The sequence below is a fragment of the Salvelinus sp. IW2-2015 genome, linkage group LG20 (assembly GCF_002910315.2).
Source record: "Salvelinus sp. IW2-2015 linkage group LG20, ASM291031v2, whole genome shotgun sequence".
Taxonomy (NCBI): Eukaryota; Metazoa; Chordata; class Actinopteri; order Salmoniformes; family Salmonidae; genus Salvelinus; species Salvelinus sp. IW2-2015.
In genome coordinates this window covers 42,013,260-42,157,438 of record NC_036860.1, presented here as the reverse complement: position 1 = coordinate 42,157,438, position 144,179 = coordinate 42,013,260, and the positions used below count along the sequence as shown (strand labels likewise).

At 43.0% G+C, this 144,179-nt stretch overlaps 4 protein-coding genes across 6 annotated transcripts in view; 2 read left to right on the top strand and 2 right to left on the bottom strand.

Annotated features, from left to right (window-relative positions):
- The first annotated feature begins 29,100 nt into the window (after positions 1-29,100).
- Positions 29,101-30,945, top strand: ptrh2 (peptidyl-tRNA hydrolase 2). 2 transcript variants are annotated; one of them, XM_024013586.2, is made up of 2 exons: positions 29,101-29,205; positions 30,256-30,945. In XM_024013586.2, the coding sequence occupies exons 1-2, from the start codon at positions 29,166-29,168 to the stop codon at positions 30,795-30,797; spliced, it is 582 nt and encodes a 193-aa protein (XP_023869354.1). In that variant the 5' UTR covers positions 29,101-29,165; the 3' UTR covers positions 30,798-30,945. The 2 variants fall into 2 exon arrangements, with proteins under 2 accessions (XP_023869354.1, XP_023869353.1); XM_024013585.2 differs by having other exon boundaries at positions 29,125-29,205; positions 30,238-30,945.
- Positions 30,946-41,499: 10,554 nt separating this feature from the next.
- cltca (clathrin, heavy chain a (Hc)) lies at positions 41,500-112,707 on the bottom strand. The gene is made up of 30 exons (XM_024012202.2): positions 112,440-112,707; positions 91,993-92,200; positions 87,961-88,229; positions 87,635-87,796; positions 87,278-87,391; positions 84,142-84,315; positions 70,127-70,324; positions 69,589-69,789; positions 69,040-69,192; positions 68,624-68,746; positions 67,546-67,683; positions 67,252-67,416; positions 66,852-67,032; positions 63,709-63,872; positions 60,771-60,896; positions 60,428-60,570; positions 59,972-60,206; positions 59,699-59,821; positions 59,301-59,446; positions 58,861-59,044; positions 58,142-58,334; positions 57,745-57,902; positions 54,962-55,234; positions 54,392-54,709; positions 54,006-54,137; positions 53,727-53,837; positions 53,104-53,274; positions 52,528-52,749; positions 45,330-45,405; positions 41,500-41,960 (listed from the first exon to the last, which is right to left on the bottom strand). The coding sequence occupies exons 1-30, from the start codon at positions 112,479-112,481 to the stop codon at positions 41,824-41,826; spliced, it is 5,040 nt and encodes a 1,679-aa protein (XP_023867970.1). The 5' UTR covers positions 112,482-112,707; the 3' UTR covers positions 41,500-41,823.
- Positions 112,708-131,540: 18,833 nt separating this feature from the next.
- Positions 131,541-135,904, top strand: LOC111980416 (spermatogenesis-associated protein 22). 2 transcript variants are annotated; one of them, XM_024011148.2, is made up of 8 exons: positions 131,541-131,909; positions 132,190-132,255; positions 133,090-133,230; positions 133,452-133,641; positions 133,812-134,187; positions 134,576-134,684; positions 134,798-134,895; positions 135,244-135,904. In XM_024011148.2, exons 2-8 carry the CDS (start codon positions 132,216-132,218, stop codon positions 135,430-135,432), a joined length of 1,143 nt encoding a protein of 380 aa, XP_023866916.1. In that variant the 5' UTR covers positions 131,541-131,909; positions 132,190-132,215; the 3' UTR covers positions 135,433-135,904. The 2 variants fall into 2 exon arrangements, with proteins under 2 accessions (XP_023866916.1, XP_023866915.1); XM_024011147.2 differs by having other exon boundaries at positions 131,542-131,909; positions 135,241-135,904.
- LOC111980417 (LHFPL tetraspan subfamily member 7 protein) overlaps positions 135,903-144,179 on the bottom strand; it is a 237,858-nt gene continuing 229,581 nt past the window's right edge. Inside the window, exon 3 of the mRNA XM_024011151.1 lies at positions 135,903-138,968. Coding sequence (XP_023866919.1) covers positions 138,742-138,968 — 227 coding nt within the window. The 3' untranslated portion in view covers positions 135,903-138,741. The remainder of the gene's footprint in view (positions 138,969-144,179) is intronic.

The window sequence follows — 144,179 nt, the reverse complement described above, 5'->3', positions numbered from 1 at the left end:
TCAGCATTTTGACATGTCCCTTTGTTTCTGTTACGTGAACTGAACTCTCGTTTTAATGTGGTGACACTATTCCTTAAACATGTTTGATGTTCTAAAGAAATATTACACATCTAACAGTCTAACCATAGTGTAAAAGCAGATAAGCTAGTTTTACTCCTTTTGGCCATGTTCTGGTGTTTTGTGGTGGCAAAGTGAACGGGTCGAACATAACATGTCAACCCTGTTACCCACAGACAGACAGGCTAGAAATGTTTTAACAATTATTTATTTTTTGTGAAGCTTACTTTAAAAATTGCCCCTCCCTGTTGCACACAACAAACTTTTATTCCCCCTGTCATAAGGGGATTTATGGCTGTTTAAAGATGAAATCGTCAACCCTGTTAAAGTCAAACCTGTTACTTTATTTGGCACTTAATAGTATTACTACAGTATTTTTTAAATTTAACCTCTTGAGATGGGAAAACTTGTTTTATGAAGATGAACACGTGCTCTTCATGACAGATTGTTAAAATGAGGTGAAATCAAGTTACACTACTCACAAGGCACCCAATTGGTGGAATGACCCCCACACACACACACACAAAAAGGACGAGTCTCAGAAATAGCGGCGAGAGGGTGGGTGGGTTTGGGACTACCCTGGCCTGGTTGCGTTTATCCAAACACAAATGTGTTAGACTTGGAATATAACGGTTTTTTGAATACATTGTTGCTCTTGATTTACTGTTAATCACAGCAATTTTCTAAGCTGCCCATAATTACTTAATGACAACAGCCATTACTGAATGCAATTTAATGGTGGATGACTCAAATGAGCTCTCATCAAAACTATTTACAGCTTCGCCTAGATTTCCCCAAGTCTCAGTCATCCATTCCAGGCCCATTAAAACTGGATTTAAATGGTATACTGACACATGATCCGTGGTTGACACTAGAAAACACACAATGCAATCTTCCATGATTTAGGAGGACGTCACAAACACACACAAAAACTGCTCTGGATGCTGTGACGAGAGGGCAATCCCTCAGTCTTCATCATCATCATCATCATTGTAGTTCCTGATGGGCTCAGGTATAGTACAAAGACGTGGATCTGTCTGTAGGATGTGTCTGTATTCTGGAACCTAAAGCCCCTGGGAGTGGAGACTGTTGTGTCCGAGATCCAGCTATTGGGGAACCACGCCTCAGCAAGTAACAGCGACTCTCTGCCTCCCCCTTCCTCCATCCCTGCCTCCCCTTCTCACGTGGCCTGGCACAGGGAGAGACAGAGAGCAGAGAGACAGAGAGCAGAGGGACAGACCCCCCACCACACCCCAGGCCCCTGCTGTGAGAGCTGTGCCCGCTGTGTGGGTGGAGGGGTAGAGAGTGTTGGTAAAGAGGAGACAGGCTGGAAATAAAGGCCTGTGTTGCTGGAGCAGATGGGCCAGAAGCAGGAGTGCTGAGTCATGTGTCTGAGCTGAGACTAAACACATACACACACTAGGAGAACTATAGTCATCACAGCCTCTCTGCCTAACCTTGAAATCAGATCTACCCTCTGGTTTTGAGATGCATTGACAACTCTATTGTTTTCAAGAGCAGTTACCCTCTCCCTCTAAGCAGCTTGGTGAATCATGAGTCCACACCAACCGAAGGCAGAAGAGGTGTGTGTGTGTGTGTGTGTGTGTGTGTGTGTGTGTGTGTGTGTGTGTGTGTGTGTGTGTGTGTGTGTGTGTGTGTGTGTGTGTGTGTGTGTGCATGGAGGGTGTGTGTGTTTCTCCAACAGCCAGTCGTGTCCATGTACACTACCGTTCAAAAGCTTGGGGTCACTTAATGTCCTTGTTTTTGAAAGAAATGCACCTTTTTTGTCCATTAAAATAACATAAAATTGATCAGAAATACAGTGTAGACACTGTTAATGTTGTAAATGACTATTGTAGCTGGAAATGGCAGATTTTTTAATGGAATATCTACATAAGCGTTCAGAGGCCCATTATCAGCAACCATCACTCCTGTGTTCCAATGGCACGTTGTGTTACCTAATCCAAGTTGATCATTTTAAAAGGCTAATTGATCACTAGAAAACCCTTTTGCAATTATGTTAGCACAGCTGAAAACTGTTGTCCTGATTAAAAAAGCAATTAAACTGGCCTTATTTAGACTAGTTGAGTATCTGGAGCATCAGCATTTGTGGGTTCGATTACAGGCTCAAAATGGCCAGAAACAATTAACTTTCTTATGAAACACGTCAGTCTATTCTTGTTCTGAGAAATGAAGGCTATTCCATTGTGAGAAATTGCCAAGAAACAGAAGATCTCGTACAACGCTGTGTACTGCTCCCTTCACAGAACAGTGCAAACTGTCTCTAACCAGAACAGAAAGAGGAGTGGGATGCCCCGGTGCACAACTGAGCAAGAGGACAAGTACATTAGTGTCTAGTTTGAGAAACAGACGCCTCACAAGTCCTCAATTGGCAGCTTCATTAAATAGTAGCCGCAAAACACCAGTCTCAACGTCAACAGTGAAGAGGCGACTCCGGGATGCTGGCCTTCTAGTTGTAAAGAAAAATCTAAGTTTGAGGTGTTCGGATCACAAAGAAGAACATTCGTGAGATGCAGAAAAAAATGAAAAGATGCTGGAGGAGTGCTTGACGCCATCTGTCAAGCATGGTGGCGGCAATGTGATGGTCTGGGGGTGCTTTGGTGGTGGTAAAGTGGGAGATTTGTACAGGGTAAAAGGGATCTTTAAGAAGGAAGGCTATCACTCCATTTTGCAACGCCATGCCATACTCTGTGGACGGCGCTTAATTGGAGCCAATTTCCTCCTAGATCAGGACAATGACCCAAAGCACAGCTCCAAACTATGCAATAACTATTTAGAGAATAAGCAGTCAGCTGGTATTCTGTCTTTAATGGAGTGGCCAGCACAGTCACCGGATCTCATCCCTATTGAGCTGTTGTGGGAGCAGCTTGACCGTATGGTACGTAAGAAGTGCCCATCAAGCCAATCCAACTTGTGGGAGGTGCTTCAGGAAGCATGGGGTGAAATCTCTTCAGATTACCTCAGTAAATTGACAACTAGAATGCCAAAAGGTCTGCAAGGCTGTAATTGCTGCAAATGGAGGATTCTTTGACGAAAGCAAAGTTTGAAGGACACAATTGTTATTTCAATTGAAAATCATTATTTATAAACTTGTCAACGTCTTGACTATATTTCCTATTCATTTTGCGACTYATTTCATGTATGTATTCATGGCAAACAAGGAAATTTCTAAGCGACCCCAAACTTTTGAATGGTAGTGTATACTCAATCTCTCCCAGTCTCACTGTGACACAAACACAAAAGGAGAAAAGTGCAGCAATTGCCAATGTCATTGAACAGGAGTCTCCACTTCACTGTCCGAGTGAGTCAGTCAGGACATCATCAGCATTGACTCTACCTCCCTGTGCTGGGTGCTGATGGTATTACATACTACCGGAATATATGGAATCAGCAGTGTTCAGGAGAATGCAACATTCTGTACATTTCAGACAGTGATGACTAAAGTCACTAAAAAAGACAACCTTCTATAACACACACACACATATATATATATCTCACTCCACTATGTCAGACAAAGGAAGTGAAAGTCACATGACAATACTCATGTAGTGAAATAGTCACATGCTTGCTGACACCAGAGTAGTGAATGAATGTGTCACATGATGACACTCAGTCACAGGACGCCTCATAAGCAGAGCCCTTTATGTCCACGGAAGCTCTGGTTGATGACCTTTCAGTGACTTCCTATAGGAATGCTATAACTGAGTCCAATGGTCTTATGCTGCATTCACGTGCTAGTCGGAACTAGGAAACTCAGAATTGTCCTACTTATAAAAACTCATARAAACATGAGCTCTGAGTTTCCCACTTGAAAGTATCAGAATCAACCAATAGGAAGCTTTACRCAAATAACTTAACTTAATTTTAGGCCTAAGTTTCCAATAGCATGTGAACACAGCATTACCTCTTAAAGGAGAGAATGCCCAGCAAACTGGGAACCTTTCCAGGACATTAGCTAGGATTCCCATTAAATTCTAATTAGTCTTTAGAATTTTCTGCTAACATTCAATAAAATGTTGTGGACACATCTGTAACAACCACCACAGAACATTCCCCAAAAGTTTCAGGTAATTTCAGACAATGTACCAGTAATGTTTTCCCAGCAAACCAAAATTGGTTGTGTGAAAGTTCCTACAACATTCGATAGGTTGCAGCAAATGTTCTCATAACACAAAAACTGTCCAGTTGTGCTGATGATTTTACAATGTTCGTTTAAAACATTTGCCTGATGTTCTTTCAAAAGTTCCCAGAATGTTTCCTTCGGTTGTGGAAACAGTCTGGGGGAAACATTGTGGGGACATCACAAAATATATGTTCCCAAAMCACAAAAATGGTTTAGTTAGTGCAAAAAAACATTCACCTGATGTTGCAAAAACATTCCTAGAACACATTTAATCTGTTATTTAAAAGGTTCCCAGAATGTTTCTTTAGGTTGTGTGGATTGTGTGGGGATAGGACAAGAGAGAGTGTCACGTTCCTGACCTGTTTTCCTTTGTTTTTGTATTTGTTTAGTATGGTCAGGGCGTGAGTTGGGGTGGGCATTCTATGTTATGTGTTTCTATGTTTAGGTTCATTGTCTATTAGCCTGATATGGTTCTCAATCAGGGACAGGTGTTTTACGTTTCCTCTGATTGAGAACCATATTAAGGTAGGTTGTTCACACTGTTTGTTTGTGGGTGATTGTTCCTGTGTCTGTCGCACCACACGGGACTGTTTCGTGTTCGTTCGTTTGGTTAGTCTGTTCCTGTTCGTGCGTTCTTCGTGTTATATTGTAAGTTCTCAAGTTCAGGTCTGTCTACGTCATTTTGTTATTTTTGTAATCTATTCAAGTGTTCTTCGTATTTTCGTCTTGTTTAAATAAATTCTTTATGTCTGCATACAACGCTGCGTTTTGGTCCAATCCCTACTCCTTCTCCTCGACCGAGGAGGAGGAAGATTATGACAACCGTTACAGAGAGGTTTCCAAAACACTAAAACTGTCCAGTTGACATTCAGATAATCTTTATATCAGGGTGCAAAAAACATTGCTTTGATGTTGCAAGAATGTTGACATCACAGCCTTTCAGAGTTCTTTAAAGGTTCCCAGAACATTTTATTAGGTTGTGGGAACAGTGTGGATACATTACAAGAGATACAGTGCATTCGGAAAGTATTCAGATTCTAAAATGGATTAAATTGGTTTTTCCCCTCATCAATCTACACACAAAACCACATAATGACAAAGCAAAAACAGGATTTTAGAAATGTTTGCAAATTTATTAAAAGAAAATACTAAAACTGAAATATCACATTTACATAAGTATTCAGACCCTTTACTCAGTCATTTGTTGAAGCATCTTTGGGAGTGACTACAGCATCAAGTCTTCTTGAGTATGACGCTACAAGCCTGGCACACCTCTTCCCCAGATCTGTGCCTCGACACAAATCCTGTCTTGGAGCTCTACACACAACTCCTTCGACCTCATGGCTTGGTTTTTGCTCTGAAAAACTGTGGGACCTTATATAGACAGGTGTGTGCCTTTCCAAATCATGTCCAATCAATTTAATTTGCCATAGGTGGACTCCAATCAACTTGTAGAAACATCTCAAGGATGATCAATGTAAACAGGATGCATCTGAGCTCAATTTCAAGTCTCATAGCAAAGGGTCTGAATCCTTATTTAAATAAGGTATTTGTTTTGTCATTATGGGGTATTGTGTGTAGATAAGGCTGTTGCGTAACAAAAATTTGGAAAAAGTCAAGGGGTGTGAATATTTTCCGAATGCACTATAGGTTCCCAAAACACAAAATATGTATAGTTGTGATGACGTTATTAAAAATGTTGATGTTGCACAGGACATTCCCTTAATATTGAAAGAATATTCTTGTGCTATTCGTAAAGGTTGCACAGAACATTCCCACAATGTTGCGTAATGTTCCACAATTTCCAAATAAGTCAGTTGACGTTCATTGCATATTTGTTTTAGGTTTAACATAATATTCCATTGATGTTCATGCAATATASWTTTAAAGTTGTCTTGGAGGTCCTCAGAACAATTCAAGAACATTTTGAAAATGTTATATTTAAGTTTTACCTAATATTACCACAACATTCTCAGCATGCAAATGTGTAGCTCCTTAAAGCATAAGAATGCAAATTGGAACACACCCACATTATGTTTCTCTACAGATTTAATGGCAATTCGCATTTGAGGACTGTATTATAGGCCCACTAGAAGGTGATATAGACACACATGCCATTTGAATTTCATTCATAGGACTTTTGATCAGCTGATAATTATACAAACACAAACATGTTTTTTACACTTAAAATACAGTGTTACTAGTACACAGTATTACTAGTACACAGTATATGAAGAGGATAGGAACATTTTGTCCTGATTTGGGGGTCGAATATGGAAGAAAAAAAACACCATAGCATTGTTATCGCCTGGTAATGCAGAGGATTAATGATCTGACTGTAGAGTTGAACATTTCAGGTTCAATCCCACATATTCCTTAACCATGTTTCTGAATAAAGAAAAAAGAAAAAGGAATGAGGCTCAGACATAATCAACCAAAAATGAAGGATGTCTGTATTTCGTCCAGTTGTATAAATCCAGTCAGAAATGCAGAATTTAAATAAAACTGTTCAACTATAAAAAAACACACCCAATGGAAGTCCTACTTTGAAACCCTTAATGTTGTCCCCAGTCTTATTTTTCACTCCGGACCGCTGCTCCCGAGTGGCACAGTGGTCTSTAGTGACGCCTCAGTGCTTGAGGCATCACTACAGACACCCTGGTTCGATTCCAGGCTGTATCACAACTGGCCGTGATTGGGAGTCCCATAAGGCGGCACACAATTGGCCCAGCGTCGTCCGGGTTTGGCCGSTGTAGGCCGTCATTGTAAATAAGAATTTGTTCTTAACTGACTTGCCTAGTTAAATAAAAGGTTAAATAAATAAATACATTTTCATGATCTGAAAAGCAAAAGTGATCCAAGATCAGCACTCGTAGTCTTGGATACCTTGTAAATATGAGCCTAGATGTACGCAGCATATAAAGAGGATGGGTGAAGTGATGGTGAATAACTCAGTTACCAGTATTTCCCCGGGTCAGTTATGTCTAAGAAGACAAAAAAGGATGCATGGAATTCCTGATTTCATACTGCCATGGCTATATAGTGAAAAAAATGAGCGCTTCCCTGGTGGTGCAGAGGATWAAAAAAACTGGCTTGGGAACCAAACGCTGCAGATTGTCAACTTTTGATGTGTAAAAAAATATACTTGTGTTTGTATGATTAAATGCTGTTCAAATGTCCTATGAATTAAAATGCCATGTGTCTCTATATCACCTTCAAATGTGAATGGCCATTAAACCTGGAGAGAAATATAATGAGGATGTATTCCAATCTGCTTTAAGGAGCTATACATTTTCATGCTGAGAATGTTGTGGTAATATTTGGTAAAAATGAAATATAACATTTTCTAAATGGTCTTGACATGTTTCTGAGGACCTCCAAGACAAGATAAAATGTATATTGAATATTATGTCAAACCTAAAATAAATATGCTATGAACATCAGATAAACTGACTTATCTGTATATTGTGGAACATTGTGCAACATTGTGGGAATATTCGTGCAACATCCCAGACAACTCCCATTAATTAATATAATATTCTTGGAACCTTTAAAGAAGTCAGACCAGGTGTTCTGACAACATTCTTACATCATAGGAATGTCATCACAACTGGACCATTTTAGTGTTTTGGGAACCTCTCTCGTCATATACCCACAATGTTCCCACAGCCTAATGAAACGTTCTGGGCACCTTTAAAGAACAGACTAAATGTTATTCTGGGAACATCCGTGTGACATCAGGTGAATGTTTTTTACACCCTAAATAAATATTGTAGAATCATCTGCACAACTGGACAGTTTTTGTGTTTCGGAAACATATCTTTTGTGATGTCCCCACAATGTTCTCACCAGACTGTTCCCACACCCTAATGAAACATTCTGGGAACCTTTGAAGAACAGATTACATTTGTTTGAGGAACATTCTTGCAACATCAGGCAAATGTTTTATACAAACATTCTATAATTATCAGCAACGGGACAGTTTATGTGTTATGAGAACATTTGCATGACCTAACGAATGTTCTGGGAACTTTCACAGAACCAATTTTGGTTTGCTGGGTGAGCTTGTTTAACATCGCAGCCAACAGTGCAGGCGACTGTCGACTGAGTGATCTACAATGTACCTTGCATTATAAATACCTACTCATTATTATTTGTAGATCAATCAGTCACAATTTACCCATGATACATTACAGTTTTGATCCTCTCGAACATGGCCAGTACAGCTACATACATTGCATGCAGCGTCTGACTCACATTCACAGACAAATGTCGCCATCTACTGCTCACAGAAGGTAAAGGGCATGGGTTCACAGTGAACCCTCTCAACCCAAGCAGGAAAGCTGCATCAACCATTGTGAAGAAGAAGACAGTATCTAGAAAGAGGAAACAAGTCACGTTGACAATAAAGCGGTGAATTGGGGAAGCATAAACAGTGTGCGAGCCTTCCGGTTCTTTACAAGTATTCTTTATTAGCCCAGCCCCTACATTTTTAAGGATGTGCGTATGACCACAAACTTTTCTATAAGCAAGTCGCTGCAACCATCAAACATTGCAAAAATCATAACTAACATTCATATGGTTTCCTGTAGTAGTGAACATTTCCTGTAGAAGTGAACATGCGTCATAGACAAGATATATTAGATAAGGAGCAGTGTTCTAACCATAAATCTATGGTTCTACCGAGGCCTCTGTGGGTAGGGGAGCACAAACTCACAATGACTCAATTCATCCCCTGCAATAGCCCCCATTATTCCAGCTGTCTCAATCAGCTCCACATTCAAAAGCAGGAAACTTGAACGGATTCCTCAAACAGCACTGAAAATCTACTGATCCATCAATAAGGCCATAAGATGGCGACGTCCTCCTTTGAAACATACAGGCGTCTTGGAAAGTAAGTCAGGTCACCCAACAAAAATTCTAATATAAAAACTTCTCAAATTACATTTGAGTGGGCTCTCCATAACACAGAATGGAGGACACAGTTTCCAGTTCAGCTCCACTGGGCGATGCAATGGGACTGTGACTGCGCTGCTCCCAAATGACAGATGGGTGGCTAAGTGTTAATAATGCTCTCAGAACAAGCTGTAAAGACTACCAGATGTTTGGGAGCCCAGATCTTGAGCCAGCCAGCCCCCATTTTTCCGCTCCGCACTGCTGCTCAAAACAGGGAGAGGAGGTAGTGAAGAGGGTGGAATGAGAGAGAAAAGAGAGAGGGAGAGCAGAGGTGGAAAGAGAAAGAAAAGGGAGGGAGGTAGAGAGAGAGGGACAGAGAAAGAAAAAAAAGAGAGCGATAAGAAAAAGAGAAAAAGGGAGGCAAGAGGCTGGCTATCCTTACATGCACTCAGTCAGCAGGGTCATTGAGTGCGCTCATTATTTTTTGGACTGCCTGTCAAAACACTACTGCTACCCGCCTTTCCGCCACAGTGTGTGCCTATTCACTGAGGGAAACTTAACAACACAGTGTTCTACACACACACGCATACACCTCACACACAAATGCATGCAGTGATGCACGCCAGCACGCATGCACACAAAAACACACTACCCTCTGAGACACAGGGAATCTCCTTGAACTTTTAGCCATGTTCCAACTTCCTATTACAGCCGCTCCTCTCTTAGCAGCAACTCACAAAACATCAATACCGAGCGACAGACATACGCAGTGGGACTGACTAAGTAACATCATACAAACAGGATATTTCAACCTGAGAAGTAACAAGGATTTGGATGGTATATGAAAGTGTTTATAGGCTAGCTGCAATCTGAGCATCAGCAGGCATTTCTATGGTATGAAATTGTCATAAGGTTCTCTCTTTTTGAATATGAACATGCATTTGCATGGTATATTAACAGTGTTCTGAGGCTATCTCTAACCATTGTGGAAATGTGTAGTTGAATGGTAAATGAGAGTTCTTACCAGGTACAGGAGGAAGGTGTGCATGCCAGTCCCCAGTCCCACAGAGGACAGGTTACCCAAGCCTACCCAGTAGGCACACCACAGGAACCTCTTCAACACGTGCTGCACACAGGGGACAGACACACAGACAGAGAGACAGTCAGCCATGGGAGACTCAGGCAGAGTGAGAGAAAAACGAAGTAGGAGAGACAGTAGGAGGTTGTGCGTGTGCACTGTGCGCACCCTACTCTCTTCTAGAGACAGGAGGGAGGGCCAAGAGAGTGAGAGAAGGTAAACGAGGCAGAAAGGGAAAGTGCGCCACAGAAAGAGAGGGGAGCAGTGGGGAGAGGGTGAGAGAGAGCAAGTGAGAGTGAGGGAGGGAGAGAGGGGCAGAGAGGGTGAGAGATGGCAAATGAGAGCGTGAGGGAGGGAGAGAGGGGCAGAGGGTGAGAGAGGGCAAGTGAGAGAGAGGCGAAGCAGAGAGTGGCAGGGGTGAGAGCGCAAGTGAGAGAGGGAGGGAGGGAGAAAGAGGGGCAGAGAGGGCAAGTGATAGAGAGAGAGGCAGAGTGAGCAAAAGTGAGAGAATATCAGTTAGTGCCTGTTGTTGACAGGCCCATAGGGTAGGAGTGTTCAGATTCAGAACAACACAGACAAAGAGAAGAAGAATTGTTCTTCTACAAGGAAGTCAGCTCTTGCACAACTTTCTCTCTTCCCCCGCCCATCTCTCCCTCCATCCCTCTCTCCATTGATAGTACACAATATAGACCAAACACCTCCTCAAGCATGGGCAGACAGGTTGTTTTCAGGAAGAGCCAGTGATGTTGTATATTACGGGAACACTGTGGAGTTTTTTTGGCACCGAACTCATTTCCCAGAAAACCCAAGTGAACACAGGAAAACAAAAAAAACATGATAAGCACCAGCAGCGTCTCTCATGGCCTATTAAAAAGCCTGGGTGAGAAGTGCAAGCCATGTCCAATTGTTTTCAGGGTTACCAAGAATTAATGACGTAGCACATTATGACTAGAGTTTAGGAGTTTAACATGGACAATAATATATTTGGTGCTGCAGCTTTAAAGCAATTCTGTCTGGATCTCTGGAGACACTTTTACTGTGGTATATTAGCTGTTCATTTGGTAAGATCTGTGTGTGTGTAATCAGTACTTTAGCTGTTCATGTGGTACAGCTAATGTACTGATTAAATAGGGCAGGCGGTAAATAGGGCAGGCGGTAAATAGGCGGTGGAGAAGAGGGTGACCAGCACCAGCAAAGACAAGAAATAATGTATTTAACACCATAACCTGAGGAAAGAAGAGAGGAGGGAGGGAAGAGGGAAAGAGGAGAAGGAGCAGGGAAAAGAGGATGAGGGGAAGGAGGTAAAGAAGAAGATAAGGGGGAGCGAGAAGAGGATGAGAAAACGGGCAGATCAGATGGTGGCTGGCCTTGAGCTGGCACGCAGGCTGATCCTATCCCAGTGTGTTTAAGTGGGCATCTGAGGCTGAGGGGTGTTGGAGGATTTAAGGCCCTAATCCCTTACAACCATATTAAAGGCTTTATAGACTCCCTTCCCCTTCTCTGCTCTTGACCCACACTCATTAGGCTCAGAGTGTCACAGGATATTAACACTGGCTGGCACACACTCTGCGTCACAAATGGCACCCTATTCGGTGCACTACTTTTGACCAGGGCCTATAGGGTTGCATTGCCATTATATTATTTGTCAGTTCAGGAATTAACTTAAATGCAGTTCATGATTTAAATGTTTGTTCAATAAAATGTGAGATTATTAAGTGAATAAAGCTAACCCATACCTTCATATTCCCCAATGTAATTTTTTTTTACCCCAATTTCATGCTATACAATTGGCAGTTACAGTCTTGTCCCATCACTGCAACTCCCGTACGGACTAGGGAGAGGCGAAGGTCGAGAGCCATGTGTCCTTAAAAACACGACCCTGCCAGAGCTGCACTGCTTCTTGACACACTGCTCGCTTAACCCAGAAGCCAGCCACACCAAAGTGTCGGAGGAAACACCGTACAACTGGCGACCATGTCAGCGTGCAACCCTCCCCTAACGCGGATGGCGCTGGGCCAATTGTGTGCCGCCTCATGGGTCCACTGCGCCACTCGGGAGGCCCTCATATCCACCTTCTGGCTCAACCCTAACCGTAAGCCTAACCCTAGCTCCATGTCCACATGCTGGCTCAACCCTTACCTTAGCCTCAACTCTAATCCTAAACCTAAGATTAGCTTCCATGTCCACATGTTGCTCACCCTTACCCTAGCCTCAACTCTAATCTTAAACTAACCTAAACTTACTCATGTCCACATGTTGGCTCAACCTTACCCTAGCCTCAACTCTAATTCCCTAACCTAGATTCATGTCCACATGTTGGCTCAACTCTTACCCTAGCCTCAACTCTAATCCTAATCCTAAACCTAACCATAAACCTAGCTCCATGTCCACATGCTGGCTCAACCCTTACCTTAGCCTCAACTCTAATCCTAAACCTAACCCTAACCCTAAACCTAGCTCCATGTCCACATGCTGGCTCAACCCTTACCTTAGCCTCAACTCTAATCCTAAACCTAACCCTAAACCTAGATTCATGTCCACATGTTGGCTCAACCCTTACCCTAGCCTCAACTCTAATCCTAAACCTAACCATAAACCTAGGTCCATGTCCACATGCTKGCTCAACCCTTACCTTAGCCTCAACTCTAATCCTAAACCTTACCCTAGCTCCATGTCCACATGCTGGCTCAACCCTTACCCTAGCCTCAACTCTAATCCTAAACCTAAACCTAACCCTAAACCTAGCTCCATGTCCACATGTTGGCTCAACACTAACCCTTAACTTCAAGTTGTATTGTCACGTGCACTAGTACAGTGAAATGCCTTTCTTGCTTGCTCTTACCACACAATGCAGTAATCATTATCAGTAGTACGATAAAAATATATATAAAAAAATAAGAAAAATTAAAGTACAACAGAAAAAACACGAGAAATAGAAATAAGAAGAACACGGGAATGTAAGTAAATTATTTTACAAGGTCAGTTCCAGGGTCAGTGCCAATAACATATTTACAATGTGTAGAGATAGTGGAGTGGTAGGGTTAGATTTGAGATTGTACCGGTACCCCTTGTATATAGCCTCACTACTGTTATTTTACTGCTGCTCTTTAATTATTTGTTATTTGTATTTTTTTACTTAACACTTATTTTTCTTAATACTGCWTTGTTGGTTAAATGCTTGTAAGTAAGTTGTACTCTGCGCATTTGTGACAAATAAAATGTTATTTGATTTTATTTGAAATATGTATAGGGATAAGGTGAATGTATGATAAACAGAGTAACAGCAGCGTACATGATGATTGTATGTGAGTGTGTGCATGTGTGTAGAGTCAGTATGAATGTGTGTGCGTGTTTGTGTGTGTAGAATTTTAATAGAGTGAGCGTGAGTGTGCATAGAGACAGTCAAAAATAACAATAGAAGGGTCAATGCAGATAGTAGCCATTTTGTTATCTACTTAGCAGTCTGATGGCTTGGGGATAGAAGCTGTTCAGGCGCCTGTTAGTGTCAGACTTGATGTTCCGGTACTGCTTGCCTTGCGGAAGCAAAGACAACAGTCTATGGCTTGGGTGGCTGGAGTCTTTTGGGGCTTCCTTTTACACAGCCTGGTATAGAGGTCCTGGATGGCAGGGAGCTCGGCCCCAGTGATGACTGGGCCGTACTCATCACCCTCTGTAGCGCCTTGCGGTCGGGTACCTTGCAGTTGCCGTACCAAGCGGTGATACAGCTAGTCAAGATGCTCTCAGTGGTGCAGCTGTAGAACTTCGGAGAATCTGGGGGCCCATGCCAAATCTTTTCAGCCTCCTGCGAACGAAGAGGCGCTGCCATGCCTTCTTCACAACTGTGTGGGTGTGTGTGGACCATGTTAATTCCTTTGTGATGGAGATACCGAGGAACTTCAAGCTCTCGACATGCTCCACTACAGCCCCATCGATGTGGATGAGGGTGTGCTTGCTCCTCCATTTCCTGTAGTCCACGATCAGCTCCTTTGTCTTGTTGAAGATGAGGGAGAGGTTGCTGTCCTGGCATTACACTGCCAGGTCTCTGACCTCCTCCCTATAGGCTGCCTCATCGTCGTCGATGATCAGTCCTAACACTGTCGTGTTGTCAGCAAACTTGATGAGGGTGTTGGAGTCATGCGTGGCCACACAGTCGTGGGTAAACAGGGAGTACAGGAGGGGACTAAGCACACACCCCTGGGAGGCCCCTGTGTTGATGGTCAGTGTGGCGGATGTGCTGTTGCCTACCCTCACCGCCTGGTCCCAGGGTCCTGAGCTTGGTGAGGAGCTAGGAGGGGACTATGGTGTTGAATGCTTAGCTGTAGTCAATGAACAGCATTCTTACATAGGTATTCCTTTTGTCCAGGTGGGAGAGGGCAGTGTGGAGTGCAATAGAGAATGCGTCATCTGTGGACCTGTTGGAGCAGTATGCAAATTGGAGGGGGTCCAGTGTGTCTGGAATGATGGTGATGATGTGAGCCATGACCAGCCTTTCAAAGCATTTCATGGCTATAGATGTTAGTGCTACGGGGAGGTAGTCATTTAGGCAGGTTACCTTGGCATTCTTGGGCACGGGGACGATGGTGGTCTACTTGAAATAAGTTGGTATCAAAGACCGGGTCAGGGATAGGTTGAAAATGTCAGTGAAGACACTTGCCAGCTGGTTAGCACACGCGTCCTGGTATTCTGTCTGGCAACGTGGCATTGCAAACGTTAACCTGTTTAAAGGACTTACATTGGCTACGCAAAGCAAGATCACACAGTAGTCCAGAACAGCTGGTTCTCTCATGCATGGTTCAGTTTGCTTGTCTCGAAGTGAGCATAGTAGGCATTTAGCTTGCCTGGTAGGCTTGGGTCGCTGGGCGGCTCGCAGCTGGGTTTCCCTTTGTAATCCGTGATAGTTTGCGAGCCCTGCCACATCCGGCGCAGTAGGATTCTAGGTGCGACAAAACCAGGGCCTGTAGGACCTGCCTTGTTGATAGTGTCGTTAAGGCAGAGCAGTGCTTTATAATGGATAGACTTCTCCCCATCTTAGCTATTGTTGTATCAATATGTTTTGACCATGACAGTTCACAATCAGGGTTACTCCAAGCAGTTTAGTCACCTCAACTTGCACAATTTCCACATTATTCATTACGAGAGGGTTTAGTGAATGATTTGTCCCAAGTACAACGCGTTAAGTTTTGGGAATACTTAGGACTAACTTATTCCTTGCTACCCATTCCAAAACTAACTGCAGCTCTTTGTTAAGTGTTGCAGTCATTTCAGTGGCTGTAGTAGCTGACGTGTATAGTGTTGAGTCATCCGCATACATAGACACACTGGCCTTACTCAAAGCCAGTGGCATGTCATTAGCAAAGATTGAAAAAAAGCAATTCCCTGGGGAACTCCTGACTCTACCTGGATTATGTTTGAGAGGCTTCCATTAAAAAACACCCTCTGTGTTCTGTTAGACAAGTAACTCTTTATCCACATTATAGCAGGGGGTGTAAAGCCATAACACATACATTTTTCCAGCAGCAGACTATGATCGATAATGTCAAAAGCTGCACTGAAGTCTAACAAGACAGCCCCCACAATCATTTTATCATAMATTTTCTCTTAGCCAATCATCAATCATTTGTGTAAGTGCCGTTCTTGTTGAGTGCCCTTCCCTATATGCGTGCTGAAAGTCGGTTGCCAATTTGTTTACTATTTTTCCAGAAGTTTACTAAGGGTTGGTAACAGGCTGATTGATTGGCTGTTTGAGCCAATAAAGGGAGCTTTACTATTCTTGGGTAGTGGAATGACTTTAGCGTCCCTCCAGGCCTGAGGGCACACACTTTCTAGTAGTCTTAAATTAAAGATGTGGCAAATAGAAGTGGCAATATCGTCTGCTATTATTATCCTCAGTAAATTTTCCATCCAGATTGTCAGACCCCGGTGGCATGACATTGTTAATATACAAAAATAATTATTTMACCTCTTCCACACCGACTTTACAGAATTCAAAAGTACAATTCTTGTCTTTCATAATTTGGTCCGATATACTTGGAAGTGTAGTATCAGCGTTTGTTGCTGGCATGTCATCCCTAAGTGTGTTTGTCTTGCCAATTAAAAAGTAATTAAAGTAATTGGCAATATCAGTGAGTTTTGTGACGAATGAGCCATCTGATTCAATGAATGATGGCGTGCAGAACGTCCAGAGCTGCCGACTTGTTAAAGTAGAAATGTTCATCCAAATCGATGTTAGTGATCACTGTTCTGATGTCCAAAAGTTGTTTTCTGTCATAGGAAATTATGGCGGAAACATTATGTACAAAAAAAGTTCAGATCAGCCTAAAAAAAATATATATACAAAATAGCCCGTAAGACGGCTACTATCCACTGCAGCGCCATCTTTCTTACAACATGTGTGTATATCAGTGCTCTCTCTCTCTTTCCCTTTCTCTCTCTCTCACCATGTGATCCACTTGTTGTAAAAACAACTTGTGCTATCCTGAACTGAGCAGCCACTTACTCTGGCAGCACAATACTCGCCTTGTGATACCTGAGGTTCACCACATCCTCTTGTCATTAAGTAAATAAACATGTTGCCCTCAGACTCAAGAGGCTCTCAAGGTGTGCACAATGACCTCCTTTAATAAGGCCCTTACGTCAATAGAGTATTAGGTAACTAAAAACAGGGTAATCAACATGGGGATCATGCCTGGGGAAAAGTTATTCATATCACAAACCGGTTCCATATCATCAATAACATTGAGCCTGCAGTGACACAGAGTTTGTGGGASTATTATTCAACTGAACTCTATATAAACTCATAATATAATTCTGATAAACACTTTTTAAACTGGGCTAGGTAAGAAACAAATATACTATTTTGGCAGGGCATCTAATTGGCGTCTTTCATAGCTACATCAATGAAGGTTGACTACTCCCTGCTTACGAAGTTATTTTAATAAATGATCCTGTCTTGTACTGTCTGACTATACAGCCAGGCAGACAGGATTAAGTACAGGGGAGCGAGCCAGGAGGGGAGCAGGGAGAGTCAAGGTCTGTCTGTCTGCATGTCCTTTCTCCCCAAATGCAGTTAGACAAGGAGGCGAGGACAGAGTATGCGAAGAATAGAGGAAAGACAAATTGAGAAAGAGCCTCTATCTTGTAGTGTAGACTCTGACCCTGCTGCCTCAACATCTTTCTGTGGCTGGGCTGCCATATCATGACCTCACCCTCCTCAGCAGTAGGGAGTATGTGTGTGGGCTCAGACCCTTCATCTTCCTACAAACACCAGACTAGCTAGACTGTTTACTTGCTCAGTCTGACATACAATAGATCACAGTGTTGGGGGGATTCATGAACTTAATATCTGTTTCTACACACACTATAATATTTTCTATTTCAACACAATCAATACTTTGTATTTCCCATTTTGTAACACTTATTCACTACTTTGTATTCAAAACTTTAGAATCAACACTTACTTTGTAACACTGATTCTAAAACTTTATATTCAACAATATCAAAACTGAGAAGACCACACAGACTAGTCCTAAATGATGGCAAGGACGGAGGACGAACGGCTCTCGCTTCACCTCTCCCGAGTCCGTACGGGAGTTGCAGCGATGGGACAAGACTAACTACCAATTGGATACCATGAAATTGGGGAGAAAAGTGGTCAAATAAATAAAATAAATAACAGGTGACAGGTGAGGGTCTGAGTGAGTGTCTCACCTCCACGCCCAGTCCTACAGGGTGATAAGCAGCTCAAGCAGGAAGTAGTGTAGCGTGACGAGCTGTTTCCTCCATAACACTAGAGACGCACTTCTCACGGTCCCTCTACTTCCTCTCCCTCAGCGACAAGGAGTCTTTATCAACACATACCCACACAGTGGGGTTTGCCTTAACCACCTCTAAAGACATGTCAGTCAGTGTGAACTGCTAGGTTGTAGCTTAAATAAACTCAAGTGATACTGTCAAAGTGCAGTGTGCAGGTTATTTTCTTCAGCCAGTGTGAACCAAAATACTTTGGCCTACACTGTATGCTACGTCAACAATAACAATCATTCACTTTATGGTCATGGTCATATGGTGGTTCATTCAGCGGTCCCTACCTGCAGACTGCCCGTTGTGCTGCTCCTTGACCGCTAGGCGCCGCTGAGGGAGCTCACAGTGAGCCCCATTCTCTGCCATCTCATTGAGTAGTGGGAGGACTGGGGGGGGGGAAGACACCTAGAGAGAGGAACAACAATAATCAAATAGGGGATAGACTGTGGTTAGAGCAGACCTAGGGGCCTCTGTCTGTCCAGACTCTGTGGTGTTGGTAGGCTAAGTCACGAGCAGAGGGCTGCAGGATATGGGACTGACTGTGTTGTTGGCAGGTCTAGATGTGACTGAGTGGTGATCAGAGTGCAGAAGGTGATAGTTTCATTAGGTCACATAGTGCTTTATCGGGTTACCACTAATCTGCAGGACACAGCACAGGCTCCGTGAAAGCTCTGATCTCCTGGTCAGTGAGTGTATCTGTGTGTGTATGTGCGTTTTGTTTTTTAAGGTCATAGATTAGATGTCCGAAATGAACACAACAGGCAGCCTCTGAAGAACAGAGTAGAACAGTGCAGATGCAAGGTAACCTTTATAGTATCTAGACAACAGGATCATGTGTCAGAGATAAGGACCAATGGTGATAAGAGATTCTATCCTCCACATGTTTTTCTCAAGAATATACTAACAAGCCAACATTTCTGACCATGCTTCCCTTCTCAGATACTTCAGTGAAAGGATCCATCCTTCTGCATCTAGACACATCTGTTCTGCTACACAGTCTATGGGATGTTACAGACCAGAACCAGACGGGAGGAGGTAAGAGTGAGACATAGCAGGGACACTTATAAACCCAGTGTCCTGTCCATCCCCATTTTTCTGAGGATATGTGTTTGCGTGTGTGTGAGAGACAGAGAGCTCAGAGCTGAGAGTACTGGCACGCAGAATGCTCAGCTCACAATCTGGTGAAAGTGTCAGTGTCACACAGCCTCTTAATCCCTCTATTTAGTGCCCTCGGCTCCAATGCAGGAGGGCCCCTGGATCCAGTTTGCACATTGACTGGGCTGACAGACAGCAGACAATGTACATCATTGACTTTACATGGGCCCATGATGGCTCTTTAGATTCTAGATAGGAATTCTGAGGCCAGAGTAGGGTCATGTTTTTTTCCTTTGTGAAAATACTAGCTGGCTGCCTTTGGAACAAATGTGATGGACAATGAAAACGTAATGCTGAATGGTATAGGGCGGCCTATAGGTATGTAACAGTTCATCCCTAATTACAAATAAAATTCATTAAAAGAAACCTGGTAAGTGAATGAGCGGGGTATTTAAAAACCAACACTACAGAGAATGTACCATGTTTTACTGGTTCCTTCTAAGACAAATACAGGGTTGGAAGAGATGCCTGCAGACAGTATTTATAGTAGGCTGATAATACAGCAGCATTAAAACATGTCAATCAGTGTTGAGTTTAAAGGCTACATGTAGGAGCATAAACAACAATGCAGAGTGAGGTCACTGAGGCTATTTACACTGCTCAAAAAAATAAAGGGAACACTTAAACAACACAATGTAACTCCAAGTCAATCACACTTCTGTGAAATAAAACTGTCCACTTAGGAAGCAACACTGACTGACAATAAATTTCACATGCTGTTGTGCAAATGGAATAGACAACAGGTGGAAATTATAGGCAATTACCAAGACACCCCCAATAAAGGAGTGGTTCTGCAGGTGGTGACCACAGACCACTTCTCAGTTCCTATGCTTCCTGGCTGATGTTTTGGTCATTTTGAATGCTGGCGGTGGCTTTCACTCTAGTGGTAGTTCATGAGACGGAGTTACAAGCCCATCAAGTGGCTCAGGTAGTGCAACTCATCCCAGGATGGCACATCATGCGCGCTGTGGTAAGAACGGTTTGTTGTGTCTGTCAAGCGTAGTGTCCAGAGCATCGGAGGCGCTACGCAGGAGACAGGCCAGTACATTCAAGGAGATGTGGAGGAGGCCGTAGGAGGCACAACCCAGCAGCAGGGACGCCTACCTCCGCCTTTGTGCAAGGAGGAGCAGGAGGAGCACTGCAGAGCCCTGCAAAATGAGCCTCCAGCAGGCCACAATGTGCATGTGTTCTGCTCACAACGGGTCAGAAACAGACTCCATGAGGGGTGGTAATGAGGGCCCGACGTCCAAAGGTGGGGGTGTGCTTACAGCCCAACACCGTGCGACGTTTGGCATTTGCAGAGAACACAAGATTGGCAATTCGCCACTGGCGGCCCTGTGCTCTCACACGATGAAAAAGCAGGTTCACACATGAGCACATGTGACAGACGTGAACAGAGTCGGGAGACGCTGGAGAACGTTCTGCTGCCTGCAACATTCCTCCGCATGACCGGTTTGGCGCGTGGGGTCGTCATTGGTGTGGGGTGGCATTTCTTTGGGGGCCGCACAGCCCTACATGTGTCGCCAGAGGTAGCCTGACTGCCATTAGAGTACGCGAGATGAGATCCTCAGACCCCTTGTGAGACCATATGCTGGTGCGGTTGGCCCTGGGTTCCTCCTAATGCAAGACAATGCTAGACCTCATAGTGGCTGGTGTGGTCAGCAGTTCCTGCAAGAGGAAGGCATTGATGCTATGGACTGCCCCGCCCGTTCCCCAGCACCTGAATCAATTGAGCACATCTGGGACATCATGTCTCGCTCCATCCACCAATCGCACGTTGCACCACAGACTGTCCAGGAGTTGGCGGATGTTTATCCAGGTCTGGGGAGATCCCTCAGGAGACATCCACCACCTCATCAGGAGCATGCCCAGGCATTGTTAGGGAGGTCATACAGGCACGTGGAGGCCACACACACTACTGAGCCCTCATTTTGACTTGTTTTATGGACTATTACATCAAAGTTGGATCGCCTGTAGTGTGGTTTTTCCACTTTAATTTTGAGTGTGACTCCAAATCCAGACCTCCATGGGTTGATAAATTTGATTTCCATTGATCATCTTTTTGTGTGATTTTGTTGTCAGCAATTCACTATGTAAAGAAAAAAGTATTTAATAAGAATATTTCATTCATTCAGATCTAGGATGTGTTATTTTAGTGTTCCCTTAATTTTTTTGAGCAGTGTACATGAGAGTTAGTGCAGCACTACAGACTGATTTGTACCATCAAAGTTAACCCAGACATTTAAAGTTTAGGGGGAGTAAAGGTATTGGATGCCAGATATCAATTTCAACTAACTGTCTCTAGTCATACCTTGACTGTTTTTGCATGAGAGAAGAAGCTTTGGCGGAAACCAAAAACCTTTGGATTGACAGTCTGTTGACAGTAATCCAGAAAGGAGAGCAATATGCGTCATGAGTCATGTCCAGCTGCGTTGCAGAGAGCTAATCAAGCACCTTGCTTTATGTCTCGTCTACTCTCGTGCGTCAATGGGGCTGTTGTTTGGCTCTGTTGACGCAACTTGATGCAAAAATGTTGACCAATTCCCAGCATCACAAATGACTGCGCTTCATCATTCGAGGACGATCATTGATTTACTCATGTTGTTTTCACAAACCAGCAATTTCAAAATAGTGCTGAAAAGAACAAAACAGCGCGTGTTCTAAATCCAGCAGAGAGCACAACGTGTGCAAGAACAGGTCTCGATTGCGCAATAACTTCCTTCAAAACAACATGAGGCCCCGTGCGCCGTTAAGGTTTTATACTGGTTGTACAGGTATGCACAGCAGTGTTCTAGAATATTGGACCGTTTGATTTCATACTTTTCACTGCAGCTCAAGCAATTCCTCCAACTGTCAACGTATTCAAACTAATAGATGACTCATACCGGAGATGCATTGGTTGGGAATTGTGGGGACATGCGCGTTGGTCTAAAGCGTAAATCATAGTCCACAGAAGCTAGGACGCGATAGTCCGGCGCCCCTTTATGATATAGTTTACATTGCTCTGAGACCACCATCCGCAGGGGATGGACAGCCCGAATAATCACCTCCACACAATTCCCAACCAACGCGTCTCCGGTACACGTTCTCAATTCATTTGAATGTGTTGACAGTTGGAGGAATTGCTTGAGCTGCGCTGAGAATTGGAATAGTATGAAAGCCAATATTCTAGAATACTGCCGTGTGTACACCTACACGTTTTTGGACTATGATAAATAATTTAGGCTTTATTACGCTTCGAACGCAAGACTATGGTTTAAGTCGAGTAACAACATAGGTCTAAAGTTAAATGTGAAATGTTTTTGGCAAGCAGTTCTAACAACACTCCCTCTCCACGCAGTAGGCTACGCACTGGTTTCAAGTATCAACAGTACCAAAAAGCCATATGATGGCAGGTAAGAGTAAATGTGAGCGGATGTTTCATAATTAGCCTAGTAACTACCCCAGGAGATCAAGACTAATTAAAGCTCTAAAAAATAAAGTAATCATATAACTTAACTGGAAAAGGCATCTAACGAATCTCTATGTGGATTGAGCAAAGAAAATGAATGGCAGCCTTACCCAGACCAAACTGAGAAGACACCCAGGGTGAGGAGATTGTCAGGTCATGTCTTGGAGAAGACATGACCTAAATTACCACTTTAAAGTCATACTGACAAGGGGGTCAAAACACCAGTCTCAACGTCAATAGTGAAGAGGTGACTCCGGGATGCTGGCCTTCTAGGCGGGTACTATTTAATGAAGCTGCCAGTTGATGGCTTGCGAGGCGTCTGTCTAGTTTGAGAAACACTCTAATGTAACACTCTGTAACACTAACACTCTTGTCCTCTTGCTCAGTGGCCTCCCACTCTTTCTATTCTGGCTAGAGCCAGTTTGCGCTGTTCTGTGAAGGGAGTAGTACACAGCGTTGTACGAGATCGTCAGTTCCTTGGCAATTTCTCGCATGGAATAGCCTTCATTCCTCAGAACAATAATAGACTGACGAGATTCAGAAGAAAGTTATTTGTTTCTGGCCATTTTGAGCCTGTAATCGAACCCACAAATGCTGATGCTCCAGATACTCAACAAGTCTAAAGAAGGCCAGTTGTATTGCTTCTTTAAACAGTGTTCAGCTGTACTAACATAATTGCAAAAGGGTTTTCTAATGATCAATTAGCCTTTGAAATGATAAACTTGGATTAGCTAACAACGTGCCATTGGAACACAGGAGTGATGGTTGCTGATAATGTAGATATTCAACAACAAAAAAAAAAATTATCTGCCGTTTCCATCTACAATAGTCATTTACAACATTAACAATGTCTACACTGTATTTCTGATCAATGTGATGTTATTTTAATGGGGGGAAAAGTGTGTTTCTTTCAAAAACAAGACAATTTCTAAGTGACCCCAAACTTTTGAACAGTAGTGTACATTTGTGACAAGTATTGCATTATAATGAAATACTTATGGCATGCTATTGTGTGCATGCTATTGTAATAGGTCTACATCCATTATCTCAAGCCAAGAAAGATAAAACAAATAATAATAATGCATGGCATGTTTGAATAAACCTTGATAGAGTGCCAATGTAACAAGAATATGTCCTTCTTGCACTCAATCTATAACCTAACATTCTGTCAGGAGTTGGTCCCCTTCTAAAATAGCAGATTTATAGACTTCCTCCAGTGATTTTGGAACTTTTCCTGTTGAAAAGCTACATCCTAAATAGGGTTCTAGGGGGTAACTAGCCCCCCCTAATAACAATGTCTAATTGCTGTCACAAAAAAAGCAACGTTTGGGGGAAAAAATGGTATGTGGATGAAGGTCATGCTTTGGCAAATAAAATATAAAGGTAAATAAATGGCTACAGTTGACACTTAGTTATTTCATTCAATTTTGTTTTTAGAAAAGGGACATTTTTAAAAAAAAGTGCCAGTTACCCTGCTAGAAGATTATGGCATAGGGTTTCACACAAGTGTGTTAAAATACATTTAATCTGTTTTATTTAGAAATTCTTTAGTAAGTAATACTTAAAAGCTAAGTCTAATTGTCTTATTTTAATTATTAAAATATGGGAGGGGTGGGGAAATGGTGTTGCACATGTCACCATTAATATCCTCACTATGAGGAGATTTGATGTAAAGTCCCTCTTTTTAACTCACCTGCACATTTTCTTTGTTCTTTCTTTACCATACAATCCATTATGTACAATTGCACTAAATATTATTTGAATAATGCAAGATTTTAAATCCGTACAAATTTGCGCAACCGCAGCATTCAAACGAGGCTGCAATGAAAACTAATGGGACTGTAGTGACTGTGTTGGCATCAAAATGCGGGGTGTGGACTACGTTTCTATTCAAGCATTGATTGACGTGGTAATAGACAATAGTTTTGGAGAATTGTTTTTTAAAAACCTGACCCCTCTGACGCTGTATGTTAAATTGTGACGTGTCATGACGTAACTCATTCTGTGCCGTACAAACTCAGCAAAAAAAGAAACGTCCTCTCACTGTCAACTGCGTTTATTTTCAGCAAACTTAACGTGTAAATATTTGTATGAACATAACAAGATTCAACAACTGAGACATAAACTGAACAAGTTCCACAGACATGTGACTCACAGAAATTGAATAATGTGTAAGTCAGTATCTGGTGTGGCCACCAGCTGCATTAAGTACTGCAGTGCATCTCCTCCTCATGGACTGCACCAGATTTTCCAGTTCTTGCAGTGAGATGTTACCCCACTCTTCCACCAAGGCACCTGCAAGTTCCCGGACATTTCTGGGGGGAATGGCCCTAGCCCCCACCCTCCGATCCAACAGTTCCCAGACGTGCTCAATGGGATTGAGATCCGGGCTTTTCGCTGGCCATGGTAGAACACTGACATTCCTGTCTTGCAGGAAATCACGCACAGAACGAGCAGTATGGCTGGTGGCATTGTCATGCTGGAGGGTCATGTCAGAATGAGCCTGCAGGACGGGTACCACATGAGGGAGGAGGATGTCTTCCCTGTAACGCACAGCATTGAGATTTCCTGCAATGACAACAAGCTCAGTCCGATGATGCTGTGACACACCGCCCCAGACCATGATGGACCCTCCACCTCCAAACCGATCCCACTCCAGAGTACAGGCCTCGGCGTAACGCTCATTCCTTCGACGATAAACGCAAATCCAACCATCACCCCTGGTGAGACAAAACCGCGACTCATCAGTGAAGAGCACTTTTTTGCCAGTCCTGTCTGGTTCAGCGACGGTGGGTTTGTGCCCATAGGCACCATTGTTTCCAGTGATGTCTGGTGAGGACCTGCCTTACAACAGGTCTACAAACACTCAGTCCAGCCTTTCTCAGCCTATTGTGGACAATTTGAACACTGGAGGGATTGTGCGTTCCTGGTGTAACTCGGGCAGTTGTTGTTGCCATCCTGTACCTGTCCCGCAGGTGTGATGTTCGGATGTACCGATCCTGTGCAGGTGTTGTTACACGTGGTCTGCCACTGCGAGGATGATCAGCTGTCCGTCCTGTCTTCCTGTAGCGCTGTCTTAGGCATCTCACAGTACAGACATTGCAATTTATTGCCCTGGCCACATCTGCAGTCCTCATGCCTCCTTGCAGCATGCCTAAGGCACGTTCACACAGATGAGCAGGGACCATGGCATCTTTCTTTTGGTGTTTTTCAGAGACAGTAGAAAGGCCTCTTTAGTGTCCTAAGTTTTCATAACTGTGACCTTAATTGCCTACCGTCTGTGAGCTGTTAGTGTCTTAATGACCGTTCCACAGGTGCATGTTCATTAATAGTTTATGGTTCATTGAACAAGCATGGGAAACAGTGTTTAAACCCTTTACAATGAAGATCTGTGAAGTTATTTGGATTTTTACAAATTATATTTGAAAGACAGGGTCCTGAAAAAGGGACGTTTCTTTTTTTGCTGAGTTTATAAACTCTTTATAGTGTTTTATTTACATTTTAGGTGATAAGTTGGACAAATCGGGTCAAAAAAGTTGTTTCCCCACACGACATATCCCTTTCACTATCACGCAAAAGACCCGGCAGAGCTCCAATGCCTTCTTCAATCATGCAAAGACAGGCAGCATGAAGGGTCTTATCATTGATTTTGCTGGAAAAATGTGCTTTAGTGGTATTCATATTACAGTTGACCTGGAAGTATTACGTTTTGGGGGCGCTAAAATAAAGGCCAAATGTACAGAACAGTGTGATGTACAAAAGTGCATCAGCTATCGTGATATATTCCAATGAAGTTAGATCTACAACTTTTTCAAAATATCTAAAGAAAATAGTTTTGTTGAAATATCTCCAAAAGTTGTGATGACACAGAGGACATTTTTGTTGAGCAAGAGCAGTGGCAGCCAGGGAAAGTTTTGGGGAAATATTTTAGTGACATCTTGTGGTCTTAATGTGAATTACAAGGGGGGGGGGGCAGTTAACCCCATATGGGGTTAGTTACCCCCTAGTACCCTACAAATACAGTAAAGTAAACACACTAAAGCAGTTGTTCCCAACCTTTTTCGGTTACTGTACCACCAACTGAATTTTGCTCTGCCTGGTGTACCCCTGAAGTACCCCCTCATGTGCATTTTACCAGTAGGCCTATGGTTTTATGAGTCTTCTCAAGTACCCCTTGTGGATAGGCCAAGTACACGCAACGGTTCTAGTGTAACAGTGTTGCCCCAACTTGTGCTTGAATCAAGGACCCTTTGAACACATCGTCAACTGCCTCCCACGAAGCATCGTTACCTGTCGCTCCACAGTAGCTGCAGCCCGTGCAGAGCAAGGGAAACAACTACTTCAAGGTCTCGGAGCGAGTGACATCACCGATTGAAACGCTACTAGCGTGCACCGCTAACTAGCTAGCCATTTCACACCGGTTACACTCACCCCCCTTTGACCTTCTCCTTTGCAGCAACCCCAGCAGCTAGGCAGAGCCCAACTAAGTGATCCGGGTCACGGCACCAATGTAACAGTTTTGCTTCCGTCCCTCTACTCGCGCCAACCTGGGCTTGAACCAGGAACCATCTGAACACAGACAACTGCCTCACACAAAGCATTGTTACCAATTGAAACTCAACTAGCGAGCATCACTAACTAGTTAGCCATTTCACACCTGTTACACTAGTACCCCTGGTTGGGAACCACTGCACTAAAGGGTAAAAAATGTTTTGAACAAAATAGTTTTTTTTTTAGACACAACTGCAAACTTCAAGGAGTAGGGCATTCAAGGAGTTGATCTTATGGGAATTTGTGATGTTATTGAGGAACAAAAGAAAAGCAACAGAGAATACACTTTGGTTGTGTTTATGAATGTCTTGTGTAACATTTGAATACGAACAGCACTTTCATTAGTTTGTTACTGTAGGCAATCTTCTGCGCATGCTCACATGTGGAGTGCAAAGGAACTGCAATTATTTTTTGGAAAAAGTGATATTTTAAGTTATTGGCAAAGGTAAGGGTTTTGGAAACTTCAGAATCTGCTATTTCTGATACTAAATAAAAATCAGAATACTAAATACTAACAACATATGTGTGTTAAATAAACGTATTTAGTATAAGTTAAGGACAGAGCAGATTTTAGAGCAGCTCAAAATATGTTATTAAGGTAGCTATATCAATGTCAACCTTGTTTTATCCTGAGCAAAACCTGGCACTGGCACGCATCAGTAACCTGATGATAGACTGGCATTTTACAAAGACACGCTGATGATGGAGAATAGCCTAATGTCAAATGGGGACAAACTGTATTTGTCGTAATGTTATTCTACTAACTATTATTATGAACAGTACAAATAGTCCCCCTACCGTCTCCTTTCACCTGCAGCACAGGAAACAGACGTGTGTTTTATTCCATGGACCGTGTACCAAAGATGGGAGATAAACGAAAATGATTTCTGAGGCCGTTTACCATTGAAAAAAAGATTAGTTCCGATTTACTTAACTGTGTATGTCTCCAATAGACACAAATGCAAAATAAACTGTGCATGGTCTACTTAGTTCACTGACTTTCATTAAACCAGAAAAAAAACTGTGGGGCGTGTCCATAGAGAATGATAGAGGCCTCTAGTGCCCAAAAGGCCATTTAAGCATGGGCAGCACCATTATGATCTTCCACCATTTTAATATAGTCAACTGGGTGGGACTTCCAACTTCATTGGCTGATTCCTCATGATGACACTGTTGGAGTCATGTCCAAACCGATCATCAAGAGGGATCAGCCAATTGTTAAGAAGAAAATTGACTACTTCAAAATTGAGATTACCTCAAAGGCGCTTGTGGTGTCACAGACGCTATAATGGCACAGATATAGGACACACAGATATAGAAATGAGTCCTATATCTATCTCTATTGGTGTCTCGCTTCCTCTTCAGTTTCTGAGTGTACTTCCGCTGAAGTGCAGACCTCGAGCCAATAGGAATGGTGTATAGTTGTACCACAAAACACCTTATCATTTGGATGGGCTTTGATCTAAGCCACATCCAATAACTGATAGGCGATGAGTATATCCAGGTACTTCAAAGTCAGGTAAAACTGAGCGGCACCTGCTCAGGGTGCGTTCGAGAGCAACGAATCAGTGCAATCGTTTTCTTAACATTTGCAGTCTTGAGAGAACATTTTGCAATTTTATAACAAATTTCATGCAATTCTACTAATGGGGTGGAGAGCAGTCTTTGCCGTTTTAAAGCTAAGCAAATTCTACAGTTTTTGCCATGTAAATATGATATCTCGTTATTTGGCCATGATTATTACACTTTGTTTCCTTTTTTCTTCTCTGACATGTTCTCCACCATTAAAAATATTGACCTAGAGAATCTTTTGATTGAAATACATGGGATAGTAATACTTTGAAATTGAACCATGTTATTTTGAAATACTCCAATTATCTTGATTATTAATAATACATAAAACCTAAAAAGCTGCATAAACTCAGAGATACACCCAATTTATGTGCATCTCCCAGTTGATGCCTACTCTTCAGACCGGCAGCCTGAAATGTGCCCAGTGTCTTTACTGTGACGTCATCAGAAGTGGACGGTAGATGAAGACGTATGTAAGCGTGTTGATCTCGCCTGGAGCAGGTAAAAATCTGTAAAGTTTGGTAATAAACTGCTATGCAACATGTTATGAAGGACTTGATGAAGGATACGCCTCCCTTGAGGTGATATTGCGAAGTTGACTCAGGCTGGATAACGCGTTAGCTACATGCTTGTTCAATGGTAGCAAAGATGTCTTGACTGTAGCCTACTCTCAGTTCTGAATATTTTGTTCAAACAGTTAAGTTACCATAAATAAACATGCATGTGCCTAGCCCTTGTATGTTCAACAATCCTATAAGATCAACTGATGACTGGTAAATGTTTGTCTGAAGTGGAAACACATTTAGGGTAACGTTAGGTAGCTAGGTGATTTTAGTTCCAAACTAGTTAGCCAACTATGCGGGCCCTATAAATTCTGAGATGCGAACGGAATCGATACAATTAAACAATAAACGTATTACATTTAGGAAATCAACTATGTATTAAATTAATTAGCAGACGTTTATCAAAAGACAAACAGAATGCATCAGTGATTGTTATTTAATAAAACTTTCTGAAGAGGCAACGACAACTCCCCGTCTGTATGTGCGGCGCCCAGCTACCACTTACGTGTAGCCGTTAGCGATGATGCTAATGAAAAATATTCTGGTAGATTCAATGTTAACTACAAAGTAGCCTATGCATACCTGCCTGAATGATTATTTGCATAAACCCAAAAACATAACTGAACACCCTCTTGCTAGGTGCCCACTGGAATGATAGCGTACCAACACACAAAAATCGAAATTCAAAATTTCCCCAGACCTCAAAAGTGGTCTCCTGATGTGGTATAAGCATTATTGTTGCCCTCGAACGTCCAATAAAGTTGTTATTCGTATTAAATTAGAAGTGTGATTTCGATAGCAAAGACCTGAAATATMACTGGGGAAATGGACACCTGGAAAACGGAATTTAGGGAAAAACTAAAAGGAATCAGGCAAGAAATTAAACAGATTTTATAGGGCCCTAATAGACTATGTAGCTAAGAGATGTAGCCTCCAATAAATTCACAGGCTGCATTTAATAATTTCACAGCCTTAAATAAACTTTCAGGTTTGACAAGTCTCAAGATGGATTCCCTATACGGCCAGGTAGCCATTGGAATATTGGGAGGAGTGGGCTGTGGACTTTGCCTTGGCTGGCACTTCCGGGCTCGGTTCAGCAACTCTTCCAAAGACAACGGGGCGGCGATGGGGAATGGCAGCAGGGGTGAAACGTCCACCAGCGTCATGGGAGAAGGAGGGGAGTTCAAAATGATCCTGGTGGTCCGAACCGACCTGAAGATGGGCAAGGGGAAAGTGGCCGCCCAGTGCTCACACGCCGCCGTGTCGGCCTATAAGCAGGTCCAACGCAGGAACCCTGAGCTTCTGAAGCAATGGGAGTACTGTGGCCAACCCAAGGTTGTGGTTAAAGCTCCAGATGAGGACAGTCTGATAGAACTGCTAACCCATGCCAAAGAGGTAGGGCTGCCTGTCAGTCTGATCCAAGATGCAGGGAGGACCCAGATAGCGCCAGGATCCCGTACTGTGCTGGGAGTAGGCCCTGGAGCAGCTGATCTTGTGGACAAAGTCACTGGACACTTGAAGCTCTATTAGACACAAAGTAGGACTTGAATTGAGTTGTCTGTATTAGTTGTATTTGAAGTAGGATAATCATGGTCCACTTTAAAATGTATTTTTTTTAATGGAGAAATTGTCATTTGGGAACTGTACATTTAATTTTCATTAAAAAGGTCCAAACATGTCTTGTCCTCACATTTGCAGTAAGGGGCTGATTCAGACTAAGGAAATGTACGCCTTTCTTAAACACTTCTAAGTATTTGGTATTCAGGCTTACCTTATTCAGTCGTGTAACGTGCTCTGCAGGTGTTGCTGGCTACCTTGCACACTCTGAATACATTTCATTCAACTGCTGAAAACACTCCCACTTGGTGGCCAAGAGATTTTCTTGTGTGGTTATCAGTACATTTATCTTATCTATCGAGAGAACTGGTTCAGAACATTAGGGATCAATGAAAGGAAGCCATCTAAATATATGCATATTTGTCTCGGTTTCAGCACCAATTGGTAGATTTAAATATACTCTGATCTCTTAGATTTAGGATTAGGAAATAATGTATTAATCAAACTGGTTTGGAGAGCCTTTCCGCACAAAATATTGATAAATCAAAAATAGTGGTTTGATTCATCCCGAAAGTTGCCATAGTCAGTTCTTCAACCCATAGTAATGTTGGAAGATTAGTGTACAATAGTAGGTTATACCCTCATCTATTGCCTACACTAACCATTGGGTTCAAACTGTTACGGCTTGGTCTGCGCTCCATAGTGATTTATTTAGCCTACGTCTTTAAAATATATAATACCAGTCAGAAGTTTGGACACGCCTACTCAAGGGTTTTTCTTTATTTTCACTATTTTTTACATTGTAGAATAATAGTGAAGACATCAAACTATGAAATAACACATTTGGAATCAGGCAGTAACCAAAAAAGTGTTAAATCTAAATATATTTTCCTGGATCATTGTCCTGTTGAAAAACAAATGATAGTCCCACTAAGCACAACCATATGTGATGGCATATCGCTGCAGAATGCTGTGATAGCCATTTAAAAATAAATATATTTAACAAGGCAAGTCAGTTAAGAACAAATTCTTATTTAGAATGACGGCCTACCAAAATGCCTCCTTAGGGGACGGGGGCTGGGATTAAAAATAAAACATTTATAAAATGTAGGACAAAACACATCACTACATAAAGAGAGACCTAACACGGAACCCAAACTGTCTGCGCGCGTGCGTCATCATGCATACATTAATTTTGTCCCCCTACACCAAACGCGATCGCGACACGCAGGTTAAAATATCAAAAACTCTGAACCAATGACATTAATTTGGGGACAAGTGGAAAAGCATTAAACATTTATGGCAATTTAGCTAGTTAGCTTGCACTTGCTAGCTACTTTGTCCTATTTAGCTAGCTTGCTGTTGTTWGCTAATTTGTCCTGGGATATAAAATTAGGTTGTTATTTTACCTGAAATGCACAAGGTCCTCTACTSCGACAATTAATCCACACATAAAACTGTCAACCGAATCATTTCTAGTCATCTCACCTCCTTCCAGGTTTTTCATCTTTGAACTTATATGGTGATTGGCATCTAAACTTTCATAGTATTACCACGACAACYGGCAACACAGTTCGTCTTTCAGTCACCCACGTGGGTATAACCAATGAGGAGATGGCACGTGGGTACGTGCTTCTATAAACCAATGAGGAGATGGGAGAGGCAGGACTTGCAGCGCGATCTGCATCAGAAATAAAAAGGACGTCTATTTTAGCCTTTGGCAAAAATAGAYGAGCAATAATGCGCAATAATTGAATAACATAGATTTCAAAATTTATTTTGCAACGCGAGCGGTGTAGTCAGGTTATTAGACAACAATATAGCAAGGCAGCAACACATGACAACAGCATGGAAGCAACATAACTTGGCAGTAGCACAAAACATGGTACAAACATTATTGGGCACAGACAACAGCCCAAAGGGCAAGAAGGTAGACAATAGTACATCAGACAAAGCAGCCACAACTGTCAGTAAGTGTCCATGATTGAGTCTTTGAATGATGAGATTGAGATACCTGTCCAGTTTGAGTGTTTGTTTCAGCTCATTCCAGTTGCTAGCTGCAGCAAACTGAAAAGAGGAGCGACCCAGGGATGTGTGAGCTTTGGGGACCTTTAGCAGAATGTGACTGGCAGAACGGGTGTTGTATGTGGAGGATGAGGGCTGCAGTAGATATCTCAGATAGGGGGAGTGAGGGTTTTATAAATAAGCAGCAGTGATGTGTCCTATAAGGAGCATTGGTGGCAAATCTGATGGCCGAATGGCAAAGAACTTCTAGCCACTCGAGAACACCCTTACCTGCCGATCTATAAATTATGTCTCCGTAGTCTAGCATGGGTAGGATGGTCATCTGAATCAGAGTTAGTTTAGCAGCTGGGGTGAAAGAGGAGCAATTACGATAGAGGAAACCAAGTCTAGATTTAACTTTAGCCTGCAGCTTTGGTATGTTCTGAGAGAAGGACAGTGTACTGTCTAGCCATACTCCCAAGTACTTGTATGAGGTGTTCCATAACTTTTTGGTGTTAAACCCACAGAGAGAGAACTGCTCCTTAAAGTAACTAACTTTGGCCTTCCGGATAGCCTGAGTGCACTTATTTCTCATTTGCCTGAACGAGAGCCAGGCAGCGTGTCAAGCATTTCTCCCAATGTAATTCTTGAGGTGGAGTAACTCTGCAAGATCACGGTCGAACCAGGGGCTGAACCTGTTTTTAATGATTATTTTCTTTATAGGGGCGTTTGTTACCAAAACCATTGAAAATATCAAAAAAGGTCCAAGTGTCGTCGACAGAGGGGATCAAGCTGACTATTCATGAACTGGCCTCTGTAAAATGTTATAATGGCTTGCTCATTCAAGTTTTTTAGCAAGCGTCTATGACAAATCAGGACAGGTCGTTTCACTAATCAGCTATTATGAACACAGGCTGTAAAACAGTGATCACTAAGGTCATTACAGAAAACACCAGACTGATACGTATCAGGATTATTTGTGAGGATAACGTCGAGGAGAGTAGCCTTTTCTGGGTGTTTGGAGTCATACCTTGTGGGATTGGTAATAACCTGAGAACAATTTAGGGAGTCCTATTGCTTTAGGACTTGGTCAGGTGGTTTAAGCATGCCCCAGTTTAAGTCACCTAGCAGGACAAATTCAGACATAGCGTAAGGGGCCAGCAGAGCGCTTAGGGCAGGTAGGGTACAGGCCGGTGCTGATGGAGGACAATAGCACCCAGCAACAGTCAACAAAGAGCTATTTGAAAGTCTAATGCTTAAAACCAGCAAATCAAATTGTTTGGGGACAGACTTGGTGGAGACAACCGAGCACGGAAGGTGACCCTTGGTAAAGATTGCCACTCCCCCACATTTGGAAGATCTGTCTTGCCGAAAAAGGTTATAACCAGAAAGGTTAACATCAGTTTTCTTAACCACGTCTCAGTAATGACCAACACATCTGGATTGGAGCTGTGAACCCACACTTTCAATTGATCCATTTTAGGTAATAAGCTTCTAGTGTTAACGTGCAGAAAACCCAGGCTTTTACATGAGCAGAAATCAGTGAAGCAGATATCAGAGCACAAGTCAGAATTGGGGCTAGCAACAGTAGATGGGCCAGGGTGTACATACACATTTCCAGATACCATCAACAGTAATACAATCGAGGCACGGCATAGGACAGGGAGAGCTCTGCAGTGCTGATTTATGACATCTGAATGTGCATCAGATGGCAACAAGATCATATTGTACAGCAATTTCATCAGGTAACAAGCCGGCGAGAGTTGGTTAGAATAGGATGGGAGGCCAAAAGTCTGTGTAACCAATAGAGAGTCAGTCCTGAGTGTGGGAACAAACAATCAAAGTTTGTAGTCAACAAAGTATGCAGGAGTCATGAGGCAAAGAGCAAAATGCACGATTAAAAAAAATATATATATATATAACGACTTGGGGCTAGCCGTTGTAAGTTCAGAGTCACTCGCCACAGCAGTGCGTGTGTGCTGGAGGCGAGCGTAGGCTCGGGAGAGGGGGGAGTGTGGTGGGGTACTTGTACCAGACTGGGCGAGACAGGCAAGGGCAGACAGTGAACAGATCGCCAGGTGGAATCCAAGCAGCAGTGCAGCAGGTGTAGGTGTCACCCTTCTGGGAGAAGCTTTTATTTCTGGAGGCAGATTTCTTGTAGAAAATGCCAGTGAATGGTCTTTGAACAGCAGGAGGGGGCTTCAAAGGGCGCTTCAAAGACTCCTGCCACTTGTTGGGGCCCAAAAGTCCTCGACGCCCTTTTACTTCACACCTCAGTGCTAATTGAAGTTGTACCTAGTCTGTCCTTGCAAGCCTGGCAGCTTTAACTCAGCATTCAGTCCCCATGAAGTAAAATATATCATTGTAATGTACTTTTTCTTTTTTTCCTTGGTTTTCAAAATAGCATCAGACCAAACACTACTCACTCAGTTCGAGGTTGGATTAAGTGTGCCTTGAATTCTAAATAAATCACTGACAGTGTCACTAGCAATGCACCCCCACACTAWMACATATCCTCCATGCTTCACGGTGGGAACCACACATGCGGAGATCATCCGTTCACCGACTCGGCGTCTCACAAAGACACAGCGGCTGGAACCAAAACTATCAAATTTGGACTCATCAGACCAAAGGAGAGATTTCCACGGTCTAATGTCCATTKCTYGTGTTTCTTGGCCCAAGCAAGTCTCTTCTTCTTCTTGGTGTCCTTTAGTAGTGGTTATTTGAAGCAATTCGACMATGAAGGCCCGAGTCACGCAGTCTCCTCTGAACAGTTGATGTTGAGATGTCTGTTACTTGAACTCTGTGAAGCATTTATTTGGGCTGTAGTTTCTCTTTGCTTATTTGAGCTGTTCTTGCCATAATATGGACTTCATCTTTAACCAAATAGAGCTATCTTCTGTATCAAATCAAATGTTATTTGTCACATTTAAAAAAACAAATATTTAACCTTTATTTAACCAGGTAGGCCAGTTGAGAATAAGTTCTCATTTACAACTGCAACCTGGCCAAGATAAAGCAAAGCAGTGCGACAAAAACAACACAGAATTACACATGGGATAAACAGTCAATAACACAATATAAAACATCTGTATACAGTGTATGCAAATGAAGTAAGGAGGTAAGGCAATAAATAGGCCAATAGTGGTGAAGTAATTACAATTTAGCAATTTACACTGCAGTGATATGTGCAGATGAGGATGTGCAAGTAGAAATACTGGTGTGCAAAAGAGCAGCAAAACAAAGATAAATATGGGGATGAGGTAGGTAGTTGGATGGGCTATTTACAGATGGGCTGTGTACAGCTGCAGTGATCGCTAAGCTGCTCTGACAGCTGACGCTTAAAGTTAGTGAGGGAGATTAGTCTGCAACTGCCGGAGTGCGTGCTACGGGTGGGTGTTGCTATGCACCGAATACAACAGGTGTAGACCTTACATACAAGCCCTTAACCAACAATGCAGTTAAGAAAAATACCAACAAAACAACAAAAAAGTATCCGTTTTATTTATTTCACCTTTATTAATTAAAGAGCAGCAGTAAAATGGCTATATACAGTGGGTACCGGTACAGAGTCAATATGTGGGGGCACCGGTTAGTCGAGGTAATTGAGGTAATATGTACATGTAGGTAGTTATTAAAAGTGACTATGCATAGATAATAAACAGAGAGTAGCAGCGGTGTAAAAGGGGGGGCAATGCAAATAGTCTGGGAGGCCATTTGATTAGCTGTTCAGGAGTCTTATGGCTTGGGGGTAGAAGCTGTTTAGAAGCCTCTTGAACCTAGACTTGGCGCTCCTGTACCACTTGCCGTGCGGTAGCAGAGAGAACAGTTTATGTCTAGGGTGGCTGGAGTCTTTGACAATTTTTAAGGCCTACCTCTGACACTGCCTGGTATAGAGTTCCTGGATGGCTGGAAGCTTGGCCTCAGTGATGTACTGGGCCGTCCACACTACTCTCTGTAGTACCTTGCGGTCGGAGGCTGTGCAGTTGCCATACTAGACAGTGATGCAACCAGTCAGGATGCTCTTGACGGTGCAACTTTTTGAGGATCTGAGGACCCATGCCAAATATTTTCCTGAGGGGGAATTGGTTTTGTCGTGCCCTCTTCACGACTGTCTTGGTGTGCTTGGACCATGTTAGTTTGTTGTTGACGTGGACACCAAGGAACTTGAAACTCTCAACCTGCTCCACTACAGCCCCGTCGATGAGAATGGGGGTGTGTTCGCTCTCCCTTTTCCTGTAGTCCACAATCTTCTCCTTTGTCTTGATCAGGTTGTTGTCCTGGCACCACACTGCCAGGTCTCTGACCACCTCCCTATAGGCTGTCTCGTCGTTGCCAGTGATCAGGCCTACCACCGTCGTGTCATCGGCAAACCTAATGATGGTGTTGGAGTCGTGCTTGGCCATGCAGTCATGAGTGAAAAGGAGGGGACTGAGCACGCACCCTTGAGGGGCCCCTGTGTTGAGGATCAGCGTGGTGGATGTGTTGTTACCTACCCTTACCACCTGGGGSCAGCCCGTCGGTAAGTCCAGGATCCAGTTGCAGAGGGAGGTGTTTATTCCCAGGGTCCTTAACTTAGTGATGAGCTTTGAGGGCACTATGGTGTTGAACGCTGAGCTGTAGTCAATTAACAGCATTCTCACATAGGTGTTCCTTTTGTCCAGGTGTGAAAGTGCAGTGTAGAATGCATCATCTGTGGATCTGTTTCTGGGATAATGGTGTTGATGTGAGCAATGACCAGCCTTTCAAAGCACTTCATGGCTACAGGCGTGAGTGCTACGGGTCGGTTACCTTAGTATTCTTGGGCACAGGAACTATGGTGTCTGCTTGAAACATGTTGATATTACAGACTCAGACAGGGAAAGGTTGAAAATGTCAGTGAAGACACTTGCCAGTTGGTTAGCACATGCTCGGAGTACACTGTGAMTGTTGACCTGTTTAAAGGTGTTACATCGGCTACAGGGAGAGAGTGATCACACAGTCGTCCGGAACAGCTAATGCTCATGCATGTTTCAGTGTTACTTGCCTCGACGTGAGCATAAAAGTAATTTAGCTCATCTGGTAAGCTCGTGTCACTGGCCAGCTCGCTGCTGTGCTTCCCTTTTGTAGTCTGTAATAGTTTGCAAGCCCTGCCACATCCGACGAGCATGTTTGGACGATTCGATCTTAGTCCCGTATTGACGCTTTGTCTGTTTGATGGTTCGTCGGAGGGCATAGAGGGATTTCATATCAGCTTCCAGGTTAGAGTCCCGCTCCTTGAAAGCGGCAGCTCTACCTTTTACCTCAGTGAGGATGTTGCCTATAATCCATGGCTTCTGGTTGGGGTATGTACGTACAGTCACTGTGGGTACGACGTTATCGATGCACTTATTGAAGCCAGTGACTGATGTGGTGTACTCCTCAATGCCATCGGAAGAGTCACGGAACATATTCCAGTCTGTGCTAGCAAAACAGTCCTGTAGCTTAGCATCTGCTTCACCTGACCACTTAAAAAAAAAATGACTTAGTCACTGGTGCTTTCGTTTTTTCTTGTAAGCAGGAATCAGGATAGAATTATGGTCAGATTTGCCAAATGGAGGGCGATTGAGAGCTTTGTATGCGTCTCTGTGTGGCGTAACGATGGTCTAGAGTTGTTTTTTTATACCACCCCTACCTTGTTACAACAAAACGAATTGGCTCAAGCATATTAAGGAAAGAAATTACAAATTAACTTTTTAAAAGGCACACCTGTTAATTTAAATGCATTCCAGGTGACTACCTCATGAAGCTGGTTGAGAGAATGCAAAGCTGTCAAAGGAAATGTTTATTTAACTGGCAAGTCAGTTAAGAACAAATTCTTATTTACAATTCCTGCCTACCCCAGCCAAACCCTAACCCAGATGACGCTGGGTCAATTGTGCGCCGCCCTATTACTGCTGGTTGTGATCCAGCCTGGAATCGAACCAGGGTCTGTAGTGACGCCGTTCCTTAGACCACTGCACCACTTGGGAGCAGTCGGGAGGCTACTTTACATTTAAGTCATTTAGCAGACGCTCTACTTTGAAGAGTCTCAAACACTTTTTTTGCTTACTATGATTCCATATGTCCTTTCAAGAAGCTGATTAAACAGCATGATCATTACACAGGTGCACTTGGTGCTGGGGACAATAAGGCCACTCTAAAATGTGCAGTTTTGTCACAAAACACAGATGTCTCAAGTTCAGGTAGCGTGCAATTGGTATGCTGACTGCAGGAATGTCCACCATAGCTGTTGCCAGATAATTTAATTTCTCTACCATAAATTGCCTCCAATGTCATTTTAGAGAATTTGGCAGTATATTCAACCGGCCTCACAACCACRTGTAACCACACCAGTACAGGATCTCCACATGCGACTTCGTCACCTGCGGGATCGTCTGAGACCAGCCACCTGGACAGCTGATGAAACTTCAATTGACTGATATCCTTATGAACTGTCAGTGAAATTGTTGCATGTTGAGTTTTTTTATTTGGTAGTTTGCGGTCATGTGACTACAGTGAAACGTGTCATATTTACAATTCCATTTCCCAAACGGATTACTCATTTACTTTAATCTCTTATCAAGTTGTAAATTATAGTGCATTGACAATGGTGTTATTTCTATCTGGGGTAAAAAAATAAGTAATGCTTTTTCCTCTCGGAACCGATAGGTTCGCTAGACCTTATTCGTGTTTCCTCGTGCATTATTAGGAGAATTAAGTCAAGGTCAGAATATGGCGTGTCTATAGACACACCGCCCCCACATTTTAATTTATTTGATCTCCACCCCAAACGAAGTTCAAGGTCAGAACACACGTAGAGAGAAGTATGTTCCATTTATGTGCGCTTAACTTGGGYCGGAATAGAGCCCCACAGTGGGGTCATAAAACCTAGCGGTCAAGTAGGGAAATGGTTGTAATCGTTTTTCCCATAGCCCTTATTTGAAGTGTTTCTAAAATCCCCTGTAGGTTTACCGTGACGTTTTTATAAGTCACCTTGTCCAAGAGATTTACATGGTTATCAATATATTTGTCTCCATTTATTGATTTGAAAATGCTAATTAGCAAGCTCCTGTACATCTAGCTGACAGGTATTGTCAATTTAAAACTTGCACAAGACAGAAGATGGACAATTCTGAAATAAGACATTGATTCATTACTACATTATAGTTAATCCCAAGATTCTTACCTTTGCCTCGATCAGATCAGTTTCATTTTTGGGAGGTGAATATTGCCCTAGAGATTTTCACTTGTCACACCAGGGTAAGCCTACATGAAACTTAGCCCTTAAGTGTTTCTAAAATCCCTTATGGAAAAACTATTTGAACCATTTCCCTGTTTTATGGGTTATGACTCATACTGCGGTACACTTATCCCCTAATAGAATAGGTTACTTTTGAACATCAGACAGACTCAGTATGCTGTCAATAGACTGGCATTCTAGCAGTAACTGATACACCGACCCAATAGGCATACAGTTCACTTTGGCTGTGCTTAAACTACCCCAAACTCATCTGAGCACTGGCTTGTAGTTAAAACGTACTGTATTGTACATGTGGAGTGATATGGATTTTCCCTACAGGATGCCTTGATGAGAAGGTTCATAAGATGTAAGAGACCATCACAAATGTCGACCGTGCACAGCGGATGGCCGTATATATTCTAAATCTTGAGTCGCCACCAATCATTGACACCCAGCATGTGATCTACTGCGAACGGTCGATGTGTGTTAGTCTGACAAAACAAAGTTGAGAAGGGAACAAGACTTGAACCGACTTTTCTTGACAAACAAGAAGCCTTTATTTTATGTGGAAAAGAAAACCGCCATTTCATTCATCATGATCCAGATTCCGCACAATCTATTTAAGAGCACGCTTAAATCTAAAGTAATTTGTTTTTAGAGAGTATAGGGTAGATTAATGTCTTTGTATACACGCAAGCCTTCGATAAAAACACCAAACTACCAGTCCTGTGATTAATTAGATCAGAGGGCAAACAAAGGCTGTGTCCCAAATGGCACCCTATTGCCTACATAGTGCAAAACCCCTATGGGCCCTGGTCAAAAGTAGTTCACTATATAGKGAATAGGGTGCCATTTTGGATACAGRATACAGCCAAAGAAAGAAAAAAAACCTGGCAGGACAGAGGCTATTATGTTTTATATTCTCTTCTGTACACTTCAGAACAGTGACCTGGAGCAGGGTGCAAGGTGTGGTTAGTAAAACACATAGGTCTAACTGAACTGAAGAACAGGGCTTCTTTAATTCTAGTAATCAATCCCTCCTAAATGGAATGGCCCCACACAAGAGCACTCTTTACAGCACGAGGAAAGGAAAGGTTTGTTACACGCAGCAGAGTTCATCTCTACACCGCACGGTCTGACTGGAGAACGTGCATATGCTTGGGATGGGAAGGATAAAACTCACTTTTGGAAATCATGTCTGTATGCATTTTAAAATCAATTTTCTCTCTAGAGCTACTCAACCCTGTGTATGTCATTACTGGTATTGTACGTAGTGTTTCTAGTTGGTTTGTGGTTCATGGAAGCGGTAGTCGTGTTCAAATATAGAAGAACATTGTAACTTTAGTTTCTGAATATGCATTTTACAGACTGACAGAACAAGCTGCTCACACATCTACATGAGTTTCTTCTCACCACAGAGTGCAAATCAGATGCTTCACAACAGACCTTTATTAAGGACTCGCTCTTCCCACAAGCCCCCTCATTGTACATAAAAATAAATGGACAAATTACATTAGTAAATATAATGGAATGTGGGGAAAAATCCTTGTCATCCAATCCTTTTCTTTGACAATGGAAATTAAATTGAGTCCTTCATGACAAAAAAGAAAACTATAATTAAAACAGTAATAACTGCTTGTTGGAATCCCCTGTATGTTGTGAGTAGAAGATGGTAATGGCTGGTGAAGGACTGAGCTGAGTGGGGGGGAGAGATGGAAGGATGGGCTCCAGGCTTGCTCCGGACCAGAAGGGCCTTCACATGCTGTAGCCGAAGCCTGGCTGTGCCTGAGGGGCCTGGGGATAGCCCGCAGGGGCCTGGTAACCATAGCCATAGGCCTGCTGGGGGGGTACGGGCACACTGGGGCCAGCAGTCAGCATCAGCTGGGGTGTGCCTGGAGGAGAGAGTTACACATGTATTAGATTTGTTTACTCATTCACAAAATTGTTTGAGCATGGTGTACAAGACACAGCGCAACTCTGTCAACATTCCAGAGTGCCAAGGAAGGAGTGGGGCAATCCTCCTTTCATATTTTTTCAGTTTTTTTTTTATACACTGCTCAAAAAAATAAAGGGAACACTTAAACAACACAATGTAACTCCAAGTCAATCACACTTATATGAAATCAAACTGTCCACTTAGGAAGCAACACTGATTGACAATAAATTTCACATGCTGTTGTGCAAATGGAATAGACAAAAGGTGGAAATTATAGGCAATTAGCAAGACACCCCCAAAAAAGGAGTGATTCTGCAGGTGGTGACCAACCAGACCACTTCTCAGTTCCTATGCTTCCTGGCTGATGTTTTGGTCACTTTTGAATGCTGGCGGTGCTCTCACTCTAGTGGTAGCATGAGACGGAGTCTACAACCCACAAGTGGCTCAGGTAGTGCAGTTCATCCAGGATGGCACATCAATGCGAGCTGTGGCAAAAAGGTTTGCTGTGTCTGTCAGCGTAGTGTCCAGAGCATGGAGGCGCACCAGGAGACAGGCCAGTACATCAGGAGACGTGGAGGAGGCCGTAGGAGGGCTACAACCCAGCAGCAGGACCGCTACCTCCGCCTTTGTGTAAGGAGGTGCACTGCCAGAGCCCTGCAAAATGACCTCCAGCAGGCCACAAATGTGCATGTGTCAGCATATGGTCTCACAAGGGGTCTGAGGATCTCATCTCAGTACCTAATGGCAGTCAGGCTACCTCTGGCGAGCACATGGGGCGGTGCGGCCCCACAAAGAAATGCCACCCCACACCATGACTGACCCACCGCCAAACCGGTCATGCTGGAGGATGTTGCAGGCAGCAGAACGTTCTCCACGGCGTCTCCAGACTCTGTCACGTCTGTCACGTGCTCATGTGCTCAGTGTGAACCTGCTTTTCATCTGTGAAGAGCACAGGGCGCCAGTGGCGAATTTGCCAATCTTGGTGTTCTCTGGCAAATGCCAAACGTCCTGCACGGTGCTGGGCTGTAAGCACAACCCCCACCTGTGGACGTCGGGCCCTCATAGAGTCTGTTTCTGACCGTTTGAGCAGACACATGCACATTTGTGGCCTGCTGGAGGTCATTTTGCAGGGCTCTGGCAGTGCACCTCCTTGCACAAAGGCGGAGGTAGCGGTCGCTGCCTGGGGTTGTAGCCTCCTACGGCCTCCTCCACGTCTCCTGATGTACTGGCCTGTCTCCTGGTAGCGCCTCCATGCTCTGGACACTACGCTGACAGACACAGCAAACCTTTTTGCCACAGCTCGCATTGATGTGCCATCCTGGATGAACTGCACTACCTGAGCCACTTGTGTGGGTTGTAGACTCCGTCTCATGCTACCACTAGAGTGAGAGCACCGCCAGCATTCAAAAGTGACCAAAACATCAGCCAGGAAGCATAGGAACTGAGAAGTGGTCTGTGGTCACCACCTGCAGAATCACTCCTTTTTTGGGGGTGTCTTATGCCTATAATTTCCACCTTTTGTCTATTCCATTTGCACAACAGAATGTTGAAATTTATTATCAATCAGTGTTGCTTCCTAAGTGGACAGTTTGATTTCACAGAAGTGTGATTGACTTGGAGTTACATTGTGTTGTTTAAGTGTTCCCTTTATTTTTTTGAGCAGTGTAGAACAGAGAGACTGGAGAGATTGAGTCAAAGGGCAGTGGGCCAGATTCAAACCAATGTTGACTCTGGCATATGTCTAAGTCAGACGTACTAACCACTGGACCACATGGAAGCTTAAATGTGTTGTTCGCATTTCTGCTGCAGAGGGACAAGGAAGTTCATTTTGATCAGTTATGGACAGAAAAAAAGTGCTGAAAACATGTTGGCTCAGCATTTTAAATTATCAGGACCTATGAGGAGAAATACCAGCGTTTTGACACAGGAACTATTATGAATGATACGGATCTCAAAATTGTGATTCAGAGACAGCCCCTATACACATCACCAATAAACACCCCCCAAAAATGTACGTACCATTTTATACATTTCTCTTTACCATTTAATTTTTGTCTTTGAGTCAAAACTTTACTACTTGCTGTACAAAAGGCTAGGTAATGAGTCATCTTTCTGGACTATTTGTCTCCGTTCAAGTGTGTTGATCAGTTTGTACAGATTGACTCTTTTCTGGTTATAGACCGCACTTACACGGCCCCATAGAGATGTATAGAGGACACACTTGCCACTACACGGAAAAGCCCCCTATGGGGCTTTGCTTTCACAGAACCGATCAATGGCAAAGATTAAAGGTGCACCCTCTATACATTTCTATGGACTGCTGCTGCCACAACATTTCTCCAATGTAAACAAGGTTTACTAAATTCTATCAGCATATCGAATGGTCGCATTCTGGACCATTGCTCCTCTAACTTCTGTGATGCATGCAAATCTGACCATGACTCCATTTTGTTGCTCACAGCATATAGACAGAAACGAAAACAACAGTGCTCAGGTCTAGCCAATGCTGGTCCGACCAATCGGATTCCACGCTTCAAGATTGCTTCGATCACGTGGACTGGGATATGTTCCGGGTAGCCTCAGACAATAACATTGACGCTGACTGAGCGAGTTTATTAGCAAGTGCATCGGTGATGTTGTATCCACTGTGACTTAAAACCTTCCCTAACCAGAAACAGTGGATTGATGGCAGCATTCGCACAAAACTGAAAGTACGACCACCACTTTTAATTATGGCAAGGCGACCGGAAACAAACAGTGTAGCTATTCCCTCCGCAAGGTAATCAAACAAGAAAAGCGTCAGTGTAGAGACAGAATCGCAATTCAACGGCTCAAATACGAGACGCATGTGGCAGGGTCTACAGCCAATCACGGGTTACAAAAAGAAAACCATCCCTGTCGCGGACATCGACGTCTTGCTCACAGACAAATTAAACAACTTGCTTTGAGGACAATACAGTGCCACTGTCGGCATCCCTAGCCGCGTCCTCAGAGCATGCGCAGGCAAGCTTTAAATAACGGCACTTTAATAATGTCTACATATCCTACATCACTCATCTCATATGTATATACTGCATCTTGCCTATGCCACACGGCCATTGCTCATCCGTATTTATATGTACATATTCTTATTCATCCCTTTACATTTGTGTGTATAAGGTAGTCGTTGTGAATTTGTTAGATTTTACTGCACTGTCGGAACTAGATGCACAAGCATTTCGCTACACTCGCATTACCATGTGTATGTGACCAATAAAATTTGAGTTGATACTTTTGTAACACGGTACCCCCAACACTGGTAGTGAATGATGCGCGAGGTACTTACCATAGACGATGGGTTGGGTCTCTGTCGCCTGCTCCTCCTCTTTCCGTAGGGACTCGGAGGTCTCCAGCTTGTCCACCTGGAATAGAGGTCAGAAAGAACACAATGAAACACAGCTACAAGCAGGCAGCCTTAGAAGACTAGATGTGCTGGAAAAGTCTTCATTGACTCTTCTTTCATTTAGTAGTTAAATTAATGTTAAGTGATTGATGGACAGGACCGTTCCCGGTGTGTAAAGTGTGTACATTTTAGGTGATTTTTATTTAACACATACAAGGCTGCTGTGAGCTGCCTCTTCGTCACACATTTAAAACTAGTTTAGAAAAATGAGCATTAAGATATGCGTGACTGGAAAAAGACTCAATTGACTTTGGTCCCCCCATTCAGCCACCAATCTGTACTTGAAGTTTTCGGTATAGATAAACATTGCTATGTATGTAGAGAACTAAACCCATATCAAGTATGAATCAGGCCTGCAAAAGCAGGAATGCCAACTACCCAATGGTATTTTCACTGATTTATCTAAGAACCATTCAACCTTCCTCATAAATCGAACACTTAGTTTATAGCTTGTCAATACCAGCTCATTAACTCCAATCCTGGAAGTGACGTTTTAAGCATAGCAGTAAAAATAGCAGCTTTCCAAACATTGTTAGGAAGAAAACTAATTGTTTTTGAAAGTTGCGGTCAGAGGCAAGATGCATTTTGTGCAAGTTAAAATACATCCCCTTTTTCTTCACTATGTTTAGCTGTGGGTTGAATTCCCTCCATACTTTTTGTTAGGAACATCAGTAAAGCCCAACAAGCTAAGGCTTCATTGAAAGAAGAGCAACATGCTACAGTAGTTGTTACAGTTGGTTAAAAGTGTGCATGAGAGGCATAAGTACTATAGTGCAGAGGGAGTCAAAGCTTGGGATGATTTGTAGTCCAGCCACTCAAGGACTCTTATTCCCGTCAACCAACAGCAAGGCACAGCCAACAGCAATGTCTCCTAGCTACTCAATGGCATGGCCTCTTATCACATGCATATTTTAAAACCAGAGAACATTTCCAAAAGTGCAGGTACCATTACCCGTTTCTCACACAAACATACATTGCCTTCAGAAAGTAATCACACCCCTGGACTTTTTCCACATTGTGCCACTGATCTACACACAATACAAATAAAATCAATAAGCTGAAGTCAATAAGTGTATAACCCCTTTGTTATTGCAAGTCTAAACACATTCAGGAGTAAAAATGTGCATAACAAGTCACATGTACTCACAATAGTGGATAAGATTTATTTAAAACATTTTATGATTACCGCACACACAAGTATCTGTTAAGGTCCCTCAGTCGAGTAATGAATTTCAACCACAAAGACAAGGGAAGTTTTCCAATGCCTCGCAAAGACGGGCACCTATTGGTAGATGGGTCAAAATAAATCAGATATTGAATATCCCTTTGAGCATGGTGAAGTTATGACACTTTGGATGGTGTATCAATACACCCGGTCACGACAAACACACAGGCGTCCTTCCTAACTCAGTTGCTGGAGAGGTAGGAAACCGCTCAGGGATTTCACCATGAGGCCAATGGTGACTTTAAAACAGTTAGTTTAATGGCTGTGATAGGAGAAAACAGGATGGATCAACTACAGTTACTCCACACTACTAACCTAAATGATGGAGTGAAAAGGAATAAAAATATTCCAAAACATGCATCCTGTATGCAATAAGGCACTAAAATAATACTGCTAAGAAATGTACTTTTTGTCCTGAAAACAARGCATTATGTTTGGGGCAAATCCAACTTTCCCACAGACAATGGGAGATGAAGTCACCTTTCAAAGGATAATMACCTAAAACACAAGACCAAATATACACTGGAGTTGCTTACCAAGATGACATTGACTGTTCCCGAGTGGCTTGGTTACAGTTTTGGCTTGAAAATGGCCGTATGACAATGATCACCAACCAGGGCTTGAAGAATAATGTGGAAATATTGTACAATCCAGGTGTGAAAAGCTCTTAGATTTACCGAAGAAGACTCACAGTTGTAATTTTTGCCAAAGGTGATTCTAACATGTATTGACTCAGGGGGTTGAATACTAATCTAAATCAAGATCATTTTATTTTTCATTCATCTTTAAAAAATAAAAATTGTGTAGATCGTTAAGACTTAAATCCATTTGAATCCCAATTTGTAACAAATGTGGTCAAGGGGTGTGAATACTTTCTGAAGAAACTAAACACAGTACATACTCTCTTAGATACAGTGTAAAAGTCTGAAGGAATGCACTTTCCAGTTACTGCCTGTGAAAAATGTACTTAGACTGATTTTTTTGTTTGTTGCTCAGCTTCTAATTCACTGTCAATACTTCAATATAAACATGAAAGTTTTAATTGTAAACCCGGTGGTTCGAGCCCTGAATGCTGGTTGACTGAAAGCCGTGGTATCAGACCATAAATCATGGGTATGACAAAGAAGTACTATTTACTGGTTTAATTACAATGGTAACCAGTTTATAATCGCAATAAGGCACCTCAAGGGTTTGTGGTATAAGACCAATATACCACAGCTAAGTGCTGTATCCAGGCAGTACGCGATGCGTCGTGCATAGAGCCCTTATTACTTAAATATATAAACGTCATCACTACAAAATGTGTAATTTCTGAAACATTTTGAAAAAACTGCACTCTTCACAAACAATAATTTATTGGCTCACAGCTTCAGTACTATGGTTAAATGCAGTCTACAACTGGTTTGCAGTCCTTTTTGAAAGGTCTTAACTATGTGCCGGCAGTATGAGGAGACTCAAGACGGAGTTCATTAAAAGATGTTCCAACTTATTCTACAAAATGTACTTTCCTCTCAGACACTCTTGGGGCATCAAGGGTGCTTTAGTGKGTTGAAAGGTCAGGACTGGAAACCAATGGCAGACTTCCTCAGATTAAGGGTTGTCATTGTTGAGTAACTACAGATCTACTACAGTGCTTGGCTGCCCAGTGGGTGAGAGTCTGTTTGAGGACACTCAGAAGGCACTACTTGGTGTCAATTTAGTAGGCTAGTATACAGCTGTACTAAAATATTGAGAGCAGAGCAGTCCAGACTGTCTATCAATAGAACAGGGTTAATGCAGACACACTAGAACTAGCATCCTCCATTGGAATGCACCTGAAATGCACAAGGTCCTCCGACAATTAATCCACACAAACGGTCAACCAAATCATTTCTAGTCATCTCTCCTCCTTCCAGGTTTTTCATCTTTGAACTTATATGGTGATTGGCATCTAAACTTTCATAGTATTACACCGGCAACACAATTCGTCTTTCAATCACCCACGTGGGTATAACCAATGAGGAGATGGCACGTGGGTACCTGCTTCTATAAACCAATGAGGAGATGAGAGACAGGACTTGCAGCGTGATCTGCGTCAGAATTAGGAATGACTTCTATTTTAGCAACACAGACGCGTGCGAGCAGTGTGGGTGCAATAATTGAATAACAGATTCCTACATTTATTTTGCGACGCGAGCGGTGTAGTCAGGGTATAAGGCTAACGTAACAAAATGTGGGAAAGTCAAGGGGTCTGAATACTTTCCGAAGGCACTGTAATATGTAGCTTAGGACTGACCCCATTTAGTCGACTGGTCGATTGTTTGGTCGATAGGCTGTTGGCCGACCGAGATTTCTTTAGTCGAGCAGTCCAATTATTTTTTACATTTGTTAAGGCGCACAACACACCGGTCTGATTCGCGCCTGTCTCAGTGGACTAATCCATTGGAGTCCACAGGGATGGCACAGTCCATCACTCTAAGACATGTCATACTGAAATTGTATATGTTATATAATGTAAAAATAAATGGTGCAACACTAATATATCAAATAATATTATATAACAAATGCGCTTTCTCCAGCGTTGGATACGGTCACTGTCTGCGGCTCTGAAACAATCTTCAGAGTGCGGTAGAATTGCCACCTTTCCCCGTGTTGCTACTGTATGTGCACAATAGCGAAGTTAACCAGCATATTGGGATTGAGAACAATGCGGGAGGCAGCAGCAATGACGAGGAAACAACCCTTGCATTAAGCTAATTGTCTAATGAAATTGTAGAGGAAATCAACTTAATTAGGTTTATAATCCATAGCCTAAATTAAATGTGCCCGGCTTTATAAATCATCCATATATATAGTACTATTTAAACATTTGACACACCTACCCATTCAAGGGTTTTTCTTATTTATTTTTTTACTATTTTCTGCATTGTAGAATAGTGAAGACAAACTATGAAATAACACTTATGGAATCATGTAGTAACCAAAAAAGTGTTCAATCAAAATAGATTCTTCCAAGTAGCTACCCATTACCTTTGACAGCTTTGCATTCTCTCAACCAGCTTCATGAGGTAGWCACCTGGAATCCATTTCAATTAACAGGTGTGCCATGTTAAAAGTTAATTTGTGGAATTTCTTTCCTTCTGAAGTCCATATTATGGCGAGAACAGCTCAAATAAGAGAAAGGACAGTCCATTACTTTAAGACATGAAGGTCAATGCAGACAATTAAGAACTTTTAAAGTTTCTTCAAGTGCAGTCGCAAAAACCATCAAGGGCTATGATGAAACTGGCTCTCATGAGGACCGCCACAGGAAAGGAAGACCCAGAGTTTCCGCAGCTGCAGGATGAGTTACCAGCCTCAAATTGCAGCCCAAATAAATGCTTCAGAGTTCAAGTAAATACATCAACATCATCTGCTCAGAGGAGACTGCGTGAATCAGGCCTTCATGGTTGAATTGCTGCAAAGAAACCACTACTAAAGGACACCAATAAGAAGAAGAGACTTGCTTGGGCCAAGAAACACGAGCAATGGACATTAGACCGGTGGAAATCTGTCCTTTGGTCTGATGTGTCCAAATTTGAGGTTTCTGGTTCCAACCGCTGAGTCTTTGTGAGATGCAGAGTAGGTGAACGGATGATCTCCGCATGTGTGGTTTCCCCCCTTGAAGCAGGAAGGAGGTGTGATGGTGCTTTGTTGGTGACACCGTCAGTGATTTATTTAGAATTCAAGGCAAACTTAACCAACATGGCTACCACAGCATTCCGCAGCGATATGCCATCCCATCTGGTTTGTGCTTAGTGGGACTATCATTTGTTTTTCAACAGGACAATGACCCAACACACCTCTAGGCTGTGTAAGGGCTATTTGACCAAGAAGGAGAGTGATGGAGTGCTGCATCAGATGACCTGGCCTCCACAATCACCCGGCCTCAACCCAATTGAGATGGTTTGGGATGAGTTGGACCGCAGAGTTAAGGAAAAGCAGCCAACAAGTTCTCAGCATGTGGAAACTCCTTCAAGACTGTTGGAAAAGGATTCTAGGTGAAGCTGGTTGAGAGAAAGCAAAGCTGTCAAGGCAAAGGGTGGCTACTTTGAAGAAAATCAAAATATAACACTTTTGGTTACTACATAATTCCATGTGTTATTTCATAGTTGAGGACAATGTAGAAAATAGTAAAAAKAAAAKAAAAAACCTTGAATGAGTAGGTATGTCTGAACTTTTGACTGGTACTGTAGATCGAGAGATAGATATGGCTGTGGTTGAGGTGTGCAGACAGACATGCTCAAGTCACAGCAGTCCCACATGCAGCATCCAATGACGAGCTCCACTTACTTGGCACTTAATATCAATGACAAGAAAACAAACAATTGGACTATAGAGAGGAACTAAAGATCGTTTCAAAGCAGAGGGGACACCACCTTGAAACAATGCATCAACAATACACTTGCACTGTATTAAAATTGCATTTTAATTTCAGATGCAGTTTAATTTGTCAGAGCATTAAAAAAATTAATCAATTACTGTCTTTGATATGGAAAGGGTTAACAAAAAAAGCTGTAAAATGGTTAACAAAAGAGGGGAAATTCAAACTAATGGCATGAGTATAAGGCATCGGAGCAGAGGTTTGTTTAGCTTGATCAAACTCAGACAAACAGAAGAGACAAGGCACTAAAAATATAAAGGCAAGTTGATAGAAAAACAAAATAAATAACTGTCTTCCTATAGAGTCTACTGGCATGCCACACAATTATATTCTAAATAGAATATTCTACTGATTTCAGTAATTATATTTCTATTACAACACACGTGCTGCGAAGTCTAGACTGCTGGACTGAGTTAATGGAATCATTGAAGAATCTCTGGTAGAAACTGAACTTGCCATATAAAAATAAGGTATTGTGCTACTGACTAAGTGGCTTTTCAAACATGGCCAACTGCTAAAAGTGGTTGACTGTAACAGAAGATTACTGCACAGTGTTTGAATGGCTTTGGGTCAAAGTGGACGATGGAATTTAGGATCAGTTTATTTTCACTCAATCCTAACCTTAAAGGGGCAATCAGCAGTTGCTGCATCCTTTTTTGGACTTAAAAATTAACAATGTGTACCAATTGATTTGTGGAGAATATAACTTAAATGCGTCATGAGCTTAGTTCAACTGTCATACCCCATCAGAACACAATATCAGCTTGTTTTACTCCAATGTTTGTAAACAAAGTAAATGTAAACATATAACCTCAAAACATGGTTAAAACTATGGTTTTACATTTAAGTCATTTAGCAGACGCTCTTATCCAGAGCGACTTACAAATTGGTGCCTTCACCTTATGATATCCAGTGGAACAACCACTTTACAATAGTGCATCTAACTCTTTTAAGGGGGGGGGGGGKKWKARAAGKATTACTTTATCCTATCCTAGGTATTCCTTAAAGAGGTGGGGTTTCAGGTGTCTCCGGAAGGTGGTGATTGACTCCGCTGACCTGGCRTCGTGAGGGAGTTTGTTCCACCATTGTTGTCAGTCCTTGCATTCATAGATCTGTCTGAATTTTAGAGTGGTTACATTTCTCCAGTCCCATCCCTCAGCTTTTAGCAAAACAGACTTAATTTGTTGTCGTTTCAACTGCTGATTGCCGCTTTAACTTTTTGGGGTAAGACATTCCAAACTGACCCTAGATCAATGACTAGGGGAAACTTCACCCAACTACCTCTGAAAGCAGACCTGGGTCATGTTCATTAGCCACCAAATGGAATAAAACTGACATTTTCCATTGTGTGCCTTAATGAACACAACCCTTGGACCCRTAGAATAAAACCACCATGCCCGATTTGGCTTAGCCCACTCAACACTCCACATAGCCAAGTCCAAACAGCCACCCACCTTGGAGAGGTACTCTCGCATGACCTGGATGAAGTAGGGCATGGAGAAGTCCATGATGTTGTGCTTCCAGGCCGTCTCCAGCACCACGTCTGGCCTCAGCAGGTCGTAGCAGGTGAAAAGGCAGGCGGCAAAGCACTCCTTCTTGTCCTCCGTCAGGAACCAGCCCAGCAGCTCCTCAGCCAGCTCAATGTCCTTGGACTCTGACGCGTACTGCATGGCATCCTGGAGAAAAATGGGAACTATGAGGAGGAGGTTCAAGATCAGGAGAGGTGACTTGATACATTAGAGGGGAAGGTAGATACCAAGACAAATTGGCAGGTGTGGCGCAATCTAGTAATGCCTAGAAAGTATAGGACTTTTTCCACCTAGGCATAACTTTAATTTCCCATTGGGAATTTCTGATTTGCAACAAAGTACACCAACAATCATCTTAACCACTAACCTTACCAGAAAACAATTCCCACTATCCACCTCTCTCTCCTAACAAATTACGTTAAATGACAATGGCACTTTCCCYAGTGAATGGCAGTCTAAGGAGAAACAAGCCCTGGTAAGGAGAAGGGAATGAATGATTACCTTGTAGAGTCTGTCCTTCTTGCAGAGCTCCACACTCTGTTTCCAGCGGTTGTTACCCTTGAAGAGGTACGCAGCGATTCTCCTGAACTCCATCAGTTCGTGTTTCTCCAGGCGCTGGGCCAGCGAGATGTTGTCGAAGTTGTCATAGGCATCTATAGACGTCCTCAGAGCCTGAGACCACGGAGGGAAGAAAGGTTTCACGTGAACAAGGTAATAGAAATGTTTTGGCAATAATAAGTATCCTTTTATCTACTTCCCCAGTCAGATCAACTCATGGATACCATTTGTATGTGCCTGCATCCATTATGAAGGAAGTTAAGAGGTAGTTTCACGAGCTAATATTAACTCAATGACTGGAAGTCTATGGCATCTACTAGCATGCTAGCAGTTATCCTAGACTTAAAGTCATTGTGCTAACACTACTTAGCAACTTCCTTCAACCTGCACGCAGAGACAAATGGGTATCCACGAGTTAATCTGACTGGGGAAATAGAAAAGGCCTCATTGACAAAATCCTGAAGTATCTCTTTAAGCCTAGTCCTGCATAAAAAAAAATAATTAAATGGAAAATGTGTGTCTTCCTTGTTTGACAATGTAACCAACAATTGTTTTTTACCACAAACCTGATAGTCCTCCTCTGTGATGAAGAGGTTGCTAAGTGCTTCATTGACAGACTTGTTGTTGTGGTTCTGTACTGAGCGCAGGTAGGGCTTGACCAGGGGCAGCTGTTTCACCTGGACCACACACATACACACCGTTGATTACTAGAACTGCATTCACTTTAAGCAGAGTGCACTGTACTATACATATTGTTTCACAGTCTTAGAGTAACTACTATAAAAGGTATCAATGCTTCAGTTTCCTGTGTTGGCAGATAGGGRGGGACAGAGAGCTTGACTCACCTTGCTGAAGAAGTTGACAGCACGGGAGTGGTCCAGTCTGGGGGACAGCACAATGAGCAGGTCATTCAGTAACAACGGCTTGAACTCCAAATAGAACTGAGTTGCTTTGTAATACAGCTCCACGTTGGCCACCTACACAGTCACAGGAAAGAGAGTAAAGGAGAGATTGTCATGTATGAAAGTATTATGAAGAGAAGCCAATATGCATGCATGTACAATTTTGACATTTTACTTTTTAAATTGTTTCATCTATTGTTGATGTCCTTTGTTTTATAATTGTAAGTGTATTGAGAGGTTTCAATGTAGTTAAAAATAAAATAAAAACACTGAACAATATCACATTAAGTCAAGCTTCGTCATAGTTCACACACAGCAWTGACTGGTACCTTGGTGATAATGTCTTTGAACTGGCCCTCCTTCCAGGCGTCTGTGGGGTGGTTCATCATGGTGATGATAGCATTGTCAAACTCCTCGTACTTATCGTACAGGAACACCAGCTCCGCCCACAGGTGAGCCTGCTCCGCCGCCCGCAGAACCTTTGGAATGTTGACTCTGGACCAGAAGAGCTCCAGGTGCTCCCTCATCTTCTGGGGTTTGAATTTGGAGTAGAGGATGGCCAGCTCAGTGAACATGCCCATGTGAGCCCGCTCCAGCCCCAGGGCTGCCTCCAGCATGGTGATCAGCTCCTCAAAGTAAGCACGGTCCTGAACATGGGGGGGAGGGGGAATTGGTTAAAGGTGGTTATGTGTTTGTAGAGGTAAAGCATTAAGAGGTTCTAAAGCACCAAATGTGATTGTTCAGAGAGTGTGTGGAGAGAGGTGGACGAAATTAGGATTTTTCAAGTTGACTACACTGAAAACACAAATTTAATACAAACAACCATGACAGCGTCTAGCAGCAAGAAGGATAAGGTGCATCGAGACCGAGTGGGTCGTGTGTGTGTGTATCAGTCTTACCTGGTAGTAGTTGATGAGTTCCTCCAGTTCATCGGCATGCACCACGATGTGGAGGCCACACATCTGGGCCAGACGGAATTCCTTCCCATCCACGCAAGCGAAGCACACCTCCTTCCAGGTCCTAGTGCTGTTGGCCTTGCGCGCCCCATCTACCGCCGCCTGGTACTCCCCGAGGTGAACCAGGGTGGATGCCAGGCGGCCGAAGTTGGACACGTTGTTGTACAGTAACTTGGCCGCGTCGTACATTTTCTCGTCGTAACAGCGGTCGCCGACCTTAGGTGAGAGGAGAATCGTATGACTGTCAATCAACATCTTACATAAGGAGTTGTTCGGGACAACAAATGATTTCCTGGTGAACTAGGAGCGAAAAATCACATCACCGTTTATTAATATAGCAGTCAGGCCTACAGTAACAGTACCCCCGTTGTATGCAGTCAGGCCTACAGTAACAGTACCCCCGTTGTATGCAGTCAGGCCTACAGGTAACAGTACCCCCGTTGTATGCAGTCAGGCCTACAGTAACAGTACCGCCGTTGTATGCAGTCAGGCCTACAGTAACAGTACCCCCGTTGTATGCAGTCAGGGCCTACAGTAACAGTACCCCCGTTGTATGCAGTCAGGCCTACAGTAAACGTACCCCGTTGTATGCAGTCAGGCCTACAGTAACAGTACCCCCCGTTGTATGCAGTCAGGCCTACAGGAACAGTACCCCGTTGTGATGCAGTCAGGCCTCAGTAACAGTACCCCCGTTGTATGCAGTCAGGGCTACAGTAACAGTACCCCGTTGTATGCAGTCAGGCCTACAGTAACAGTACCCCCGTTGTATGCAGTCAGGCCTACAGTAACAGTACCCCCGTTGTATTGCAGTCAGGCCTACAGTAACAGTACCCCCGTTGTATCAGTCAGGCTACAGTAACAGTACCCCGTTGTATGCAGTCAGGCCTACAGTAACAGTACCCGTTGTATGCAGGCAGGCCTACAGTAACAGTACCCGTTGTATGCAGTGAGCCTACAGTAACATCCCGTTGTATGCAGTGAGGCCTACAGTAACAGTACCCGTTGTATGCAGTCAGAGCCTAAGCTAACAGTAACCCGTTGTATGCAGTCAGGCCCTAAGTAACAGTACCCGTTGTATGCAGTCAGGCCTACAGTAACAGTACCCGTTGTATGCAGGTCAGGCCTACAGTAACAGTACCCGTTGTATGCAGTGGAGGCCTACAGTAACAGTACCCGTTGTATGCAGTCAGGCCTTTACAGTAACAGTTACCCGTTGTATGCAGTCAGGCCTACAGTAACATACCCGTTGATGCAGATGCAGGGCCTACATACAGTACCTGTTGTATGCATGAGGCCATAGTAACAGTACCCGTTGTATTGCAAGTCAGGCCTACAGTAACAGTACCCGTTGTATGCAGTCAGGCCTACAGTAACAGTACCCGTTGTATGCAGTCAGGCCTACAGTAACAGTACCTGTTGTATGCAGTGAGGCCTACAGTAACAGTACCTGTTGTATGCAGTGAGGCCTACAGTAACAGTACCTGTTGTATGCAGTCAGGCCTATAGTAACAATACCTGTTGTATGCAGTCAGGCCTACAGTAACAGTTGTATGCAGTGCGGCATACAGTAACAGTACCTGTTGTATGCAGTGAGGCCTATAGTAACAGTACCTGTTGTATGCAATTTGGTCTACAGTACCCGTTGGATGCAACGACGTATTAAAAACCTGGATAGCTTACGCTAGGTCTTTGCCAATAAGAGTTTTTGAAGCCACCATAATCCTACTCCTTTCAGGGCTTCGATTAATGGAAGCTATTCAGGGAAAAAATTATATCCCCACATTAAAATAGCCAACTTGTCAACAATGTCACAATGTGCGGCATATGGATGTAGCCAGCACCAATTCAAGGCATGTTGGAAAACATTTGATATGAAAGCACCAAAATTAACTTTTTCTATCTGAGACCGACTGCTCCTGACAGCGTGTGGTACTGTGTAACCATAGCAACGCATGTAAGCAAATGTCTGTGTATTGTGTGTATGTACAATTGAACTGCTGTTCTTGTGGATTTTCTAATAGTCCTTTCAACTGTTGAACAAATATTCTGAATTGACAATGAATGTAGTTAAAGCTAGCAGCCAGCCTAGTACCTACATGACATATTGTGTACAAAAAAAGGCCACCGGTGAACCCAGTGTTTTTTATAGTGTGAGTGAATCTGGTCTTAGGCTTTTGTACTAAGCGTAATTTAGTGATCTTGACTCTATTGCAATGTCTATGTATTGGCTTCATGGGGGAGTAACTTTACACCAGATTGAGCTTAAATTGGTCAGCAATATTGAAAACATTTATGGGATAATGGATTATCTTCTCCAGCTTTACTTTATACAATCGACATTGTGTTGCTTTGTAGTGTAGAGAGTTGAGCTACATGTTTACATTTCAACAGCTACAGGTTTTGCTCGATTAATATGCATTTTTTTCATTATACACTAATACATACTTTTTTAAACACCACATACTATTGTATGAAATGAACTGAAGCCAATCATTTCTCAAAAATGGAAAATTAAAAACATTGGAGTATTTTAGTTCTTATGTCGCAATGCCCACTAAAACAACCTTTTTATTTGTCCTTGAAACATTATTGAAATACTGTAAAGTGGGAGTGTCATAATGAACAATGACTTCAGAACAGCGCCCGCTATCAGTCATCTCGTGAATACATACTCAGCGGCCAGTTAATTAGGTACAGTACATGTTGTATTGATTTGTCTACAGTACCTGTTGGATGTGGGCGTTGTTGGGTCCGTTGATGAACTCCTCCAGCTCAGCCAGGCGGTTGGTCTTGGCCAGGGCGAAGATAAGCTCTGTCTCCACATAGGACTCCCGGGCCTTCTTACGAGCCATCTGAAGGAACTTCACCAGATCCTCCCAGTTACCTAACACACACACACACCAGAACAACCATTAGTCAGCTAAGAGAGGCTGGGAGTCTTACAGTACCTTGGATCCTGAGGTCAGTCAGTCAGTGAGCCAATGATGATTACAGAAAGTCACCAAAAACAGCTGGGCATTTTGCAGACTATTCACTGACTTTGGGTGATTTTACCCATTCAAATGCCCATTATCCCACCCTTCCCCCACCTATCCCAGCTATGGTTTGCCCCACCATCCTTACCACTCTGGTCGGCAGCCTGTACCACCTCCATGTAGGCAGAGGGGTCGTCAGCCTTGATGTAGGAGTCAATGGCCTCCTTGACCAGGCCCTTCTGCAGCTGAGCCTTGGCCAGCTGGCTCCACACGGCCGGCTCGTTGCAACGCTCAGCAAACTCATAGGCCCGGTCCAGGTTCCCAATGTGCTCAATCAGAACCTGGGGAGGAGAAACAACAGGGGAGTCAACATCACAGGAAGTCAGACGGTGTGTGTCAATCATGTTGACTAGCTTCCTCTTAACACCTTTCCTTTATTAGATTTTTTTTTTTATACCACCTTTTTATTTTTGTTGGTGGTGGGGGGGGGGGGGGGGGGGTTTTAAAGGTACATTATCTATTCACATTTTTAAGCTTAGAAAACATGTACCCGTAGGCAGATGTGTATAAGAGACAGCCCGTAGGCTGCCACGCAAAACAAGAAATAAATAGTTTAAGTAATAATAAAATCAGTATAAAACAGGAAAAGTTAAAAAGCCCAGCCTCCCCATACCCTAGCTTTCACCTGTCCGATATCCCCTCCCCTATCTTTCACCTGTCCAATACTTTCAGATCAGTGATACTGAACGTAAGGAGAGGGGGAATGGAAGCTCAAGCGACACAAGACTACTGACAGCCATAAGAGAGATAGAAAGGCGTGATATGACTACTCCATGGAGTTTGTGGGGGTTAGGGTTCACCTCTCACCTGCACAGCGGATGTGTTGACGTCAAACTTCTTGAAGATAGCGAATGCCTCCTCGAAGAGCTCGTTGCTGATGGCGATGTTGGCTATGTCTGGGGCGTCATAATTATCCAGGCGGTTGATGTACTCCATCACACGTGTACGGTCCGCCTTTATGGCCGTCAGGATCAGCAGGTTCTGCAGGTTTCTGGATCAACACACAAACTATCCTCAGCATTGACACACAACAACACCATATAATCATGCACCATCCCGGAATTCACCGTAGTGAGGTTCAGCAATTGTATGTGTAAAGTTGATTTTAAATGTACTTTAAATAAAGTTTGATTTGATTGATTTGGAAAACTATAACAAAGATGGAAAGAAGACCGAGAGAGAAGACACACAATGGACAGCCCAGCCTACAGTGAGCACAGGTATCAGAGCACTAAGAGCTCTGTTACCTGTGTTCACTGAAGACTGAGTTATCCAGTACGATCTTCTCCAGCAGCTCAATGAGTTCGTTGGGCAAGTCTGCAGTCATGAAGGCCTTGACTGTGACTGACACCTCCTCTGGGTCCTGGGTCTCAGACAGGGCGGTCTGCACCACCTGACAGGGAGGGAAAAAGAGATTTAGACAGGGTCATGAGTAGACGCATGAACCTCAAACTCCTTTATTGTTTACAGTAGGGTTCGGCCCAATTCCACTCTCAATTGAAGAAGTGAACTGAAATTCAATGAATTAACTGAAAAATCCTAGTAGAAAACTTAGGTCAATTTACAATTCATAAATTGTACAGAAAATCAACCCCAACCCTGGTTCAGAGATGGCACAGGGGTAACAGAAAGATGGGGGTCCTACCTGGTCGATGAGTGGTCTTCTGAAGGGGTTGGTCTCCAGCAGCACGCTGGCCCACAGGTCCGGGTCCCTGCGACGTACCAGGTAGCGAGACAGACTCTTGAACAGGGAGTTCTCATTGCACACCTGAGAGGAAACAGAGAGAACACAGTTACTCCACCAGGCTCTCACCTCACAACGTAGATAATTTATCACGCAATGCCTTTCTGTAACAAATGTAATTATATATGAAACTATTTCCTATAAGAAAGAGGAGAGGAAGAATAGACTACTGACATTGATGAGTTCCTGGTCACACTGTCCTCTCTCGTAGGCCACGCAGGCCAGGTGGGGGTCCCTCTTCTCACAGTACTTGCCCACCACGCGGCTGTCGTAGTAGGGGTTCTCACGCAGGAAGCGCTCAGGGTTGTTGTTACTGTCGATGTAGATCTTGGCCAGGGCATTGTGGGTAGCGGGCTCCTCACAGCCCTCATGGATACGGGCCTCCAGCCAGGGCAGGAGAAGCTTCAGCCTGAAAGAAAAGGAGGGGAGAGAGAAAGAGAGGGAGAGATGAGCCTGCTGACTACTACTGATAACACAGCTAGTATAATAAAGACTAAGTTATAAAGACACTTTTGTTCTGATAATCTGGTGTTTGAAGAGGTTGGGAGCTTGGGGCTGACGTACCAGCTACATTTCACCCCTCTAACTACTGGTTATTTTTTGCCATCTGATGAGAAGGGGTTGTTGTACCTGTTCCTCTTCTCCACCTCGGCCACCAGTTCGTCAGTGGAGAACTGTCCTCTGACCACCAGGATAAGACTCTTAATGACGTCCTCAGAACAGTCCACGTCCAGAAGCCCTCCTATCACCACCGGCAGACGGCTGGGGTTCACCTAACACACATACATGTCAATATCCTGCACACACATTCCTGGACACTGCATTTTGAGTGTGGGGGTGTTTTTCGAGTGTGCTAATAAATATAGTTTCTGTAGTTAGAATCTGAGAATATCAAGTTTGAAAGTTGGTACATTTTGGAAATGTAGACAAGTATTGTCTCGTAGATGCTTGCTAGTGTGTGAGTTTGACTTACTTTCTGCACGTAGATCTCAATGTATTTCTGCAGGTTGTTGCGGTACAGGTAGAGGACCAGGTCGTGGACAAAGTCAAAGCGGTCACACACAATGATGAGCGGGAGCTGGTCGGTCAGCTTGGCCTCCTGTCCAATCACAGAGCAGGGGGAGTGGTCAAGGTTAGTTTGACATCTGATCACAGCCAAACCTGACACGCTTTAACCACTGAGAATTCACAGGCTATATGTGATCATAATGGCTAGTATTGAAGCTTTGAAATGTTTTTTATTTTTAGTTCCTGTATGTATAGATGTTAAGAAAGTAGCAAAGAATGTAGCAAGTGGTTCAATGTTAAAATCCAAGCAATAAGTTTGACTAATCTTTTGGGGGTCATACAACCACTAATGTACTAATGATAAAATACRTATTAGAATCACTTAAAATGAAATTGGGAAGTTATTTCCAGTTAAAACGATCCTGCTCGAGTGATTTGAAAATTAGACATCAAGAACGTAACTCGAACGACAAACGGGAGGCATCACACTTTGAGAGGTTAGAAGATGGTTAAGTACCGCAAACATTTTGTTTGAGTTGACAGAAGAAAAGAAGGCAAAAAAGGAGAGAAACAAAAAGAAAACCCTATAGTATGGCTCAATCACACATGTACAGACCTAGGACTCCATCTGCAGGTACTACTGAGCTACTGCCACACACTCCCAATATTCCACTCCAGAACAAACACAACTTTTATAAAACGTGCAATAAACATAAAGACGCATTTATACAAGGAATTGGCAACTAGTTCTCATTCTAAGAAATAGCCTAAGCATCTTCTTATCCAGGTACTTGATTTCAATATCTAAACTAAGTGAACAAGCGTCGTTGTTCAAACAGTTGGAGAAGGACAGGAGGATGTATTCATAACCGTTCAACTGTTCTTTCTAATGTGTTAGCAAGCAAATAACTCTTAAGTTGGCTACACTTTAAATATGAAGATAAGCTGGCTACTTAAAAAAAAAATATATATATATATTTCATCGACAGACTTGAATACCAGATTATTGCAACAAAAAAAATCTGGTTAAAATATTTTGTTAAAATAATTGTATTATTAGTGGGTCTTATGGTTGTGGAAGGCTTATATTTAGCCTAGGTATAATTTTGCATGCAGTTTATTGACCTTTAAATTGCGCAACAAAGTTTCTTTAGAGATAAAAAAAAAAAAATATTAATCCAGATAAATTATGTGGGCACCCCTTCAAATTAGTGGATTTGACTACTTCAACCACACCAGTTGCATAAAATTGAGCACACAGCCATGCAATTTCCATAGACATTGTCAGTAGAATGGGCCTTACTGAAGAGCTGAGTGTCTTTCAACGTGGCACTTTCATAGGATGGCATTTTTCCAACAACTCAGTTCATCAAATTTCTGCCCTGCTAGAGCTGCCCCGGTTAACTGTAAGTGCTGCTATTGTGCAGTGGAAACGTGTAGGAGCAACAACGGCTCTGCCGCGAAGTGGTAGGCCACAAGCTCACAGAACAGGACCGCGAAAAAATAGTCTGTCCTCGATTGCGACACTCACTCCCGACCTCCAAACTGCCTCTGGAAGCAACGTCAGCACAAGAACTGTTAGCCGGGAGCTTCATTAAATGGGTTTCCATGGCCAAGCAACTGTACACAAGCCTAAGATCACCATGTACAATGGCAAGCATCGGCTGGAGTGGTGTAAAGCGCACTGCCGTTCAACTCTGGAGCAGTGGAAATGCGTTCTCTGGCGTGTTGAATCACGTTTCACCATCTGGCAATCCAACGGATTAATCTGGGTTTGGTGGATGCCAGGAGAAAGCTACCTGCCCGCATGCAGCGCCAATTGTAAAGTTTGGTGGAGGAGGAACAATTGTTTTTCCATGGTTAGGGTTAGGCCTCTTAGTACGAGTTAAGATTTCCCTTCACTGGAACTATCAATTATGTGCTTCCAACTTTGTAGCAACAGTTTGGGGAAGGCCCTTTCCTGTTTCAGCATGACAATGCCCCCATGCACAAAGCGAGGTCCATACAGTAATGGATTGTTGAGATCGTGTAGAAGAACAAATGGTCTGCAGAGCCCTGACCTCACCCAATCGAACCCCTTTGGGATGAATAAGAACGCCGACTGAGCCATGATTCAGTGCCCGACCTTWCTAATGCTCTTAGTAAGGTGGCTGAATGTAAGCAAGTCCCCGCAGCAATGTTACAACATCTAGTGGAAAGCCTTCCCAGAAGAGTGGAGGCTGTTATAGCAGCAAAGGGGGGACCAACTCCATATTAATGCCCATGATTTGGAATGAGAAGTTCAACGAGCAGCTGTCCACATACTTGTATATATCGTGAATCTCCCATATATGTAGTAAAAAGAGATTGGATTTATAGGCCATATTTCCCAGACCTAGTACAGCAGCTGGTTGTGTCTTATTCGTAATACATATCCCAGGTTTAATCCTGTATCTCTAGAAGTCAAGTGTGGAGTGAAAATAAAATAGTAAGGGAGTCCTGCACTTGGGGATAGATGTATCTGGTACATATCCTCGCATTCCAGACAACAGAAAAGCACAAGAGATAATAACCGGCATCACTTCTTACCATTGAAAGAAAAATGAGTGTTTCACGAATGCTAGTGTTAGCAGGCCGATATACATATTAATAGGATTGACAGAAGTTTTGTAAATTTCATTTCAATATAATTTCTAMATTTAAAACCATGTCATCATTGATTTTCAGCGCCAGAACGGTCTGGACGTCTAGGGGATCAACCGACTGAACACACGAGAACAGACGAGAGAGAATGAAATAATAAAGTTAAAGAAAGACAGAAAGGAGAGAAAAGTAAAAACAAAAAGGGAGAGTACAGTACATCTTCAGTCAGTTACATTTCACCTCCCTCTAGATACCTTCTCCCCCCAGACTCCATATTCTACCTTGAGGAAGTTCTTGACTCGTTCTGGGTCGTAGCAGTTGCTCTCTCTGCAGATCCTCTCCACCTCTTTGATCTGTCCCGTCTTGCAGGCAGCCTGGATGTACTTGAAGTGGACCTCTGCATCCTGGCTGAAGTTAACAATGGAACCCAGGAAGTAGAACAGACCTGGGACACCATGGAGACAATGTCAGTCAGGAGGAAATACAGTACCAGAGACCATGTCAGTCACGTCAGGACATCTTTTAATGTCACATGCACTTCTTGCAAACTCAAAAACCAACAATGCAATAATCAATAACAATGTAATACTAGAAAAAAAACATGAGAAATATGAAGAACACAATAAGCGTGTTCAATAGTACACATTTTGCTGGGAAAATAGAACAGCGATTACGAGAGGGCTGCTTCTGCCCCCCAAGAGACCGGAGCAGACGACTACTGTCACCATCTCATCGCCCCTTGTTTGATTAAATGTACGTCGCACTTCAGGCTATAATTACAAAACAGTCAGAATTAGCTGATAAAGATTTTTTTAAATGGACTCTTCCCTTAGGGACAATGCAATTTGTCAAAATCACAAACACTTTCCACCATGGTTTGTTTTGGACAATTGAAAACAGTGGCTCTCGCTCTCACTTAGTTTATTAAGCTGTAGCTCCATTATGATTGGCCACCTCGTCTCTAGTCTACCCTGAGCCTAAGAAGGTCCAGCCCAGTCCCAGTGTCCACCCCTCCAGGCCATTCTATTGAGACGATCAACACTCCTGCTGCCTCTGGCCTACTTGGGCATATAGCTGGAAGAGTGATCCAACAGGGTTCCAGACTAACTTTTTCCACTGCCGTCACTGGTGCTACCAACTTTTTCCAGTTGATGGCACCAGCACGATTTGGTCGCACTAATTTTTGATCTGACCCGTCTCTCATAATGTGCCTGTATTCCATACAGAACCAGGCTAATAATGACAAACAACCTTTAAAAATTAGCATTCCCTTGCAGGGCTTGACATTTAGGTACATTTGCCAGTCTACAGTTGTTGGGCCCTTTAAAATCAGTTTTATCTTCTGGTAAATTACATTTTCCCGGGTTAGTTTTTCCCTGTTTCCGAGTTCAGGTTCACACTCAAAATCACACTTTTTAATAGAAACAAATTTATTGACGTTCTAAGTCTACAACAATGCTTAAACCACATCAGGAGACCAACTCTGAGGTCTGGGAATAATAATTATTTAAAAAATGTGAAGGGTGTAGTTCCCCTTTAACTTCTTTGGGACAGGGGGGCAGTATTGAGTAGCTTAGATAAAAAGGTGCCCAGAGTAAACTGCCTGCTACTCTGTCCTAAAAGCTAGAATATGCATATAATTAGTAGATTTGGATAGAAAACACCGACGTTTCTAAAACTGTTTGAATGATGTCTGTGAGTATAACAGAACTCATATGGCAGGCAAAAACCTGAGAAAAAAATCCAACCAGGAAGTGGGAAATCTGAGGTTTGTAGTGTTTCAACTCTTTGCCTATCCAAGATACAGTGGAAATGTGGTCATATTGCACTTCCTAAGGCTTCCACTAGATGTCAACAGTCTTAGAACCTTGTTTGATGCTTCTACTATAAAGGGGGGTGGAATGAGAGGGGATTGAGTCAGAGGTCTGGTAGAGTGCCACGAGCTGGTCATGCGCATTCACATGAGAGGTAGCTTGCGTTCCATTGCATTTCTGAGGACAAAGGAATTCTCCGGTTGGAACATTATTGAAGATTTATGATAAAAACATCCTAAAGATGGATTCTATACTTAGTTTGACATGTTTCTACGAACTGTAATATGACTTGTCTGAACTTTCGCCTGGACCTGCCAGCGCGTCGTCAGTTTGGATTTGTGTACTAAACGCGCGAACAAAAGGAGGTGTTTGGACATAAATGGACTTATCGAACAAATCAAACATTTATTGTGGAACTGGGATTCCTGGAAGTGCATTCTGATGAAGATCAAAGGTAAGTGAATATTTATAATGCTATTTCTGACTTTGTTGACTCTACAACATGGCGGATATCTCTTTGGCTTGTTTGGGCTCTGAGCGCTGTACAGATTATTGCATGGTGTGCTTTTTCGGTAAAGCTTTTTTGAAATCTGACAGAGCGGTTGCATTAAGGAAAAGTTTATCTAAAGTTCTATGCATAACACATGTATTTTCATCAACATTTATAATGAGTATTTCTGTAAATTGATGTGGCTCTCTGCAAAATCACCGGATGTTTTGGAAGCAAAACATCACTGAACTTAACACGCCAATGTAAACATATTTTTGGATATAAATATGAACTTTATCGAACAAAACATACATGTATTGTGTAACATGAAGTCCTATGAGTGTCATCTGATGAAGATCAAAGGTTAGTGATTCATTTTATCTCTATTTATGCTTTTTGTGACTCATGGCTGTGTTTTTGGCTGTGTTTTTCTGTGGCTATGTACTGACCTAACATAATCGTTTGGTGTGCTTTCGTCGTAAAGCCTTTTTGAAATCTGACAAGTTGGCTGGATACACAACAAGTGTAGCTTTAATTTGGTGTATTGCATGTGTGATTTCATGAAAGTTTAATTTTTATAGTAATTTATTTGAATTTGGCGCTCTGCATTTTCACTGGATGTTGGCAATGCGGGACGCTAGAGGTTAATTCAATTGCACACCTAGCAAGAGACTGCTGTGTTTGGCTAGCTATGTTTTTGTAATGTCAAATGTTGTGTAGGCTACATGTGAAGGCAGAGTATGCAAAACAAATGCCCAGCGATTGTTACAAATCATCATGATATCATTGTGTCAGGTAGGCCTACTTTGCAGACAACATTTAATTAGGAAGGTTCTTTGGGAAACCTTCAGAAATGTTCATTCAAACAGCGCATGACTGAATTGTGCATTGCCAAGATTCAACAAAGACTTTTTCAATACCGAGACAATAAAATAAAAGCAAATTGTGACCAAAAACGTGACCAGCTACATATTTGCGCTGGCACCCTAGCGACCCAAAAAAAATAAATGGTATCGCACTGCTAAGTCAAAGGGTCACAAATGCAAATGTTTTGATCACAGTCTCGAACCCTGTCCAAGGAAGGGAAGTGTAAAATAGTGTGCGTGGCTGTATGTCTCACCCTCGAAGCTCTTGAAGGACTCGAAGAGCTCGGTTAGGGAGTTGGTGGAGAGCTGCTCGTGGTACTTGGAGGCCACCTGGACACAGATCTGCAGGTTCTGACGGATGTTGGCAGACAACATGGCCCTCAGGCACTCTAGAGAGTCCTCCACTGAGAGGGAGCCAAAGAAATTCACCAGCCACTAAGGGGAGGGAGGAGGGGAGAGACAGAAAGGGAGGAGATGAAAAGGGGGGGGGGAGAGCATGAGAGAAGAAAGTAGGGTCAGAGTTAGATAGTGTCATGAGGAAGTACACGACAGTCACATTCATCTAGCTGTGTTAATTGAAACTAATGTGACATGTTTTTTTTTTTTTACACTAGCTGACACGAGGGGGGACTGGCCTGAGTACTGCTGTCATACCTCTGGGTTGAGCAAGTGTGTGTGCACCACGGCCCGCTTGATGTCGTACAGGTCGGTGTAGTGCTCCAGAGCCCTCTGCAGCAGGCCAGCCTTCTCACACAGCTGGGCAATGTGGGCACGGTCGTAGTTGGTGAACATCTGGTTGCCCAGGATGGCATCAGCAACCTACAGAGAAGGATACGCATGGAACAGTGTTGAAGTGTGAATGTCAATTATGGCCTCGTTCGTTTTGAGGGCAACCGGATATTTGACTATCATATCCTCATCTAAATGTAAGGGGGGTGGGGTGTGTACCTGTGGGGCGTGCATGAGGTTCATCTCCAGTAGGCGTGTCTGCAGCGGCCCCTCAGATGGCCTGTTGTTCTTCAGGGCGTCCAGTAGGAATGAGGTACACTGCTGGATCAGGTTATACTCCATGAACACATCCACGATCTGAACAGACAGGGGACACGAGAGTAACAACATAACTGTCAGACACAGAAATACACTACTTACAATGAGTATTTGAAACTCTTGATTTAGCTTTGAGATTGCACTTTTGGGAGTATTTAATTGGTTCCATTGTACCAGTCAAACTAAATCAAGTGCATCCTAATTTTGACCAATGTATTTGACCCAGATCTGATCAGCACATTGACAGTTCAGAGTAGACAGTCCTGCCAAGCCCAGACAGAAGGAGTATAATAGTCGAGAGTGAATGACGTGGATGAGAGAGATGGCATGCTCTCGTCTAGGTTCTGTTCCCCTCTCCCTCAAACTCTCCCTCTATCCTAGCATGCTGACTAGACCGGGAGCGCCATAGCACGCATTTTGCTGTTGCTAGCTAATTTGTCCTGGGATATAAACATTGAGTTGTTATTTTACCTGAAATGCACAAGGTCCTCTACTCCGACAATTAATATACAGAAAAAAAGTGTAAACCGAGTTCGTTTCTAGTAATCTCTCCTCCTTCAGGCTTCTTCTTCGGTCTTTATATGGCGGCTGGCAACCAACTTTAAGGTGCATTACCACTACCAACTGGACTGGAGTGTGGACYTCAGTTCATATTTCAATTACCCACGTGGGTAAATGCTACTAAAAAACAATGCGACGGGAAAGCGGGACTTGCAGCGCGTCAAGCGACACAAATGGAACCAAGTTCTATTTTAGCGCCTGGCTACGCAGACACTCGTTGACGCGCAGGAGCAGTGTAGGTGCAAAACAAATGTACACAATCATTGTAACGCAAGCGGTGTGATCAGCATGTTAGCCTTCCCTCATCTCTCCCTTCCGTCTTCCTCCTTCACCCCTCTCATCTTCCCCCTATATCTCATCCCTCTCCCACTCTATCCCTTCCCACTCATCCTACCTCTTCCCCACCCCCACCACCAACCTGTGTGATGTCAGCCAGAGGCTCTTCGTCCTGGACCAGCATCTGTGAGAACTGCAGGCCCTGTTCTGGACTGATCCTCATCACGTTCCTCAGCAGGAAGATCCAGTCTGGAGTGTAGCCCACCTACCGACACAGGAAGAGCAAGACAATAGTTACATTTACCAATGCACCATCCTAAACCCTCTTTCATTGTCACTTCACGTACCTTTCATTCATACATCAAGTATCTAGCTAATGAAAGCTAAAGCCCTCCTTCCAACCCCCATTTGGTCTCAAAGAAGCCGACCCCATTCTAAAGCCCCTCTCGGGATGCTAATATACAGCTCATCCACTTCCTCAACTGTGTCATAAGGAAACCAAACCAAGGAAAGGAAACAAGATCATCAACAGAGCTCCATCTCAGAGTGAAAACGTACCTTCTTGGCGTACAGGACTATCTTGGGGAACTGTCCGGTCTCAGCGAAGCACTGGATGACCTTGTTGGGTACGTTGGCCCTCAGGTAGACGGAGAGAGCCAGGGTGGGGTCCACTGACTTCACCAGGTCGCCCAGCTCCTCAGAACATTCCAGCTGAGAAGAAACAAACGGTTAGTTTCACCACAAGTACCCTACAGGCGAGAGAACATACTCTATCATGTTTGGAATATAAATGTTTCTATTGTGCGTGATTTTTAACACATTAAACATTCACAAATAGTGTGAAGCAGAAAACTATGGGGGGGAAACATTGAGACCGACTACGGAGCCACCCATATTCCCCAGCGCTCTCTGGAGGGATTTTTTTTTTTTTTTTTTTTTTAACTCTTCAAATGCTCAGCATAGCAAACAGATTGCCTCACGTCAAAGAAAGGACAAACAACCCAGATGACTGGGGAGATATGAACATGGACACACACAGTTCAGGAAAGGCCTCTTCCTACAGGAAGTCAGATAACCATCTCCCCTCTTTCTCGGAGACAGACACACCTTGTCCTCTTTGAGCCACTTCTCCAGCAGCTGCTTGCGTCCCTGCTGTAGGACGGGCCTGCACAGCTCCAGGGACTCAAACTTGTTGAGCTGGCCCTGGTCCAGCAGGATGCCAAAGTACTGCAGCAGGGGAGATGTCTGGCCCGGCTGGGCTGGCACACTCTGGAACTTACGGATGGTGTCTGGAGTACGCAGGATACCCTGGAGGGGAGAGCAAAGAGGAGACGGAACAACAAGACATGGGTGGAGGGGGGCTGCTGCAGTTTATATACACAGAACGAAACTGCTGATGCATGGCTGTGAGAGGGTTTTGCTAGCAACATATTGTACATAGAAACACATACATGCTGGAGACAAACTATTCATTGTTTGTATTTGCATATCCAAAGTCTCTCGTGATCAAGTGAACTTCTAATCACTTTGATAGTGTATTGATGTAACATGATATGGACATCAGTAAGTTTACTTCCATTAAATCACAGTGATGTGATCAGACATCCCCTGTAGCGAGACCCTGTACTGTTTCTATACAAGTTACCTTTGGTGCATTGGCAGCCACCTTGGCAGCCTCAGAGTAGTTTCCCCCAGCAAACAGGTTGTTGAACTTGCGTGCGAACAGCTCCTCGGCCCCAGCTAGGTTGTTACGGACAGCCATGCGCAGAGCCAGGTCTGGGTTCTGGAGCACATTGGTGATATAGGGGATGATGTTCTCCTCCTCCACACACACCGACAGGACCTGGAGAGGACGTGGGTATGAGACAAGTTTGAACATAAACATAGGACCCAATAGTTGGTTCTTGGCCCCACTGGGTCGTCGTTTAAGACTGGTTCGATGACAAGAAACGCTAACTTTGTTGAATTGGCCATGTCCCAAGAAAACCCAAAAGGCTTATTTTTATTTTGCTGGGTCATGGGGCAAAAAATAAATAAATAACTTTGAGCGTTAGAGCTTTAACCCTTCCCACTAGTAGGATTGTTTGCATTGTTGTTTTCTTCTGTCTTTTTCTTGTTTCCTCTTTAGTTCATTCTCTTGGTTGTTGGTGTATTTGGGGGGGGTGGATGGAATTAATTGAGTAATTGTATAATKTATGTATTTCTCAAATGGTTGAAGGACAGCTACTGGGGAACTGTGGGGGGGGGATCTTGGAGGGTTCGGGTTCATGTTTTTTGGCCTGGTGGGAGAACTGTCAACGTGCCCTTGAGCAGGGTATTGACCCTGGATGCTTCTGTGTGTCGCTCTGAATGGGAATCTGTTGGATGACTGGTATGGTGTAGTTCTTGAAAGGCTTCACTGCAAGTATATTGTATGTTTCGGATATTCAATAAAATTAAAATAAAAAACCTTCCCACTAGTGCCAATTGGCCTGTATGSATAGGGCTAAATTGAAATATGGAAAGCATACACATAACCATGGTAGCAATTAATAAAAGGGAACAGTTTTGAGATTATGGGAAATTTATAAAGGGGAGGACAAAAGTTCAGACACAAGACTGAATCCAAACATTACACTTGATTTGTACATTTAACGTACTTACGCATTTTTGATAACGAAACCTGAAAATATTCAGTAACATAATATTCTAGGAAAATGTGGGGTAAGTGCAACATAAGACAAACAAATATGGGTTAGAGTGAGAGGACTAACTTGTGTCTCCAAATGGCCACACACCTCTGCAAAGTGTGCAGTTCCTAAGTAATTACAGTTCCTAAGTAATAAGGTGTTTTTCTGAGCTCTCCTAGCTGTGCCATTGAGGAACAAGAGCAAGCACACCTGTAGTTGTTTGAAACACAGCCCTGCATGCCCCCTTTACACAATTACTGTTGTTGTTGTGCAATCCAACGGTCCATTATAAATCATAATCTGGATCAGGTGGGCATCATTTGAAAGCTTGTTCTAGTACCACCATGACTAGCTAAATTATAAAATACGATCTTACAGTGTTAGGCTCTCACAAGGCAGATCGTCATTTCGAAGCATATAGAATCGAGTCATTAATGCAAATTTGTCACAATACAACAAACATAGGCTCATTCTGTTCAGGACAACCCAGGGTATAACTGCAAGTCATCTTGTAACTAAGTCAAACACTGATCATAAACATTGACACTGTATATGACATGAGTTTTATGATATGGAAATGTGAAGTGCACATTTGGACTCACAGGTGTTTGGCTTGCTTGTATGACATCAAAGTGGTATTTATTATAATCTTCAATGTATCATCTTTCAAAATACATAGTCCTCTTAACTTACAGCATTTCCCTCACTAAGACAACAAAAAATGTTGAGCGAGGGGCTCAAGTTCAGAATGGCTGTCAGTCAAAACCCATACAGAGCTGTGAAGTGGACCCTGAGCTCTGACATGTATAGCGTGTTACTGTACAGCCCTTGTGTTACAATTTAGGCGCTTATCAGTGCCCAAATCAGCCATTTTCAACCTGCATACCGGTATGCGTGTAAGGGGCAACATTTACATGGGGCTGACAGAAAATKATATTTCAGTTTAAACTAAATCAACAAAACATTGCTCTACTGATCCTTTTCTCTTCATCTCAATAGTGTTTATTGACCTACTTGTTGACAGGGGAGTGTATCTACTATCCAGCTACAATGGCGTCTGTTCTTGTACATGGTTCCCATTGAAGGACATGTAGAGACGCCAGCATATGCTCCAGGTCAGGTTCCTAACAGACAGGACGGTAGATGGTAGGCCAGAGATCTGTAACAGTGTGTAAGGCAATCCCATCCACAGCGTCACAAGTAAACAAAGGACACAGCCATGTGTGGAAAGGATGAAGAGGGAGAGGTGTTCGCTTTCTGCTGGAGAGACGGCACTAGCTAACCATTTGTTTGTTCGCTCTTTGTACTTTTCCTCCACCAACCCAGTTAACTATGGAGAACTGGCAAACAATCAGGTGGGAGAGGAAAGTCAGCGAGGTCAAACGGGGAAAGTTTGGGCCGGACTTGGGTACTTTATAAACGGATTAGGGTTAATGAGGGCCTATGTTTAATTATCGGTGGTATAAAGTACTCAAGTAAAAAATACTTTAAAGTATTACTTAAGTAGTTTTTTGGGGTATCTGGATTTGACAACTTACTTCACTACATCCCTAAATAAAATAAATGGCCTTTACACTCCATCCATTTTCGCTGACACCCAAAAGTACTCACTGCATTTTGAATGCTTAGCAGGAAAGGAAAATGGTCTAATTCACACACTTATCAAGAAAACTTCCCTGGTCATCTCTACTGCCTCTGATCTGGAGGATTCACTAAACACAAATGCTTGTATGTAAATAATGTCTGACTGTGCACCTGGCTATCATTTTTATTTTGCTCAATATGGAATTTGATACATTTATTTTAGCAATTACACGTACTTTTGATACTTAACTATATTTAAAACCAAATACTTTTAGAATTTTACTGGATGACTTTCACTTGAGTCATTTTCTATTAAGGTATCTTTACTTTTACCCAAGTATGACAATTGGGTACTTTTTCCACCACTGTTGATTATCTAAAAACTAATATAATTTAGCAAAGTAAGAATCTATTCAAAATTGCCTCTACCACATATCAATAACAAAATCCATGTGTGTATAGTGCGTATGTTATCGTGTGTTTGTATGCATGTGTATGTTAGTGTTGCTTCACAGTCCCTGCTGTTCTGTAAGGTAACATTTAATCAAAATGTTACTGCTGGCATGAGTTACTTGATGTGGAATAGAGTTCCATTTAGTCAAGGCTCTATGTAGTACTGCGCCTCCCATAGTCTGTTCTGGACTGGGAGACTGAAGAGACCTCAAGTGGCATGTCTTGTGGGATATGAATGGGTGTCCGAGCTGTGTGCCAGTAGTTCAAACAGACAGCTCGGTGCATTCAGCTTGACAACACTTCTTACAAAAACAAGTAGTGATGAAGTCAATCTCTCCTCCACTTTGAGCCAGGAGAGATTGACATGCATATTATACATGTTAGCCCTCTGAGTAAATCCAAGGGCCAGCCGCGCTGTCCTGTTCTGAGCCAAATGCAATTTTCCTATGTCCCTCTTTGTGGCACCTGACCACATGACTGAACAGTAGTCCAGGTGCAACAAAATTAGGGCCTGTAGGACCTGCCTTGTTGATAAAGTGCTGTTCTGCATTAACAGCATTATTATAGACAAACTCCTTCCCATCCTAGCTACGGTTGTATCGATCCGTTTTGACCATGATTTTTATAATCCAAGCAGTTTAGTGTCCTCTATTTGCTCAATTACCACATTATTCATTACAATATTTAGTTAAGGTTTAGTTAATGATTTGTCCCAAATACAATGTTTTTAGTTTGAAATATTTAGGACTAACTTATTCCTTGCCACCCATTCTGAAACTATCTGCAGCTCTTTGTTAAGTGTTGCTGTAGTGGCTGACATGTATAGTGTTGAGTCATCCGCATACATAGACACACTGGCCTTACTCAAAGCCAGTGGCATGTCATTAGTAAAGAATGAAAAAAAGGTGCTTAGACAGCTGCCTTGGGGAATTCCTGTTTCTACCTGGATTATGTTGGAGGCTTCCATTAAATAACACCCTCTGTTCTGTTAGACAGGTAAAGCTTTACCCACAATATAGCAGGGGGTTTAAAGTCATAACGCATATGTTTTTCCAGCAAGACTGCTTGATAATGTCAAAAGCCGCACTGAAGTCTAACAAAACAGCCCCCCCAATCTTTTTATCATCAATTTCTCTCAGCCAATCACTCATTTGTGTAAGTGCTGTGCTTGTTGAATGTCCTTCCCTATATGCGTACTGAAAGTATGTTGTCAATTTGTTTACTGTAAAATAGCACTGTATCTGGTCAAACAATTTCCCCAGATGTTTACTAAGGGTTGGTAACAGGCTGATTGATTGGCTGTTTGAGCCAATAAAGGGGGCTTTACTATTCTTGGGTAGTGGAATGACTTGAGCTTCCCTCCAGGCCTGAGGGCACACACTTTCTATTAGGCTTAAATTGAAGATATGTAAAATAGGAGTGGCAATATCATTCGCTATTATCCTCAGTAATTTCCCATCCAAGTGTCAGACCCCAGGGGCTTGTCATTGTTGATAAACCATTTTTTCACCTCTCCCACGCTTACTTTACTGAATTCAAAATTACATAATTTGGTCAGATATACTTGATGTGTAGTGTCAGCATTTGTTGCTGGAATGTCATGGGAGCACTGAGCCAGGCCGTGGGTTGGGACTGGTACATGGTAATGATGGTAAATGCATCATTAGTGTGACAGTAACATGTGTCTCTGGTGGTAGGTTCTATGTGGGGGTATGTTAATCTTGCCAAGGAAATGGCCTCTGCKCCATCTGTAGTGGCCTATACTCTCACCAACAGGCAGCAGATTCAGGGCCTGTCAAAAGCCATCAGCGTCATTGAGTTAGTGCACTCACAACCATTGCATAGACTGCACCATAGACTCAGCTAGCTAAACCACATACTGTATTACACATGCAAATTAAACCACACACGTTTTTACTTCTAGGAGCTTTGAGATGGCTGTGACGAAAACAGAATTGAAATGCACCGAGGGCAACAAGGCGTATTAGGCTAAACTAACTGTTCTGGGAGCACTGAGCCAGGCCGTGGGTTGGGACTGGTACATGGTAATGATGGTAAATGCATCATTAGTGTGACAGTAACATGTGTCTCTGGTGGTAGGTTCTATGTGGGGGACTGGAGAGAGGAGGAGCCCAACGATAACAAGCGCAGCAGGTCACTGCCCACAGCTGTTAACAGGCATGACTACACCTCATTCTCCCCTTCACTCAGAAGGGTCAGAAAGACCATTCCCCTAATAATATCATTGGGCTAATAAAGGTGGGTGGGATGGAGGGAAAGAAAAGAGTAGTAAAATTATAGCTTCTTTGTGGAAATGTGCCCTCTCTCCACCTGTGTGTCTGTCTGTTGAATAGCGGGAACCCGGTTATAGAGATTTACCGCCCCAAATTACTCACCTTTTCCCGGGATATATAACTGAGAAACCAGTAAATTATAATTTATTATTCATGAAATGGAACTTTAAATGATAGTCGATGTCTAAATCAGGCTTCTCTACAGCCTCTGCATAATTAATCATCAACGCTCTGGGTGGGGACAGACAGCCCATCTCACTATGGAGCGCAGTTCAACGCATGTAGACCTATCAACTCATAATGGTAACTTTTTTTTCTTGTGACAGGTAGGCATGCATTTGCTGCAGCATAGTCTATGCTACAGTAATAAAGACCAAATGCACCTCTAATTCACTACTCTTTTCTCTCCATCAACTCAATTCAAATTGCATCTAAAATAGATAATCCTGTTCAAGAATGAGATATGTCCTAGCTTACCCCTTTCAGGTAATAAATTCAATGCAGTATTAGCCTTACATTTAGCTAATTAATAATAGGTTATGCATAATAAGCTTCTAACTTACAGCCTTGTCACTTGTGCAATACGTACGCATGGCACTTCTAACCCCCCCCCCCCTTAAAAGAGTTAGATGCACTATTGTAAAGTGGTTGTTCCACTGGATATCATAAGGTGAATGCACCAATTTGTAAGTCGCTCTGGATAAGAGCGTCTGCTAAATGACTTAAATGTAAATGTAATGCACGCACCTGTGCTCTGCTGGCCTCTCCCCTTAAAAAACACTCCGTAGCTCTTCAAGTCCCATGTAGGAAAAGCTAGACTAGTATAGCTTACTGGATATTGTTTTTTTTAGCATTTCTTATACCAATAAATTATTCAAAGAATAATTGCAGAATGTTAAATACAGCAGCCAATAGAACTCACGGATAGTTTGAAAGAGCGAACGCGCAATGGCGGTAGGCTATTGCAGTTATTTATTCAGACCCATAACCATTCAATCTTCATTAAGAGAAGTGAAGGCCTTCTGTATCTAATTCTTGTCCTATATTATTCAACCATGTCATTAGAACGATGAAGATATGGACAATGAAACATTTAATTTAACTGTTGAAAGCGAGGAAGAAATGAAGCTACAATAGAAAGAGAAGGTAGGCTATAACATTAGAGGAAATATTATGAAAGATATGTCGTCAGCCAACCAATTATACAAATAGGCCCCATTATATTATGAAATCAAAATCTAATTCACTAGTCTAGTGCTTCGCACTAGACTCGCATGTTCTCTCTGCTTTAGCATGGCGCCGGAAGAAATGGAAGCAGTTTTACGGGCGCCCAACCAATTGTGCTATTATGTGGGGTTTTTTGCGTTATTTGTAACTTATTTTGTACATAATGTTTCTGCAACCGTATCTTACGGCAAAAAAGAGGTTCTGATGTCAGGACAGCGATCACTCACCTCGGATTAGACAAAGATTATTTCTTCAACAAGCAAGACGCACAGGACATTCTCCAAACACCCGACAGGGCCAGCATCCCCGTTATTTTCAAGAGGAAGCGACGCAGGTACAGAGGACAAAGAGCCGGATGCCTGGTCAGGACCCGGAAGAGGCGAGTGGGAAAGCTGCCGTTACCGTCTATACTACTCGCCAACGTGCAATCATTGGACAATAAACTAGACAAGGTACGATCACGAATATCCTACCAACGGGACATCAAAAACTGTAATATCCTATGTTTCACGGAATCATGGCTGAATGACGACATGGATATTCAGCTAGCGGGTTATACGCTGCACCGGCAAGATAGAACAGCACACTCTGGTAAGACGAGGGGGGGGGGCAGTCTGTGTATATTTGTAAACAGCTGGTTCACGAAATCTAAGGAAGTCTCTAGATTTTGCTCACCTGAAGTAGAGTATACTGTGATAAATTGCAGGCCACTACTTGCCTAGAGAGTTTAACTATACTTTTCGTGGCTGTTTATTTACCACCACTGACAGATGCTGGCACTAATACATCTGACTGAGTGCGGTCTAAGGAAATAAGCAAACAGGAAACCACTCACCCAGAGGCGGCGCTCCTAGTGGCCGGAGACAATAATGCAGGGAAACTTAAATCAGTTCTACCAAATTTCCATCAATATGTTAAATGTGCAACCAGAGGGAAAGAAATTCTAGAACACCTGTACTCCACACAGAGACGCGTGCAAAGCTCTCCCTCGCCTTCCATTTGGTAAATCCGACCACAACTCTATCCTCCTGATTCCTGCTTACAATCAAAAATTAAAGCAGGAAGCACCAGTGACTCGGTCTAAATAAAGGTGGTCAGATGAAGCAGATGCTAAACTACAGGACTGTTTTGCTAGCATCCCGAAACATGTTCCGGGATTCTTCCAATGGCATTGAGGAGTACACCACATCAGTTCAGTCACAGGCTTTATCAATAAGTGCATCGAGGACATCGTCCCCACAGTGACTGTACGTACATACCCCAACCAGAAGCCATGGATTACAGGAAACATTTGCACTGAGCTAAAGGGTAGAGCTGCCGCTTTTAAGGTGCGGGACTCTAACCCGGAAGCTTACAAGAAATCCAGCTATGCCCTGTGACGAACCATCAAACAGGCAAAGCATCAATACAGGACTAAGATTGAATCATACTACCCCGGCTCCAATGCTCATCTTATGTGGCAGGGCTTGCAAACTATAAGACTACAAAAGGGAAGCCCAGCCGCGAGCTGCCCAGTGACACGAGCCTACCAGACAAGCTAAATAACTTCTATGCAAGCAACACTGAGGCATGCATGAGCGCATCAGCTGTTCCGGACGACTGTGTGGTCATGGTCTCCATAGCCGACGTGAGTTAGACCTTTAAACAGGTCAACATACACAAGGCTGCGGGGCCAGGCGGATTACCAGGACGTGTGCTCCAGGCATGTGCTGACCAACTGGCATTTTCAACATGTCCCTGATTGAGTCTGTAATACCAACATGTTTCAAGCAGACCACCATAGTCCCTGTGCCCAAGAACACAAAGGCAACCTGCCTAAATGACTACAGACCCGTAGCACTCACGTCCGTAGCCATGAAGTGCTTTGAAAGGTTGGTAATGGCTCAAGACCATTATCCCAGAAACCCTAGACCTACTCCACATACCGCCCAAACAGATCCACAGATGATGCAATCTCTATTGCACTCCACACTGCCCTTTCCCACCTGGACAAAAGCGGAACACCTATGTGAGAATCCTATTCATTGACTACAGCTCAGCGTTCAACACCATAGTACCTTCAAAGCGCATCACTAAGCTAAGGATCCTGGGACTAAACACCTCCCTCTGCAACTGGATCTTGGACTTCCTGATGGGCCGCCCCCAGGTGGTGAGGGTAGGTAGCAACACATCTGCCACACTGATCCTCAACACTGGAGCTCCCCAGGGGTGCGTGCTCAGTCCCCTCATGTACTCCCTGTTCACCCACGACTGCATGGCCAGGCACAACTCCAACACCATCATTAAGTTTGCAGACGACACAACAGTGGTAGGCCTGATCACCGACAAGACAGCCTATAGGGAGGAGGTCAGAGACCTGGCCGGGTGGTGCCAGAATAACCACCTATCCCTCAACGTAACCAAGATTAAGGAGATGATTGTAGACTACAGGAAAAGGAGGACCGAGCACGCCCCCATTCTCATCGACGGGGCTGTAGTGGAGCAGGTTGAGCGCTTCAAGTTCCTTGGTGTCCATGTCATCAACAAACTAGAATGGTCCAAACACACCAAGACCGTCGTGAAGAGGGCACTCAGGAAACGAAAAAGATTTGGCATGGGTCCTGAGATCCTCAAAAAGCTTCTACAGCTTCAACATCGAGAGCATCCTGACTGGTTGCATCACTGCCTGGTATGGCAATTGCTCGGCTTCTGACCGCAAGGCACTACAGAGGGTAGTGCGTACGRCCCAGTACATCACTGAGGCTAAGCTGCCTGCCATCCAGGACCTCTACACCAGGCGGTGTCAGAGGGGTGCTGTTTCAACTTCGACATTTTGCGTCTCCAAATTAAACTGCCTCGTACTCAATTCTTGCTCGTACAATATGCATAATTATTATTACTATTGGATAGAAAACAATCTCTAGTTTCTAAAACCGTTTGAATTATGTCTGTGGGTGAACCAGAACTCTTTCTACAGCGAAAATCATGACAGGACATGCGAAGGTCTGAAAACTAGGCTCTGATCTCGGATCAGTTTTAAGCTCTGTGTGCGCCCTATGGATCGAAATGAACTGCACCCGCCTTCCCCTGGATGTCAGTAACCAATGAGAAGTGGAATGGTGTTTCTACGTATTTCTCAGAGCTTATAAAAGGGCAAGGAACGAGGTGCGCTCCCTTTTCGACTTCCGCCATTACGCAACAGAGGACATCAGAATCGCATGCTCAAAAGCTCTCGTTATCGGCCTTAGATATGTCCGTCTGTAATTTAATTCGGTATAGGTGTTAGAAACATCATAACGAAGTTATTTGAAACCGATTTATATCAGGTTATGCGAGTATATTGCTATTTTCTGAATTTTCGTAGTATTGCATTTGAGGATTTGGACATGTTTGTGCCACGTAGCTACTGTTAGCTGCTAGTTCCGAAGTTGAAGTGGACGTTTTACAACAAAGCAACGATTATTTTGGACAAAAGGACACCTTGCCCAAGATTCTGATGGAAGCTCGTCCAAAAGTAAGAACTATTTATGATTTTATTCCGTATTTGTGGAAAAATGTAAACGCATTTTTCGGCCAATATTGCGGCACTAGTCTGGCTGTAACGCACACTATGTCTAGTAACGTTAATTTTAAAAATCTAAATCAGCGGTTGCATTAATAACCAATGCATCTTTCATTAGCTGTCCAACCTGTATTTTTTTAGTCAATCTAATCGATAAATAATCGTAAACTTAGGTGCCCTTCCAAGATGGCGCCGGCCAGAATGCATGCCATGTTTTGACTGATTACATAGCATAACCACGATTTGTGATGCTAAATATGCAMATTTTCGAACAAACTCTATATGCATTGTGTAATATGATGTTACAGGACTGTCATCTGAAGAATTCTGAGAAGGTTAGTGAAAAAATTTATATATTTTGGTGGCGATAACGTTATCGCCCCTTTTGCATTGATTCAATGCTGGGGTGATGTTAGCTCATGTGGTATGCTAATATAACGATATTGTGTTTTCGCTGTAAAACACTTAGAAAATCTGAAATATTGTCTGGATTCACAAGATCTGTGTTTTTCAATTGCTGTACGCTGTGTATTTTTCAGAAATGTTTTAAGATGAGTAATTAGGTAATACACGTTGCTCTCTGTAGTCATTCTAGTCGCTTTGGGTGAGTTTTGTGATAGTGGCTGCAATGGTAAACTGATTTATACCTGAAAAATGCACATTTTTCTAAAAAAACATATGCTATACCATAAATATGTTATCAGACTGTCATCTTATGAAGTTGTTTCTTGGTTAGTGGCTATATATATCTTTATTTAGTCGAAATTGTGATAGCTGCCCATGCAGGAAACAAATGGTGGAGAAAAAAAAGTTGTCTTTTGCTATGGTGGTTAGCTAATAGAAATACATATTTTGTCTTCCCTGTAAAACATTTTAAAAAATCGGAAATGATGGCTGGATTCACAAGATCTGTATCTTTCATTTGGTGTCTTGGACTTGTGATTTCATGAACATTTTATTATATGATATCCCTGTGGCTTTAGGCTAGGCTATGCTAGTCAGCTTTTTTGATGGGGGGGATCCCGGATCCGGGGTTGTGACTCGTTAGAGGTTAAGGCCCTAAAAATTGTCAAAGACCCCAGCCACCCCAGTCAGACTGTTCTCTCTACTACCACATGGCAAACGGTACCGGAGTGCCAAGTCTAGGACAAATAGGCTTCTCAACAGTTTTTACCTCCAAGCCATAAGACTCCTGAACAGGTAATCAAATGGCTACCCGGACTATTTGCATTGTGTGCCCCCCCCCAACCCCTCTTCTTACGGTGCTGCTACTCTGTTGATCATATATGCAGTCACTTTAACCATATCTACATACTACCAAAAAAATCTGCCTGACTAACCGGTGTCTATGTAGCCTCACTACTTTTATAGCTTGTCTTCTTACTGTTGTTTTATTTCTTTACCTACCTATTATTCACCTAATACCTTTTTTGCACTATTGGTTAGAGCCTGTAAGTAAGCATTTCACTGTAAGGTCTACCTACACCTGTTGTATTTCGGCACACGTGACAAATAAACTTTGATTTGATGTGCATAATTCCAATCAATATAACACAATACAGTAACACAGTTCACACTCCAAAAGACTGGCCTACTGGAGCTGGTTTCATGTATTTACCCAGGAGAGCATATAGCTAGCTACATCCATGGGCTTTTGTGTTTTTCTGTCATGAGTAATGTACAGTAGCCTACATCATATTTATTGGATAACCACACAATGCTTTGGGCTTTTTTGGGCTTGGGCTCATTAATTGTATTTAATGTCTGGCTCAGGCTTGAATTTTGGATCAAAGCTCTAATCAAATCCAAACAAAAGCCTATTTATATGCCAGATAATGCTTTTGAACAACACTTCCGGTGTTGGCGGGAAATACCAGGTTACCCGGAAAAGTGATTTATTCTCGGAATGTAACATTTGTAAAATACCTGGAAAATATTAAAACCTAGTGTGTGTGTGTGTGGAGGGGTATGTATAGACGTCAGTAGTGGCAGAGATGAGCTGTGAGTCAAACCTTAGTGGCTACAGAGAGCAGTGACATTATCAACCGTAAACACAACTGGTTCTGACAGTTAAAGTCCTCACATTACCCTCTTTTTCTCTCCCCCTTTTCTCTTTTTTCCCCCTAATTACTGCAGGCCAGCTCTGTGCTGCAGCTCTTTTTGCAGGGAATCCTCCATCTCAAGGCCAGTCAGTGCCTGTGTAACTGTGTTCCTGTGCATGGTTGCAGACGCAGCAACTTGGACCCTGGCTCTTCCCCCTGACGCACACAAGGGGGAAGAGCATAGGCAAGCCCAACCCCACAGCTCTTCCCCCTGACACACACACACAGGTGGAAGAGGAGAGGCGAGCCCAAACCCACAGCTCTCTGTGTGGGACTCAGTGATGGAGAAAACAACCACTGTAGGACCTGCTAAGCCGGCATCCCTATTACCAAGGCATTATGCTTTTCGGCTATTTCAATTAATTCCAACTAATGAGCAATCAAACCACACATGACGACTGTGCCCTCGCATTCCAACTCCAGCAAGCTAGGCTCCATCTTCAGCAGACAAAGGGAAGCAAATTAATACACCCATCAAACGTTCCACTGACAGGAGGAGAGGATTAGGCCTAAATATTTCCACTGCCATTCATTTACCTTAGACCTAGTCAAGTGGAGGCTGTTCCCCAGCCAACCAGACAGACAGTGGCCTATTATTATACCCGTCTACTACAGAGTTTCTCCTATAATCTTTTTCAGCAGCAGAGGCAGAGTTAGCGGGGGCGGGGCATACATCCTGCAGAGTTAGCAGGGGGCGGGGCATACATCTACATGACAAAATATATATATATATACACACACATTTATATATTTTTGCAGTGGCGTTGATTTAAATGCATATAGGGTACACACTGTACAGTATCCCCAGCCTGACAGTGTCTCTATGCCATTATCATACAAACTACAGCCAGTGTCTCTACTCACTGCTCTATAGAAGCCCTAGCCAGTGTCTATCTGTGTGCTCTAAGCTCCAGCAATGAATTTCTGACAGAGTGCGTCTCAGATCAGTTTCCCCCTCCTCCACTCAATAATGCATGTGGTCTGTGGCCTGGCTGGAACATTATTCATCAGTAAGATGGATGCTGTTATCCTGCTGTAATGCCTTCACAGTGGGAGGGTGTGGTTGTGTGGTGTGTGTGTGTGTGTGTGTGGTGTGTGTGTGTGTGTGTGTGTTTGGAGGGGGGGGGGGATCTCTCTCTGGATCACCTGTGAAACTCTACATCTTTGATTATTTATAACGACGGACACCTCCTTGCTTAGATGGAGTCCTCTGACAACAGCGACGACAGCGTCTCACCTCCAGTTTGTTTATCATCTATCCACCTCCCTGTGCTGCTTACCATTGAAAACATGATTGGATATGAAAGAGGGTGGGATTATTAATGATTGTCTTATTGAGTCTTAGATGTGGTGGTGGGGGGTATTATTTTGGGTGCTGCTGTATGTATTCTAGACCCAGCCTTCTCCTCCTCTGGTGTCCCGAGAGGCACTGTATAATGTATGGAAAGCAGAGCAGTATTGAACCAGTGGTGGTATAGTAATGAGGGACACAAGGCTGGTTTCAGTGGAGCACATCAATAGTTACAACACTAGGATTACAACTAGATTCATCTAGCTGAATGGATTATAATGTAGTGTGCACTACAAGTTGTTACATACAAAAGAGGGTGTGTAAAATAATCAACACGTGGTGATGCGAGTTCTCTTTACACTGGAAAATGCTATGAGTGTCAGGAAAAAAATGAAAATAAAACCAAGCCATATCTGTTATTTCTGTCTTTCCACGAATGTGGTGATAGAGGAAGATGGTAAAGAGGAGGGTGGGAGAGGTAGAGGGGTGGTATCTGTACCTGTCCTTTCCTGTTGACCCCGATGATCCCAGCGGTGGCTTCGTGTGGGGCCGTGACAAAGATGGTCTCCCCGCTGATCCTGTTCATGTAGATGCAGGTGCCAGTCTCCAGGTCGTACAGGTGGATGTAGCCATATTTGGTGATGAGGAACACCACGTCCTGCTTGGTGCTTATCTGAGAGGAAAAAGTCAGATTAAAAAACAAAAAAATTATAGAGAAGCAAAATGTGTAAAGTGTAACATATGTAAAAGCAGAGTATTCTAAGGTCGTACAAAATAATCCCTTCAAGGGCAGTACAGGTGTCTTTCATTCATTCATTTATTAAATTTTATTCATTCATGAAAATAAAAGTCAAAGTATTAGAGCTCTACTCTTCCAGTGCTAATACATTCCTGTGCTAATCATTAGCCCCCTCCCCTACTACAGTGCCTTCAGAAAGTATTCACACCACTCAACCTATCCTAATTTGTTGTGTTAAAACCTGAATTTATAAAACTGATTAAACTCAGGTTTGTTTGTCACTGGCCTAAACACAATAACCCATAATGTGGAATTATATTTTTTGACATTTTTACAAATTAATTAACAATGAAAAGCTGAAATGTCTTGTATTCAACCCCCTTGTTATAGCAAGCCTAAATAAGTTCAGGAGTAAAAATGTGCTTAACAAGTCACATAATAAGTTGCATTGGCTCTGTATGCAATAATAGTGTTGAACATGATTTTTGAATGACTACCTCATCTCTGTTCCCGACACATACAGATACTTGTACTGTCACGCAGTTGAGCAGTAAATTTCAGACACAGATCCAACCACAAAGACCAGAAAGGTATTCCAATGCCTCGCAAAGGGTACCAATGGGGGAAAAATTATAATATCCCTTTAAGCATGGTTTATTTATTCATCACACTTTGGATGGTCTATCAATATACCCAGTCACTACAAAGTTACAGGCGTCCTTCCTAACTCAGTTGCCGGAGAGGAAGGAAACCACTCAGAGATATCACCATGAGGCCAAAGGTGACTTTCAAACAGAGTTTAATGGTTGTGATGAGAACTGAGGCTGGATCAACAACATTGTACTTACACCACAATACTAACCTAATTGACAGAGTGGGGGGAAAAAGGAAGCCTGTACAGAATAAAAATATTCCAAAACAGGCATTCTGTTTGCAACAAGGCACTAAAGTAATCCAGCTAAAAATGTGGCAAAGCAATACACTTTTTGTCCTGAATACAAAGTATTGGATTTTCCCCAAACATAACACATTACTGAGTACCACTCTCCATATTTTCAAGCATAGTGGTGGCTGCATCATATTACGGGTATGCTTGTATTCGTTAAGGACGGGTGAGTTTCACAATAAAAAATGGAATGGAGCTAGGCACAGGCAAAATCCTAGAGGAAAACCTGGTTGACAGTTTTCCAACAGACACTGGGAGACGAATTCACCTTTCAGTAGGATAATAACCTACAACGCATGCCATATTTTGTTTACCAAGAAGACCGTGAATGTTCCTGAGTGGCCGAGTGACAGTTTTGACTTAAATCTGCTTGAAAATCTATGGCAAGTCCTGAAATTGGTTCTCTAGCAATGATCAACAAACAATTTGACAGAGCTGGAAGAATTTTGAAAATAATAAATACCGTAATTTACGGACTATTAAGCGCACCTGAATATAAGCCGCACCCACTGAATTTTTAAATAATATGTATTTTGTACATAAATAAGCCGCACATGTCTATAAGCCGCAGGTGCCTACCGGTACATTGCGTTTTTTTATGCCCAGTTGTTTTCAGCGTGACGGATGATTCGCCTTTCCTGTTGACAGTCCGAGTGAGAGGCAGGTCAAACGTCAGAGGAACCTCATCCATATTTATGATGTCGTGCGGGCGGATGGAATGCTCCGCTATCTTTGCATCAGTGAATTTGCATCAGTGAATTTGCATCAGCTCCCTCCCTCCCTCCCGTAGTCGGGAGGGAGCTGCTGACACAGACTCGTCCGTACACTGATGGACAGGCCTTTACGTCTCATAAATCTTAGACACCACGATGGTCCACCTCTAAAATCCTCAAACTTCATTGCGGTGGCGATTGTTTTGGCTTTCAGTCGGATCTGCACAGTTGAAACACCTCGGCCGTCTGCTCTCTGTGTGTTGACCCAGTCTTCAAGCTCATTTTCTAGTTCGGGCCATCTGCTTTTCTTCCCTCTGAAAGCTTTTGTTGTCTTTTTGCACTGAGTCAGTTCCCCACGCTGCTGTTTCGAACGTCTTATCATCGACTCATTAAGGCCAAGCTCCCGTGCAGCAGCTCTATTTCCTTTTCCAACAGCCAGATCGATCGCCTTCAAATTGAAAGCTGCATCATATGCATTTCTCCGTGTCTTTGCCATGATGAGGGTGACAAAATGACTACCGTAATCAGAATGATGGGAAGTTTGAGCGCGCTCGATTTACGTCACATTATGTGACGTTGCTCAGTTTTTTGGCGGCATGAATCTTGTGAAAAAAATCCATAAATTAGCCGCGTCATTGTATAAGCCGCGAGGTTCAAAGCGTGGGAAAAAGTAGCGGCTTATAGTCCGGAAATTACGGTAGTTAAATAATGTATAATCTAGGTGTGGAAAGCTCTTTGAGACTTACCCATTACGACTCACAGCTGTAATCCCTGCCAAAAGTGATTCTAACATGTATTGAATACTTAGGCAAATTCAATTTCTGTACAGCAATAAATTAACATTTTCTAAAAATAAATCACTTTCATTATGGAGTATTGTGTGTAGATGGGTGAGAAACAAATAAATGCAATACATTTTGAATTCAGGCTGTAACAACAAAATGTGGACTTAGTCCAGGGGTGTGAATACTTTCTCTGAAGACACTATGTGCTGTGCTACAATGCCAGGGTGTCCTTGGTCAACAGTGGCTATCAGTGTTAAGTACAGTCCACAGCTACCTACTAGGCTTCCCTTGGCTAACACTAATACCCTTCTCACATTACTTTGCCGACACGAACAATACTACTTTTTTCACATTAGCCTTTCCAGCATGCGTGGTTATGATGGATCCATAACCACGCCAGTGCAGTACAGCTTGTCTTAGGGTGATAAGTATAGTACATTGCTATTATGTACCTGCATGGCCACAGGGAAGTCATTCTGAGCCTCTGGAGGGAAGAACACGTCCACTGCTTTCTTTGGAAAAGGCTGGTTCCCTGTGGGTGGGGTGCCCACCTCAATGATGTGCAACTACAATAGAGAGGAACCATTAGAGAACAACGTAATTTACAGTCATCTACAATGACGTGCTTAGCCAGCGGGCAAAACTGGCTGCAATGACATCAACACAACTAGAATTCAACCTGTTAGTTGTAATCTGGTTATTTCAACCAGCTTTGCCAGCTGAGTATTGTCAAGAGAAAATGAAAAATATCTCCACCAACCAACCCCAATATCGCCCCCTAACCTCAGTGCCCAGGTCCTTTGGCCTACCTTTCCTCCGGCCTGTCCTCTCACAGCAAAGCAGAACAGTGTGGACTCCTCTGTGTTGCCCTCCATTTTGAACTGGGCGAAGCCCGCAGCGTGGCCCTCGATGGGCTGTGACACCTTCCTGTCCACAGAGTACAACTGCATGGCACCCACCACACGGTTTTGCTGCAACAGAGAAAACACGTGCTCTTTATGTTCATTACAGGGTAATGGCATTCTCTGCTACAGCGATTAGTTGAGTTTGATAGTGCATAGCTAGGTGTGTGTGATTAGATATATTCACTGTCATTGAGTTAATGTGTGTTTGCGTGCGTGTCTAAGACAGTAACCTGTGCGGAGATGCCGATGAGCAGCAGCCACTTCTGCTTGGCATCAGTGCGGTAGTTGATGATTTGACAGCCCGCCAGGCTGGAGTGCCGGTCAAAGACTTTGATTGGCTGGGAGTCCCCCTCCATGCTCCAATGGTAGACGGCATTGTCAGTCACAAGTGCCACTGTGTTGAGGGAGATCCACTTCCAGAAGGTGACGTCGTCGGTCATGGTGTGGGCCTTCATCTTGCTCTTCATCTCAATGTTAAAGATCTGAAGGGTTTTGGCGGCTGAGAGGGGCAGAGGGAGCAGAGAGAGGCATCGCATGGGAGAACACGTTATGGCTACTGAGAAGTCAGCAAACACACACACAGGTCAGAGTGCCACAAACACACACGTCGGACTGAGGGAAAGGTAAAGTAAACACCAAATTTCACTTGAGTAATGAGAGTCAAGCTCGAAATGGTAGTTATGGCCCAAAGAGAGCATCAGGCAAGAAGGACATCATGACACAGCAGTCAGAGAGGTATGTTGACCGTGTGGTTGGGGACTTACTGTAAAAGGACACCCTTATAAAAGTCAATGAAAAGAGGTTTTCAATATTAAGCCTGTACCATTGTATGTTATTAGCTTTGTTTATATACACTGAGAAAACAAAACATTAAGAACACCTGCTCTTTCCATGACAGACTGACCAGGTGAATCCAGATGAAAGCTATGATCCCTTATTGATGTCACTTGTTAAATCCACTTCAATCAGTGTAGATGAAGGGGAGGAGGCAGGTTAAAGAAGGATTTTTAAGCCTAGAGACAATAGAGACATGGATTGTGGATGTGTGCCATCCAGAAGGTGAATGGGCAAGACAAAATATTTAAGTGCCTTGGAACGGGGTATGGTAGTAGGTGCCAGGCACAACGATTTCTCTCAAGAACTGCAACGCTGCTGGGTTTCCTGTGTGTATCAAGGACATCCAGCCAATTTGACACAACTGTGGGAAGCATTGGAGTCAACATGTGCCAGCATCCCTGTGGAATGCTTTCGACACCTTGTAGAGTCCATGCCCTGACGAATTGAGGCCGTTCTAAGGGCAAACGGTGCAGGGGAGGGGGGGGTCAACTCAATATTAGAAAGGTGTCCCTAATGTTTGGTATACTCAGTGTATCAATGATGGATAGGTTAGAAAAGTTTACTTACCTATGTTTTGTTTGATTAGTTTTGGGTGAAGTTAAAGGTTTATTAAGAAGCATTAATTATTGTATTCCCTGTTCATTTTACCGAAAGCAAATTGTAAATCACAAAGCAATTCATTTCCAAAAGCTGCTAAATAATTACTTGCTGTGTTATCAGTTTTTGATACCAAAGCCATGGCTTCATAATCATAAACATCACACAGACTAGTTTGCAGTGCACCAATTACAGCATCGGTAGCCCCATTTAAAAGTGTGAACAAAATTAACAAAGTGAGTTTTGATTAGACCAGATTAAGCAATTGGAGGTGCACGTGAGAATCTGCATGGTGCATGTTGTGTATTCTGCTTCTCCCATCCCCCAGGGTCACTAAACCATCACATGAATGATTTAGCACGGTGGTAAAGAGGGAGAGCAGATTAGGGAAGAGGAAGAAGAGAAGGTAGATAGCTATGCTACTATGCTAGAAGACCACGGCCCTGCGTTTCCCACAACATAGTAATACAACCTGTAATTCCGTCCTACAGTACAACACAAATGATTGGGAATGAGATGCCAAATAATGGCAAAAGTAATGCCTGCTAATCCAGTATAATCTCACAACTGCTTTCTGCTTCAAATGAGAGTGCCATTTTATAGCATATGCGTGTTTTTACCATCTTAGGTGCTGGGAGTCCCTTTTCTCACATTTGCCACTCAACTTGTGTCCTTTGGTCATATGTTTGTGAATGAAGAGCGGGCTCCAAAACTAAATTGCAGGTTAAGACAAGATTTCAGGTAACAGTAATACTAATTGTTGACTATAGCTACTCCTGAAATCAGTATATAGGCCTATTGGCTGTAGCCACAGACTAATAATGAGTCCCTCCTCCAAACATTGTGTATTCACACAACCATCCTACTCTCAACGGTATAAATTATTTAAAAAACTACAAGTGGACAACTGGCCCTTCGGTACTGTGCTATTTCAGAAATATTAGTCATTCACTCACTAGCTAGAAAATTTGCCTTTCAGATATATTACTGGTTGCTGAAACCAGGCAGTCAGGGAAAACGCAGGGTCACGATACAAAGAAGGAGAGACGGGAAGCTAGGAGGACACACCGAGCACTACGATCACATAGATGGGGTCTGTGTCGGTCTGAATGGAATCCCAGGAAATATTTCCAATCTAGGTTTGTTTAAGTGGTTTGGGCCTGTGTAAATGACATTAGGATTGGCAGTAGGGATGGGGGTGGAGAGGGGCAGTGTTGGACCCACAGGGAGGAGCATGACTCTTATTAAATCTACTGGTTTAAACCAATCAAAGGATATTTTACTCTAACGACCAATCAATTGGKGGCTAATCTGATTATTCAGCCCTCTGGGACATTGTAACTCGTCAAAGGGCCCTATTCATCATCTCCATACTCCTTCTGGCCTGAAATGTACACTTGCTATATCCATACCATCATCTGATAGGATATAATACCAGAGGAAGACTCACTGGACATGCTACATCTAAATCTGAGCAGAGCTACCATCAGAATACAAAACACTGATTCAAATCACCATCATCACCCAGGCCCCGTTCACTGCCTCTAACAGAGGGAGGAGCAAGGATCTACAGTGATCGTTAGCTAGCTATGAGGGAATTCTAAATCTCTCAATAAAATAAACAGATTACATCATGAGTAACCTAGCTCACGTCTACTTACTGCTTTACCCACAACTTATGTGGTCTCGTTTCAGGGTAATACATAACCTAAACTCTTACACAGCTCTTATGACAAAGGTAGTGAACCCTATTGAAACCCAAGGGTTTGGGCAACATTAGATTCAAACACAGGAACTGGGGAGGGAAATGAAATGGCAAGCAACAAATGTGTCAACCCACAATATTTCTACCCCAAACAGATACTAAATCATTGGTACATCTAAGAAACAATATTGATGTAATGCCAACATTCAAGCTAGAAGGTTGTGAAAGATAAATCCTGTTTAGATTGGCCTAATAGTTAGATAATAACTAAAACATAGGTGCATCAAATATAGCATGTATGAAAAAATGTGTATGGATTTTGGTCATGTAAAAATAAATATCCTGATTCCATAATAAAAGTCCTGTCGCTGTATTTTGACAATGATGTACATCTGTGTGCATAGACAGGGTTTGGAATAGAGTAAAAGGGGACTGGAACAGTGGGAGTCAGTCAAGCCGGATGATAACATGGTGATGATATGTCTAATATGAAAAGAGAGACTAGAGTGATTGAGTGTGTGCAAGTGTTTCTAGTGACCATAGTGTGGACTTGAACTAAGTCTTAAGTATGTTTTTTGAATGCGGATTTAAAAAACAGGATTTAAAACTTCCACAACTCTGTTGTACTGAAATTTTAACTCACCGTCTGCATACACATAAGAAAGCAGTAAAAAAAAAAAAAAAAAGAACAAACAGAGAAACAAAAACAAAACATAACATAACAAAACAGACAAAGCAATTATGGCTGCTGAACAAGACTTACACTAATGTTGGGTCATAGGTCAGTAAGACTAATGTCTGGGCCAATCAAATAATCTTTACAAAACTAAATTAGAAATAGCTGTATGTATGTGGACATAAACAGATGTTTACTTCAACACTGAATGGACATTGGATGTTGACAGAAATCTGCTGGCTACATAACAAACATGTCAAAACTGAATCATGAAGGCAGGTCCATTAAGGGTTAAATGTGGCTGTACTGCATCAATAAAAACATCAACACAAGTGTACAAAACGGTAGGTACATCAGATAACTTGACAAATCCTATTGTTTCCCAGGGATTTTATCCTGGTTGAATGAAGGCTTAATAAAATTCAGACTGTCAGTTGACTGGCTTACCTTTAAGTGCGATGACTTTGGAAGCAGGGTTCATGATGGCGCTGTCTGCAGAGATAGGCCTGCGGATGGGCGTGTTGGGGTCGGCCATGTCTATGATCACTACCTGCGCTTGCTCGCCCACCTTCTCTCGGATACAGATGAACTTATCAGACTCCATCGTCAGGGTGCTGAACCCGATGTTGGCCGGGTTGATCCCTAAGTTTTGGAGCTGGGGGGGAGGGGGAGACAACATTAGGAGCTTTTCAGCTATCAATTACCTGAGTAGTAGGAAGAGCAACATAAAACTACCAGCTGGAATGACAGGGATACCTTGAGTGTGTGCATGTGTACACTGTGCATTCAGAAAGTATTCAGACCCCTTCACTTCTTCCACATTTTGTTACGTTACAGCCTTATTTTAAAATGGATTAAATAATTTAAAAAATCCTCATTAATCTGCACACAAAACACCATAATGACAAAGCAAAAACAGGTTTAGAAGTTTTGGCAAATGTATTAAAAATAAAAAACAGAAATACCTTGTTTACATAAGTATTCAGACCCTTTGCTCTGAGTTCAAAATTGAGCTCAGGTGCATCCTGTTTCCATTGATCATCCTTGAGATGTTTCTACAACTTGTGGTAAATTCAATTGACTGGACATGATTTGAAAAGGCACACACCTATCTATATAAAAAGGTCCCACAGTTGACAGTACATATCAATTGGAAAAACCAAGCCATGAGGTTGAAGGAATTGGCTGTAGAGCTCTGAGACAGGATTGGTCATTATAGGGTATTGTGCATAGATATACTCAAATGTATTAATCTAGGGCTGTAAAGTAACGCAATGTAGAAAAATTCAAGGTGTCAATACTTTCCGAACGTTTGCTATAATAATGAGCCAATCAATAGCAAGAAAGCCTCACACAGGCACACTGCTTTTCTACAAACATCAACATTTTCATCGGACTCCACTGTCAATTTGTGCAAGGCTGACTGGCTATGAAGTGGGAAGAGAACATGGGGAAGGGGCATATTCAGACAGAAGACTATTCAGAAATACTTTGAAGACAATCGTCAAAGGGTCTTCACTCTTCCACATGTTGCAACTTAGTTCACTTGATGGTAATAAGCTTGACAACCACACGACCTGTAGATACTGTTATCTGCAGTAGCAGCACATGGGATGAATGAATGGCCTTGGTGGCTAAACAAGTGTTATGCCAGGGATTTAACATCAGGTCAGCAGCACACAGTACTTAAAAAGGGGTGTGGTGGTGGTGCTGTTGTGACTGGTGATGTCATTGAGCCTGACACCGAGCAGCACCCCAACAGAGAAACGATCAGAACAGAGCAGAGCTGCATGGTCTCTTGGACTGGGGACTAGAGTAGGGAAGGRGGAGGGTGATCTTTACCAACATTTCATTTGGCAGCATTTCACCACTAAGTAACTCTGTTGCAAAACATCTGGGCCCTTATTCAATGTGGACTCCAAAGTCCGGTTCACAATCTCATACTACATTTGGCTCAGCTCATAGTAATGGTCTGACAACACCAATTAGAACTCCAACGTGTAATCATGTGCTGTACATTTTAGGTGTGCCAGCCAAACATGTCTGATGATGACGAGGCATTGTGATGCCAACACACCCCTTCCTGGGGCTCTTTGAAAAGCTGGTCCAGATAGCTCCTGCAGAGGAACATAGGTGCTCTCAAGGGCAAGTATAGCTTGAGTTGAGTAACAAGTCCTGCTCTGATCTGTTGTTGAACTCACTGCTGACAACATGGCATACAGAGACTGTCAGCCTGCATGAGGAGGAAAACAAGGAGTCAACCCGTGTTCCAATAACAAAGACCTACGGGAGGCCAGATCAACAACATTACACCAGCTGCCTCGCAGGCACCACTCTGTCACCCTGTGTCTGCCAGGCATAACACCTACACAACATACTCACACTGACTCATAGAAACCCTGACACAGCAACAACCGGCCATCTGCAGGGTAGCAGCGGGTGATGTGGCATACCGTGCCCATGGGCCTATCTAGCATTGATCTATCACTATTCACTGTCACATATGGTGACCCTTTATTTCTGAGGACAAGTTGAGCATGTCTGTCTCACCTTGTTTTACTTTCTCACCTTATACTACTTGTGCAGTAATGTGATATTGAACTGGGGCTGCAAGGCATATGTGTCAGTTTATCATTCTGACAGTGTAGTAGTTGTCTACAACCTGCAGGTATATGTCTAGGTTGAGGCTCATTGATTCTGAGGGCCACGGAGATCCTTCTCCCTCCAGGGCTATTAGATGGAGGATTCTCCCTCTGCCCCTATCTATCTATCCATCCATCTATCCATCTAGCTGCTCAGACTTGAAATGCAGCCAAAACCAACTTTGCTTTGAGATCCTGAGTGGTGCAGCGGTCTAAGGCACTGCATCAGTGCTAGAGGCTTCACTACAAACCCGGGTTCGATCCTGGGCTGTATCACAACCGGCTGTGATCCGGAGTCCCGTCCAATTGGCCCAGCGTCATACGGGTTAGGGGAGGGTTTGGCCGGTATTGTAAATAAGAATGTTCTTTACTGACTTGCCCAGTTAAATAAAAGGTTAAAGAAATAAAACATAACAGACACTGAGGGGAGTCGAATTTAAACTGAAGGAGAAAAACAGGGAGCTCTCCATCAAGACACACAGAAACACACAGGGCTGGAGGTGCCACCTCAGCGCCTGCAGCGGGTATGGTAACTGACAGGAATAGAATCTGTCAGAGAGAGGGTCAGGGGGAGGCGTTATGTAATTGTTACACATCTCTGATTCAGAACTGTTCTGTACACAGCTGTTTGGCACAACCCCCCATGGCTCACTACAACTATTCAAAGACATTTCATTTTTCACATAATATCAGATGACAGCTTCATTCTTTTCTTAAAATAAATCTTTATTATGCAACAAAAGATCAAACATATAATTTAGGAATGTAAGCAAATGATTTTATGCCTCCCCACAACGCAAATGGGAGACCAGTAATTCCAGGTATTTTACCACTGGAATTCCCCTAGCTAATGCCCTGGAGTGTACACAAAGCACAAACATGGAGACCTAGCCTACTCAAATCAAAACCAGTAGCCAGGTTTAAGGGTTAATGGTAAAAATACATTCTAATTTTAGATTTAAAACATCTTGATTGGATTAGTGTTGCCTACTGAACAAAAATATGTAGCCGCAGCCTGACAATCTGAAACAATTCAAACATGCTCTCTTGCTGCACACAGGTAAAAAGTTAATTTGTTGTTGAAATATCCAGGTAACACAGATACCGGTTTTGACTGAATCAGGCCTGAGGGTATAGCAAATAAAAGAAAGCACATGGACCTTTATCAATGGTAAGTCCCCCTCCACAACCACACCAGGCAGGTACCGAATTCTTTCACTCATGTGTAGCCTCAGTTCTTCCTTTTCAATTACCCATCTACCCTACACACAAAAATAGATATGACTTCATGGACAAAGTCCCTTGATGAAGACAAAAGTCATGGAAGTAGACTCAAAAGTTGTGTAAAAGCAGAGAGGAAGACAGAGGCCCAACTTGGTGGAAAATCTCCCTCCAGCATGAAGCGTTTTTTCATTGTTTCACCTATGCCCTCCAAGGCCCACCCATGGCTGCTCCCCTGCCCAGTCATGTGAAATCCATAGATTAGAACCTAATGAATTTATTTAAAATCGACTGAATTCCTTCTATCCTTCAATTTTTGTCCTGTATATATTGTAAGTCAAATCGCAACATTTTTCATCCCCGTGCCAACAAGATGAAAAATCTGTCAATGTGCCCTTGAGCAAGGCAATTTACCCTAATTGCTCCAGGTCGCCTTCGATAATGTCAGACTCTGGCAGTGACCCCACACAGAGAGTGTCTAAAGGGTAGTTGGGATATGCAAAACATACATTTCCAATTCATACATGCATATTATACAATCATGTACATTTGTGAAATAGGACAAATGAGCACCCACCTAATTATTATTAATGGACACTGATGCCTTGTAGGACAAAACCCTGGAGAATTACACCAATGAGCTTCAAAAAGACCAGCGCAGAACATCCTACAAAAATATACTAAACTCCCATGGCTGAGAAATCAAAGGGAATATATGTACGCTCGATATTTGAAATGCTGAAGCCCTAGACATGATGCCACATCTTTATAGTGTCTTGCTTATGTGCCAAAGAGTTTGGGGGAGTCAAACATGTCACTGATGCTGTTGAAATTGGACAACTGATCACGCATCGTGAGTATAGGGTTATCCTATCCTCCGGTCCTAACATCAGTCATTCCACAACGGTCTAGACAGATTTACATCTGCTCCCTCTATTCTAAGGAAAAGCTTTTCATTCAACATAAAAAACACCATAAAACAGTAAAATGGAGCCCAGCAGACAGGACCACAGTGCACTCGCCATCTCCTCTACACAATGAATGTGTTACACCGACCGGACCCAAATAACTCAGCTCAGACAGACGTTACATTAGCGCTGACAAGGCGCCGCCGATGGAGAAGGGTGACATCTTATGAGCTCCAACCCAACTTTGCTATATAGTGACTTTTATCGTGTTGACTTTTCTTTTTTCTTACTGCCAAGCACTTCTGGACATCAGAACAACAGTTACTGACCTCGATTTCCACTTCAAATATGACTTAGGGCAACTCAGACTCAGCTGTTCCACTGTTCGTGCCAGACCCTATTCCTTTGTTCCACGGGCTACCAAAACGCTGCAGGCGTAGACGAGGTTGAGTCCTGGTGAAATTGAGGCGAAAAGAAAACCCTCCGTTCTATTGGCAGACGTCCAGTCACTCGAAAATGAAATGGATGAGCTTTGTTTTAGGGTCTCCTTTTAGAGACTTGAAAAGCTGCAATATTATGCATCTTACTGAAACGTGACTGGATGAAGCTATGCACGTAGTACTCGTGGATTCTCCATGCAGCAGCAGGCTCGGACAGCGGCTTCGGGAAAGTCTTAAGGGAGTGTGTTTTTTCATAAATAACAACAATGGCTATCATCCGATAGCATTGAGGAGTTTACCACAACAGTCACAGGCTTCAAGTGTGAAGGCAATCTCAAGCTTTTGCTCACCTGCTATAGAATACCTCATGGTAAGCTACAGACCGTTTTAGCTACCAAGAGAGTTCTCATCCATAATTATCACAGCTGTCTACATCCCTCAAGCCAACACCAATCTGGCACTCAACTGTATGGATCCATAAACATACAAACTGTTCACCCAGAGGCAGAGCTTCTGGAGGGCGGAGACTAACGCAGGGAGATTTAAGACTGTCCTACCAACATGTCTCCGCCACTAGGGGCGCTAAAACTACAGACCACTTTTATCCTACCCACAGAAACGCATACAAGACCCTCCCTCGTCCTCCCTTTGGCAAGTCTGACCATGCCGCCATTTAAGACTATTGTGCTAGTACAGACTGGGATATATTCAGGGATTCATCCGATAGCATTGAGGAGTTCACCACAACAGTCACAGGCTTCATCAATAAGTATATAGACGATGTCTACCACTTACAAGGAACGGAACGCTGACATGGACGCATACAAGAAATCCGGCTACGGCCTCCGACAAGACTTCAAACATGCCAAAAACTATATAGGAAGAAGGTGGAATCCTATTACACCAGCTCTGATGCTCTATACATTCTACCAGTGCTCCCGCACATTGGCTAACCGGGCTATCTGAAATGTGTTCTGCCACCCACCCACCACCCCCTCTTTTACGCTACTGTTACTCTCTGTTCATCATATATACATAGTCACTTGAACCATATCTACATGTACATACTACCTCAATCAGCCTGACTAACCAGTGTCTGTATGTAGCCTCGCTACTTTTATAGCCTCGCTACTATATATAGCCTCGCTACTGTTATTTTTCACTGTCTTTCTACTGTTGTTTTATTTCTTTACTTACCCATTGTTCACCTAATACCTTTTTTGCACTATTGGTTAGAGCCTGTAAGTAAGCATTTCACTGTAAGGTCTACTACACCTGTTGTATTCGGCGCACGTCACAAATAAACTTTGATTTGATTCATATGTATCAGGGCTTGCAGACTATAATGGATTACAAAGGGAAACCCAATGATGCAGAACTCCCAAACGAGCTAAATGCCTTTTATGCTCACGTTGAGGAATATAACACTGTGCCTTGAGTGAAAGACCCTGTTTTTCCAGATGACTGTGTGATCGCGCTCTCCGTGGCCGACATGAGCAAAACTTTTAAACAGTCCAGACGGAATACAAGGGTCTGTTCTCAAAGCATGTGCAGACCAGCTGGCAAGTGTCTTCATACATTTTCAAATCCGTCCTTGTCCCAGTCTGTAATCCCAAAATGTTTCAAGCCGGCCACTACTCTCCCTGTTCTCAAGAGCACCAAGGTAACCTGCCTAAATKACTATCGCCCTGTATCGCTCACATCTGTAATTATGAAGTGCTGGACATGACACACAACACCATTATCCTAGACCCAACCCAATTTGCATACCACCCCAACAGATCCACAGATTACCTCATCTCAATTGCACTTTGCACTGTCCTCTCTCACCTGGACAAGAGGGGAAATACCTACGTGAGAATGCTGTTCATAGACTATAGAATGCGTTCAACACCATACTCCCCGCCAAACTCATCACCAATCTTGGGACCCTGAGACTGAACCCCTCCCTGTGCAACTGGATTCTGGACTTCCTGACGGGCAGGCCCCAGGTTGAGGGTAGGCAACAACACCTTCGCCACGCTCCCTGCCATCCAGGACACCTTCTCCAAACAGGTAGGTTGCCCACGATAGCTGTCAGGCCCGCAATCTGGAGGCCACGCACTGCAAGCCTGTGTATGTGACCGAGACTGCCAAATATCAGCACCACCAGCTTGCACCTACACCAGAGGCTGTCCAAGCATTCCCAAATGGGCTGGTACTTAACTTCTTATGGCTGCAGGGACAGTATTGAGTAGCTTGGATGAAAGGTGCCCAGAGTAAACTGCCTGCTCCTCAGTCCCAGTTGATAATAGGCATTTTATTAGTCTATTTGGATAGAAAACACGGACGTTTCTAAAACTGTTTGAATGATGTCTTTGAGTATAACAGAACTCATATGGCAGGCAAAAACCTGAGAAAAAATCCAACCAAGAAGTGGGAAATCTGAGGTTTGTAGGTTTTCAACTCATCGCCTATCGAATACACAGTGGGATATGGGTCATTTTGCACTTCCTACGGCTTCCACTAGATGTCAGTCTTTAGAACCTTGTCTGATGCTTCTACTGTGAAGTGGGGCCGAAGGARAGGGGGTTGAGTAAGGTCTATCATGAGCTGAACATGCGCGTTCATGAGAGAGCGAGCTCTGTTCTATCGCATTCCTGAAGACAAAGGAATTCTCCGGTTGGAACATTATTGAAGATTTGTTAAAAACATCCTAAAGATTGATTCAATACATCGTTTGACATGGTTTCTACTGATTGTTACGGCACTTTGACATTTCGTCTGCTTTTAGTGAACGCGCTTTGTGACTTTGGATTTGTTTACCAAACGCGCTAACAAAAGTAGCTATTTGGGCATAAATGATGGACATTACCGAACAAATCAAACATTTGAGGAACTGGGATTCCTGGGAGTGCATTCTGATGAAGATCAAAGGTAAGTGAATATTTATAATTTTATTTGACTTCTGCTGACTGCACAATATGGCGGGTACCTGTATGGCTCGATTGGGCTCTGAGCGCCGACCTCGGATTATTGCATGGTTTTTGCTTTTTCCGTAAAGCTTTTTTGAAATCTGACACAGCGGTTGCATTAAGGAGAAGTGGATCTAAAATTCCATGTATAACACTTGATCTTTGATCAATGTTTATTATGAGTATTTCTGTAAATTGATGTGGCTCTCTGCAAAATCACCAGATGTTTTTGGAACTACTGAACATAACGCGGCAATGTATACTGAGATTTATTGATATAATTTTAATTATGAGATTTCTGTTGTTTGAATTTGGCGCCCTGCACTCTCTCTGGCTGTTGTCATATCGATCCCGTTAACGGGATTGCAACCCTAAGAAGTTTTAAGCAGCTACTCGGCAAAGGCCTACTCCACGTAGCCGTCAAATGAGCAGCTCCCCCTGGCCTCCACCACAACAACAATATCTGGCAGACAGGAAAGGGCAGACAGGAAAACACATCAAACCAGCTTTCCCTTAATCAATGTTTTTGCATGTGAGCTGTTGGTGAGATCACTTCTCACTTCGCTGGCTATCAGGTCAACAAGGCAGTCATGTCTAGCAATGTACAAATCCTTGTATGAACAGTAGCCATTCGCAACATGGGCAATGGACTCCATTACATTTGACTCAGGTAAAACACAAAATGGGTCATGGTTTGCAGGGTACCAGAGAGATTGTTTTATTGGTAGAACCTGCAGCCTCGCCTTAACAGTAAAGGTGAGAATGTCCTCGCCAATGGCAGCATTCTGGTACATGGAATGGTAGAAAGAGTGGTCAGCTCAGTTCAGAGCAGCGAGTTTCCCCTGCAGCCTCAGGCCAGTGTTGCAGTAGCTGCATCCATCTGATACCAAGGAGTGTTGTCCTGGATGTAGGATGGGATGCTCCATCATGGGTGACAGAAGCGTCCACAACACCGATCTGCCACAACTGTTTGAGGCAGTCACTGGCTCAGTTTCCGGTCCGTGTCCACTTGAGCGCCACTCCACTCGCACAGGTCGTTGCAGTCACACACACAATTTGCCGCTGCTACTGTGTTCTTTATTTTACTCATTCATCTTGATGCCTAGTCACTTCACCCTGCCTTTATGTACATATCTACCTCAAATACCTCAGCACATTGACTTGGTAATTGTACTCCCTGTATATCGCTCCATGCTTGTGTATTTTATGCCTCGTGTTACTATTGTATAATACAGTTAACTCTGCGTCATTGGAAGCATCTCACGGTAAAGTCAATACCAGTTGTATTAGGCACATGTGACATAACATTTGATTTGAGCAAAATGTTTGTCTGTCTACACTGATTGTCCATGACCAGGCAAACATGAGTGCAAGCTGGGCAGGCACTAACATAGCCCACCCCACATTGTCATGCATGACATCACTGAGGAGGCATTTGGGTAAAACCAGAACAAAACACCATTGTACACACACCAACCTGGTGGCTGGAAAATCACTCATTTAATCATGAGGCTGTGTCCTCTCCTCACACAGACCTGCTGTTGGGTTACCTACCCCTTGGCACAAGCTGGATTGGCGGGTTTTGGCACATTTCCGGCGAATCACTGCATTAAATATGGACATGTACGCCAACACAGCAGGGAAGCRCACGCCACGAGACTTGACACAGAAGAGCGATAAAAGAAAGGAGTGTAAATCAAGGATGTAACGGAAGTGAGTAAAGAGCAGGAAAGAGAGTTGAAAGACAACGAAAGATGGATGATATGAGAGAGCGAGCGAGCGAGCCAAAGAGTTAGGGTCACGGCTGACGCCACAGTGCGACATGCTTATTTATCCGGCGGGTGTCCTTGTCCAAGTTCACTTCGCCACGGCAGCATAATGAGAGCGAGAGAGGGGAAACAGAGAGAAGAGCGAGAGAGATTGGGGGAAACAAAGGGAGGGGGATGAAAAAGAGGGAACATGATTGAGTGATGCTCCCAGCCAGGTTATTGACTCTGTCTACTTCTTCCCACAGCACAGCACCCGCAGACTGCCACAAGGCAACAGTAAGTCACTCCTCACCCACCATCAAACCTCTCCTCATCCATTACCACCACAAACCTGTCTCTCCCAATCCACTGTCACAATGACATGAAAGCCCCTAACTAGATCTTAAAAAGGCACTACAGTGGAGCATGCTCTGCATACTTCTGTTATGTAAGACTGGGAAGCCGACAAGAAATGTAGACTGACACACATCCGTATGCAGCTCGATCATTTATTAATAAGGGCTGAGCCGAGCAGCTCCTGGTTCCAGATGCATTGGCGTGGCTGGATCAAATGGATATCCACTACAGCCTCACTGGCAGACAGTGGAATAGCAGTAGTGCACTGTGTGGAACAGAGCTTAACATTAGCAGCAGACTCCATAGAGAAAGTCAAACTCATAAGGGGTTTTCAGTTAGTGACAGTTTGTAAAAAAAAAAAAAATATGTAATCGGTTTACAAGAAATCTGCAAGTTCAGTTGACATTGTTGGTGTTATCATTGGCAACTTCCGCTTCAGCTCTCTAGAAGCTGCAGTAGCGCTACACTGTGGCCACGACTGCAGCTGCGGCCCTCTTCTCTCAGCAGGAATCAGTGACCTTAAACTGAAAATAAATGCCTTTCACAAAGCTGGAGCCTAGCGGCGACGAATGAGCATCCAAGTCATATGCAACTACACTCTTTTTTTTTTTTTTTTTACACCTTTATTTAACTAGGCAAGTCAGTTAAGAACACGTTCTTATTTTCAATGACGGCCTAGGAACAGTGGGTTAACTGCCTTGTTCAGGGGCAGAACGACAGATTTTTACCTTGTCAGCTCAGGGATTTAATCTTGCAACTTTACACTTAACTAGTCCAACGCTCTAACCACCTGCCTCTCATTGCACTCGACGAGGAGCCTACCTGTTACGCGAATGCAGAAAGAAGCCAAGGTAAGTTGCTAGCTAGCATTAAACTTCTTATAAAAAAACAATCATAATCACTAGTTATAACTACACATGGTTGATGATACACATGGTTGATATTACTAGTTTATCTAGCGTGTCCTGCGTTGCATATAATCGATGCGGTGCGCATTTGCGGAAAAAGGACTGTCGTTGCTCCAACATGTACCTAACCATAAACATCAATGCCTTTCTTAAAATCAATACACAGAAGTATATATTTTTAAACCTGCATATTTAGCTAAAWGAAATCCAGGTTAGCAGGCAATATTAACCAGGTGAAATTGTGTCACTTAATAATAATAAACATTTTGTTTTCGAAATGATAGTTTCCGGATTCGACCATATTAATGACCAAAGGCTCGTATTTCTGTGTGTTATTATGTTATAATTAAGTCTATGATTTGATATAGCAGTCTGACTGAGCGATGGTAGGCAGCAGCAGGCTCGTAAGCATTCATTCAAACAGCACTTTTGTGCGTTTTGCCAGCAGCTCTTCGCAATGCTTCAAGCATTGCGCTGTTTATGACTTCAAGCCTATCAACTCCTGAGATTAGGCTTGTGTAACCGATGTGAAATGGCTAGCTAGTTAGCGGGGTGCGCGTTAATAGCGTTTCAAACGTCACTCGCTATGAGACTTGGAGTAGTTGTTCCCCTTGCTCTGCATGGGTAACGCTGCTTTGAGGGTGGCTGTTGTCGATGTGTTCCTGGTTCAAACCCCGGTAGGAGCGAGGAGAGGGACGGAAGCTATACTGTTACACTGGCAATACTAAAGTGCCTATAAGAACATCCAATAGTCAAAGGTATATGAAATACGAATCGTATAGAGAGAAATAGTTCTATAATTCCTATAATAACTACAACCTAAAACTTCTTACCTGGGAATATTGAAGACTCATGTTAAAAGGAACCACCGGCTTTCATATGTTCTCATGTTCTGAGCAAGGAACTTAAACGTTAGCTTTCTTACATGGCACATATTGCACTTTTACTTTCTTCTCCAACACTTTGTTTTTGCATTATTTATTTGAGGCTAAATAGATTTTATTGATGTATTATATTAAGTTAAAATAAGTGTTCATTCAGTATTGTTGTAATTGTCATTATTACAATATATATAAAAAATCTATTTTTTTTATTACATTTTATTTATTATTGTTTTATTTAAAAATCAGCATCGGCCTTTTTTGGTCCTCCAATAATCGGTATCGGCGTTGAAAAATCATAATCGGTCGACCTAGTTACGACCACTAGGCTAAACCGCAAATCAGACACTTTCCCCAACCCCATGTTAAATCAAGCTTTATTTATACTGCACATTTCAGATTGCAACGCAATGTGCTTTACAGGGGAAAAAATAAAAAAATAAAAGCTGAAATATTTTCTACAGAACATACATAATAAAAAGAAAAAAAGAATGACAACTAAAAAGCAACCTAAGGAAAAGCAAAGATAAAAATGTGTTTTAAGATCTCTTAAATATGTTCAGTTTCAGCCCCCCTCAGGTACTCTGGCTATTCTAGATGCTGGGGGCATAATAACTAAAGGCTGCCTTTCCCTGCCTCATGGTCCTAGGCTTTGGGATAGTGAAAAGGCCAGTGCATAACTTAAAAGCATGTCTGACATGTATTGGTCTGCACAATCATAGATTGATTTAAAAACAGAAAGAAGAATCTTAAATCTTTTTAAAAAACAGGCAGCAGAGACCTTAAAACCGGTGTAATGTACAGCATTCTGTATGTTTTGAAGTTGACCAACGGCTTTAAGCTATCTCATAACAAGAGGAAGCCCCTGCCCCATKAATTAATCTGCTAATTTAACCCGAGGTTAGCGTTTCCTCTTTTCCTTCGAGGGAACACGGGCACCTTGCTCAGCACAAAAGCCCCCCGCGTTCTGTGGGAGTTAAAGGAAGGTCAAGGGTAGGATGTGCTGAGGCTTGCACAGGCTGCAGCCCCAACCTGCTCTAGAACTCCACAACAGGAAGCAGGAACCCATTGTCCCATGGACTGAAACAACAGGCTGGATCTGTCTCCACGGCGACCATGTGACCACGTGACATTTGACCAGCACCAACCCAGGGGTGAGGAAGAAGGGTGCCCTGGCCTGATGGATATAAGGGGGGAAAAGGAAGAGGAACGCAGAGTGGAATCCAGCCACTGGTCAAGCCAGTTCTGCTGACTAAGGGTTGGTTTCCGGGTAGTTTATTTTCCTTTTTGTGAAATGCTTTGCTGCTTTATTGTACAGTCGGGTGGCCTGCACTGAGGAATGTCAAGTGTTCAGCAAATCCATATGCTCACAAGCATGTCACAAGACATCAGCCAGTTACCAGGTGAGAGTTTAAAGTTGACCACACAAACCTTTTAAAGTTGATGTCTTATTAAAGAGAGCAGGGCAAGAAATTTCCATTCAAAGTTTTTTTTTTTAAACTGGTGGGGTAAAATGTCATGTCTTATTTAAATGCCATTTGGCAAGGGTTATTGCTAAAATGCATAAAGACTTAAAGGCAGTAAGGAGAGGAGCACAGTCATGTACAATGTAGCGACCTTGAGGACTGGGGCCATTTCATTTTCAGCTGAACTGGTTYCATGGTTGTATGCTGCATGTTCATGTACATGTCCATGCTGCATTAACAGAGATAATGATGTTTTATGCTCTGCTAGACAGCCCTAGTATGATACAACTAGGCTACTTCATAGTGATGGTGGAAAACAAATCTATACAGTTACAAATCAGGATATTTGACGATAGTGTATCAGATCGTTAACAATATCGCAAAATAATTTTTGCGCTACTTGGCTGTACCATCACCAAAACTCCAGTATTATTCCTTCATAGCTTGTTCTCCATCTTTTTAAATAGGGAGAAAATTTGTTTTAAGCACTTATTTCCATGACTGATCAAAACTTGATTATCATGGCTCTCATCCCTCTGCAACAGACATGTGTTGAGCAATATGTTTGGAACATCAAATCGCAACACACACACCTAATATTCCACAGATCTGACTTACCCTTTCCCTCCTGAGCAACCAGTAAACATCAGCCCGTTTTGAGTTTCTTTTTCATGTCTTCTGCATCCATTTTGCTGTCACGTTCAGAGTTTGGTATAACCGATTTATTGAAGTGATTATGATGGGCTATAGGTCCTATTGGTCACATACATGTGATGCTTACATGTTTTACATAAAGAGAGCAAGGGTTGAGGGAATGTTTTTCCTAAACAAATTAGCAATTTCAGTACAGAACTTTTCAGTCAGAAACAAGAAAGAAACTAAATGTTTCAACTTCAGCACGGACAGTGCAATAAACACTTTCTGTGGTGCCTTTTCACTGTAGCAGGGAGGAGAGCGAGACAACGTGCGCCTGTCACACAGGCACTCTGTCATCGGGCTCTTTGAGTCATGCGTGTGTGTTTTAATTATTTTGTCAACCAGTGCTTAAAGCATCAGACAAGCTAAGTGCATAAGTAGTTGTTTTTATTCAAACAAATAAGTTGTGTCTGTCTATAAGGAAAAATACGTTTAAACATTTCAACCAATAGATTGGTCGAAAGAACAGGACGAGTCCCATCGACCAAGTTTTTTTTTTTTTTTGTCAAGGACAGCCCTACAGCTCACGGATAGATCTCGCAATGAATGAAAAACGGAGATGGAACATCACCATGCACAATGCAAAGGTAAAAGAGAACCATGAGATTGAGACACCTAGCTAATTAATGCTACCTAGGTAAACAGGAGTTGGCATTTCGTGGCAGCGATGAGTGCCAGCTCATCAAACAGGCCCAGGGGAAACTACGTGGGACTACAACATGCCTTTGCTGGAAAAAAACAAGCTAGCAACCCATTTAGAGACCACCACTGTGTTTGCTCAAGGCCTATGGTGGAATTTAATGAAACTGGCGCACTCTACCGTGTTCTGCAGAACAAAGTGATGGATATAGGTTCTCCCGTAGCATTATCAGTGGAACAATGAAAGCACTGGAACAGCAGCGACAATACTTTGATCATTTCTATGAGCGATTCGAGCAGAACTGCGAAACTTGTTGTAAACAGACAATCAGTAGAGTAGAGAGGGGGMAAATCTACAACATACTGGACAATGTCAATGTTCAGATGACAGACAGGTTTGATCTCTTTGGTGAACTTAAATTTGGTTGACTTAGTGGACTGCAAAAAAATAAAAACAAGGTCACAGAAGATCGACACCAGTACTTAGATTTCATTAGGACTTAAGGCTCATCTTTTTAGATTGTACAGTTCACAAATGGTACGAGACAAATCACCTGGACAGCGCCTCGGCTTTTTGTTCCAGCATGACCTGACACAGACAATCCCCGAAGCAACAAAGTTACTGCAGCTGGTCCGCACTATACCAGCCACAACAGCATCCGTTGAGGTCCTTTTCTGTGCTGAAACGGATGAAGACAGTCGAAAACGGACCGATCAAGGATCCCTTGCCATCATCTCCATCGCATCGAGACCAAGACACTTAAATCTGAGGGCCAACAGGGAGGAGTTCTACAGTTCAGTCACTGATGTCTTTAMCCAGAAGGACTTCATTTACAAGTAAGTGTTTATTTACAGTAGCACCCTCTACTATTATTACATTACATGTGTATTGTGTAAGTATACATCTCAAATCAGTAGCGCTGCCTAGGCAGTGTGTGTGAACCGCCGTCTACAAGTAAGCCTAATCACTGGCATTTGGGTCGCTGTCTGTGGTGTTGAAAATTGCCTGTTCTTGCAGTTGCATGGAGCACAAGCTATTAGGGCATGTGAATGTGTGTCTAATGGTTACACCACCTCCCTGCTGCTGTTTGATGGTTGGTTGTCAGTGCTCGACATTCAGAGATGCCCCGGCAACATCTGCCGAGCTCACCCGGCCAGTTAATCAAGCTTTCATATAGCCTGCTAGGGCCAGTACATTTTCAAACTCCAAAACATATTTATTTAAATAATTTATATTTAATCCATCACAATCTTCAAGATGTCTGACGCTTCAAACTTGTTATTAACCAGCATTTGATTTCCAAGCGAAGCCAAGAATGTCAAAGCCTTCACTCTCTGTCTCGAGTGAGCCCCGCCTCAGTATGTCCTGGATACTAGTGACAGAACCGTCTCAGCGGAGATGGGAAGCTCGTCAATTCTGAGATTAACTTTGGCACACGCATTCCACAATCACAGAATAAAAGTCCACCTTTTCAGTCTTTTTTCATATCAGACATCCTTCATAGGAATGTCATTATCAGCAAAGAAACATTTACGTAGGCCTAGGACTACATGTTGCTGCTTGTTTGTCAAGACAAACATTTACACAAATGACAATTATTTTTTGAAATAATGCTATTGTTGTCTATATAACATCAAATGTCAGGTGGCGAGAGCGTGCAACGCCTCATACAGCCAATTGCTGCATGGAACTAAATGTGTTCTAACATTCCTAAACTACAACAGTCTGCAATTATTTAAAGGAGCAGGATCCCAGCTTTCCAGTCATGTTTGATATATTTGTCAACTCCAACTTTTGCACAATTGGCAGTGTTTTACATTCTGAGTGTCTGGATTTATGAGTGTGAGTGTCTGTATAAAATAATAATGCCTGGAAAAACAAGCAGTGCTCTTGTTACTTAGAGAGCGAAAAGTCCCAATCTATCACAGCCAGGGCTCACTAAACACCCAGCTGTATAAATGGTTGATATATAAAATTGCAAGCTATGCAAGTGGCCCCCGATGAGTCAGGATAGGACAGGACACCAGCAGGGGGAGAGCAAATAGTGGATGGGAGGCTTTAAAGCTGGACTCAGTGGTGAAACAGTCATGTCCGTTTGTGATATTACAACAAAGAAATTACTGTAAACCAACACTTTTTTTTGCTAACATAATTGCGCATGCGACAGAGTGGCACAATATGTACCATGCTGGTACCATGTACCATTTTGACCATGCTGCGCGATGCTCCTCAATTCCGCAACAAAAACAATAACAATGGTGGTGGAGCGGCCAGCGGCTCCGTTTCCCCCTACTGTGGACTCCATCTTTAATGTCTCGGCCTAGTGGGAGATAAACAGCACAGTGTCCCAGCCAGCAGCACTGCATTGAAGTTCACAATGGGTTTCCCTCAGCCTGTGGGGTCAATACGGGTGAAGCCATGTGTGCTTTGAAGAATACTGCGAGATTCTGGTAATTTGCCTATATCTGGCCATCTGTAGAAGTCATGGATCTGATAGAGCTTGGATGGCTGGGTCTCTGTTTTAGAACAGCAGTAGTGGGCCAGCTGTGTGAGAGAAACCATCCATCACCTGCCCACTGGAGCACCGTGACGTCACAGCGGCAGATATGGGGGGGGGGGGGGGGGGGCTGACGTTAGAGTAGTCAATGACTTCCTCAGATCATGTGACCACACTGCACCAATGGGCTCAGTAAGGCTTCTGTCTCTTATACACATCTAGATGTGTATAAGAGACAGGGGCTCAGTAAGGCTTCAACTGTTTCCTGGGAGCTAGCTAGCTCTCCTGTGTGTGAAGCCTCATACCAACCACCCCATATACCTGACACTCAAGAGGGGCTGTGTGTGGACTTAAACCTGACGGAGGCCAACAGATGATCACTGTAGCCCTCTGCTACACCTTTTATAATGTAAATGGCTGACTGACAATAAAGGGAACCCTTGGCTCTTCATTACCAATTACAGCCCACTGTGAAATGCCCAGTTGAAGAACAATGTGGCACATTCTGCATGATCCGCTGCTCATGCCCAGCTCCATACCATCCGTGAAACATGCATGAAAGCATATGCAGGTCATGCATAAGAGATAGTGGCTGGACTCCGGTAAGGTATATATCAGTCACACACAATGACCTTGACGTGCCAATGACACAGAAATCAGAGGATACATACTTCAGAAATAACTTCTTATCACCCTAAACGTGTGTGCTGTGGGCAGCTGTTGTAAGGCCACAGAAACAAATGAATGCAATTAATTGTGTGAATACAATATCCTTATCTGGCTTTGCAGTGAACACGCTTTGATGTTGAGAATAACTTGAGATGGCCTTAAAACGATAGAATGCACCACAGGTCAATGTGAATTCTACACACACACACGTAATTTCAGTCAAAAATCTATCATTCTGAGAAGTAATATTTCTCAGTCAGAATGCATGAGAGGTGGATCTGTTGCACGACAACCCTGCCTTCCAGTGTCTCCAGATATAAATGACAACGCCAGCTGAGCTCAATGCACAGAATAGCAAGTACAGTACCACCTTCCTCCATCTACTGTAACACCCACTCCTGTAATTATGGACCTGTCAAGGGCATCAGACTTTTCCCACTCTATAAACTGTACATTCTAATTCCACAGACAAGAAGGCCTTTACACAGGCTTGTCAACCTCAGACTTGAGGTATGAATAACTCCAGAGCTATATTATTTAAAGTTGCCGAATCAAATGTAGCTTCAGTAGCCAACAGAACAGGTACAGTAGTGATATGGAGTGCTATTGCTGTGAGTGCACTGTGCTGTGCAGCAGTAAAGGCTGGAGTGGATAATAGGTCTCATGATTGGGGCACTGCCTGTAGGGTTCATTTGTGTTGAAGTCACCATCCCTGTCTGCACTCTGCACAACAAAAAAATCTAGAGGCCAGCCCTCCAATAACGTTAGCTCACAGTCAGGGGGACAGAAAGGGATATACTTTTTTCCTCCCTTCACCATATGTGGTTAGCCATAATCCTCCTGAGAAAAATAATTTTACACCACAGATTTAAATACTGAGAACAGTAACAATTCCACTCAGACAATACAATATCCATGAGAATAGAGAAGATAAAGTAKAATCAATGTAATAGCAAAAACAGTGCCTCTTCAGATGTAGAAAATAACCTACACAATTGAACAACAAAAGTGATGTCTCAGTCACGAGCAGCGCTTGTGTCTATGGAAGTATTGTAGTGAAGTCAGTCTGACTGTGACAATCTATCCAGCTGTGGTTCTAATAACGGGTTTTGTGTGCGAGACATGCTGTAAAAACAAACGATGCATTATGTAGCAGCAAATAAACAATGCAAACCAAATTATTTTTCCCAAGCCAAGATGTAGGCRGATCGCATGTCTGGTTCTGAATCTGAGGCTCCACAAAAACACCAAAGAGACTGATTTATTCACTAGCTAGGTCACAGATCTTGCAAGCCAAGTCTTGACACAATCCATGCTCTCCAAGGAGCATGAATGTTTTCCACTTCCTCAACCTGACCGACAGAGTTCAATAGTCACCATGACATGTAACCTATGTCAGGCTAAGGTATGGTCATTCGAAAACCACAAACACAGTTCTCTTTGGTTTTATTGGTCTCAGACATCACAAGGATCCCGAGTGGCGCAGCGGTCTAAGGCACTGCATCTCAGTGCAAGAGGCATCCCTACAGTCACTGGTTCGAATCCAGGGACTGGATTGGATTCGCACACGAATCCGGCCTTGATTGGGTTAGTCCCTTTATTGATTTAGTCTCATAGGCGTCATCCACGTCATAAATAATAATTTGTTCTGAACAGACTTGCCTAGTAAAAGGTTACATTTAAAAGGTTACATTTAAATATGTAAAAAATAATAATGTAAAAACCACATAGTGTTTGTTCTATGTCAGGTGTCATTTGTGGAGCATTTTAGTGCTTGAAGTGATCGTCCAAGAGTCTTATATCAAAAGGAAAAAAAATAACTATAAAACGTGTCATCTGTGATATGGGAAATCTTTGGTGAGTATGCATTCATACAAACAAAAACAAAAATCACATAACAAAGCCTAGTCTGCGTTCATGTGAAGGTGTGTCATGCACCTGCTGATTACAGGCTCTCTCATAATATCAAGATGTGTGTACCTAGGCGGTAATGTCCATTCACTACCACCAGCAAAGCACTAAAATGTATTAGCAATCGACATGAATGAAAGGAGATTGTTACTGTTAGGTTTGGAAAGACAAACGGTGCCTATTGACTACTGACTATCAGGCTTGGTGTTAGCTAGAGACCTCGCTCAGCTGGCTGAGCTAGATCAGCTTTTTCAAAACTGTGGCAAGAACAAGTGTAAATGGAGGGTTGGCAATTCACACACAAATCGCTTTATAAGTCAGATGTGTGACGGGTTAGAACTTTAGCTAAGCTAGGTGGCTGGTTAAAGTTAGCTAACTAATCTTTGATCCGTGTTGAATAGTCAGCAATTTAGCTACCTAGCTTGCTAGCGATCGTTAGCTATAACGTTATATGCGGAAAAACACCAAACAACCCAGCATCGTAGTTTGCGATTGATGGTGTATTGCTGAATTGGTATTCCATTATTTCCTTAGCAATGTAGCTAACTAGCTGCCACTACGACACATTCGTGAGTAGTTAGCTAGAGAGTTTGTTACAGTTTAGTTAGAAACTAAAATAAAATCTAGTTAGCTAACTTACCCAATAAYAGCTTATCTGCCTACCAACGACCTCGCCATCCATACCACCGGGTAAGATAACTAGGTAGAMACGATATCTAGCCAAATAATATAATCCATTGCTATAATGTGTCAACTTCCCACGGAGCCGGTCGACGAAATGTCATAAGCTAGCTAAGCTAACTCACATTATGTTGACGGAGCTATTTTTCATTCAGAGATCAGTGACGCTCGCTTAATTATCGGTTAATTTGATGTCCTAAAGAACAATGAATACGAGGCAAGTAATACATTATATATTTTTCGAAATATTACCATTCATTCAACAGACAACATACCTGCAGGTGCTCCTGAAAGCGGATAGGCAGAATCTGAGCCATGACGGTTCCTCTGCTCTCCTCCCGATTCTCCAAGTAATGCTAACAAACTACGGCTTCTTCTCAGATCCTAGCCGGACAGCCAGGGCACGGCTAGTTTAAAGTCCAATTGGGTAGACTCGAAGTCTTGTATGAAAATGTAATGGTGATTTTATTCGTCCTTTTGCTGTTAACTTGCGCGCTTCCCCTGATGACGGACGGCTGCAGCTGCACTGAACACCCTGAACCTGCAATGGCGGTGGCAGCTGCTCAAAGAGGAGAGAAACAATCCGGAAATGGCTGTGTATTTCAGTGGGGCGGACGAATATTGATATTCATGTTTCGAAAAGTGTAATTTCTAATCATGATTAAACTGATGTAGGATATTCACCATTGAAACCTATTCATTTGTATACAATCCAGGAAAATTGACTAGTGTGTAAAGGGAGCATACCATTTGGGAGATAAGRATACATTGGTACTATTTCTTTGCGATTCGCCCTTTGATTTTTGCCACATCATTCGTCCTCGTGAATGCACGTCAGTTCCTACTTGCGTAGTGCGTAGGCTACTCCTGTTCCGCACCGGTGAAAGCTGTGGATGAAAGGTTTTATTCGATTTACAATAAAAGCCCCAACAATAAAATCATGATAATGGAGTTTTGTATGCCTCTTGAATTCACAGGTGAATTCAGGTGATAACAGGTGAAGCCACTAATAATAGACAATAAACAATTAATGTGTATCTTGCATGTGCAGCAAATATGAACAACTTTAATTAATTTGCCCTCAAATGTCAAACAGGGCTTGCCACATAGCCACTTGCTGAGAACTGAATCATCCCACATTTCATCAAGACCTTTCGGTCAAATATACATTTTTGATAAGTCAACACAGCTCCATCCTGTCCATTTCCCAAGCACTGGTAGTAGTACATCTTCTGCCACAATGACAAGTCAGCTGCTTACTCAGCTAAATCTTGAGGTGAGTGTATAGTTTCAGTTGAAATAAGTAATAACGACCTGTTTAAAATAGTTGTTGAACGATCTCTACTCAGAGTATTTGCACAATAGATCATCCAACTCATAACTTCCTCGGCGTACACATCACGGACAAACTGAATTGGTCCACCCACACAGACAGCGTTGTGAAGAAGGCGCAACAGCGCCTCTTCAACCTCAGGAGGCTGAAGAAATTCGGCTTGTCACCAAAAGCACTCACAAACTTCTACAGATGCACAATCGAGAGCATCCTGTCGGTCTGTATCACCGCCTGGTACGGCAACTGCTCCGCCCACAACCGTAAGGCTCTCCAGAGGGTAGTGAGGTCTGCACAACTGATCACCGGGGACAAACTACCTGCCCTCCAGGACACCTACACCACCCAATGTCACAGGAAGGCCATAAAGATCATCAAGGACAACAACCACCCGAGCCACTGCCTGTTTACCCCGCTATCATCCAGAAGGCGAGGTCAGCACAGGTGCATCAAAGCAGGGACCGAGAGACTGAAAAACAGCTCCTATCTCAAGGCCATCAGACTGTTAAACAGCCACCACTAACATTTAGTGGCTGCTGCCAACATACTGACTCAACTCCAGCCACTTTAATAATGGGAATTGATGGAAATTGATGTAAAAATATATCACTAGCCACTTTAAACAATGCCACTTAATATAATGTTTACATACCCTACATTACTCATCTCATATGTATATGTATATACTGTACTCTATATCATCTACTGCATCTTGCCATCTTTATGTAATACATGTATCACTAGCCACTTTAAACTATGCCACTTTATGTTTATATACCCTACATTACTCATCTCATATGTATATACTGTACTCTATAACATCTACTACATCTTGCCTTTCTGTACCATCACTCATTCATATATCTTTATGTACATATTCCTTATCCCTTTACACTTGTGTGTATAAGGTAGTAGTTGTGGAATTGTTAGGTTAGATTACTCGTTGGTTATTACTGCATTGTCGGAACTAGAAGCACAAGCATTTCGCTACACTCGCATTAACATCTGCTAACCATGTGTATGTGACAAATACAATTTGATTTGATTTCTCTTGGATCCTGGATCCAGATGTCTATCAACATCTTTATCATACCAGAGTGCTAAGGCTGGGTCAGACATCCAAGTAGCCATTTTCTACTTTACGTGGCCACAATCTGCATGGTAACTGAGTGTAATAGGCTATAATTGCACAATAAAATAATGAGGGTTGGCAAAGCCTTCCTTGGGACTTGACAGTGAAGCTGACCTTCTGGCAGTAATGACATTTCATCAAGAAGATGCAGCAGGCGTCTGAGCCAGCACTTACTTGCTCAAGGATGCTGAAACATTGGGTGGGCAGAGTTAGAGAGGAAATTGATCAGTCTGCAGCATAAACTGAGGAAGCAGATGCTGGCTAACCAAGGAGTGGTCAAGAATAAGCTAATACAAAAACATTTCTCCTTATTTTGTCCTCTTGTTAAAGAAGTTGAACAAGTCATCTTGATCAAGAATGGGTGGGTATTTCTGACCATTTGATATTTTGTACACACATTGGTTCATAAATCAGATCGAATAAAGACAAGAGGCATTGACAATGATCTTATCTGGATCCACCAGTAGGCTATTAGCATTTGCACTTTAGAGTAAGAAGAGTTGTTTACAATTGGCTAGTCTGCAGATGAATTGAACCAGGGTGTCTGTAGTGACGCCTCAAGCACTGAGTGCCTTAGACCACTGCGCCACTCAGGAGCCCACAAGCCTTGTGAATTAAAGTTATTTCCGATAGAACTCAAACCCAATGCAAACAAATTACTGTTTTTGGACAACAAGAATATATTGCAAATCATGAAATTGAAAACCATGAAACATTTTATTGAATGACTCATGGCTGCATATGCATAATCCAGTGTCAGTACAGCTGCAAACTCTCTCTTCCTCCACCGGTTTTATTGACTCTTACAATATTGGGTGCCTAAACACTGTATATGAAAATGCTAATTAAACTTTAGTTTCAGCTTTCTTTCTATGAATACACAAAAAAAAAATCTCTCTCTCTCTCTGAGCACGTTGTGATACTGCATTCATATACTGGCCCCCTTACATTATGTAAGAAATTGATCAAAGTCAAGTTGTGGAAATGACAGAAAATTCTGTGTGATAATTCAGTATGTTAATTGATCACGCTACTTAACATGCAGAGTAGCGTGATCCAAAATCCTAAGTCTAATTGAAAAAGCATCATTGTATAAATTTAGTTACTTGAAGATGTCTCTAGGTTGGAAACACACACTCATTGTGATTCTTGTTTACGCCACAGTAGCCTATATGGCCCTGTCTCTAACGACAAAACTAATCGCATGCAGTATGGTTTAAACATAAGGAACGTATATCAGCGAGAAACAGTAACGGTTGAATTTCTACACACCTTTGCATGCTCCAAACACCTGTGTGTAAGTAACTGGAGAGGAAGTGTCATTTGTCAACTGGATGCGCACAAAGCCTGTGGATCCCTGAGAAATTTCTACAGTAAGTGTACCTTTATTTGAAAGATTCTTTCTCGTTGGTATGAAATAAGTGACATCAGCATATGTTTCGAAAACAGGTTTGAAAGCAATGATTATTGAAGTTTCTAAATTTTAACAGTGTCCGAATTGTACTTCACGTGGAGGCCCACCATAGGCGACTGTAACTGCTGAAAACCCTACATATGGAGGAAAGGTTTTCAAGAGCTAGGGTTATTGGTGGTCATTGGAAGTATCCACCTGTTCCTTTGGTAGAAGAATAAAAGCTGACATCAACGGTGTCTTTTTGTTTGCACTGTTTAACCTCAGTCCAGCTCATGCAGGCATAGTGGTTGCTTCCCACAGCTTAAACCTCATCAGTGACCTTTATGGTACAGGAACACAAACCATCCACACCCATATCATGCCCTGAAATTACATTCATAAGGAAACAGTTGTTATGGATTGCTCCAGAAAATGTGTATTTTCCATGTTTTTGTTTGAAACATTCCACTCCAGCCATTAACGAGTTCGTCTTCCCCAATTATGGTGACACCAACCTCCTGTGGTGGATTCATAGGTGGATTGCCAACAATCACAGGAGTGCAACAGCAGGAGAACGTAGCAACTTGCGGTCCGATTTTCACCCCACCCTCTTGAGAATGCAGGTACAATTGTTCAAGGTGTATTCCCATTGGTTCACTGCATATTGATGTGTTTGTAGCCCCACAGTGGTGTCATAAAACCTAGTGGTCAAAACAGGGAAATGGTTCCAATCATTTTTCCACAGGGGAATTAGAAACACTTAAAATAAGGTCTGTGTTTCGTGTAGGATTACCCTGATGTGAAGTTTTGATAACCATGTAAGTCTCTAGCGGACAAGGTTACTTTTTTATCAATATATTCRGGTCTATTTACTCTGATTCAAAAATGCTAATTAGCATCAAAGTAGACATCATGCAAGACTACAAATCCCTGCACGCTCCTGCCCGTCATCTCTAGCTGGCATCTTTTCTTACAGGTACATTTTAAAAAATGTAGCTAACATTAGATGGTTAATCCAGAGATTCTTACATCTTCCTCAATTCAGCATTCTCGTCCAGATCATGGCATTTGTGGTTCTTTATGATAGCCTAATACGCGTTTCATTTGTTGGGGGTAAATACAGGCAAATATATTGATAAAAGTCACCTTGTCTGAGATTGTGGCTGTGGAAACCAGTTTTCTGTTTGACTGAGGGCCTTCGTTGTCAACGCCCCTAGCTGCTCGGCTGCCATGCTGCTCAGCAAGGCTTCAAATAGAGTACCACAGTAGTCATAAAACATAGCTGTCAAACATGGAAATGGTTCCAATCGTTTTTTCACCATTTATTTTTCCCAATGGGGATTTTAGAAACCCTTTAGATCAGAGGAAAGAGTGCATCCTACTGGCCCTCAAACACCACTTCCAGTAGCATCTGGTCTCTGATCCATGAACCAACCAAACAGACAACCAGGTGAGGAGTTCCTACTAATTAGTGATCTTATTGTGTCAATCAAGGAGCGAAAACCCGCAGACACTCGGCCTTCCATGGAATGAGTACGACACAGGTCCTTCAACCCTTTTCCATTGTATTTGACTCGCCTGATTTTTAAAACAGATTTTGTTTTTTAAATGATGGACTCTGCATAATTGTAAATATTTATTAAAATACAATTGAGGCATTGTACTGCTCAACACTTCTTTGTGCTTCAGGCCTTACCCAGAGGAGGTGGCTCTGGAGTAGACCGAGCTGGAGGGAAACCTGGAACAGAACTCCCCACTCCATAAACTGGAGAAAGACCTTTGAGGAATAACTTCCACCTTTGCACATTAATGGTTGGCCTACATTTTAAAGCTACTTAAATTCCCCCCCCCCCCCATACTCTTTGTTAAATCTGTCTCGTTTTTTTGGTCTGTCTGATGCTCTTCTGGAGAGGTGCCAGTGGTGGGCCATTGGTTTTCCACCAAGGAGTAGAAATTGATCAGTTCTCTTCTGCTGGGAGACCAATTACTACTAGGGGAGATTAAAGAGTGCAGTGCAAGAAGGCTCCTCTCCCTGAGAAGACTATGCAAATCTCCATTGCCATGAAGGTAGGGACCCTGGAAACACAAGACACAGTTGCTCATACAGAAAGGCCATGTGTGTCATAAAAGGGTGGCCTTCGGAATTGCTGCCAGTATGTCACAGGCACGCTGAGGAGTCAGCGATTACCCTCAGGCCTAGAGCTAATGAAGCGAAACGCTGTTAACTCAGCCCTGACCCTTGTCATTTCCTATTTTCCTCTTCAAGTTCAGAGTAAAATATCCATTTTCAACATGGGTAAAGTAAACAGGCTCAGATCCACCACTTAGATTATTGCAATTGACTCTCTAAACATCTATGCCTTCCTTAGATTATAAAGAATATGTGCTAAGGAAAAGATGTAAAAAGAAAACTCGGTCTCTCTAGTCTTAGACAGATATTTTGTAAGAGTAACTATTGGCTCTTGATTAATGGGCTGAAGTATTTCCCCCAGTGATTAAAAGAATGGACTAACTAGGATCCAGTGCAGGGAGTTGGAGCTCACACAGTGTGAAGTCCAAAACATGCCTAAGAGGCTCTCTGAATCTATGGAATGCAAACATGCGCGTGCACACACACACATTCACTGACATTCTCACCCCCCCTGGCAATCAATGATTGTAAATAAACCATGTGTAGGCCTGCCAGTGGTCATGACCTGGCACACTGCCCTTTATACACCGTTTGCCCCACCTTGATATAATACATACAAAACCCCTCCTATGAAAATAATAGCCCAGATTGTCAGTCATGTGCTCCACTGTGTGCAGATCCCACTACTTTTCTATCTAGGCTGAACAAATGGCAACATACTCAATATGAAATTGAATGTGTGATCCAAAAGACTCATCACTTTTAATCAAATTTGCAGTGCACTTTACTAAGAATTGATATGAAAGAGATATAGCCTCAGCAAAACAATCATTCCCCTTGTCTGATTATCAACCGGCACCCTGGCAGCTAAATGATTATGATTGGAAACAGGTTAAAAAGAATACACCAAAACACACATCTACTTGGTCACAGTCTCTATCTCTCATTTTATTTATGACAGTTTATAAAGTGTCTAGAGTTCCGTTGGTAGCACTGCAGTAACATGCACCTTTTGGTTTGGAGCTGAGGGGAAGTTACTAATTGACTGTGGAGACATGTCAATGTATATGCTCTTTGATCCCTCCCATTAAAGAATAAAAGAACAGGGGACAGGACACAGAATTGTTGAGACATTCAACCACTGGCCCTGACTCTGTAGGAGGCTGCAGTAGGTGGATATCAGTCTACTCACTCTAACCCCCACTTCAAACATCGGCGCTTCAAAAACACAACCTTGACAATCAGTGATTCTCTATTCTATTCATGACATTGGAAATGCATTGTGTGTAGCCTACTATTCATATACTGTAACTGATTCAGATTGCATATATTGTGGTAGGGGAGAGTGGGGAATGTATATATTTAGGAAGAGGTCATCATTTCATGGAGTCCGTGAAGGAAGAAACCACATGGAAAAAGTGATAAGGAAGTTAAGGTCCCAAATAATTGGTTTTCACCAAGTCAAATTAATTTGTGTTATAGGTTTCATGACAATCAAATGTATTTATAAAGCCCTTTTTACATCAGCAGATGTCAAAGTGATATACAGAAACCCAGCCTAAAACCCCAAACAGCAAGCAATCCAGATGTAGAAGCATGGTGGCTGGGAAAAACTCCCTAGAAAGGCAGGAACCTACTGTAGGAAGAAACCTAAAGAGGAACCAGGCTCTGAGGGGTGGCCAGTCCCCTTCTGGCTGTGCCGGGTGGAGATTATAACAGTACATGGCCGGATTGGTCTTCAAGATGTTCAAACGTTCATCAAATAAAATAAAATGTTATTGGTCACATACATATGGTTAGCAGATGTTATTGCGAGTGTAGCGAAATGCTTGTGCTTCTAGTTCCAACAGTGGAGTAATATCTAACAAGTAATCTAACAATTCCACAACTACATAATACACACATCTAAGAAAAGGGATGGAATAAGAATAAATATATTTAAAAAATATATATATTTCACCTTTATTTAACCAGGTAGGCCAGTTGAGAACAAGTTCTCATTTACAACTGCGACCTGTCCAAGATAAAGCAAAGCAGTGCGACACAAACACAGTTACACATAGAATAAATAAACGTACAGTCAATAACACAATAGAAAAAATCTATATACAGTGTGTGCAAATGAGAAGATTAGTGAGGTAAGGCAATAAATAGGCCGTAGTGTCGAAGTAATTACAATTCAACAATAAAACACTGGAGTGATAGATGTGCAGAAGATGAATGTGCAAGTAGAGACACTGGGGTGCAAAGGAGCAAAAAAATAAATAACAATATGGGGATGAGGTAGATGGATGGGCTATGTATAGGTGCAGTGATCGGTGAGCTGCTCTGACAGCTGATGCTTAAAGTTAGTGAGGGAGATAGGCGTCTCCAGCTTCAGTTATTTTCTTTTGCAAATTGTTCCAGTCCTTGGCAGCAGAGAACTGGAAGGAAAGGCGGACAAAGGAGGAATTGGCTTTGGGGGTGACCAGTGACATATACCTGCTAGAGCGCGTGTTGCTAAGTTGACCAGTGAGCTGAGATAAGGCGGGGCTGTACATAGCAAAGACTTATAGATGACCTGGAGCCAGTGGGTTTGGCGACGAATATGAAGTGAGGGCCAGCCAACGAGGGCATACAGGTCGCAGTGGTGGGTAGTATATGGGGCTTTGGTGACAAAACGGATGGCACTGTGACAGACTGCATCCAATTTGCTGAGTAGAGTGTTGGAGGCTATTTTGTAAATGACATCGCCGAAGTCAAGGATCGGCAGTTTTACGAGGGTATGTTTGGCAGCATGAGTGAAGGATGCTTTGCTGCGAAATAGGAAGCCGATTCTTCTAGATTTAATTTTGGATTTGAGATGCGTAATGTGAGTCTGGAAGGAGAGTTTACAGTCTAACCAGACACCTAGGTATTTGTAGTTGTATTTGTTCACAAATTCTAACACAGAACTGTCCAGAGTAGTGATGCTGGACGGGCGGGCAGGTGCAGGCAGCGATCGGTTGAAGAGCATGCATTTAGTTTTACTTGCATTTAAGAGCAGTTGGAGGTCACGGCAGGAGAGTTGTATGGCATTGAAGCTCGTCTGGAGGTTAGTTAACAGTGTCCAAAGAAGGGCCAGATGTATACAGAATGGTGTCGTCTGCGTAGAGGTGGATCAGAGAATCACCAGCAGCAAGAGCGACATCATTGATGTATACAGAGAAAAGAGTCAGCCCGAGAATTGAACCCTGTGGCACCCCCATAGCGACTTCCAGAGGTCCGGTCAACAGGCCCTCCAATTTGACACACTGAACTCTGTCTGAGAAGTAGTTGGTGAACCAGGCGAGGCAGTCATTTGAGAAACCAAGGCTGTTTAGTGTGCCGATAAGAATGTGGGAATTGACAGAGTCGAAAGCCTTGGCCAGGTCGATGAATACAGCTGCATAATTGTGTCTTATCGATGGCGGTTATGATATCGTTTAGTACCTTGCGCGTGGCTGAGGTGCACCCATGACCAGCTCGGAAACCGGATTGCATAGCGGAGAAGGTATGGTGGGATTCGAAATGTTGGTGATCTGTTTGTTAACTTGGCTTTCGAAGACCTTAGAAAAGGCAGGGTAGGATAGATATAGGCCTGTAGCAGTTTGGGTCTAGAGTGTCTCCCCCTTTGAAGAGGGGGATGACCGCAGCAGCTTTCCAATCTTTGGGGATCTCAGACGATACGAAAGAGAGGTTGAACAGGCTAGTAATAGGGGTTGCAACAATTGCGGCAGATAATTTTAGAAAGGGAGGGTCCAGATTGTCTAGCCCAGCTGATTTCTAAGGATCCAGATTTTGCAACTCTTTCAAAACATCAGCTATCTGGATTTGGGTGAAGGAGAAATGGGGGAGGCTTGGGCAAGTTGCTGTGGAGGGTGCAGGGCTGTTGACCGGGGTAGAGGTAGCCAGGTGGAAAGCAATGCCCAGCCGTAGAAAAATGCTTTTTGAAATTCTCAATTATCGTGGATTTATCGGTGGTGACAATGTTTCCTAGCCTCAGTGCAGTGGGCAGCTGGTCCATGGACTTTAGAGTTTAGAACATTTGAGTTTGTGCTACAGGATGCAAATTGTTGTTAGGAAAGTAAAGGCTAGATTTTTCAAACTGCCTGTGTGTATTGGTTCCTAACTAACCTGAAAAGTTGCATATCGCGGGGGCTATTCGATGCTAAAGCAGTACTCCACAGGATGTTTTTGTGCTGGTCAAGGGCAGTCAGGTCTGGAGTGAACCAAGGACTACATCTGTTCCTGGTTAAAAAAATATGTAATGGAGCATGCTTATTTAAGATGGTGAGGAAAGCACTTTTAAAGATTAACCAGGCATCCTCTACTGACGGAATGAGGTCAATATCCTTCCAGGATACCCGGGCCAGGTCGATTAGAAAGGCCTGCTCGCTGAAGTGCTTTAGGGAGCGTTTGACAGTGATGAGGGGTGGTCGTTTGACCGCAGACCCATTACGGACGCAGGCAATGATCGCTGAGATCCTGGTTGAAGACAGCAGAGGTGTATTTAGAGGGCAGGTTGGTCAGGATGATATCTATGAGGGTGCCCGTGTTTACGGATTTGGAGTTGTACCTGGTAAATTCATTGATAATTTGTGTGAGATTGAGGGCATCTAGCTTAGATCTGTAGGACGGCCGGGGTGTTAAGCATGTCCCAGTTTAGGTCATCTAACACTACGAGCTCTGAAGACCGATRRGGGGGGCAATCAATTCACATATGGTGTCCAGGGCACAGCTGGGGGCAGAAGGTGGTCTATAACAAGCGGCAACAGTAAGAGACTTGTTTCTGGAAAGGTGGATTTTTAGTAGAAGCTTGAATTGTTTGGGCACAGACCTGGATAGCATGACAGAACTCTGCAGGCTAACTCCGCCCCCTTTGGCAGTTATATCTTGTCAGAAAATGTTATAGTTAGGGATGTACATTTCAGAATTTTTGGTGGCCTTCCTAAGCCAGGATACAGACACGGCTAGGACATCCGGGTTGGCAGTGTGCTAAAGCAGTGAGAAGAAAAAAAGTTAGGGAGGAGGCTTCTGATATCAACATGCATGAAACCAAGGCTTTTACGGTTACAGAAGTCAACAAATGAGAGCGCCTGGGGAATGGGAGTGGAKCTAGGCGCTGCAGGGCCTGGATTAACCTCTACATCACCAGAGGAGTGGGATAAGGATACGGCTAAAGGCTATAAGAACTGGTCATCTAGTGCGTTCGGAACAGAGAGTAAAAGGAGTATAGATTCAAGGCATAATGTACAGACAAGGGTATGGTACGATGTGAATACAGTGGAGGTAAACCTAGGCATTGAGTGATGATGAGAGGTTTTGTCTCTAGAGACATTTAAACCAGGTGAGGTCACCACGTGTGGGAGGTGGAGCAAAAGGGCTAGCTAAGGCATATTGAGCAGGGCTGCAGGCTCTACAGTGAAATAAGACAATCACTTACCAAAACAGCAATGGACAAGGCATATTGACATTAGGAGAGGCATGCGTAGCCGAGTGATCATAGGGACCAGTGGGTAGCTTGGCGAGCTGGAGACATGGCGATTCAGACAGCTAGCGGGCCGGGGCTAGCAGAAGGGCCTTTGGGGGACGTCACGACGGAAGAGTGTTGTAGCCCCCTCGGACGGTTACGTCGGCAGACCAGTCGTGATGCATCAGCAGGGCTCTGTGTACGCAGTAACAGGGTCCAGGCCAATTGGCAAAATAGGTATTGTAGCCCAAGAAATTGGCTGATGGACCTCTTCAGCTAACAGTCCGATATGCTCTAGACAACTAGCAGATGGGCCTTCAGGGGACGTTGCGACGGAGGAGCCTGTTGAAACCCCCTCGGACGGATTACGTCGGTGATGGATCAGCGGGGCTACGTGTCGGCAGTAAAAGGGGTCCAGGCCAATTGGCAAAATAGGTATTGTAGCCCAAGGAATGGCTGATGGACCTCTTCAGTTAGCCGGGAGATGGGCCTAGCACGRGGCTAGTTCCAGGCTAACTGTTGCTTGCTTCGGGACAGAGACGTTAGCCAGTGGTAGCCACTCGGATAGCAGCTTGCTAGCTGCGATGATCCAGGTGAAAATGTTCAGCGCTTTCGGTAGGAATCCGGAGATGTGGAGAAAAAGCAGTCAGGTATGCTCTGGGTTGAATCGCGCTGTGCAGACTGGCAGGAGTTGACCGGGCTAAGGTTAGCTGATGACTGCTAGCAGTGGCTAACTGACTACTAGCTAGTTAGCTGGCTAGCTTCTGTTGGGGGTTCTGGTTCTAAAGCGGGTTCCAGGAGAGTATGTTGAAATTGAGGTTAAAAWTATATACGAAATATATGAAGAAAAAATGTACACGGGAAACGACAAGACAAAGACGTCTGAACTGCTACGCCATCTTGGAGTGAGGTGAGCGATGACCGAGTGGCATAGGCAAGATGCAATACATGGTATAAAATACAGTATATACATATGGGATGAGTAATGCAAGATATGTAAACATTATTAAAGTGTCATTATTAAAGTGGCACGTGATCTATTTATTAAAGTGACCAATGATTTCAAGTCTGTATGTAGGCAGCAGCCTCTCTGTGTTAGTGACGGCTGTTTAACAGTCTGATGGCCGTGACATTATATACAGATCTCTGGACGGATACACTTTTACGCCTGCTAGGCTAGATCATACAGTCATTGGGTTAGATGCACACAGACCGCAACGAGAGGGATCGAGACAGTTTGTCTCGATCTACTTTGAAGAACTAGTAAAATGATTCAATCAAACAGCTCTGCAGCATACTTAGGCATATAGCTACATAGGAAGACAGTACAGTATGGGGAGCACATAGATACCATTATATGGCCTGGCTGGCTGACTGCTACTACTGGAACAGAGATGATGGATGACTTTAAGGACTGAAAAATAGCTTCTATTTTTCAGTCTCTCGGTCCCAGCTTTGATGCACCTGTACTGATCTCATAGATGACCAGCAAGGTCAAATAATAATCACAGTGGTTGTGGAGGGTGCAACAGGTCAGTACATCAGGAGTAAATGTCACTTGGCTTTTCATAGCCGGGCATTCAGAGGTTGAAATAGCAGGTGCTGTAGAGAGAGAGAGTTGAAAACAGCAGGTCTGGGTCAAGGTAGCACGTCCGGTGAACAGGTCAGAGTTCCATAGCCGCAGGCAGAAGAGTTGAAACTGGAGCAGCAGCACGACCAGTTGGACTGGGGACAGCAAGGAGTCATTAGGCCAGGTAGTCCTGAGGCATGGTCCTAGGGCTCAGGTCCTCTGGAAGGGGAGGGAGAGAAAGAGAATTAGAGGGAGCATACTTAAAATCACACAGGACACTGGATAAGAAAGGAGAATAACACCAGATATAACAGATGGAACCTATCCCCCCGGCACCTAGACTATTGCAGCATAGATATTGGAGGCGGAGACAGAGTGGGTCGGGAGACACTGTGGCCCTGTCCGACAATACCCCCAGACAGGGCCAACCAGGCAGGATATAACCCCACCCACTTTCCCAAAGCACAGCCCCCACACCACTAGAGGGATATCAACAGACCACCAACCTCCTACCCTGAGACAAGGCTGGGTATAGCCCATGAAGATCTCCACCGCACGAGTCCGAGGGGGCGACAAACTGGACAGGAAGATCACGCCAGTGACTCAATCCACTCAAGTGACGCACCCCTCCTAGGGGTGGCATGGAAGAGCACTAGTAAGCCAGTGACTCAGCACCCGTAATAGAGTCAGAGGCAGAGAATCCCAGTGGAGAGGGGGGAACCGGCCAGGCAGAGACAGCAAGGGCGGTTGGTCGCTCCAGTGCCTTTAAGTTCACCTTCACACCCCTGGGCCAGACTACACAAAATCATAGGACCTACTGAAGAGATGAGTCTTCAGTACAGACTTAAAGGTTGAGACCAAGTCTGTCTCTCTCACATGGATAGGCAGAACATTCCATAAAAATTGAGCTCTCTAGGAGAAAGCCCTTCCTCCAGCTGTTTGCTTAGAAATTCTAGGAACAATAAGGAGACCTGCGTCTTGTGACCGTAGAGTATGTGTAGGTATGTACGGCAGGGAAAAATCTGAGAGAGGGGTAGGAGCAAGCCTATGTAAACGCTTTGTAGGTTATCAGTAAAACCTTGAAATCAGCCCTAGCCTTAACAGGAAACCAGTGTAGAGAGGCTAGCACTGGAGTAATAGTATGATCACATTTTTGGGTTCTAGTCAAGATTCTAGCAGCCGGGGGGCGCTAGAGAGCGTGCTATGGAGTAGACGTGCTTTGCTAGAGCTCCACTCTATTTTGAAACAAATTTAGTATTTATCTTAACCTCTCACAACCTATAACTTCAAACAAATATGACAAAGGGAAAAGGCACCAAAAAAGGGGGCGCTAAACAAGATAATTTGAATGAGAACCAATTTCAACGTCGCCGACCCACGAGGAGTTAGCTGCAGAGGCTAGCTTCCAAGAGTTCCCCACAGATCCTACTCAAAGTGACATACTGGCTGCCATAAACTCACTAAGCAAGAAGGTGGACACAAGGTTGGCTGATATCTCAAAGAGTATTGGGACTTTGGCCGAAACTGTGAAGGCAACTAAGGGAAGGGTGCATGAGGTTGAGCAGACGACAGTCGATCACGAGGCCAGGCTACAGGACATAGAGAAACAGTGCGCAACGCTCAAAAATGACAACAAAACCCTGAAGGCCCGACTGGAAATGCTTGAGTCGCATTCAAGACGCCAGAACATCCGAATATGTGGGATCCAGGAGGACACTGAGAAAGGGAAACCCACTGAATTTGTCTCGGAGCTGATACTGGCATTGCTAGGGAGTGAACACTTCAAAACGGCCATCCTGATCGACCGCGCACACAGATCTCAGGCAACGAAGCCGGCCAAGGGCGGGCCACCAAGGCCATTCATTGTACGGCTGCACTATCCCCAGACCAGGGATCGCATCAAGCTGGCTAGTCAAAAGTTCCCCCTTAACTACAACGGAAAGAGTATGATGAGGTGCGCAACAAATGCAGGGCGGCCAACATCCGATATGGATTCCTCTTCCCAGCCCGGTTTAAGGTGACAGTCGAGGGATCAACACGTACGTTTGACAACCCAAAAGAGGCCGATCTGTTCTTGACAAGCAAGCTCCCTGGCTGAGGATACAGAACGGCCTGCTCTCTTTGCTATAGCCATGGAACCCCTTGCTACTCGCATTCGGGCATGTGCCGATATAGCTTCTGTTAAAATAAAAGACACACGGCACAAAATTTCCCTATATGCAGACGATGTTCTTTTGCTTTTGTCCAAGCCTAAAACTTCTATTCCACCCTTACTTAACTTGATAAACACATTCGGCTCCTTCTCTGGCTACAAGATAAACTGGCAAAAAAGTGAGTTGATGCCAATATCACGGCCAGTGGATATGCAATTTCTGCAATCTACCCCGTTTAGAGCAGTGAGGGACAAGTTCACAAGCCTTGGCATTGTAGTGACAAGAGACCTTGATTGCTATTGAAAGCGAATCGGGACATGAAAATATCAGCTTAAACAAAATATCGATTTTTGGAAAACTCTGCCTATTTCCTTGGTTGGTCGTATAAACACTATTAAAATGGTTGTCCTACCCAGGTTTCTTTACCTCTTCCAATGTCTACCCAATTTCATACCACAAAGCTATTTTAAGAAGCTGGATTCAATAGTAACTCCATTTTTATGGGATAACAAGGCAGCCAGAATTTCAAAGAAGCATTTATGCAAGTACAAGATAGAGGGAGGCTTTGGCCTTCCTCACTTCAAACTGTATTATTGGGCTGCTAATCTGAACATTGTGTCTTTCTGGAGGGAAAGTCTACCTGCGATGAGACAGAAGGATATGCATTCATGGCTTTTGATTGAGCAGGCCTCCTGTCAATGTTCCTCACTCCCTGCACTTGTTAATAGCCCATCATATGTGAAAAAAGACACTTATGACTCTAATCCAGTCATTTGTCATACGCTTAGGATCTGGAAACAGATTAAGTATTTTCTTAACATACCCACTGTTTACATAGACATCACAATTTGCCTGAATCATGCTTTCCACCCTGCATTGGATGATGTGGTGTTTTCACAGTGGAGGGAGAAGGGGCTCACAACAATTGGTAATCTATACATAGATGGTCAGTTAGCTTCATTTCAACAATTACAGGGAAAGTTCAACATGCCAACAACACATTTCTTCAGATACCTCCAAATCAGGAATTTCTTAAGGACACATATACCACAGTATGGCATGAAGCCAAATAGTCCTACATTAGATAGCTTGATCCTTGTCAAACCCCATTCAAAAGGGTCGGTCTCTAGACTGTATGATGTGCTACAGGGCCACATAGAGGTATCCACAAAGGGCTTGGGAACAAGAACTTGGTTCAGAAATCTCAGATGAGGACTGGGTAGAAGCTCTCAGGAATATAAACCACAGTCCAGTGAATGCCAGACACAACCTTGTACAGTTTAAGGTGATACACAGGTTACATTACTAAAAAGTAAAACTGCATAAAATATTCCCGGACACCTCACCACTGTGTGAGAGGTGCAAGCAGGAGGAGGGGACGTTGACCCACTTATTCTGGACATGCCCTAAGTTACATGCTTACTGGGCTCTCATTTTTGATTACTTATCTAAAGCCTTTGATAGAGTTCTAGCCCCAGACCCATTGATCACTCTGTTTGGTACAGTTGATGGGAATAACCAGGAAGGGAAAGCTGTCTCTCTTTGTACTCTATTAGCCAAAAGGCTCATATTGCAATTTTGGAATTTGGAGACTGTACCTACCTTTGAAATGTGGTTACGGGATTTAGGGAATGTAATACATATGGAAAAGATTCGATACAATACCTCAAATAGAAGTCCAGTGTTTTACAAAATATGGCAGCCGATACTGGATAAATGGTCTAGTCCCGCTTCATAACTGGGTTGACGATCTGCTGCTACTCTGTGCTGTACTCCACTCAATATTTATTTTTGGCTTAACTACACTGCTTGTAATGACTATATGCTGTCTTCTTATACATGTACCACCTAATAGTATTTTGTGTATGTGTGAGTTAAGTTTTGTCCTCTAAATTGGCCATCCCATTCAACAGTACAATGAATGTCATTGTTTGTATTGCTGTCTTTTTTATTTTATTTTTATTGGAAAATAAAAGATTCTAGCAGCCGTGTTTAGCACTAACTAAAGTGTGTTAAGTGCTTTATCCGGGTAGCCGGAGAGTAGAGCATTGCAGTAGTCTAATCTAGAAGTGACAAAAGCATGGATGAGTTTTTCTGCATCATTCTTTAACAAAAAGTTTCAGATTTTTGCAATGAAAGTTAACATTGTGTTTCCGAATGACATCACCAAGAGGTTAAATATATAGTGAAAACAATAGTGGTCCTAAAACAGAACCTTGAGGAACACCAAAACTTGTCAGAGGACAAACCATCCACAGAGACAAACTGATATATTTTGGACAGATAAGATGTCCAGGCAAGAAGGTTTCCAATCTCTCCAAAAGAATGTGGTGACTGATGGTGTCAAAAGCAGCACTAAGGTCTTAGAGCACGAGGACCGATGCAGAGCCTTGGTCTGACACCAGTAAAAGGTAATTTACCACCTTCACAAGTGCAGTTTCAGAGTTATGATTGGGTCTAAAATCAGACTGAAGCGTTTCATGTACATTATTTGTCTTCAGGAAGGCAGATTCAAAGAGGAGTCCGTAGTTTGCTTTCTAATGATCATGACCTTTTCGTTCATGAATTCTTCACTGCTGAAGTGAAAGGCATCCTCTCTTGGGAATGCTGCTTTGTGGTTAGCTTTGCGACACTATCAAATATACATTTTGGATTGTTCTTATTCTCAATTAGGTTGGAAAATAGGATGATCGRGCAGCAGTGAGAGCTCTTCGATATTGCACTGTACTTTCTTTCCAAGCTAGTAGGAAGACTTCCAGTTTGGTGGAGCTACATTTATGTTCCAATTTTCTGGAAGCTTGCTTCAGGGCTCGGTATTTTCTGTATACCAGGGGGCTAGTTTCTTGTGACACAGTAGCTATAAAAAGTGATTGAGTAGGCTGCATAGATTTCATGACCAGAAGCTCAAAAGATAAAAAACGCAGCCATTTTTGGGGTGGTAAATTGAAATTTGCTGTCGTAAATGTTAGCAACACCTCCGCCTTTGCGTGAGGCGCAGGGGATATGGTCACTAGTGTAACCAGGAGGAGAGGCCTGATTTAACACATTAATTTCATCAAGTTTAAGCCCTGTTTGTCAGGCCAATCACATCAAGATTATGATCAGTGATTAGTTCTTTGACTATAACTGCCCTGGAAGTGAGGGATCTAACATTAAGTAGCCCTATTTTGAGATGTGAGAGATCACAATCTCTTTCAATAATGTCAGATATGGAGGTGTCACGCCTGCTCCCGCTCATCCTCCCTGGCGCTGGAAGGCACCAGGCTCCCCAGCTTTACATACTCCTGCCACCATCATTATGCACACCTGTCTTTCCCCGTCATGTGGATCAGCGTATTATTGGACTCCCCTGGACTCAATCACCTGTTTATTACCTCCCCGTCTCTGTTCCCCGCTGCTGCATTAATTGTCATTTGTCGTTGTTTACCCGTGTGCTGACACTGTTGCTGTTTTGTTACCTGTCTGTTCCTGAATAAATGTTGACTCCCCGTWTCTGCTTCCCATCTCCAGCGTCAGTCCTTACAGGAGGTCTAGCTGTGTGGGTTAATATAGTCAAAATGTTTGTCTTGGGGTAAGTTGAGCCAATGGCCATGGGGTAAATTGAGCTAACGGTTGCGCAACTTGCCTTTGGCTCAAATTGAGGTGTTTTCTTCCCAGGCATAATGCAAGCGATTATGTCGCTGGGATCTGAGGTAACAGGGCCTGGCCTATGACTCCACCTTTGCCTCTCCCGAGCCAGTTGGGGAATGGCAGAGTTGAGACACGATCAAACATTTGGGAGAAAAAGGGGGTAAAGTTCAAAAAGTGTATTTAAATTCTCTTTTAACACAGGTTTAACACCTAACAAAGTGTTTGTTAGGTGTTAAACCTGTGTTAAAAGAGAATTAAAATGATTAATGGGAAAAAACGATTGTTTGGGTAAGAAATATTGACATGGTTTTAAAAATGTAGTGGTAATATTTCATTCAATACAGAAATGTGTAGGCGGCGTAATTTACCCTCTCCTGTTGCTCAATTTACCCAATAGCTTGTCCGGATATTTTTTAAACGAACGTTTACTTGAATTCTGATTATTTCCAGACATACACAACATCCTGAAATATATGTAGATATCTTTGTTAGAAAGAATACTATATTTCCCTTGACAGAGTGACGTTGAATGTAAATTCTCTCTCAATTTACCGCACTCTCCCCTATGTGATGATGCCTAACTGATTACAAGAGCACAGTAAAAGCCCAGTTACCAGTACCTGAACATGTGAGAAGAGTGTAGAGGCCATAGTATGTAGGCCAAACCACTTACTCAGTCCACTTGGAAAAACGTGCATTTGTAAAAAAAAAAAAAAAAACGATGTATTTATATAAAGTGCAGCCTCCCTCTCTTAGCTAGCTAGAACAGTTAAGTGTTCCAGCTAGCCAAGAAGTGGGAAATCGCGGGCAGTAGCGCGTGCCTATCGGATCTAACTGGCGAAAAGGAGGCCCCTGCTTTATTCGAGGACGCTTGGAAGAGACTGACGAGCTCTCTACAATAGGTATTTAGCTAGCTACTTGGAACAGTAACAAGAGGTAAACACTGGAAATACATTATTTAATTAAATGTAACTTAGCTAGCATTGATGAAAACGAAACATTGTTTGATGAGTTGGTTGTTATTTAGCTAGYTAGCTACTAAAACATAGCTATTGCTAACTTTTTTTGCTAACGTTACGTTACTGTAGCTAGCTAACTAAGTTACTGTATTTGGGCACAGTGATAACGACAGCGTGCTAGCAATAAGTTGTTTTTGATGCTTTGTAGATAGTGGTGTCAGGCTAACTAGTTAAAATGTTTTTTATTAATGTATTAGACTCTGAGTGAAGACACTGGAATACGATGAAAAAATATGATAACCAGCAGGCCAGACCGACTGCAGGTTTGTGAAATTCAAATCAAATTGTAACGTTATGTCACCTGCGCAGAATACAACAAATGTAGACCTTACCGTTAAGAAAAATACCTATATACAGGGGGTACCCCACACCCGCGTTCTTCATTGCTGCGACTTGCTTGTGTAACAGTATAACTTTAGTACCGTCCYCTCGCCCTGACACGGGCGCGAACCAGGGACCCTCTGCACACATCAACAACGGTCGCCCACGAAGCATCGTTACCCATCGCTCCACAAAGGCCGCGGCTCTTGCAGAGCAAGGGGAAACCTTACTTAAGTCTCAGAGCAAGTGACGTAACTGATTGAAACGCTACTAGCGCGTACCCGCTAACTAGCTAGCCATTTCACATCCATACACTTGCAAGTCGAGATTTCTGCTCTTCACTCCGTTGTCAGTTTAGCCTACATTTCACTGCTCTTAGTAGCAGAAAGCAGTTTTCGGTTTGGCTCTTTGATTCAAGTGTATGTGGCGGTTCTAGCTTGTATGGCGCCCTGGGTTCCCCTCCCTCCCCCTCCCTATTTGACACTGATGTGTGCCACAGAAAGTATTTGACTCTAGCYACAAAATAAAGGTAATTAGAAGGGGAAGGGGGGAGAATTCTGGCAGGGGGGAGGTTTTCGGCACAACACCAGTCCCGAGTCAATGTGCGGACAGTGAGTAGCAGCAGTATAAAATAATATAAAAAAGATCGAGGGGTCAATGCAAATAGRCCAGGTTGATATTTTATTAATTAGAATGTGATGGGTGCATTCATTGTCAAAACATTGTCAACACTGTCATGAGAAAAATGTAATGTCTCATGATCATTTGCTTTCCAGGCTGCCTCTCTGTGCCTCTGTTTAACCAGAAGAAAAGGAGCAGGCTGCCTTTGACATCCAATCCCTCAGAGAAGAAATTATGCTCCGGCAATGAATACATGCCTACACACAGCTCTGCTTCATCCATCATCAACACATCAGGTAAGAGGAGTATAGGCTACTTCTCATGGACTTCAGTGGTAGCAATAATCAGATGTGTTCTGTGATTCATAAACTTTGCTTTTATTATTCATTTTTCTTGGATTTTAAAAGAGCGAGAGATTCTACTATCTCAGTCACTAGATGGCACTACACACAAAGAAAAATMTTTTTTGCTGCCTATATCTCAATGCTATAACAGAATATTTTTTACCTCTGCTCAGGTAACACAGGCTATTACCAAGATCAAGCCCCAAGGTGTCCTGCACCTGCTGCTCAGGACAATCAGTGGAGCAGACAAGGCAACCAGCAGCAGTCTCAACCACAGTCACAGTGTCCTAACAGTCAACCTGTGCTGGTACCTGTGGGGAGAAGCTTTGCACCTCCACACCCATACAACGCTGGGAATACAGGGTATGGAAATTTGATAGGTCTCTCTGTAGAGGCAGTCATTATAGTGCAGATAAAAAGTTAACCTGCAGATGAACACTGTCTATATACTGTATAGTACTAGAGATTTTTTTTTTTGACTGATGATTTTGCAACACACAAACCTGTCATATCAGTGTTTCGCATATGTCCAGTCTGCAGATGGGACAGCCACCAGTGAGGCAGGACTCAAGAGCCTCTACAAACCCCAGACAGAGCAACTACAATGCTCCTTGCAGCAGTGGGAACACACAGAGCAAGCCGGTACCCCCAAGCAGCTACTCTCAGATGGGTCAGCAGCAGTCAGGTTACAGACAGAGACAGGACAACCCACCAGAGCCTCCTCTTTACTCCCAGCAGTCTAAACCCATTCCCCCTCCAAGCAGACCAAGTCATGGTCCTGGACCACAGAAGCAGAACACATCCTGGAAGTTTATAACCACCACCAACACTGGGCCACAGAAACAACTGATGGAAGACAGTATAGACACATATCAAACTCAAAATACCTCTCAGTCTCAGGTACAACATGTAAGTAATCTGTGCTAATTGTAGTTTATAGTTTAACATACTGTAGGACCCTCAAACTCCACTTTGGACCTCGATGCCGTTAGACCTGGGCCACCAGGTGGGTGCAATTAATTATCTGGTAGAACAGAAAACCAGCAGGCCTTACCACGTAGGGTAACAGCTGAATACCCCTGCTGTAGGAAAACAAAGGTTTCCGTCAATTACTTACCATAAAATAACAATTATATMGTTTTCATATTTAACCCAATTGTAGGTATGTTTAATCAAGTTAAAAATATTGTTAATATCTTTTCATACTAGTCTTGTAAAATGTATGTTGTTTAATGCTAGATCAGTGATTTAAAGTATTAATGTCTCTTATATTGTGACGGCGCCATCTGTGTTCCAGGTCAAACCAGCAACTGAGAACTGTCTGAGGATCCTGACTGCTGTCATTGATGGCATTAGACACTGGAGCCATTTCAAGGACAGAGCCCCGTACCTATTTGAGATTTTCGGTAAGTTCTCAAGAAGTGTCACTTTTCTAACATTGTATTTACTATTACTTGTACTCTATACACAATTTTTGTAATGTTGTTTTATTAATTTATATTCTATGTCTGTCCCACAGCCACTCTTGACTCTGCAGTCACCGCCGGGTCTCATGGAGCTAAGAACTTCCTCATGAGAGATGGGAAAGAGGTGGTGCAGTGTGTCTTCTATGAAAATGTGAGTCAGAAAAACACTTCCTCTTTAATAGGAAATTGAGACGTGCAGTTACAGGGCTGTCTAGAGTTAATCAGAGGACAACAATCAATTACTTCATGTTCAGCACATTTTTTAAGGCCTAAAAAATCCACAGTTCTTTTCAGTATCAAGAACTTTGGTGACTATTTTATTTCAACAGGATACTTACCAGCTGCTACTGATCACCAGCATTATAGAGCAGTAGTTTGTTTTTCAACATTGCTGGAGGATATGGCTTCTCAAATCGTACTGTATCTCCAGGGTGGATACCCATTATGTTACCTTTACCATGWTGTGCTGAATGTATACCCTTTATGTCCCCACGAGGAGCTGGAGCTGCCCAGGCTGATCCGAGGCCAGGTGCACCGCTGTGTGGGGAACTACGACCGCACCAGGGACACCCTCACCTGTGTGTCTGTCAGGGCCGCTCTGCCCTCAGAGCAGAGGAACGCACAGGAGTCTATCAAAGCCTCGGACGCTGAGATGAGGGACCTGGTGAAATCACTCAGTGAAGTCTGATCAGCAGCACAGAAACACATAAGGGAGCTTCCAGCAACAGTTCAAAGGCAAAACAATTGTCTTTGTCAATGGGTTCTTGAGTATCACTATATGGCAAGTGCTCTTCTCTATTAGAAACTGAATGATCCTACTGTATATAGAGTCCTACTGTATGTAGATCCTTGACATGTCTGAAGATTCTCCAGGGATGAGTAGTACGTGATACCCCTATTTATTTTTGAAAGAATATTCTGAACTGGGCAGTTCAAGTGTATACAGTTTCATCTGCTTGCCTGTAAAGGGCGCCATCTGTTTGTGACAAGCAACATATTAAGATTGTATGTTTATGAATTTCCCAATGTTAAATATGTACATCATCAGATTACAGGTAAGATATTTAATATTCTTCTTGTGTATATAATACTTAACACATAAAAAAATGTAATGTGTGCAATTCTGTTTTTGGACACAAAATAAAAAACCCTTCTTCCTCATTTATTAAACTTTTTATTACAAAGAAAATTCACAGAACAGCAAACATTGTTAAGAGGCAAGTTCCAGATAAAACAAACACATTGTTGATGTAATAAGTCAAATTATATATTTTAAGGGGGGGGGCAGTTAAGAATGAAAAGTGAGCTACAATAACATACAGTTATTAGTTTATTTACAACCAACATATTACAATGGAAAACCTAGTTCTACTACTCTACAAAAACAGTTTCACCAGTGCTGAGACTTGACACACAATGTTTCAACATATCGGGGTACAAATCCTGTGCAGTAAGTGAACCCCAGTCATTCCCAGTATCAAGCACAGTATGAGGTCCAATACAAATACCAACATTTCTTTCTTGGTCTTTTCAAAACATGGCAACACAATTACATCGTTTTTTTAATCAGGAATTTTCCTCTAAGTAATTTTGGCAATTTTCAATGAAGTTCAACTCAGTATTAAGCTCGCATGCACACACACCTTGGAATGCAGTATGTATGTAAAAGCACACCGATTTGTTGAATTGGCTGCGTAGTCAGGGAAATTATACAATTTGTCCATGATACATGATAAGAATAAAACGATTCAATTAGGAGAAATGTGATGGCAAAAACACACTAATCCATTGGCTTATCTCAGAAGTTAATTATTTTTAGCCACGCTTTACATATTACCTGGATAATGTGTCAACTTAACACTGATAACTGCGGGCTAAGTTCAATTTGTACTGCTCTCAAGTTGTGCCACTCTACTTGGTGTATGGGCATGCCAGGAATTAATGCATTAGCTGCATGTCACAACCTTTTAATTTAGTGATTAAAGTGATTTTCCTCTTGTGAATAAATTGGCAGGGGCATAATTCAACACAAGTACAGCTCTCTCTCTCATTACCTTCAAGCTTTTAGAAGACATCCGTTTTTTTCTTCTATAGAACATTCTTACAAATTCAAGAAGATTATAATGTACAGAAGCACATCTTGAAACATATACAGGAAAAGTACAGCACACAGGGAAAATAATAACATGTGAACATTTCTACACTACAATATCCACAGTTGAAGTAGATAGTAACCTGATATTAATAAACTCTTAGAAAAAAATATGCAATCTAGAACCTAAAAGGGTTCTCGGCTATCCCCATAGGAGAACCCTTTGAAGAACCCTTTTTGGTTCCAGGTAGAACGCTTTTGGGTTCAAAGTAATGTAGAACCCAAAAGCGTTCTACCTGGAACCAAAAAGGGTTCTCCTATGGGGACAGCCGAAGAACCGTTTTGGAACGGTTCAGCCGAAGAACCGTTTTGGAACCCTTTTTTCTAAGAGTGTAGTATTGAAGTAACTTGTCTTGGTTTCGTTATAAAGGCACACGTTGGCATGGTCAGAGCAGATATATTATAATCTAGATCAGCTGTTTTACTATTTATTAACTAACCCCAACTTTATCTGCACTCTAGTCTAGAATTTCAAGACAATGCTATCTTATCTTCTTGCCTTTCGCCTGATTTCATGTAGTCCTGAATTATAGTGTATCGCTAGTATTGTGTTGTGTAAAAACTGAAATAATAATGACTTGGGCTAACAAGACAACCATATTAACACTAGGAACTCTGGAAAGGTTGGTAGAAGGATGCCATGTCATCCCAACATCACATTTGTAACAAATGCTTTTCACATGCCTTAAAAGTTGACTATCTGACACGTATTGTGTTATTATGCACACCTCTCTATCTATATTAATTTGTCTTGAAGGCAGGTCAGACACTTCTGTATTGTTTGGTACATCTCCATTGAAAAACATGTCCAACAATTTCTCTAGAATTGTTTCTGTCCAATGGTTCACTGCTTGAGACTTGTTGAAAATGTGAATGGTCTCCGACTTTTTAGAACCATGTTGAACGCTAAGTCAGATGGCGAGTCCCCAGGCTAATGTTTCACTGTGCTACACGTCCATCTTATGACATCCTTACAGCCAGAGTGTTGTTCAATGCTGGATCCAAACTGCATCTAGATCCAAACCTATATACAATCCCCTTTCCTCAAACTCCTCTGGACGGAGTCTTTGAATGCGCTCACTGTGTTGAGATCTATGGGTCTGAGTCAGTGTCATAACTTTCTGATCCTTGCTTTGTCTTGATGTCAAATGGGTCTCCTATTGTCTTGACTGTTCTCCAAATCCACATGAACCCATTGAAGATAGAAGCGTGTCCATGTCCTTTGATAACTGTAGAAATATTTCATATTGTCTGTTAATCTCATGCCACCCTTGACGATTGAAGATTCTCCTTATTGTCCAACCTTTTCTCATGCAAACAACTCTCTGATGATTCTGGAATGTTACACTTATTCAGTATTTCCCACTATTATTGCCCACTATTAATGTCACCATGGAGTCATTATGGTTATAGTCCTGACCATCAACCTCTGTCTGGTTACTGTAATGTTTAACCAACTTTCTATGTATAACATATGAATGTTTATGTATACTTCTGTCCATCTGAACAGAGGTTGTTGTTATCAATCCTTATGTTTCTTTCAAACATGTATTTTTTCCAGAAAAAATCAGAAAATGCAAAGTCACAAATTGACAGTAAAATAAAGAACATAACAATAAGGTAAATTATTAGATCAAAGAAATATATTTTGCTTGAAGGAAGACGGTACATAAATGTTATTCACAGTTGTGTATAGCCTAGTTGTATATCAGTGGGAAGGGCTTTTTAAAATGGCATCCTACAGAAGAAGTGGACGCAGGGGTTTCTCCATCTCCATGASATCATACACGGAAGTAGGGAGTATTGTAGTAGACTGACTGGATGAGGGTGGGGTCAGTTGTTGCCCTATAAGAGAGTGGGCAAGGGTGTCGGGGACAGGTGCTCCTTTGGGGCGTATTTGGCGAAGAAAGGCAGGAAGAGTGTGAGCATGACGCTGACGATGGCCAGCATGTATCCCCAGCCAATCTGGCAGTCTCCGGCATAATAGATGTCTGAGTCCCCGCAGAAGGATCTCACCAAGGTGGAGTTGAGCCCAAAGGGATAGACCAGCAGCCCAGATCCCATGATAAACACTGGAGGAGAGAGGAGAAATGGAAGAGGCTTTGGTTACAACCAGGGTTACATTCAAATACAATATCTTTAGACAGCACTTTGGACAACAAGATCCCCTATTGTTCAGCTTCCCACAAATATATCTTACATCCCTCCTTCTCATGTGCTTCTTTCAGTTATCCTTACATTTCAATCATCCTTCCAACTGAACTAAATCAAAGATCCAGCTGTAAAAGTTTACATCCGGGCTCTTTGCGTTCAGCTTGACAAGTGTTCCTGGTAATGTTGACCCCTGGCCACTTGGTGGCACTAGAGGTTTTGCATTATGAGCCGACAGCCCACAGATACGGTCAAAAGTGTAATTTAGGAGCTTCACTGTCTGCCCTATCTCCAGTTGCACCCTGAATAGCACCTATAGAAAAATAAATCACTACTGAGATTGAGTCTCAACTCAGCCAGGGAGTGATGGAGGAAGGACTGATTGAGGAGAGGAAATAGGCTTTTTATGTAAAAAAAGGAGCTCTGATGGCTCTGGATTGACAGGCCTGGCTAATGCAAAGTGAATCATGTCTCCCAAAAACCATTAGCACTTCTCATGCCAAACTGACGACCACAAGAAAAGAGCCTGGCACTTTAATACGCAGCAATCAGCTTTCCCAGACAGTATCACATCCTTAGTGCCCCATGTAGCGACTGGCTGAGAGAGTGGCTCAGTTTTTCAAAATTGAGTTAGGTCTGCCAGCCAGCGCTGCCAAGAAGCAGCTATCCATTGCTGAGTATCATCATTACTACTCTTACTCATTTTGAGGAAAAACAAAGGTTAGATTTCCATTAAACTGGACTGTCATTGTTTGTTTTCTACGATAAAATGAAATAATAGGGTACTATCGATAACGAACTATCATTTACAGCTGTCTGTCTGTCTATAAAACACATTAAACACGTATCATCTTTTGTTCATGTATTGATTCCAGAGTTTCTGAGTTTCAAGGACAGTGTAGCAGCAGAGTTGGAGTGTAATAGTGAAGTTATAAGATAAGGCAATGGGGATGTCAAGTATCAAATCGTTTTATGCTACAATGTTATAGATTTTTGGGAATGGGTTGAAGGGAGCTCTATATAATGACATTTCCCATGCAGAAGAGAGAGTGATAAGATTTAACTTTTTGATGTGTGTTTGAAAACCCTCTGGGAGAGACTGGTGAGAGGCATGCTAAGGGCACAGAGGAGAGAGAAACCAATAGAGATAGAGAGAAAACCGACGAGAGAAAATGAGAAGGAAGGAGAAAAACTGTCAGAGAAAGAAGGTGAGAAAAAGAAGCAGAGAGAACGGGGAGAAGGTTGTATGTGTTGGAAGTTAGGGCACTGTGTACCAGAATCACCCCATTAGAGTGAGCTGTTTGAGGCTGAGGATGTGGCTGCTGGAGCCCCAACCCAGAGCTGAGGCTGCTGTACCCCCAATCCACCCAGAGCTCTGTCTCTGTCCTGCTCAGAATGGCCCTGTGTTTATCTGCAGGGGCCCGGCTCTTCAAAGCAGCCTGGCTAATGATACTTTAATGGCCTTCTCTATCAAACCATCATTGGTTTTGTGGAAGGTGCACAAAGACACAGGCAGGGTTTCCTTTTCAAGGCACTTCCCTCGCCGTTCCTCTCCACAACAGAGAGATGACAGCAGTCACACACAGCCAAAACCCAAATGGATAAATAATGAAGAAACATGCCAGGCCCCCAAATAGTCGATGCAGGAATTAAATCAAACCACATAACATAGCTTTGAAACAAGTGGCATGAAAGCCTTGAGGGTAGGTATACAGAGAGGGGGCAATTGTTGTCTGCATCAGATAAGCACTGTGCCTCAGGTCGATATGATCGCTCTAGGCTGCATAGCTCTGTTAATGGGAACAGACTTATCAAGAACGTACAAGTCTGACAACCCTGGACTCACTTTACYTGGATAAAGTCTGAAGACTAGAGTAGATTACTGTGTTGCTGTATGTAGGACGACTGGGATGATCTATAGCTACTGTGTTATGTACTATAGGATTACTGGGAAGATCAAACTGAAGCATTTATCTTTGATTTCTGTTGCTTATTGATGATTAAAAACACGTATACACAGTCAGTCTGTGATATAATAAATGTACAGTACACATTACAGGAGGTTGGTGGCACATTAATTGGGAAGGACGGGCTCGTGGTAATGGCTGGAGCGGAATAAGTGGAATGGTATCAAAGACATCAAACATATCGTTTCCATCCATTATTATGAACCGTCCTCCCCTCAACAGCCCCCTGTGGTATACAGTTGAAGTCGGGAGTTTGGGTTGGAGTAATTAAAACTCATTTTTCAACCACTCCACAAATTTCTTGTTAACAAACTATAGTTTTGGCAAGTCGGTTAGGACATCTACAATGTGCATGACACAAGTAATTTTTCCAGCAATTGTTTACAGACAGATTATTTCACTTATAATTCACTGTATCACAATTCCAGTGGGTCAGAAGTTTACATACACTAAGTTGACTGTGCCTTTAAACAGCTTGGAAAATTCCAGAAAATTATGTCATGGCTTTAGAAGCTTCTGGTAACTCAGTGCCTCTTTGTTTGACATCATGGGAAAATCAAAAGAAATCAGCCAAGACCTCAGAAAAAACAATTGAGACCTCCACAAGTCTGGTTCATCCTTGGGAGCAATTTCCAAATGCCTGAAGGTGCCATGTTCATCTGTACAAACAATAGTACGCAAGAATAAACACCATGGGACCACACAGCTGTCATACCGCTCAGGAAGGAGACGTGATGATAGAGATGAATGTACTTTGGTGCAAAAAGTGCAAATCTATCCCAGAACAACAGCAAAGGACCTTGTGAAGATGCTGGAGGAAACACGTACAAAAGTATCTATATCCACAGTAAAACGAGTCCTATATCGACATAACCTGAATGGCCGCTCAGCAAGGAAGAAGCGACTGCTCCAAAACCGCCACAAAAAAAGCCAGACTAAGGTTTGCTACTGCACATGGGGACAAAGATCGTACTTTTTGGAGAAATGTCCTCTGGTCTGATGAAACAAAAATAGAACTGTTTGGCCATAATGACCATCGTTATGTTTGGAGGAAAAAGGGGGAGGTTTGCAAGCCGAAGAACACCATCTCAACCGTGAAGCACTATCGTGGCAGCATCATGTTGTGGGGGTGTTTTGCTGCAGGAGGGACTAGTGCACTTCACAAAATAGATGGCATCAAAAGCTTGGTCGCAAATGGGTCTTCCAAATGGACAATGACCCCAAGCATACTTCCAAAGTTGTGGCAAAATGGCTTAAGGACAACAAAGTCAAGGTATTGGAGTGGCCATCACAAAGCCCTGACCTCAATCCTATTGAAAATGTGTGGGCTGAACTGAAAAAGCGTGTGCGAGCAAGGAGGCCTACAAACCTGACTCAGTTACACCAGCTCTGTCAGGAGGAATGGGCCAGAATTCACCCAACTTATTGTGGGAAGCTTGTGGAAGGCGACCCAAAACGTTTGACCCAAGTTAAACAATTTAAAGGCAATGCTACCATATACTAATTGAGTGTATGTAAACTTCTGACCCACTGGGAATGTGATGAAAGAAATAAAAGCTGAAATAAATCATTCTCTCTAATATTATTCTGACATTTCACATTCTTAAAATAAAGTGGTGATCCTAACTGACCTAAAACAGGGAATTTTTACTAGGATTAAATGTCAGGAATTGTGAAAAAATGAGTTTAAATGTATTTGGCTAAGGTGTATGTAAACTTCCGACTTCAACTGTACATACTGTATATGGTGGTTTTGATGATGTTCAGGAATACATGTACTGTATGCATGCATATACAGTACATACCATTTGGTGATTTGACTTGTGTTCAACCTTGAGTAAAAGGTGAAAACTTAATTTGAGAGATTAGCAGTAGCAGCCCACTATGGACACGGATGGGTAAACGCAATCTCATGAATATAGAAGCTGAGGGAGCAGTAACAAATTACACGATGGTGCGATGCAGTGAAACTGCATATGGTAACCTCACAGCATTCATTATTCTCCCATCCAACAGGGCCAGGGGAGTGGAGAAAGCGTCCCGCTCTCATCTCATATGCCATATTGAATGTCCCATGTTTTATTGACATGTTTAGAGAGAGATAATGGACGTGTGATTTTAAAGGGCAAACTCAGTTATTCTGGAGTTGGGACTTGACTTGAGAGTGTTTGTGGAGTTCACCTGAATACAAAATATCCACAATGGCAACTTGGCAAGTGGTGTAAAACCCAAGCTACGATAACATAAAAGTAAATAATGTAGCATCTAACGAGCCACAAACAACCATTGAGCTGACTTACATACTGTAAACTGCACATAGAATTGCAAAGCACCAAGCATTATCTAAATCCTAAGACAACAACGGTCATTTGGATGGGCGCCTCGGAACTGGTCCCACATACAATGAGTATCCATCAAGAGTGGGCAGGAGGACTTTTGACGCTACACTTGGCCAGTTGGGCGGCAGGTACAGCAGTAATAAAGGCAGTTAGCCACGATGAAGGGCCGTTAAAACGTAATTACAGGAGTTTAAAGAGCCGTTTCCACAATAGCTGCACGGCAGTAAAAAGCGGTCAGCACAGCACTCCAACACACATCTCCTTCCTTCTTCCTGTTCCTATTAGACACAGTTTACTGTGCTTCCTGCGCCATTCCCGCTCATGTGCACACAAGCCATGTACATTCTTGGAGATTGGAATCAGGTGGGACTGGAAGGGAGGGCATGAGAACAATTAACGGGGAAGAGATAGACAGAGGAAACAATGGGGAAAGGATACTGTAGGTCACCCAGGGGCTAATGTGTCTTATTTACAGACACCCCACATCCATACAGACACGCAGACACACACACAGGTGGACAAACACAGAGACGGCAAACATGGATCACAATGGAAAGCAAAGCTATAGTTTTACACCTTGGGGTAGGTCCGTCACGAATCACTGCCAATATATCAGCTCTCTGTGTTTATCAGTGTGTGTGTGTGTGTGTGTGTGTGTGTGTGTGTGTGTGTGTGTGTGTGTGTGTGTGTGTGTGTGTGTGTGTGTGTGTGTGTGCGCATGCATGCATGTGTGCTGTAGCAAGGACAGCACTGAGAGTCTAACCACACTTATAAATTACCCTGCAGCCTGTCTGGCTGAATACAACAACAGCAAAGCCGATGTGAT

What these genes read in the sequence shown, in the direction of transcription:
- ptrh2 (XM_024013585.2), top strand. Translation starts at nt 29,166, where the DNA reads ATGAAGACGTATGTAAGCGTGTTGATCTCGCCTGGAGCAG. An exon ending in GTTGATCTCGCCTGGAGCAG is followed by an intron (nt 29,206 to 30,237) that starts GTAAAAATCTGT and finishes ATAATTTCACAG; the next exon opens with CCTTAAATAAACTTTCAGGT.
- cltca (XM_024012202.2), bottom strand. Translation starts at nt 112,481, where the DNA reads ATGGCTCAGATTCTGCCTATCCGCTTTCAGGAGCACCTGCAG. An exon ending in GAAGACCACTCATCGACCAG is followed by an intron (nt 59,447 to 59,698) that starts GTAGGACCCCCA and finishes CCTCCCTGTCAG; the next exon opens with GTGGTGCAGACCGCCCTGTC. An exon ending in TCACAGAGGAGGACTATCAG is followed by an intron (nt 53,275 to 53,726) that starts GTTTGTGGTAAA and finishes CCGTGGTCTCAG; the next exon opens with GCTCTGAGGACGTCTATAGA.
- LOC111980416 (XM_024011147.2), top strand. Translation starts at nt 132,216, where the DNA reads ATGAAAAAATATGATAACCAGCAGGCCAGACCGACTGCAG. An exon ending in GCAGGCCAGACCGACTGCAG is followed by an intron (nt 132,256 to 133,089) that starts GTTTGTGAAATT and finishes TTTGCTTTCCAG; the next exon opens with GCTGCCTCTCTGTGCCTCTG. An exon ending in ATCCATCATCAACACATCAG is followed by an intron (nt 133,231 to 133,451) that starts GTAAGAGGAGTA and finishes ACCTCTGCTCAG; the next exon opens with GTAACACAGGCTATTACCAA.